Raw genomic sequence first — 120,003 nt, 5'->3', positions numbered from 1 at the left:
TAACATAAAATTACATATAATACAGAATGTAAAAATATTATTTATTTACAGATAAATAAAATAATGAAAGATATTGAAAAGAAAATGAATACAGAAGCCGTAAGTCATATATCAAAAATTGAAAAGCATTCAATGAGTAACTAAAAGTAGTCTTCAATGTATAGAAGCACTCAAAAAATTTGGTTTATTGACCCGTCTAAGCCATAATTAGATAGTTACTCTCTGGAAAATTCATATACGTTTTTTTATTGAATAATATTAGATTTGTTTTGACCTTTTATAAACGTTTATGTAATTGTACTATTTTGATAGGTATTTTAATAAGAAAAACTCTCACATTGAGTTTCATATAGTTCAGTTCAAATATTCCTAATCATAAATACCGATGACGACATTACTATTGAATACTCTTCAACACAATAAATCAATGAATTCTGTATCATGTTGGAACATATTTTTTTAATATTACTTACATTTTGCAACAATGCATTGAAAGTTATACATACGAATTAATCCGCTATAAAATTCCGATATCTTGATACGAATCTTCGTCTAATAACATCTTCATCATTGAATTCCCTTTTGATTCTACTAGATAAATATAAAAGATTTCTCCTTTATAAACCCCGGATATATAGAAATCTTCCGTACGAGGGTGTTCATCTTTTCATTGATTTTAATGTGACTGCCCGCAGCTACCCTACTCTGACGTCGGGCGATTTGTATTGCTAGCGCGCCCCCGTGCGCTATTACAAATTTGTAGGTTTTATGGGAATGTATCACGTTATTAAAAGCTCACACATGAAAGTAATCAGAACATGAATGCAATTTATTATATAAGTAATATAACTATCAGGATTTATATTACGTAATGTGAAATTGCATTTCATTAAGTGGAAATTATTCTCATTTATCACGACGATCGAGAGTAATGGTATGAATACTATGTATAAGATTGTAAATTTTTAATTTTGAATTAGGTATGCATGATTTTATTTGAAATTAACCGTATACATTCACTTTTCCTATTTTGACTTGTGTAATTTTACTTTACAATATATTCAACATTGATTTAATTAAACATTAGTATTCAAAAATTCTTCGTAGTTTGTTTCTGGTTTCAAATTCATTTTATTTATTTAACAAAGTTTTTTAATTGGCGTCAGATAGAGCATCAACATTACGTACATAAATATTTAAATTTGTACGCAATATTAAATAAATATGCCAATTAGAAGAAAATAAAGGAGTGTTAATATAATACCACATAACATAAAATATTTGATTTAAACCTATTATTATCCATATACACATTTTTATTTATATATAAACATACACAATTATATGTTTTTTCAATGCATTATTACAACTATATAATTAACTTATAACTTATATTTGTAGCCCACTAGAAAATGAATTATTCTGCAATATGTACTTAATGTTTTTTTAAATTATTAAATTTTATAAATTTTATATATTCATTGCTTGAATCCATATTTATTTTGATTTTTTTGTGAACATGGATCCAGCTGAGACTCTCAGGGTATTAAAGCCAGCTGAGACTCTCAGGGTATTAAAGCCATAAATTCATATTATATATATATATATATATATATATATATATATTTATGTATATATATATATGTATATATAAAGTACTCGAACAATGCAAAAAGCACGAATTATAACTTTTGTCTCGTGAAAAGTTTTCAATGGCATTCATATACATTATTAGTCTTGGAAAAATAAATGTTTGTTCAAAACTCCAGTTCTACGTAATTGTTTCAAACTTCAAGTTTCTACTCTTCGTGGACTATATCTATTACAAAATATAAAATAAAATAAATAATGTTTTATAAATAAACTATTATATTGAAACTTCCATCAGTTATCACAATAAGAGTCCTTTAACATCTAATTGAGGTGCGTCCGGAACCGTTTTCAAGAACTCAGGCACCTCACATGCATACGTATAACCTCGTTTCACATCCTTTGAATCAAATGCAACCAATCGAGTTTAGAGATTACGTCGGTGCAGTAGACATAGTCCTTTCTAATCTCATCTAAACTGGCGTACGGATTATTCACACCTATCAACACCACACCCAACTTGGTCTTAGGTTCGTAAATGATTCTGTAGTAAACTTTCGGAACGGGTAATCTAGGATTTGCGTATTGTCGAAATTCAGATAGATCTCTTTTTGCTCGCCTTTTCGTTTGGGAATGTCAAGATACCGTTTGTGCCCGTGTAGAGATCAACCTGAAAATATATTTTGTTACTTATTTTGGGAAACTGGATATTACAAATTCCTGGTTATTTTTAATTTAATGTTTAAGATCTTATATATTAAACTCAATTACAATATAATATATATATATATATATATATATATATATATATAAATATATATGTGTGTGTGTGTGTGAATTGTATAATTTTGTTACAACATATTATTTTGTGGTTATGCAGTTAATATTGCTCATTGATTATAGTTTCGATCAGCTAGACTTTTAGGGCGAGAATAAAAATAATTTGTGTTATTTATGAAATGCTTAGTTCTTAACATAAATCATATAAAAAGCTCGTGATACACCAAGATGCTACCGAACTCTGTTAAAATAGATCACTTTTCGCCAAATGACTAGATAAAATTATTGGCTTTATCAGGCCATTAAAAAATGATATATAGTTTAAAATATTGTTATTTAGATAAAATAAAACGGTGTTACAGATTGTCAGATAATTTTTGATATGTTTGAATGTTAATGTTATGATGTTTGAATGTTGATTTAATACTGATGTTACATAGATGAATGTTGAGATATTACAAGTTTTAATATTTTTATATTATTTTTCTGATTGATTGATTTTTGGGAGCAAGCAACTGCCTATTTAATTCATTATTTTATTATATATCGATCTGTGATTTAGTATTAAAGGCTCAAGTTTAAAAAAGCTGAATTTCTTAGAAAGTCCGATAAATGATAGGATAAGGGATCATTTTGAATTTCGGCATATTGTAATAAAAGGGATTAGGTTTTACTATTTCTATTATGTATGAACTTAATTATTTAATTTTATTAGACCATGGTTGAGTCTTGGGCGTAAACACTGGTTTACGTGTATTTTTTTTTAATATTGTCCTACCAAAGATAGCAGTTGAAACGTAATCAAACCTTAATATTTTAATTAATTATTAGTTCCATGAAATGATTTAAAAAGTATCAACGATATAAAGAGAACACCATTGTACAATTTTCAAGAATACTAAGTTGCATTGGGTTATCAGTTAGTATAAAAAAACTTATAAAAAATATACTACATGCAGCAAAGGCCGGAGAAGGCTACTTTTACTTGGATTCGTATTTTGGTTCTATATTTCCAAGTGTAAATGAATATCGCTATTGTTCGATATGAGGTTGACGGCGCTGCGTATGAGTCAGTTAAAAAATAAATACACGTGATATCTTACTATACCCTCCCTCCCCCACGTGATATTTCGTGATTTTTTGTCAAACCCCCCCCTCCCCCTAAAAACCTCACGTGATTAATGGACGCCCCCTGATTACAATGTATCTATATGTTTGCTATGATTAATAAAATAATCATAATAAAATAAAATTAGGCAGTACTTTAAATAACCAAGATTTAAAGTCTTTCATCTATTTAAGCAATTTATATTTTTTCCACAAAGAGAGAAAATGGGTGTACAAAAGCTAGAGAAACAGCCAGTATAATCTATTAATCGTGAATTAATTCTCACCTCGATTCCTCTGGCGCTCACAAAATTCCTCACCGAGGACTCGACGCGTTCCCAGTTGCCCCCGTTAAATGTCTGCCATTGGGGCGCAACGTTCAAGAAATAGAACGTTCCGCGCTGCTGCGAACCGTATATAAAATCCACCTTAGCGGCCAGGTGTCCACGGGCCATGAAGTAATCGTTCGTATCGTGCACTAGTTGATTTGCCAGTTTAGTTGAATTTAGAATTTTTGCGATCATTGACTTCTGAGACTTTCTCCTGAAACATGAGATTAGGTAAATGTTAAGTACTCGCTTTTCTTTGAATATATTGATTATTATTTTTCAAGTTCCAAATAGTTCTCCAGATTGGATATGACTACTTGATTTTTTGATAGATTAGAATTGATTAGATGATAAACATATTTTTCACAATGTTAGTTCGAGAGTACTTCATGTGAAGTGGATATGGGAAATCTTACATTTATAATGTTTTAACTGATAATGCATTCTTTATGCCCGAATGTGACTACTGCTGTTATAAAATGCTAGTACCATTGTCATGAAAATTTGCAATATATAAATTACTAAATGTTATATTATCTTTCTAAAGCAGAAGTTTGTTATCGCCAGGAAATTCCACTTTATTCACTAATTTTATGTTTTCTCGATGTTTCAAGTTATTCTGAATTGTTTGAACCAAGTTTCAAAAAAGTATGCATGCATGAATGATTTTTGAGTTGTGTTCGGTTGAACCGAAACGATTTATAAAATTATAAACCGTTAGAAAATCATCAGCTTGGTATCGTGCTGATAAGTTTTAAAGATCGGCCGGGCCGTTTTTTTCATAATTACAATAAATTAAATGAAACTTAGCATGCAGTAAGAAATCATGGTCTAACCAAACAACCTAAAAACTAGAGGCCTAAAAAAGTGGTTGAGATATCAAAAGTCATTAAAATGTATACTAATTACATTGTTTTCAGGGCATTCAACGTGTTTCTGCCCTATAATTGATATAATTACATATATTTAATTTAATTTATTTAATAAAGTTCAATTCATTATTATAATTGAACTAAGAGATTGAAAATGCCAAAGTGATTAATGCTTGTGTACTTAATAACTATCAATTATCATTTTTTGAAAGCAGTTGATAACTGAGAAAAAAACTCAAGAGTGTTAACTGAATAAGTACTTACTGGAAAGCGGCATTTATTGAAGTAGAATTACTAATTCCATCAGAATGTCTTATCTTAAGTAACTACTAGACTTTGTAATCCATTAAATTGATTACATTGTTTTTGGTAATTTACAAAATTAAGTGGATTACTCAATTAAATGTTTTTTTTTAATTCTATTCTATTCACGATTTTTTGGTAACAATACTCACTTATAAGCGTTATCAACCGAAAAATCATAGTGCTTTCCTTGAATAAAGTTTGGCCTAGGCACAGAATGCTGATATCCCGCATTGGCAGGTGTCATTTTATGATGACTATATAGAGTCTCTGCCATATCCCTGTCATGACATAGGTCGAACAATTTTAAAACTCTTCCGGACGATAATTGAAAGCCTATTTCATAGATTTCGGATCGGCTTTCTCTTCTACCGCATCTGCGACCCGTGGGTTTGGCTTCGTGATACGGGTTCGAAACACAACGGGCTGTGCTGATATTCGACTTGCCCCAAGGCAATTCGAAAGAGCTGCCCTGAAAATTTTAATTAATATACATTTATTAAAACTCCCTGGGTACGAAAAATGATAAAAGAAAGAATAAAGAAGGGCGAGTGGTGATGATTATTTGATTGAAATGTAGGGTAATGGAATTGAGCAAAAAATTTGGGAATATTTCCAAAGGAGATCTTTATGCAAATTATGACAAATTCCAAAAACATTAAATGTATTAATCATTGTGCAAGCTCATGATAACATAATTATTTTAACTAGCGTAAATGTTTTCTTAATCGCGTTTCTGCCAAATATTGATCTCATTTAAAAAATTAATAGTTCGTTAATAAGAAACGAAAGTCGGGAATCGCAGTGATTAGTGAATTAGGAATCGTACTGATTAGATTTCGAAACATATATTTCAAGAAAATTTAAAGTTGCTAAATGTCGTTTAAAAAAAATTAAATTCATTAATCATATTCGAAAATTTTTCCAACTTGATTTAAGGATTTCTGATTCTTTGAACACTTCAAAAAAATTATTATATTGTATGCGATTATACGGATGTATACAATTATCATGATTAATTTCGTAGGTTTTTTTATAAAATTCGATGTATATTAAATCTAATTACCTCAATACAAGTAGCCATCATAGTTTCAACATAGACGGCCCCAGTCAGCCACCAGAACCAAGGCATTTTTGAAGTGCTAAATTCACTTCCAGCGCATGCTAGCTCTACTTTTTGATTGTATTCCAGACGTAAAATGCCAGAGTCATCTTTAGGTTCTAAGAATTTGTTGGTCCCAGGGATAATGAACAAAGGTTGAGGGTCTCCTAGACCCCCGGTTATTGCAACTTCACATCCGGCTGAAGCTGGAAAAAAATTATAAAAAATCATGCATATGAAAATTTATCAATTGCCTAAGTAGCTCGTGTGCTGAAAACTTTGTAAAATATTTGCTATATATATATATATATATATATATATATATAGCTAAAATATTTATATATATATATATATATATATATATATATATTATTTAAGAGAAGTTAGTCATTTCACTTCATATAAAGCAAAAATATTTAATATATAAATTCAGCATAAATATTTACCTTTATCATCCGGCTCATAATTTATGGTTCTGGAAGATACACAATGCAGTGAAAATATTAACAAAATGAAATTCTTCAACATTGTTTATACAATGTCTATGCAAATAATAGACGTCTGCGAACTGATGTTGCTGTATCCTGCTCTCAAACAATGATTACCGCTATTTATACCCGGAATTTTCTATAAAAATATGTAGAAATTGTTATATATATACATGTATACATATATGTAAAATATATTATACACAAGTGTATGATAAGTACATTTTTAGTGATATGAATTGGTTGCTTTAACCAGGGCTTTATAGTACATATTTAGAAAATATACAAAAAATATACAAAATGTGAAAATATCGAATTAAATATAAATGAAAAACAGTTTTCTATATACAACTAAATAGTAAAAACTTAAATAATATTCGAAAGATCAAATTTGAAATTTCTTCAAGTAAGTTCTAATTTTTCTACACCATTGGACCAAATATTTTTCATTATTGAGTTCTTAAGCAATTTAGAAGGTATTCAAGATTAAACTAGATATTTTCAGCAACAACTATTAGAAAAAATAAAATTAACTACATAATCAATTAATTATTAGTAATGCAATTAATATATATACTGACAACGAAACTTACTATATATATTAGAGTAAATAAATTGTTATAGTTCTAAGTGGATCTCAAATATAAAAAAATATCTAAAAATATTTTTTTACATTATTTACTTGAATTATAAAATTGTCATTATGAAATTAATTTTGTTCATATTATATTTTATTTGCAAGTTTTACTCTTCAGTTTTACATTTATAATCGAACTATGTTTATAATTCTATAACCCTATTTATATATACCCACGTCACAAATAAGCAAATGGGAACAGATTTACGATTTTAATCCCATGATCATGAATTAATTGATGAAAATATTTGTGATAATTAATTTTATCCGATAAAAATTTTTTAATCAATTCATTTGCGTAAATGATATGAAATACTTTAGGATTAGAGGTATCGATGATTTGCAACAAAATTGATTAAGTGATCATGATCTTAATCACGTCGATAATATTATTTCTAAAACTTACAACTAAATTGTTATTTTCACAGATGCTTGATTAAATACACGATATATACTGATTGTATTTCTTATTTTAAAATAAATTTATACATGCTAATTGTTTATAATAGTATTTACAGTTCACTTTTCGGCGTTTAACATTACAATGGAATTTCTATAACTGTATTGTAAACTGGTTTCTTTTCGACGGATTCCTTATTTGAATGAACAGAGATTTTGTATATAAATATATACATATAGATGCCATATATACACCGTTATGATATTTGGTATATTTTAAACATTGCCTCAATTATTTATTAAAAGAATACAACATATTTCAGTGATAATAATTTTAAGTAGCCAAAATAGTGTACATATATAAAGCTATATAAATATATGAATATATATATATATATATATATATATATATATATATACGTCTTTCTGATAAAATTGTTTTAATAGAGAATGCATATTTTCGAAAAATAAGTCTAAACGGCAAATCCCTGAAGTATGTATGATTCTTCAAAAATTAAGAATGAAAATTGAAAGCTATAAAAATGAAAATATATTTTTTACTGAAGATGACGGTTTTTAAATATATATATATACATATACAACAGTATCAAATCAAACTGTGGCCATTATAAGATTCTTAACATTTATTGCGTTTGCGATAATACGAATGACTGATATTTATAATATTCAAATTGAGGGACATCATATTTCTTCCTTGGCATAAAGGGATGTATTTTAAAGCTTTTTATACGTACCTATATTTCTCATACATAACTTTATATACAGGATCTGATCAATAAATGGATAAGAATTTCCCGACGTACCTACAGCGACTTACAGCCCATGAATAATATATTATTAAAAATGTGTTTCCGTGCCCCCTGCACATAAATCAGGGAGATGCTGTAACTTATTTGTATACAAAGAGATTTAAATAAATACACATATCTTTATGTATTATATACACTGCGCGGTATGACTTTATTAACAATTTTGTTGGAGTATACACAGCTTACGTTATTCTTTCATATAGTGATAAAATATAATTTGGCATGTACTTGGCAAACTATGTTACAAAACTATACTCAATTAGTCTCAAGAATCTTAGAATTTATAATCTAAATGATAAATTTGACAAAATAATTATTTACAATTATACATAAATTTGACAAAATGCTGAATTCTGAATATGATGTTATATTTGTTTACCGAGTCTAAAAATCGGGCAGAACATCAATAAAAAACAAGCGTTTCTTTACAAATGTTTTCTAATACAATTCATCCGTCGTGGCTATAACTAGTATTCGCTAGTAAACTAAAATATGGAACAAAAAATGTATAAAATTTTAAGTAAAAAAGTAAAAGTACTTACGATTTGTTTATTCTGATATTAAAATCAATGAAAACAATAATCCATGATATAGGGATATGGTAATGCCTAATTACAGCATATATATATATATATATATATATATATATATACCATTCATCTATTTTAGCTATACATTTATATATTATATAATATTGCAGCTACTTTTTTAAATATTTTATTTACTGCGTTGTATGCATATATATTAAAATATATAAATGGGCAAATATATTAAATATGTACGAAAACGATATATGTATGGTATTATGTAATTTTGTCTTTTTTTCATAAAAATTAGCAGAAGCAATTACGCAAAGCAGAATTTAAACAGGAAACCTTGTGGCTGGTAATCCGAGGCCTTGCCTTAGTTATCATAAAATAGCCCTATGAATAATTTGATTTGTACAAGAAAATTATTAAGGCTCATTATGACTTATATATATATATATATATATATATATATATATATATATATATCATTAACTTATGTTTTAATAAAGATTAAACATAGTCGTTATTATTGGCAAAAGTGCAAATATTTGGTATTGACAAAGCTTTGGCTTTCTTTATAAATAGCATATTTTTAACAATCCAATATTTTTCAATATTATTATATTTTAATAACGATAGTACAAACTTTGTAAAAATATTATTTGTACCATGATAGTCCAGAAATACTGGGCACATCTTTTACCTATGGTTGTTTTATGCACTACGTGCTATTTGTTTAAGATCCATATTATATAATATTAAGCTGAATTTAAACAAAGCGTCATATCATTAAACTCAAAGCACAAGAAAGGCATCATGTTGATATTAAATTGTAATCAAAATCAAATGAAAAAGACAACAGTTCTTTTGTTTATATTCCGATCATTTTATAAAGGTGTCCTCAAAGGAATAAAAGTTACCCGTAAATCTGTCAAATCCTTTGCCTATCTTTCAAGCGTCCCCGACCGTTTGTTCGTCAAATAAACATCGTGTATATTCATGAGAGTAATATAAGCGCTCTCATTTTAATGAGCGATTTCTTTCGAGCGAAGCTCATTACCGATGAAGCCGAGACGTTCAGGACATCCTTCTTTTTAAAGGATACATGGTTCTCAAAAGGCAATTTGGATTAAACATACCAAAAATATATTAGCGATAGAATATATAGAATCTTCCACACCACATTTTCTCCTGATCAATATATCCCTTTCTCTATATTTTATATCTGGATTCATTGTATTTTAATTTACACTCAAATCATCTATATCATCACTATTAAAGAAATTCTAAATTATTTATTTCACATAGACAAAAAAGTTTTAAAACATTGTCATACTGAATATTATTATTTAAAAATTACCAGAATAAAACATCATTCAAAATAAATTCAAATATTTCTAAAGCATTATAAACATAAATTTACAATTATATTTAGTTATGATTAAAAGATTCAAATATAATAAATATGTTGTACTATTTGTACTAATACGGTATTAGTAATAGCTATGCATAAAATATTATTAAACTTATCATGTACATATTTTATTATTAAACTCATCATATAGAACCTATTATATACTTATATATTCTTGTTAAGTAGATTTGAACTTTGAGAATTTCTCAAGTATAAATCTTGGCGTCCAATAATGCTAAAGAAAACATCCCCTTTCCTCCAAAGCTCGGTCTGCAACTTGATGAGAGCTTTCTATAAAAGTTCTAATAACTCTCGCGAGAGAGATACATTTGCATATTCTTTTTAAAATGTTCGCCGTCTTTAATTAAAATCAAAGTAGATTTATTATATTGTTATTAATAATTTAACAAAGTGCTCGTGAGATGTTTGAATTTGTTTAAAACGAAGCTCATGTATTATTCTAGGCTCTGTGCAATATTAATTAGTCGTGGAGCAATTATGTTTTGAAAATTCTTTGTTGTTGTTTCTTAAAGCAATCTAAATGCCCTTGTTGAAATCTCATTACTATCGTTTACCGAGCAAGATAGACCACAATAATTTTAATAATTTTATTGTGCTTTAATAGGAATACTATCAATACAAAGTAAAGGACTTTAACGAATATTAATCAGGTAGAGTGGTAGACAAAGAGATCATATACTATGTCAAATTATTACTAATAAAATTGATTGTCCATTAATTAAATCACTTTAAGGATATCACATACAACGAGTTTTGAGTTTTATATCGTTTATAATGTATTTCAATTTTTAATGTATGAGGAAATTGCAAGTGTCGCGCACTTTCGCTGATTCTTACTGATGTATTCGTGTTGCCATTACCATAATGATACAATATTTTAGTCTGCCAGAAAAAGCACTTGTTTCTTTTTAAAAGGGGTTGAAAAATATTACTAGTATATATATATATATATATATATATATATATATATAAAGAATTATGTAAAAATTCTTGTGTTCAGATTTTTAAATAATTGTAACGTTCAACAATCTACAATGTTTTGCATTTTAAAATCTAAACTTGCAATCTATTTAGAGCGATTTGTTAACCCAATATTAGAGAATTTTAAAAATAGCTATATAAATTTATAATCTTCAAATTATAAATTATTGTTGTAAATTATTTGCAACTATGCAATCGTTCTTTGCGATATATTATATAAAGCATTATTTCAATAGTAGGTTTAATGTATTTATCACATTTTTTATTAAAATTATTTATTTCAAAAAATACTGTCGGTAAACTTACGATGTAAAACATTTATTTTATAATTATCAATTATATTTAACGCTATAATTATAAAGTTATATTAAATAGTCATGTATTTTCCAAAATAAACTACAAAACTATAAATCGTTAGACGTAGTCGATAAAGTATTACCTCAATAAATAGCCTTGAAAATTTAAAAGATTTGTAACAGTCTTTCTTTGAATATTATGATTACTTATCTCATGATAAAGAATATTAATTTCAATATTATCAATTTTATTCAAAAAGTATAATACAACATTGTAATAAACAATTAAGTTTTTCCTAATCTAACTACACTATATAAAGAATTATCTCGCCTGTTAAGTGAGCACCTTACATATTCAAGAAAATTCATATATCATGCCTCTATTTAAGTTTTTTGCGTATATATTACTAATGATTAACTAAGGATATGAAACATTAATTTTATAATTGTCAATTCTTCTAAATAAGACAACCTGATCACAATGCTGTATTAAACAATCATGTCTTTTCCCAAACTAACTGCAAAACTATACGATCGTTCTTCGCACTCTATAAAATATTACCTCAATAAGTGAGCACCTTAAAAATCTGAGGAATTACATAGATTTATAACGGTCTTCACAAATCCTTCGAGCGTGATGGGCTGCCTGGTTACTTATATTATCGTTTACTGTGATGGATTCTGAAACGAACACCGGGATATATTTCTATAGTCAGCTTATTGCCTGATGTGAAGGGAGGATTAAGGGTGGAATTCCAGCTCAATTTACTATCACATATAGGTTCCAGGTTGGAGGAAGTCACGTATGGCTATTATATTTACTTTATGGAATTTATATTGGTTTTTGATATTAACTTTTTTTGTACTGAGACCTATTATATTCGCATAAAATTTTAGGTATTTTCACATATTCCTCCAGTTTCAATTCTGATTATTAATTCAGTCTTTTGTCAATGTAAATTTGGTATCAACGGTTTTCAATAAAACTCAACTTTGTTGAATAAATTTTAAATTTGCTTTTGCAATTATAGAAAATCGGACCATTTAATTTATAAACCTATACAATTTTATATTAATTCATTCCTTTTCATCAATTGTAAGTCATATATATAACTATCTTAGATAAAACTCTTATTATTTAGAAGTTCGTTCTTCACATTCTGTTAATTCCAATAGCATTAACGTTTTATTTACTTTATTCATGTTGATATCGAGCAGATATTTTTATGCACTAGAGTAATATTTCGTCATTTTAAAAAATAGTGTTCATTATTATTATAAACTAAATGATTTCTGTTAATAAATTTAATGTTTCAACAATTGTTACGAGCCCATATTCATGTAACGGTTAATAACGCGGAATAGCCCAAACAAGTTTCCGGCTTTATTCTATCCTTGGCCAGCTTGATGTCAAGCTGTAGTGACTTCGGTTTCACTTGCAAATAAAGATAGCAATACATTTTCAAGTAAAGATAACCCTTACGGAGCATTGCTGCATTATAAAGAAACTCGAACTGCACTCTTACAGAAATTGTAATAATAAAATTTATCATACAGAGATGGGACAACTGTTCGGGTTGCCATCTACAAAATCTGACGTAGTTGTTAATTAAAAATAATTACGACAGCTTATAGAACCCGCTGATCGCTGTTCAAATAAAATAGAAACGGAAAAAGTAATATTTACATTTGATCAAGTATTATTTTAATGTTGAATTATTAATATAACAATATTTATACCGTGCGTTACCTTTATTGGAGAAGTGTGGCTATATAATCAAAAAGTACGGATTTAAAAATAAGTTAGGCATTCTAATATTGATTTGGGTCTGTTTCATTAATGTATTTATATCACCTTTTGGTATAAAATTGGTTGATTTGTCCTCCTTACAAAACGATGTTATAAATTTCTCTAACATGTTAAGTCTATGTCACGCTCCTTGCATCAAGATAACGTATTCATCGAAGTGCCCCCAGCCGCGATCACCTTGTGGGGGGCGCGAGATATATTCGCGATAAGGGAAACATGATTTATGTTCTCTCATTGACGTCGCCGTACAATCAAATCGGCGCCACCGCAGACCGCCTTCGCACTTCCTTTTCTCGACGATTTGCATCATCAATATCAGGCTACTCTCTAAAGCTCCGCGTTTTAAAGGGAACGTCTCTCTGCCGTTTTAGATTTACTTCACCGAAGTAATTTAGAAAAGTTTAACAATTGACAGACGTATTGTACATATTCACGTGCCGGTGTAATTTGTCTTAGGAAATACACCTCAAAATTTCTATTTTTTTCAGTTTTTCGCTCTTTAGTATTCTTGGGATATATATATATATATATATATATATATATTATAATATTTCAAAAACTATACTCATCTATTTAAAACTATATTAGTTTTTTTTATTATGACGTCATAAATAGTCACAAATACTATCAATATTACATCCGTCGCAAGAAATATTTGTTTGGTTTTAAAATAATGTTAATGTAATTTAATATATTTTAATAAATATAACAATTATCATATAAAATATGTAATGTTGTAATGGACTATATTCATTATTATTATACTATCATATTATATAGCTTATATTATTTAATCATTTAGACTTCTATTTAATTTTATACTACTTATTACATTTTATAAATTCTTATTTTCAGAAACTTGCTCTATGGAAATGGGTGATTGAGTTTTCATTGGATAGACAAGTAAATGGTTTTTTTATACTATGTATATATATATATATATATATATATATATATATATACTAGGGTGGTCCTTAAAATGGTCATTTTCAAATTTCCTTGCTCCCAAGGGCTCAAATGGTTCCAAATTGATAAAAAACGATTCTCTGAAAGTTTTAGCTCTTAATATTAACGTTTAGATAGAGCGCAATTCAATCAAGGTTTGTATGGAAAGAGCATGGAAAAAATTTTGAAAATTTAAAAAAAATGTTTTAGGTATAACTTAGCGACAAATGAAGGAGTTTTTTTCATTCATGTGTTCGCTAAATTACATCTAAAAAAACATTTTTAAAATTCTTGAAAATTTTTCCATGCTATTTCCATACAAAACTTTGATTGAATTGCGCTCTATCTAAACGTTAATATTAAGAGCTAAAACTTTCAGAGAATTGTTTTTTATCTATTTGGAACCATTTGAGCACCTGGGAGCAAGGAAATTCGAAAATGACCATTTTAAGGACCACCCTAATATATATATATATATATATATATATATATATATATAAATTAGATAACAACCCTGCATCAGGTTTGGTTCGGACAACCGGCAATACATTAAAAAATATGTAAAAATAGGCGAAAATAGTGGTAATGGACATAATAGACAACAAAGAGTAACGGAATCATTTATTTGTGGTGGGCTTTCTCACCATGGACCGACTTGCCTTTGGTTAATTTGGCTACAAATTAACATTTCAAGAATATGTCGGACAAAAAATCTAAAACTTCTATATTCATATATATATATATATATATATATATATATATATATATATATATATCTTACGTACAATTGCATTTGGTAAAATAATACAAATTTTGTTGCCCTAGTTTTTCGCCAACGATATAATGATTTCATTAAACCCAACTGGCTACCCATAACATCTACTTTTCTAAATAATTTATGGCTATACCGCTATTTATTTTCTATGTTTTCTCAAGGCATCGAATCGTAAATTGATTCCCCTCATACGCCGTGGAGGGACGTCTGAGTGGGGTCATTTGCCTAATCGTTCGTCCTTGGGTTAGGGATGAGGCCAATATTACGAAAACATCGAAGATATCAAAATTGATGTCGTTGGATGTATATCTGATAACTGTTATTCATTTGTAATATTCTAATAAATTGATTTTTATCGAGATACAGAATTGATTAATAAATGCAAGAAAAAGGGAAATTTGTTACCTAAATATAACATCTTAAATACAACATCTTTATATTAAATCCTGTGCAAAAACTTGTATAAATGTAAAATAATGTAATATATTGTGTTTTAAAGTGTATATAAACGTTCAGTGTTTCGCAGGCACTACTGATTACAGTTTACGTTCATACTTAAATAAATTACATTTTAGAGCCTGAAATGAATGAAATGTGTTAAACAAATTAATTTAATTTAATTCATTACAGATCATATAAGTATGTTTGATAAGCTTCATTTGACACAAACAGTTGAGCATTTTACCTAAATAACTGAATCTCCATATTTGTTCATCAATGCATAACGAAATGCTTCTTATAACTAATTATATTTAAAAATTGAGTAGGTAGAAAAATGCAAAATTACGATCTAAAAATAACAGATTTTAAGCTTTAATTAATATTACGAATGCCTGAATACAAATCCATGTGTGGATTTTATTCATGAATATAAATTTTATAATCGAAATTTAATTATCGTCGACGGTCATCTCTACTTACATTAGAAGTTTTGTTCGGACACTCTAGCGTTATGTGCTATGTGCTCGTTACACGTTGATGGATTATCGACACACACAAGCCTCGCAAAAACTTTCGCAGGTCCCAGGTTCGGCTCCTACGCGCGCACCCGTGAATTGCCCGCCCGTCTGGGTTATTTAAAGCCCGATCCGCGTACTCAGTAATTAGTTGTCGTGCGTTATGAAGGGATTTATATTTGCATCGTGTATCAAAGCAAATTTGAATTTCGATTCATAATACCGTGTGTAAATTATATTCAGCGACGCGTGCCAGTTTTATGCGTTTACAAAGGCTCGTTTCTGTATAGTATTCTATAGCATGGATTTTTGATGCTATTCATTGATTGATGTTTGTAAGTAATTTCATGTAGCGCAATGAGTTTATTTAATAATTCATATCTGTACTCAATAGTGTATCGCGATTCAAAAACGAGTTTACATAAAATTCTATGAGTTAATTTGAAAAGTTATTATGTACATTTGCAAATGTACAAATTTCAACTTACACGCTTTAAAATGTATTTCACAATTGTTTTCATACTTTACACAATATAATTTTTCATTAACGTAGTACAAGAATATTTATTTTCTCACCGCGGTTATATTTTTATTTGCTGCACAATCTAACTCATAATATTCTAGACTTGCTGTTTCTAAAGGGACGTATAAAAAAGTTGAGCAGAATTAATTTAAAATGGGAAAAAGTGAGCACAAAAAAGCTATTAAAATGTTCATTCATATTTGCTTTGAGAAATAGCAGAAATATGGTTTTAATTCACATTTATATCAACATTGCGAGATTGCAGATCAATGTTCTTTGAAATAAAAATGAGCTGTACGTGGTTAAACGACATGCATTGAGAGAGATCGAGAAATGTACTTGATTTTTTATTGGTTTTAAAATAATGTATATCTTTATGAATGTTGCTTATTTATCAGAGCTTTATGTTTTAACTGTTACTTTAAAGTTACATCAAAGTAAAATCCCGAACATAATTGTTTTTAATATAAAAAGTTTTAGCCATGTACATGAAGCATAATTGTTAATCTCTATAACTATAATAATCGGAGTTCTTGTTTGATATATATGTCCTTGTATGATCATGGATAAATTTAAAAAAGAAAACTATAACTCATTCTTGAAACAAATATAAACATGAATGTTATAAAAATGATATTGAAATTAGCACAACGAGGTAAACAACAAAATCTTGCGTTTTCAAAAATTAAAAAAATTATTTAAAACATTGCATTACCATTTTTTAATTAACCCAAATCAACCAAAGAAATCTTTCTTTATTTGCAAGTATAATTTATTCTTAAGACACTATATGTATCAGACGAAGTATCTGCGTCTTGGAAATTGCCTTACTATTCTGTATTACTTGTTTGGCTGAATTAGAGTCAACACCTTCTATGAGAGCGACTGTGTGGATTTGCGGGTTATGCGTTCACATTGAATTGATAAAGACGCCATCCACGGCATTAGTGCGGAATAATGTAATTCGCGTATACGGCAAATAGTGTTACCGCTACGTCGCAAAGTCCTCGTTAAGCTTCACCGGATTAGCGGCATTGGGAGTGACGAACGCAGACCTCGAGCAGGGCGACGCGTCGGGTCGCGGCGGGTCGCGTCGACGTCGTCCGGCCTGATGGGATGACCAGCTTTATACATTGTGATGCAACTAATAAAACTGAGAATTGTTTCAGTATAAAAGTTTCTGTCGGATTTTAATGACAAAGAATTATAAATCGTGAAATATTCTGGCTCTTGCAATTAGAATAAATATTTTGTGAAAGCCAAGTCGATAATATCAAACCAATTATCAGATAAGCAATTATCTTATTATATTCAGCAAAATTCCCAACTATCTCATCATTGTAATGATATCTTTTTTTACTATTTATCAAAAATTTGTTTTACTTGTACTATTTTCTTATTGTCCATATCTCGCCAATGTGAAGCTCTGGGTAATACTTTTTACCTCAAATGCATGGAAGCTATTCTATAAAAAAACTGTTAAACTGATATACTGATACTGATAAACCTAACGCCAAATTTGAGGCAATAGTATCGTTAAAAAATCTACACTAATTGTTTTTGAGATAATTGTGCTCTACCCTATATAAATTTTTTATTGAATATTCTTATTCCTCATGATTATAATAATTGTTTTATGATCTACATATACAACCAATAAAATAATACTAAAACAAAATATGTTCAATGTATATACTATTTTGTAAATAATTCTATTTCGGAAAACACGTTTTGTATTCCACTATGATCTGAATTATTTATTGCTATTGCTATTCAAAATCGTATGTTAAAAAATTCAATCGAAACTCGTTCAATAGAAATCCAATGCCATAAATAAAAATATAATGAATGATTTATAGATGTACATATATAATGGTATTAAAAATGCAATCGAGAACGCATTTTCAAGCAATTTTATGCCGCTTCGATATATCCCAGAAGCGATATAATTTTTGAGATATGACTTTGTGTGTTTTCTATCTCGTTGAACTGATTTTAGTACAAGCATAAAACGAACACATATGCAAAATATCCACGGGATATGCGATGTACCATATATACAAAATAAAATACAGGAAGAAGAACTATTTTGTTCAACTGCGCACGTGTGTGAATTAACATATCATGGAAAGAATTTGTTAATTTATATTTATCATCTTACTTTTGGCTTTTTTAATTAATTTTTCATTACAATTCTCAGTTACTTATAACATGATAGATTAATTCTTTTTATTTTATCATTCTTTTAATAAGTTCATGTCATTGACAAGTTCATGGCAAACAGATCCAATGTGTGATTCTTAATTTTGAAGGTATTTTACAGCATCATGGATAATTTTTCTGCCAATAGATAACAATTAATTTAACTTTGATCTAGCATTTTATCAGAAATATTTATCAGGAAAGTTGGAATAATTATTCATTTTATTCATCTCATGTAAAATTGATTTTATTTTACTTAATTAACATTTTCATTTTCTACTTTTTTATAGTTTACATTTTTGCTATGATAAAAATTTTATTTGGTCTATCTTACTCCACCTACATGTTAAATATTATAAAGGTTACTTAAAACATCTCTTGAATCTAAGTAACAAAACATCTTATAAAACAATTAAACGACGTACACCTAAAAATTATATTATATTCTCTTAATTTAAAGAATTTAAAAGTGATGCATCATCAATGTATCGCTTTATACATAATTAATTTTTCAATTTAGCATTTTACAAAATTTTAATGCAATTAAAGATAAACATTAATATTAAATTGTTTTCGTATATTATCAGCGTAATGAGAGTATAAACGCTCGTATTCTGTAAAGTTCAACCGTAAATATAAAGTTTGCAAATAGATTTAATTATACGATGATATATCTTTTATACAAAAACTTTTCTCTATTCTGCTCCCATTTGTCAGCTGAAAGAATTCTAATGTAATGCGATGGCAATAAAAATAAAACTGTGCGCTGAAAATAATTGCCAAAGAAAGATAACAACCGGCGTGAATAGAATGGCTCGACCATAATCGCAAATAAAAACTCACTTCTTCTATAATGTAAATATTTACACTGGCTTGGAAATCGAACGTTTTCTCTATAGATAAATAAACCTTGCGATTTGTGTAAATTGATAATTTGCTTTCGGTTCTTCGTCCTTTTCATTTTTCCACTGATGTGGCTTTGAGTAATATAGGTCGCGGGTATAATAAATATTTGTACGTTCGATGTAGACAAAGAGAAAATCGTTATTGGAAAATCGCTTCAACATGGTGATTTGAAATTATTTTCAATCGTCTTCTTTAATTTATATCTGATCTAAGATTTTTCTTTAATATATTATCGACCGTTAAGGATATTAGATATATTGATATGTATATTACGATACACGATTTTAAAGTTTCCGTAGGGTAAGTCATAGTAATCGCAAAAAAATGAAACTGAAATTTGTTGTATATCTACACGTTTCAAAGGTTTCTGAACATTTTGACATCCCTTCAAAATATAAATGTATGTGTGTGTTTTTGTGTGGTACGTATGTATTAATTCAAGTTTTTGGGGGCACAGGGTAAAAAGTGATAAAAATGGCAATTCACATTGCAAGAGAACGAAACGTCCAATTTGAATTATTCCAAAAACATATCACTTGTATTGAAGAGAGATTCAGTTAAAAAGAGTGCCATTTGGCAGTCATAAATGATCATTAGACGAGAATATTTAATGTTTACTTATATAATTTAAACAAATGTTCTTGGCATTTTTGACATTATGTATCAAACGACTTGAATGGGTCTCAAGATTTTCCAAAAAATTCAAACTTCTCAAAGATTTCAATATTTTTACAAAGGCTGATCTTTCTCAAAAAATTCAAAATTCTGTAAAAAAAGTTCAAGACATATTTACATTTCAAATTATACTGAATGAGGATAGTCGCTTGTAAAAGGTTAATAAAGTAGAATTAATTCTTAGAATTCTATTTACATTGATCTACATATTTTTATTATAAAATTCTTTGAAAAGGGACGTGAATATTTTTTATAATTATAATATTATCCATAGTAATAGGTAACTGTATTCCAGGATATTCAAAAAAAAATATTTTATATAGTCTTAATTTGGTATTTTGTGCAGTATAAGTTTAGCAAGAGTAAAACAAATTTTAAAATTGATTCGTGAAATCTACATTCAACTCGAAAATATTTCAAGAGTTCAAGTGAATAACTTGTTTTGCATTAAAGAACGCTCAACTATACTGATTTATATCTGATTTATCTAAGTAAGACATTGATCTTCTGAATAGTTTTGGATTGAATTCTATCTAAAAGGGCGCATTATCAATCGTTGTAAACATTTATATCCCATTCTTAGAGCTAAGGCTTATTCTCAAATACTTGAAGTGGCAGTATCTAGAAATACATAGACATCTTGGAAAATCCGGAGTTGTCTATAGATTTTCAGAGCTCAGATGACAAGATAACAAGGAACAGTGTACTTTATATAATACTTTTTAGTACAAGTAGAAAGGTTTTTTGTATGTTTGGATTTATTTTATTTTTTTGAGCTATTATAAATAATTCTTATTAAAATGATGGGAAATACTTTATTTAATATAGCAAACAAACTCATGTTTGTTTTCGATCAACATAATCGAATTACAATCCAAATTTTGTTTTTATATGGAAACCTCTAAGATAAAGTGTTAAAATATAAATAGATATAAAATTTGTAGAGTAGAAAATAAAAAAGTTAACTGATAGTACTAGAGGTAAAAGGAAAAGATTATGGAGGAGACACACCATGAGTTTGTCTTTGTTGATAGCATCAATAATAATTTTACTATTTTGATATATAAAGATTTGTTATATACCATAAAACAAAAATGATTCGTTGTCGTCTTGACGTGTTGATACGAAAAGATCCCATACTTCACTAATGTTTCCAGCATCCAGGTCCATTTTCCGGGAAATGGATACAGAAGATAGTGCGCTAAGGAAGCACTTTGATTGTTCTTCATTTTGAAGTTTCCCAACGGTGAAGTTAGTCGTTAGTTAGAAGTAGGATAATTAGTCTAGTGTTTCATCTGTGATAGTTGGGTAGACGACGATTCGAGCTAAATTAGAACAATTTGAAACGATTGCGTTCGTTCCGAAAGTGTATAAAGTACTTATCTCGCATTTAACTATCTATGTACTCATTAATCAATCGAACTCGTTACGAAAACTTTCGATCATGCGAACATTTCAACTGAAACTAAATTATATGTATTCATAAGAAGAATGGATGCAATCATTAGGTCAAATAAAATTTAATTTAAATATTTATCGTAAATCTGGAATTATATATTTCTCATATCATATATACAAGTAGCTTCATAAGTACATATTATTTTACATCATTTGTATAAATCATTCTTCAAAATGCCATTTCTCATATTTATTTTATGAGTCAACATATTCTAATTGAAATTGAGATGATCACAAAAATATAGATTGGTGATAAAATTATCAATTAAAAGATTTAAAAAATTATTGAAAGAAAAAGGACTATATGATAATCGAACAAATAATGACTAATTTATAGATATATTATCAAAATTCGATAAAAATTAATTTTTGCACATATTTATAGAAATATCATAAATAATTACTTTCAATTTGCATAATTTGAGTACTCAAATAGTTATTATCACTCGATAAGATTATGAAGAAAGAAATATATTAAATAAAAAAAGTATATTAAATATTTTTTGAGTATTGTCGAGAGTTATTGAAAAATTCATTTATATTTAAAAATATATGATAAATATATCCATAAAATTATTTATTTATTTATTTATTATTCGTATGTACTGCTATTTGTCGTTCTGCTATTGAAAACTGAAATCAACAAAAATTAACATTTATATAACATAACTTTTTTTTAATTATTTGTAAATATTAATTTTAGTTTTTATAATTCAGAAATGTTTGGGTCATATATCAAATATATCGGTTTTAATATATGAGAGTTTTAATAAATCTCTTCAAATTTTAATGTTTCATTCGTGCATAATCTTGAATATATTATTCAGTACAAATAGTGGTTAGACCAATGGGTTTCCATTCAGAATTTCCTTGCTCTCTCCCCGCTTCGGACTGCCTAATATCAAGCTATAGTGAACTTGAATATATAGATAGCGGTGTGTTTTCAAGAGAAAATAGAGAAAGTTTTCAAGAGACATCTTTCATAGAATGTCAAATAATAAATTCAACAAAAAGAGGTTTAACAACTGTTAGATTAGATAACCGTTGGGCCATCTAGGAAACCACGTCGTCAAACTGTCATCACAAAAACACATAGAAAAAGAAAATATTATTAGTAGCAGAATATTTTTTCTATCGCGGTGTAAGTTACTCAATATATGTTTTATTAAAAATTCTCGATCATCTTCTCGTCGTGTGTGTCGAGGGCGACCGCCCTTTCCCTGTTGTGTTTTATATGGCGCGATGAATACCTCGCAAGGCCATAAACGCGCGACAGGAAACGCTCTATTAGCCATTCGGGTATCGGATATCGTCGAAGGAGAGAACCCGCAAAAGATATCTTTTCGTCGACAGTAATATGCACAGGATAAATAAATTTTCTGCCAGATACCGCAGATCTAAAATAAACCGACCAAAATTCTATTCGCATTGCACAGGAAAAGTTTTATGTATGTACCGAGCGAGGATGCAGGCTTATATGCGGACTTATATGCCACACTTGTATATAATTATTACATTCTTATCGGATATCGTCCAATGTACGAGTTCCCTAAAGATAATAAATTCATTGACATTTATATGCATCGGATATAGAATAAGTCGTGGAAAATTGTATTCGTACAGCACAGAAGCAGGTCCATGCCTAATAATTTTGCAAATATTCTGATAGTTGATCCTAGGATCTATTTGCCTCATCTGATTTATTTAATTATATTTATTATCCTTTGTTAACGATTCAAACACTTAAATAGCAAGCGGTAAAGATATTTTTCATACCCTCGCACAACTTTTTTTAAATAATTTATGCCCCTTTACTTCGACTGCGTTGATTGTTTTTGTTAGTTGTTCATTATAAACTTCAGAATTTTTAACTCAATAGGATGATCAGAGTTCTAGATAAAATTAGTAAATTTCTTTGTAATCATCGTCAATTGGACGACCGGAGCATTTTTTATCTTCGAGTAAAAAATTACTAGAAGCAAGGCTTTAATTCGCTATAAACAGCTCATAACTCTGTGTGCTTAAGATGCCTTTTTACAAAAATAAAAGAGCAAAATATGACAAAAATTTTCGATTTGGTTTTCCAGCTTTCAATGAACGACAAACGCAAACTACGCAATCGATTAAAATGCTATGATTCGCTATTATTGATCAACAAAAGGATTTTACATATAGATTGTGTTAGCAATCCAAAAGATTTAGGTGCCAACTTAATAGATCAACTCTTAGGCTCTTTTCTGAAAAACAAATACATCAAATGTTATACGAGAAATAAAAAATAATGAAGGCGGATAAGTAGAAGGACTATGATCCCACTAGGATTAAAATTTCATTCACACTCAATTGCATTTTCAATTACTTTTTTATATCAGCCCAGAAAACCTGATAAACGATCAATTCACTGAATGAGTCATTGAGTTAGATATATCCACTTGAATTTATGCTATGATAAATTAGTAATCAATATTTAGTTTTGAATATCTGGACACACGTCGTAAATTTCTGCATGGCAATCAAACGTGTCATGTTTTGATGCGATATTCATCACGCAATGCACACGCACACACATATTATTTGATGCACATTGAATTATGACAACGACCAGAAATATCCCACACATACGTATCAATACACATATTATATATATATATATATATATATATATATATATATATATATATATATATATATTATGCCAGTATCCAATGATTTGATCGTTACGCCAATCAGTGAGCGAATTTATGCTTCCATCTCGCTGAACTGGACCGATTGATATCATTTCACTGACCATTAAGCAGTTACTTCATAAATAACTGATATTAATGCTTTTAAAATGCGAACTTCGTTAAACAATTTAATACTTGATCAAAAATAAATTTTGATTCATATACAAAGAGTCTAAAATTTGCCAACAGTTTTGCTTACATTTTCAGCTTTATTTAATATTTAGACATTGTTTTAATAAATGTACATAAAATGCAAATATTTATTAAAATATTTACGATTCACAATGAGAATCAAGTTATATTTAACTCAATTTTTGGAGCATATACTAATTAATTTGTATTCATTATGGATTGTATGAATTTATGAGTAATGAGAAATTGCTAACACAAATTTGATTCGTAACTAACATTAAAATATGTCTATTTTGATATTTATTATATTCATCTAATGAAGGTTAACATTTTTAGAAATTTTATTAAGTAAATTATCGGTATAAATTTAATTCCAACAAAATAATTAATTGTGTAAATTATTAATCGTCGTTAATTACCAGAAATTGTTATTTTTGGGTGAAGATTAAATAGATAAAAAAATATAACTTATATAAGTCAAGATACAAAAGAAAAATGGAAGAAAAATCTAATACAAGTAAAAAAGATATATATTTAGCTAGAAATCAAATGAGGTTTATCGATCACAATTTGTAGGTAACTACTATTTATTATTAATTGAATATTAATAACTGTTTATATTCAATCAAATAACAACAATCTTTATTTATGATAAAATAATTTTAATTACATAAAATTAGAACATAAAAATGATATTATAATTCTAAATATTTTCTATCTTTTATAGTTATTACCAGATTTATACAAAAATAAAGATTTATCAATCCTTTTCCAATACAAATTTCTTTGTAAGCAATATTTTCTCATCCGTATATAAATCTCTTCAAATGAAATTTTGCGTATACAATAACCATATCATGTATAAGAGACCCCGCGTTTGTACTTTCAATAGTAAACAGATGTCGAATCTCGTAAACATATTTTTTATACTTGAAATGCGAAGTTTACATCGAATTAGAGAAATAGCTGAGGAAATGGAGTATATAAAAATCATTTTCTAAAAATAACTAATGTTGGTAGTAAACAAATATTAATTTTCAAATATATTCAGAAAATTAGCTACCAATATGAAACAAGATTATGGTATGAACAATAAATATATCAATAGTTGTCACTCCAATGAGTGATTCACGAATACAGTTCAGGTGATTAAGAAGTCTTAAAGTTAAATTGCTTATATTGTTTTTGCAATCTTTTTCTTCAACCTTCTAGTAATGTGTCTGCAGAAGTTGAGCGACAGCAGCAACAAAGAGAAAATATTACTTCTTATTGTAACATCGTAAAGTTATAAATAATAATGATAAATGGTTGTCAGCCCAAAGGCAGGTTCATGGTGCGAAATCACCACATAATCGATGATTTCTATTATAAATAATTCTGTAGCACAAGATTTCCTCTCTGGTTTCTGCAGTAACTAGAGCGGTTTGTGATTAGGGTGGCAAGTTATGATTTTATCCTGCTGAACTTCATATTTTTCCTGTGCCACTCGGTCTATAATGCCAATATAACGTTCAATATTTTCGCCGCACGCATCACCATAACGCGGGGACAGAAGAAAAACATACATGATACGGCATTAAAAATAACACGTACAAAATACTCTTTTTATAATCCAGGGACCGCCGCATCAATGCCGCCTTTGAAGCCCGCGGTAAATTGATCCTGTACGATATGTTCGCGTCCCGCCCGACGTCCCTGTTTGTTACATGGAGATTCACGTGCGCGGAAGTTTTTGATCAGGGATACGGTATCTTTCATATTTAACTTAAGATTTTATTTGCAACTTTGAAAATGTTGGTTTACATTTCCTCTTGATTCACTTACCGTCTTATTACCAGGAGTTCAAAATTTTACTAGAAAAACTTAGGACAAATAAAGATTTTGTTTCAAGCTGGATAAGCTCTTCATAGAAACTGATTTTTATATTCTCGATTACATATCTCAAGGCAAGTTCACGCTTATTTTGTTAAAAATGGTACTCTAACTGTTAGAGTGTTATAATTTAAATCATATTCCAAATAATAGACACTGGAGTGTTGTAATTATGAGTAAAATTGCCGTAAAGTTGTACTGAACTCATCTTGACATTTGTGCTATCTGGAAATTACTTATTAGCCATTGACAGTGTTAAGAAATATGAACAAACGCTCTTACAAATATCATGTGCTTAGGTGCTTTGATAATGATATAACATTTTATAACTATGTTATTCGAAAATAGGCCAATAAGGCAATTGTTTTTATTACATATTCGGAAGTATTATTTTGAATACCTATGTAATTTTATTACATAATAATTTGAAACTATGCAAATTTACGCGTGACAAGCAGAAAATAGCTTGATAATGGCTCTAAGCCCCTTCACAAAATTTTGAATCGGTTAATTTCATTCTACTCATATGTCAGAGTATTAATAAATTTTTATTTATGTGAAATTAACCATCATTATTAAAAACTTTCCTAGTTGTAATAATTTTGGCAAAATAGCACGTTTAGTATGGATTTAACATATAGGAGTTGGTAAAAAATAATATTTTGTTAGTAAACTTGCTAGTTCAATTTTATTAGATATTTTTTTAGAAATTATTTATGTATGTTATCGCATATATTATTCACAAATATCAACAGCAACAAAGATTTTGTACATTACTCATGAAATTTACTCATATATTACTTATTGTGAATATATAGAGTTCCTATTTTATTTTTTTATATTATCCAGTCACTAATTACACTACTAAATAAGATTGACAAGCTTAACAAGAACAGAAATTGTATGTATTACGGTTGCTTATGAATTAATATAATACGAGTACACTTTGCTTTTTTTGGCTTTGCCTACTCGAGCTTTTAGTCTCCCTGCAACATTACTTTTATACAGTCATATTCTACTACATCAATTCATTCTTTTCTCAAATCTTTATCATTATTCTGATTATTTTCACGTGCATATTCGTTTTTACATTTCATAATTCTAATATATTTCCAAATTAACTACTTAATATTTTTCAAATTATTGCCGGGGATTCGAACTCGGGATTCGATTGAGAAAGATCTATCCCAATTTTTTTAAAAAGGTTTCTATATCCTGTGTAGCAAACGCAAAGTATTATGTTTTATATTACACTGCGATATCGTCCCTCGATATCGATCAAATATATATTTTAATAACACCCTACGCGTTTCGCGATAGCGTTTTTCGTCTGAGGAAAATAACATAGAAGCGTTTGCAAAAAAAAACTATGGCAGATTCACTCAACGGATCTCACCAACCGCAATAATAACAAAAAATGAAAACACTAACAGTTGGAAAACATATACGGGATATGGACATAGAATTATAGGAAAAAATCTGTGGAAAATTCAATGAAATCGAGCTGGATGATGGGCAAGTTGATAGATGTTAATAATAATTGACTCTTTAAATGGATTATGAAATAAACATTATATTCTTTTAATGAAATTGAACAAATTGTCAAATTTATAACAAACTATAAAATAAGCAAATTTTCAGTAGTGGAAGTTTTTCGATCTCGTGATCTCTAAAAGAAATGGTATTTAATAATTGTTTAAATTTTATTATATTTAGAGTATGGTATGCAGTTTCATTAGATTGGTTGGATTCTAAATATATATATATATATATATATATATATATATATATGTATGCATGTATCTAATGAATTCATTTACTTATTAATTTTTAATAAAATATAAAGAAAATGTTGACCTTAGAAGTTTTCCAGAATCTTGTCTCACTTAATAACCAATTTATTATTGTAACCAAAATAAATTATTTTTGAAATTTATTTAATATTTTGCATTGAGTTTTAAAAGTAGTAATTAAGAAGTAGATTGTACTGGCACTCATATGTTTAAATTTTATTTCCTAATATTTTTATAAAGTGTCAAAGATATTGAGCTAACTCTTGCATATTTAAATTCAAGTTATTAATCACTCAATTCAATTATTTGTTGAATTGAATTTGTATATAAATTATTTGAAATAACTAGTTTTTCGAATAACAATATATCACCGCACGTGGTTATTAAATATATAACTTAAATTAAAAAAATTATTACACATCACTATCATTGTTTAATTAATGATTTTATTTTATTTTATACACATTTTAGATATATTTCAACACGTATTTACCGTTCGCAACTGTAGTTATTTAGAATCAAAATAACATTAACCTAAATAAATGATTCATTCAAATGAAACTTGATATTCTACCACATGGTATTTGATAATTCAAAATACAAGGCATAGTAGTTGATTCATAGTTTATAAAATTTGAATTATAAATATAATGAATAATTTTATAATTTTGTATACAGACAATTTTAAAATAATAATTATAATTAAATAAATTAATATTTATATCATTATATTATATGTCATTTATTTAATTTGATTTAATATAAGGATATTCTAACTTATATGATTCAATAAATTAGAAAATTTATAAAATCTTCTAAATGCAATGAGTCTATCAAATTTGGTCATTATATCCGTATTTGAATATATTGAATCTTGTCATAAGTACACAAGAGAAAAACATAATGAGAAATTTAAATGAAAAGAAATACGATCGTAATCTCACAAGATATTTTATATACACAACCTCTCATATGACATAGATATTCTCTTATTCGTATTTCCCATGTCGATCGGCTGTCAAGTTATTGACATGAGAGAAATAAATTAGGGCGAATCGCTGAAAACATACAGAAGATGATTTCTCTCCGTGCTGGGAAACCAAATAAGGACGACAAGAATGACAATATGGCAAAATATACCCCGTTTTATGAGTTTCATATGGCAATATCTTGTCATTTGACGCAAATATTTAATTTCGTTGCGTTCCAGACGGAGTTCAAGCGTTTTTGTCGGCGGAGTTATGCCGGGTGACGGCCATACCAGAAAATATGTAATCAATCAAACTGCGCGCGTGTTATTGAACGATATAATTGAATTGGCAATGTTCGATCAGACCTAGGTGATAGTCGACGATTGTTGATAGATATTTCAAAATTTGCTAAAAGGTTATTTTTCAGAAACTAGACTATCTGAGACTAGAGTATAATTTTATCAAGCTCAAATTTAAGATCATATATACCTGTGTAATAAACCCATTTGCAAAATATGAGAAGGCTCATAGCATAAATGTTTTTTGCAATATTTTATGAAAGTATGAAAAATATATTTATGTATTATTTTTTATAAATTGAAATCAGTATGGTGATATTTGATATGTGGAATGCACATATACACCCTACATCTTTCACACTGGCCAATAAATTCTTTCTTTTGCTCTTTTTGTAGAAAAACAATATAACAATTTTGAGCTTTTTTGATGATGTAGATGATATGATCACCGGGAACTTGTCCAGAAAATTTTGGATATATATATATATATATATATATATATATATATTGATCTGAATATATAACGCATGAGAAATGAAATATTTTCAACATAAACATTCATAAAAACATAACTATTCAAAGTCATATTCATGCATATTCATGCAACTAAAAAATGGAGAAGATTTATATACGATTAAGATGCAAACGTATTTGTCTTTATTATTTAAAATTATTTACTAGATCAATAAATAAGTTTTTAGTTACAAAGTTACGCATCAAAAAATATCTTAAAGTTACTTAAAAAATAATTTTATCGAGCTTAATCTTAAAAAAAAGTAGCGTATTCATATGCTTATGTATAAGATTGTTTTTGTTTTATGTATTTTGCTGGATTATTTATGACTTCTAAAGTTAATTTTATGTTTGAATAGCAGCAATTTAACTGTAAATCCTTGATTATAAGTCATATAAAAATTAGCTATAAAGTTATATTACAAAACTTATCGTATAATCAATTTGAAAAAATATCAAAAACGAATATTAAAATTTAGAGCATCATATCATATTGAAATGTATTATGTATAAACAAGTACTGAAGCTTTAGATAGTTGAAAAGAATGCTTGATAGAACTCACTAATTATATGTCCATAAATTTGTCATTCTTATAAAAATTTGTTTCGGAGTATATTTGACGGATTATCAGATAGTAAAGTTAAAATAAATATATATCATCGTGTACTACATACTATACATATACTTTGTTAATATTATTAGTATATTATTTAACTTAGCTTTGTCGCTCCTCACAAAATCGAAGGCATTTGCATGCAACTTACAGTTTAAAAAAAAATAAAAAATTTCATAAGCTCAAACTTAAGGGAGCATATGATATATTAGAAACACTTTTTTTTCTTTCTGTAGTTCATAGAGCATTATATTTTATATCCTAACCGTTTTGTATTTGTCAAGTATTTAAAATAATGCTAAGTAGATGTTCAAAAGATCAAAAAATATTCTGGTCATGGAAGTATTATCATATATTATTATCAAATTTCTGAGATTTTCACCTCTTAACTTTGCATTATTATTTCATTAACAACTCTAAATTATATTCAAGGGGTCTCTTAATAAGCTCATTCTGGATCATCTCGCCAATTCGTTATTTACTTTATTACCTCGGTGCGCTTGCAATTAACATCTCGGCGATGAATGAGCAAACGAAACCTTCTCAGCCACGGGTAAAGTTACACAACGGCATTTTCGGGTCAAATATTAGATAATCTGATCTAAAATTTGATTTTTTTATTTATTTATTATTATGCAACATTCAAACTGAGTTGTTATGACTAAATAAATATGACAACAAATATATAACAACATGTAAATAATATTAATAACTAAAATACTCAAAATATAAAATATTCTAAAAATTAAAATTTCAAAGTAAACAACGAAAAATCTTAAATTGCAGCTATAGGTATAGTTTCGAGCAAATTTATTCGTGTTAGGCAAACTATATACGATATACTAAATAGTTTGTATCTTAAAAAATATATTTACAATAAGTCTTTTTTAGGATTTATTTGTTACTATTAGACTTCTAAATGAATTCAGTCTAGATTCATCAACAAGAAACAACATAGATTCTTCAATAACGAGACGTTTGAAACATTAAGCAAATTTATATTAAGGAATATGACATATTTTTAATATGTTTTGCATATATTAAATTTTCATATAAATTTATGTAATATATAATAGAACAAAGATAAATGTAAGTCAAATTCAAAAGTTTAAAAATAATCTATTTCGAGAAACGCCGATTTAAATTAATCATTAAGAAGTCAAAACTCTTTCTTGTATGTTTGCAAATTTAATTGTTTTGTACTTCTTATCTTATTTTTTAAATATTTTTACATTACACAATATTTTATATATCTTATTACGCCTATCTTCATCTTTGTATAATTTTTTCTATCAACATAATTCGTATTACAAATATATATACTTGTAAAAGTAGGAGCGAAACTGTAAGAGGACATACCAAGAAATTTTCATCGGACGTGTTAAAATCCAGAATCAGAAATAATGAAATTCGCAACTTCTTCTTAAGTTTCCAGTCGGCGGTCGCAATTATCTCGAATTGCGCGAAAACAATTTCAGAGAGAAAATTAGACGACTACGAAAGTCCTCCTTTGGTTGGGTAAAAGTACAGGAAAATGTAAAATATATATAGAAACCACCAAACAAATTGAACCACAATGAGAAAGTCCAAATTGATATTTATTCTATGGTTGTAATAAGCTGATTTTAAGCGGTTATGACATTTTTAGCTGTACCAAGGAACAATCTGTTTCAATGTTACATGTATAAAAAGTTTTAATATGAAAATATGAATATATTTTCAACTCATACGAAAATATTTTATTTAAATCCAGTGGATAACGTGCACATTTGGGAATGATGTATGTTTATTTAATTTCTAGCGTAGTTATTTTAAAATGAATTTTTAATTAAAGTATATATATATATATAAATATATATATATATATATATATATAGTGACAAAGGAATATATCAAAATACATAAAAAATAATAGAAGTTACCAGTGTCTTTAGATAAATATTATGATTCAATAAAAGTCGCAATAAGTAGCTATATTGCAAATACGAAAGAAAAATGAAATTACCTTATGGTATGATATCTTTTAGAAGTAACGAATGTGTTTTTTCTGTCTTCTAGGAATATTTAAAATCAGAAGGTTTTTATCTAATTGGGGTGTATCGTATCATTGCTCGCCATACATTCTTATTCATGACCAGATATAGATGTATCTAGGTCAGTTTGGGATAATCTTGTTTTGGAACCTTTGTTTAGTAATGATACTGTTTTTTACTGGCGCAACTCCAATTTCAATGTTATTTGTCAATATATGTTTTAAGTAATTAATAAACCAGTTTGTTTCAAGCAATAAGATTTAGCATCGAAAGTAACACTTTTCCCAAAATCACTTACCAAAGCATGGAAAAGCGATTGTGTTGCATACCATTATGCATATGGTATTTCTTGCTTGTTGCGGAACAACATTCTGCAATTACATTAATAACTTTGAAGATTCGCATTTAAGTTGCGTATGTGCATCACCTCGTTACGTATTAGAAGTAAGTTTACAAGAGCAGAGATCCGCATGCATATGTGATCTTACTTAAGACTTGGTTTCTTGCGCGCCTTACTTCGCCTTACCTGCGCGCTTAACATATTTAGGTAACTTTCATGAACTGATTCCAACGATTAAATGCGAGTTGGGGTGTATACAAAAGTTCTATGCGATCCAGGCGGTTTTCTAAAAGTTGCTCTCTATATCTATGTATATTTATAATATACATACTGATAAAATGCTACATTTGGAGTACAGCGCTGTATGCATCAGAAACATGGATTCCAACGAAGGCCATCAAAATCCACCAGGACAGATTCTATATGTAGTGCTAGAGAAGAATAGAGACGTTATAATGTTTTCAGTAAAATAAGAGAGCTAAAAGCTATTAAAGATACAATTTCGAAGAGAAAAGTAAGCCAGATCAGACTATTTCTGAATCAATTAGTAGCGTATGCTAAATATCTGGCGAACTTTTATACTTTATGAAAATACCCTTTGCGAATTTTGTAGTCATGAATCTTTTCTTTTTTTATTTTGATTCTAAATAGTAATTTCAATAAAAATTTACAAATGATCAAATATACATTTTTCGTTATATCTTCCCGCCTAGAAAATTATGTTGAAATTAATATGGATATGTTCTAACACTATATACTTCGACATTGTTACAATGCGATCTTCAATTTGGTACTATTATCATTTTTTTATTCTATATTATATATTTACAACTGCCTTTTTTATTGGACTCTCTAACTTGGAGCATTTAGCCACCTACTTTTTTTAATTCAACTTTTTACATATTTTTCTATGCTATTTTAAATTAACAATACAATTCAATTAATTTTCAACTCAACATTTCAAATTCGATAAAGTTATTTATCGTTATCATAATTTTACGAATTCTATCTTCTGAATCTATCTTGTTTTTTCTTCTACTAATACTGTTACGTCTTCTACTAATTCTGTCGAGATTTTTACTTGATACTGGGTTTTTTCCATATTTCTTCAATATTTACATATTGATGTATTAAATTACAATTATATTATCACAGACAAACTTGTTATTACATTTTTTTACAATGTGACAGGAATCGAAACAACGATCTTTGGCATGTGAGTCGGACATGCTACTGTATGAGCTATGTCCGCCATCCGCCACTACAACTGCCTTGAAATCATAAAACGTTTAGAAAATTTCATCATTTACAATTGTCTGTTGAACAAAAAACATTATATTAAAATAATGATATTTTGCAAACACGAAACTATGATTTATTGAATTCATTGGATTACTATGCTGGGTGATTCTGCATATTAGTTATGATAATTACTGAGTGATGTAATTGATATTGATTTAATATATAATTTAGCATTATCTAACACACATACACATATATGAACATATATGCATATATATACATATATATATATATATATATATATATATATATATACATTTCTGCTAATCGGATTGTTAGAATAATTTAAAATTCCAATGAGCTGCTTTCTTTCTTTACAATCTTGAAAAATAGGTCAACAAAAAATAAATTAATACATTCAATTCAAAATATTCCAGCTAGAACATTGTGAAACTAAATTAAAGAGTTATGCGTACTGATCTGAATTCCAAATCAACCATGATTCGATTGATCCTTGACAATGTGTTATTATTCAAAATAGCAAAACGTTACCGAACACAAACAATTTGATCATTCTACTTTCAGTTTTGAACCAAACTGACCTAAACTGGAACAAACAAATCGATACATTTCATAAACACAGAAATAACTTCGCTGACGGTTCGTTATTACCGGCACTGCAACGTTGTTCCGGCGAGACGTGATCGGGGGGCACACGTGGGTTCCGCCGAGTCCGGAGCCGGGAAAGGTGCTCACCGGAGGATACTAAAAATTCTTTATGCGAACGAAAATAAAGTAACTCGTCGGATGGCCTCCATATTTTCAGCTTACGTCAAATTACAGAGGACGCGCGATTCGACATCGCCTTCCTTACTTATTTGTATTTGGAACTTTTGGATTCACAAACTTTTGTGATTCTTATAAAATTCTTCTTGATAAAACTAATTATCATATATATAGTAAACATTTTCTGTACATGATATTTGAACCATTTAATGTCAATTTCGTAATCAGTTTCGATTTTAATAAGATATGAAAATGAATGCATTAAATATTATTTTAACTCATTAATTGAATTGAAAATAAACGGATCACTTCTAAGTGAGAGCAAGCTGGAATTCAAACAAAAATCATATCTAATGTTCCTATTCTGCCATGAAATAGACCAATGTTATGGCAAGGCTATGTTACGTTCCAGTTATCATACAAAATGACATAATATTCAATGCATTTATTTGAGGCATTAATGCCACTTACTTACCTATCACAATTAATTTTATTTCGGCAAAGATTCGAAGTATTCTAAATACATTGAAATTTGAAAATATGTTTTGTTTTGTTGTTTGAGTTGCTATCCAAATAGAGAAGGATCTAAGATTTATCCGTATGACGAGTATACTTGTCAGTACAAAAAACTTTGACACTTTTTCATGACGAAAATATTTGTCAAACACAGTTAACTGGTTGAGTTGGCAATTTAGTTCCGTTTTTAATAATAGTAATGTTCGCGCCAATCAAAGCATGCGGCTATATATGAACAAAAAAATCATCTATCAGAAAAATAATACAAATAAATAAATCAATGAGAACGTAATCAAAAACAGTATTAAAATTATTGTAAATACACTTATAACTTGTTGTTAATATAAAATAAATATATACAGTTATAATCAAAGTATTTACAATTGGTCCTTCATAAGGCAAGCAGTCATAACAACATCCTAAATTTTCAAATAATAAAGCTATCTTAAAGCTAATAAATTTGATGATATATTTATTTATAATTCTACGTTTAATTATAAATATATGAAACATATTTCGAAAGTGAGTGTAAATAATATTGTTAATAAAAAAAACTACAAACTACAGTTTGTAATAAATATTATAAACTGTATTCTTTAAGATAATTATACACTAATAAAAGGCTATTTGAAAAACATTCGAAAGAAGTGCAAATATTGCATTGATTGAATAGATTTTTACTGACTATGAGATAAACATTCTAAAGAAAAGATAGAAGATATAGATTCAAAATACAAAAAATATCAAGCTTTTGGAAACATTTTTATTTGTGATCATTTTTTATTAATTGATATTTATATAAATTTAATTTAATTTAATTAAACATTCAATTTAATATAACTTATAAATATAAATTTAACATTTTATTTTAGTTTCGAGTTTCTTGAATATAAATGAAAATATTTGAGCTGGTAGAATGAAAGATAAAATTTCGAAATAATGAAAAAAATAAAAATGTGTGTGTTTCTTTCAAATTGTGCATTTAAACATTTCAAATTCAATGTGCAAATTATTATAGAACGTCTGTAGATTATATTTCTAGCAGCTTGATTAATCAATTACTGTAAAGTAAATTCATTATTTTGTTTTATTTAAAAACGTTTTCATATAATATTCTTGTTGAGAACCTGTGATATAAGAGTTGCTTCGTCGCTAGCCAAACATCATGAGGTAGAAAGCTCTCCAGCGGTAGACTTGTTAATGCAGTTCATGCATGCCCGGAATCCCGTTCGCAAATATCGGTCCCGGACCCGCCGGAAACGACTTTGTGATCAAATATCTTTTCGTTTTGTATATTCACGTGCAATAATACGCGATGTTGGCGGTCTCTGGGACATGTGGCTTTTCTATATAATGTTGATCTTTTACTAGTCGATATAACAGAATGCTTTTATCGCTTGCTGTAACGTAATAAATAATGCACAGTATATTAATAAATACAATGACAAACTATAATCTTAAAAATTTTATTCAATTTAAATTTAAAAAATGTATCTTCAAATTTTAGTGCGATCAACATATTCAAATTCAAATCTAACTGTCATCAAACATCAATTTTTAAATCTCAATTTATATTGTTTCACATATATCGAAACATTTTTAAAACTGGCCTTAAGGCAAAGTGCTACTTACATTTCGTTATATTATTTAATATCATGAAAACGTTTAACAAATAAATAAATTTTATTTCAAACTTTAATTGAGAATTTATGGTCCTATATAGTTTTGATATCTATTATTAGCCTATTGACACATTCATTTGTCAATACTTTTGTCTTTCAAAGCATATCATTTTATTGACATATTTTCCTTTTTTTGATAATTGTACAAAAACTTTATAAAGCAGTTAAAAGAATTTTATCATTATGTTGCAGTGAAAAAGTAGTAAAAATAATATTTTCAATAATAATTTATTAACTCTTATTAATAATATAATCTACGATTTTTAATAGTTACAACCCAAAATAAATTTTTAGTAAAAATATTAAGATCTTTGTCAAATTCTGTTCTTTGCATAATTTCCATTGATCAATAAACTTTTGTATCATACATAAAAATTATTGTTAATTCCACTATTTAAATTAATAAATCTAATAAAAATGAAAAATTATAGTTTAACTTTTTAATAAATCGTTGATGCTCTTTTATAAAAGATAAAATTAGAAAAATTTTAGCATATCACAAAAAGCTTCATGTTGTTTTTACCAATATTTTTCATAGAAGTGCACGAGTGCTGCAGCAAAAACCGCTTCAAATTTATCCTTAAAAATAAATGTGCAGCATATTTAACAGGATGTAAGAATGTTCATTTCGCATATAAGATCGCACTTATATAAACACAACTTTATGCAAATGTCTACTTTAAGCAGAAGGAACGATGGAAGATGTTATAAATAAAATTTTCGCAACGTATGCTTAAGACGTGAAGATTGCATCTAAAAAATTATGAAATATTTTTGCTCTTCTAGTTTTTATCGAGTACAAACTTTGCAATAATATTCATTTATGAAAATATTGACCGATCATTTGCATGCTCAAATTCTCCAATTGAAATACTCGGTAAAATAAATCGGTAAGTTTATGCAACTTGCCTAAAGGCAATATGCCACATTTATTATTTGCTTCATATACTTCAGTCATTAGAATTTTTTTAAATTAAGAAAAATCTATTCGTAATTCAAATGTTGTATTATTAGAATAATTTTCAATATATATTTATGTTTATCTTTTATAAAGCAATTTCCTATTATGAGTCCCTTATATGATGGCCGATATGAAATATGCGGTATAATTTTTATGTATTTGCTGAGTTTGTATATTTCAAGGAAATCGCTTGTTTTATATTGCAATAAAAACAACACTAAAAACATCTCCTTTTTTAGATTTCCTTTCGCAGATTTCATCGGACATTATTCTAAATGATAATATCAGTGTATCAATGTCAGCAATAATTCAGAGTCTTATTATAGTAGGCGCCGCCGGCCGCACAGATATATTTGATCAGTGAAGATCAATGTGAATCAAAATAATTTTTGTAATAACTTTAAACAATATTCAATAATTTTCGAATTTGAAAATATTTATATAATATTCAAAAAAAATTTCTAGATTTTTGCTCTAGTTTTATTCCGGTTGACAAATAAATCTGTAATAGAAGGTATTTTTGTACTGAATATTTATATTTATTATGCTTTTAATACTAATATTTATAGCAATTTGTCTAATTAATACTAATACTAATATATACAATACATACATACTAATATATATAATAATAGTTAAAAATTATTATCACAATATTGTTTTATTAATTTCATGAATATCATCAACTTCCCAAAGAAAAAACTTGTTTTCGCATTAAAATCAAAATTGCTAATTATATGATTACTCGATGTTCAAACGTTATTCTGAATCTTTTAACACCAAATTTAGAAAAAGTAATACATGTACATGTATGTATGTATGTGTGTATGAGTATGTGAGCAATTTTTAAAAATGCCTGTACCAATATCATAAAGTATCATAAAAACCATTTCATAAAATAAAATACTTTTTGACAGTTTTAATAAAACTTTAGATAGTGATAGATTTCATTGTCTTTTACATTCATACGTAATGTATATTCTAAAATATTACAGGATTACGAAAAACACATATTTCAAAAAAAAATTCAAAATATTCCTTCGTTACTATTTTTAGAAATCCTAAATCTTAATTTCTATTGCATAAATCGATCATTAATACATATCTGAAAGTTTTAGCACTTGCTTAAGCCAAATGGCCACATCTACTTAGTTCCATCTAAAATATTACTGAGTAAATAATAAACAAAACTATATGTTTTGAACAGATAACTAATTTAGTGAAGGATTTGCTAATTACTTTGATGTGTAAAGTATCAAAATTCAATTTTACGTCAACAATAAAATAGTTTCGTCAAAACTATCTTTACATCTTTGGATCCTTAGCTCGAGTATGGCCTCCAGTGCCTCTCGGCAAGTAACAGGCCGCGTTATCTATGATATCACCCTTCCCTGTGTAAAGTCATCAGCATTGCCGGTCCAGGACACACCCCCGGTAGACACCATTAGAGTGATTCATTGTCCCGCGAAAACCATCCATCTCACTTTTTTCACCGGGCCCGAGAATTTCCACGCAAAACGAATAAATGCCTAAACATTTATATTGTCGTCAAGTACAGCAAGTCAGACGAAGCCTTGGGTAGAAAAAACTAAAACATACTTTTTTCAGCTTTCGTGAGTTTTGGTATTCGAACTTTGAGCTCTTCACATCCGTTTATTATAGCCCCAGACGAGCAATACTAGGAAGAGAAGTGAATTTTTGAATTTCTGAGATTAAGCAGATACATCAGTAGAGCGTGATCATTTACTTACTAACAAGAAGGTACAAAGGAAATACACACTATAGACTTGCACTAATCAAAAGTATTTGAAATTTTTTGTCAAAGTCATTTTTGTCAGTTTTACTAGATTATAACCCTTCTTTCACATTTTAAGGGTAGTCAAGTAATTTAATTCTATGATTGTAGCTTTGTTCCATTAGCATTGAAATCGCGCGGTCAGGGCAAATGTGATTCGCGGTTTGGTTTCAGGACGCAATTTGAGTTTTCCAACTGGATCGTAATTATTGCTTCAGCTCGTCACCAGATGGCATAATTGTTATTGTAAAGTTTTGACGACTTAAAGTGAATGTCATAAAATCCACTGCACATAAAATAGTTAGGATTCCTTTTAATTGCCAATATTAAATTTTAGTTTCAATACTTTTATTTTGATATTTTAGATGTGTGCTTATATACAATCGATGCAAGTTTATTTTCAATGATATCACTCATTTAAATTATTTTGTTAATAAATTTAGTTCAATGGATTTAGATTATTATAGTTATTTAATTATCTTTTTAAGTTGCGATTATTTTGATAGTTTGAAATTGTCCATTAATCACGTGAGGCTTAAAGGAGACAATATATATATATATATATATATATATATATATATGTTTATATATATATGTGTGTATATCATATATATGGAAGTGCTAAATATAATAATCTATCTAGTAACAATGTTGCTAATAGCACAATATATTGTTTATTTGAAGTATTTCTAATTCAATTTTATCTTTATTTAATGAAGTTTCTAATTAACTTTTTTTATCAATCATAAACTTACACGTTATGAATCAGCAACTTGTACTTCTTAATATGAGTATTTAATTAATTTATAAATTATATAATTATTTAGAAGTTTAGTGAAGTATATCATCAATGATTTTAAAAATAAAATTATTGCAAGGATTTTTTCCTGGTTTTGCAGTAATAATTGTCATGAATAAGACACACAACTTCATTACTTCATTTCAATGTGATGATAATGTTATTTACGTGTGTAATGAAATGAACAACTCGATCAAAAATTGTACATATTATTATTTACGTAAAGGATGTAAGGTACCTAAAATTGATGATACGAATTTTAGATAATCAGGGTTATATAAGAAAGTATGATACACACATATTAACAAACAGCATTATGTTTCTCTTGTGGAATATGAAATGTGCCCCATGCTGTTTTCAACATCTCCGCAGTCCTCCATAAAAGCGCAGAAGCCACTAACATATTTTCCGTCATAAATTTTCCTTTATGAATTTCAAAAGTCTGCCTTTTTTCTTCATATAAACTTGTGCGAACATTAAGTGCTATGATATGCAGACATGCTAACGCTCTGCCGTTTCTTATTACGAAGTCTTGTGATTGCTAAAGAAAAAGTTTGCAGAAGTGGCGGTGAAATCTATGTACCACAAACCCGTGACATCTTTTATACTCTTGAGATATTAATTGCCTTTCTATTATTTATTTCCTAGAGAGAATAAAACTTCTTCATCACTTTGTATTTTGCATTTCGCAAAGATTTTCTTAGTTTTTGCAATTACGCACTGCTTGAAAGCATTTTGCTTACGCAAAACAATTTGTGATGGAAAAATTATTCCTATATATATTTTTTCTCAAACTTTTATTTTGAATATATAGCAGCATTCTCTTTATTGCAAATGTGTTTAATTAAAGCACGTTTTTAATATATATTTTGAAAAACAAATTACTTATTATATTCGAATTCTCTAATCCTTGATTTCTAAATAATTAAAAAAATAAATGAAATTTATCGGAATCATTTATAAATTTTAACGCTTGAAAAATCGTTATTTAGTATGTTTTTATAATTGTCTTTAACCCAATCTTGTAATTTAAGCATGTTATTTCTGAAATGTCGTGAAATAACTCGATCAGAACACGTTCAAGATTTTATCTTTGTTTTTTCCTTTTATATTAAATTATTTTTTTAAGTGTGATTATATGCTGCTTATATCTACGAGAAATTTGGTAATGTATATTGTGTCAATAGTTTTATTGTCATCAATTTAGTTTGAGAAGTTTTGTGTACGCACACATAATAACAATAGTGATAAAAACTGAGAGGTTTCTTTAATACGGTTTCCTTTATTGTTATTATGTAACCTTCATTTATATAAACGAAACTTTTCAAGCGCGCGCAAAATTCAATTCACTTTCTCGCACTTTATAGTAGGTAGCTAAATTCTACACTTTCCAGATTAAGTTTAAAGTTATCATTACTCTTGTATATATATATATATATATATATATATATATAAATATATATATATACACATACCTATATATATATATATATATATATATATATATATATATATATTATATATATATATACATATTGAGCGTTTTCCACACTTTATTATCTGCTAATACTTATATTATTGTAAATATCAAAATTATTTATATATTAAGTATTTATAGGATATGGCAACCCACGAGCAGTCCTATGCTATTGACACATTTTGACTATGGTTAATAGTATTTTTTGGCTTACATTTTTGAAAGAGCAATGTTCCTAAAAAAACTGTTTTAAAGCGGTCAGAACCGTTTGTTCTTTGAACTGTGTGTGCTAACTGATATTTTTCAAATATTTTCTTCGATAAAGATATGATTGACACCTATAACCTCAAGTGAAACTTTGATATAAAACTGCTTGATATCGAGCTTGCACAAAGTTGTAATCAAACCCGATATATTGGTTATACCAAGGGTATATCTTGTTCATATATAAATTTTCACTTTATTTATTGATTTTTTTCGTCATCTTAAAAGATTGCCATTAAGCGCTTTTCCGACTGATTTTCCGCAGCCTCAAGCCTATTGCTTGTTCGCGTTTTGAGCAACGATGATGGATAAAACGTCCCGCGGCGAATTTCACAATTGAAGATCAACCCTGAACAAAACACCTGAACGAGGTGAAAGCAAAGCCTGTTAGGTACACGTTCGACGAACACTTACGGTAGGCCTACCGTCTAGCCTGCGGCGGCTGGAAGATACAGATATCTCTTTGTTGTCATAATTTCCGCATAAAAAGTTGCAATGAATAGGTTTGGACGGGTTTAGGAAATATTCTTGTTTCAGCACATTTTGTTTTTAACACTTTCTTTATTATATGAGTATCAACATATAATAGTACAGTTGATACAAACACCATTTCTTATTAATTTTTAAAATGAGTTATATTAAAAATAACTACATTAAAAAAATTCGAAAAAAATAAAAAATACCTTTTACTTGTTCAGAAAATGTTTCACAACCTACGTAGCGTACCAAGTTAAATAATTAACATGTAGCTATTAAATATTATGTTTGTGCTTATATTGAAACTATTTTTTTATACATTTATTTACAATCCACTTCAACTGTTGGTTTTAAGCATAAAATATAAATCAATATAAGTTAGTCACCTACAAATACGAAGTTATGTTTTAAAAGTGAATAAAAACAATTATAAATATATAGTAATCATATATATTAATTTTCCAAATTGAAGTTCATGTTTTTTCCAGAAAACCGGCGTAATTTATTTTTTATGATCTTGTAGTATTATAGCGGTTTTATTTTAAAATACTCAATAATCTTTAATTTAGAATAATGAGCCTTATTGATTGATTGTCGATCATTTACTTATATCCGTAATTTTTCATCTAAATGGTTTTTCAATAAAAATATTTTCAAAAAAAAAAATTTAATTAAATTTAATATTCCTTCTTGTTATATATTGATTGTAGTACAGACTTCTAATTTCCGTAGATACTATGCAAATATACCCTGAAACATGGATAATTCATTTAATTTTTTTTTGTAGTGAAATGGATCCGGTTTAATCAAAAATATTTCTTTTTATTATCTAATTTTCACTGATAAAAGAATGCATACAAAACCCAATTTTCTTTTCTGTAACGACCATCACATCTGATGCTCATCTTGTCCGAGCATCTTGTTTATAATGCATAATGGTAATCCGTCGTAAAAGCTCGACTTGGCCGGCTTGAGTCCTCTTCCCCAATAAAAAAAATCTATTAAATTTTACAACCGAATTTTTATCCGGAGTCGTAAAAAGAAGTAATGATATTTTCATTCTTACTGAAAACCATCCGGGATCATTTTTGCTTGTTGACGCGCGCGTCAAAGTTTCTTATCAGAACTCGAGTTTTGTAAGAGACAGTTCTTATCGCGGTTATAACAATGGGGTTTAGCAAAGCAAATGGGAATAGACGTCGATAAATCTGCTATTTTTGGATTATTACTAAACATTGATAATTTTTGTTAGAAGTATTTTTTGCACTACGATTGTTTAGAATATTAACCAATTTATTGCGTACATAAATTTAAATCATTGCCATGTTGAACCATTGAGCATTCCAAATATTTTTGCAGTAATATCCTGAGAGTTTATTTTTTTATATCATATTTGGAATCTAAAATCTCAAGTAAAAATCGAATAATACTGTTGCTTGATAACAAACTGCCTAATGTGTGTGTCAAGCCTGAAAGCAGTGGTTTTTAATCCTCTTTTCTACCAAATTTTTAGCCAGAAAATCAAACTTGTAAATTTTATGTTTTCTGAACGTTTCAAGTAATTCTGTATAGTTTGAAACCAAAATAGACGCCTTTTGCATACAGACTATGAGCACCTGTGGTGTGGTCCAACATATAAAAATTAATATACCACAATTGTATGATATGACAATGTTATCAGTATGCATGTTTCTGCAATCAGATATTCGTACTTGTTCAGCCTCGAAAGTGTTGGCTTCTTGACCTTTAGGTCAGAAAAGAGGTCGAGTAAAGTACTTGTGTCCCTTAATATACTTGGAGCCTGACCCCCTCCACATATTAGTGCCTCTAGTAGTGATATAGTACCTCTTGGCTATTATTTTGCAATAGTATAAGTGTTGGTGTCACTGAGATCCCTAATGATTAGTTTTCTGTGAAAATTAATGTTTAATAACTTATACAAATATAAATAACACATAATGAAAACTAGATGAAATATTTCTATTTCGTTGCTATAAATCCAACAATAACTGATCCATTAAAGGCTCTAATATCGGGCATGTAGTAAGAAATTGGGGACGAACACCATGTGCTATCAGCAAAAACTGACCTGATGATTTTCTACCCTGCATCTTCATATAACGTTGAACCAGATGTTATATGAAGTCAGTTTCTATACAAAAAGTGCGGTGTTAAATTATTGAATCGCACTTCTCTCAAAATCAATAAGCAGCAAATAAGACGTGCTCAAATGCTCATATTTGAGACAATGATGATAATAAGGAATGAAAATCGTGTTTACAAATAAATAAGTTTTTCAAATAGCGAATTAGGCTCGCCCGTAGGTAAGCGGTTAAGAGCGACGTGACTTGTTTCAGAGGTCCAGGGTTCGATACCCACTTCGAGCAGCCTGTTGTCAGGCAGCAGTGATAACGATTTTCACTTGGAAATATAGATAGTAATATGTTTCCAAGTGAAAATAGCCCTCACCCGGAATTGCTGCACCTATAAAAAATGTCAGCTCTATTAGATTAATTCTAATAAAAAAATCATCAAATGTGGATGGATTAACCATTGGGTTGCCATCTCAAAAAATGCGAAGTGAGGAGAAGTTTCAGCCCAACAGCTCATAGGACGTAAGGTTTTGATTGCTGTTCAAAAAATAAAAACAAAATAAAAAAAATAACGAGTTGCTACTGATTAATAACGAAAATATTTTTTATTGGCAAAAATAGCAAAAAAACATATTTCTACAATGTTAAATTATCTAGGAGTTTGATTTTTGTTTGTTTGATATGTGTTATAAGTTGTGATATAATTGCTCAAAGTCAAATTGGACTTTCAAATGATACACATATTTCATGGAGTAATTGCTAGAATTTTACTAGTGTGATATATATATAAGTATTTTTTATATGGATACGAAACGTATGGATCAGTATATTTGTAAATCATAAATTTTAGTTACTTCTACATGAGTGTGTAGGTACATTTTCATCAATATCTTGATATAAATAGATGAGTATATGTGAAAGTTATTCGCAAAATTTGTATATACCTATCTCATACTCTGCAGCAGCCCTCTTGCCGAATTTTGGCATTACGTCGTCTCGTTAAATGTAGCGAACTAAAACTAATATACCTATAAATTCGCGCACCCATTTGCAGTTTGGAGGTGCTACTTCGACATCAGTGTTAGTGAGTGCCACCTAACACCGTCCTATTTGTCGGCTCATTGTTGGCTGCGACGCTGTTAGAATTTCTAATTATCGCCCTTGTAAAGAAGCAGTCGCAGACGCGATTCTGGTAAAGCAATTAAATTGCATGTTGTGATATGCTCGTATTCCACGTCTTGTGAACTTTATGTTGAAATGGAATAATTGACATTGATATATAGTGTTGAGTAGATATTGCAATATAATTGTTTTCATTATCATTCCAGTTCAACACGGAATCGATTATTATTTGCGAAACACATTCTGTTCATATAGTACTATGTGTATATATTATAAATAAAAATGTTAAAATTATTTTATTAGTTATATTACGTTATTCAAATATAACTAGTTTAAAAATCCCAAATCCAACTTGTTTATTAAATTGCTTTTATTTAAATTGACCGATTTAATCAAATAATAATGATTTACTCAAACGATTTTTAAATTAAAATTAAATTTAATGATTTTATTTTTATTTATAAAAATTAAATTCAAATTTATTATTTTTGCGGCTGCAAAATAAGTTTTTCTGGACAAAGAAATATTGAAATATTGAAAACCTCAAATTATGTATAGAATTAATAAAATAAATACTCGCATTTTTAAGGTAATTCGTATTTTTTTATTATTTTTCAGATACCTTACCTTCAGATTGGATATTATGCGAATAAATGAAATGACATGAAGCGAACATAAAATGTGAGTAAATATTATGTAAGTAATATATTATTCTACTATATTAGTCTTCAATTAACATCAAGTTCAGGGACGTCTTGATGTAACATCATGCGTTTTAATAGTAATTTAATATATATTAATTAATTAATTTTTCTTTCATGGTTGTCAATAACTTTTCAAAAATATTGCCAAAAAAATGCCTACTGAAAGCCTTTCAGGACCAACAGAATACCACTACCAGATTGGAAAATATATGTGCATAAATGAAGTGAAGATAAAATGTGAAAAGACTTCAGTTATGCTGTCTTTTATTATTACATAGTTACTAAATTATTTTAATTTATTAATAATGTATTATGTTCTTTTTCAGTTAAGATCGAGTTTCAAAAGGTCTTCATGTGAATTTTCGATCATGCTTTTTTAAGGGTTGTTCAGGTTGTATTGGTTGGTGTTTTCACGTTAAAATCTTCGGTCGTACCTTTTTTGGGGTTGTTTTCGCGCATTTTTGTTTAGAGCTCAAAGGGCTGGCGTAGTTAAAAACTTTTCTTTTATTTTTCGTGCTTTTTTACAACTTTAACTAATAATTACAAATCGCAGAATGATTTCATAGACTGGGAACCTATCACCGTTTTCTTGTTAAGTTAAAATTTTCATATTAATCCTTTGTTTTCCATGAGAGGTTCCTTTCGTTTTAGAAATTGAGATTTTTGGGTACAATAAAAATCATCTCGCGGGTCGCATTACAGTCGGATCAGTTATGTGTAATTAGTTTATAAGTTAGTTTAGGTGGATTAGAGCGGGACAAATCGATACTTTGTAGTATTTACACGATTATCCATTTCCCTATGAAATGTTAGATACGTAGATATGAATAAAAGTACCTATTTCTGTGGCTATACCACATAAAAACGCGCCTAGCAACTTTACCCCTTGACCTTTTTCAGAAAAAAACAATAGTCGTTATCAAAAATTAATAATTTTGATTCGGGTGAAAATAAAATACTATAAATACTACTACTTGTTATTTATTAAACTATAAAACTTCTTGTTTTATGAAACATTGCAATTTACAGTGGCGCCATATATATTCTAACTTGATACCTATAAGAATCCGTGATACGAATCATCAAAAATTCCCATCAGATTCTGATCAGAATCAACGGGCATATACGAAGCATTTCAGAGGTCGAGGTTATTTTTTCTCATGTAACAATTACTACACAAACATTATGGACTTGACAACATTTAAATTCATTTGTTGCTATGAATGTATACATTATTTAAATATTTAAACCGAATAATTGCATTCAGGATGTAGTAGTAGAGAATCGCAATTTAAGAACTTTGTTTATACATTTTTTTATTTGGTCGCAGTCAGAAGTAAATAAATAGTTTAAATTACAAAACATGTGTTGGACTGAGTGTACGTTTTGTGGTGTTGGTCAGTGTTAAATATTTTTAGGTGTGATGCACAATGTGATCTGAAGAACATAAATGACAATAATAGTCCTTGCATCACAACGTTGAGTTATCCTTGTAATTGCAAGTGCATTTAAAAATATAATTTGTTTGGCATAGAATTTGTGAAAAAACAGGTATGTATTAACTAAATTATTAAATATATATATTATATATATATATATAATATATATATATATTGAGCTTATAATAGGTAGTCCCATAGATAAGATTGATCGATTGTTAGATTAGTACAATGTAATAATCGGCGTTGCTAATTGCATTCATATTCAAATATTATGTGTTAAAATTATTGTTTTAAATGAGTATATATTTTTTTTATTTTAGGAGCATAAATATGCTTTCAAACATTCGGATTCAATTAAAAATTGCCCGTGTACGAGAATTAAAAGATCTGCGTTATTTTTCTTCTTCTACAACAAATTTCGCTGAACACAAGTAAGCATGATATAATAATAACGAATAAATTATAGATATATATATATATATATATATTATATTTGAACAGATTAAATATAAATTTACTCATGTAACATTTTACCCATTATATTACTGGTAAATTACTTGGTGAAATATTATTACTAGTGGTAGAAGGTTAATATAATTGTGAAGCATCTGCAACAGGATTAATATCATTTATTTTAACCATTATATTTTTGCATAATATATAACGTATTTGGCATGTTATATTTTTACTTCTATATAGTCAGCCATGACATTTCATCAAGTTTTTGCTATTTATTATACTAATGAACATAATTATTTTAATTAGAATCTCAATTTATATGATATTACAAATGATTATATGATGGCCACTAAAACTTAATCCAATTTTGTTATTTATCAACAACGGTTTAATTCAATAACGTTGAATACAAAAGTTAAATATAATACGAAATTATACAATTAGAATTATTTCAAGTATTTATTGAAATAAATTACTGCAAACACGCCATGCCAAACTAACTATCTATTGGAACATTTTCATAAATATTTTTTATGTGATTTTTTTAAGAATTGCCAATTTTTCTATGATACATATAAATGTGCTGTTATAAAATATTTGATGTAAATGTATAATACCCAAGGGTGGATAACTTATGTACCAATTCACCTTTATTTAAGATACATTTTATATGACGTAATATATGATTTTTCATCTTAAACTTGAATAAATTAAGTATATATGATAATGAACAATTTGTAAACAAACTAATGATAATCTATCGCTATTCAAACATATGTATGACACAATTTCTGTTCATTTCTTTGAAATATTTCTCATAAATAGTTCTCAGAAAAGTATTAATTAAGGTAGTGCAATCTGAGAAATGTGATATAATCAATTTAATATATTAATTATAAATTTATTATAATATCAATTATATTTTTTTCTCAAAATATTAACTGACTTTCAGATGTCGGGTGTTGGTGGTCGGAGGCGGCTCTGGAGGATGCACCATGGCATCAAAACTTTGTTCGCATTTGCGACAAGATGATGTCATTGTATTAGAGCCTAGTGATGTATGTGATAATTTTCCACTTATATAGTTAATAGTTAATATAGTTTAATAGTTAAATGTTAAATAGTTAAAGACGCTTTTTTATTATTTTTTTTTCTTGGTACTATTATAAAATAATATAATCAAAATTATGCCTAAATTCAAGAACATGGCAATGCCATTTTTCCTTGTTTATAATATGTTAATTTTATTGTCTTATATTCCTTTTTTTTTATTAGTTTCAATATTAGAGATTTTTGTTTACTATAAGCAAAAGACTTCAAGGATTAATATTTTATAGATTTATTTTTATTTTATAATAATTTTGTTATATTATTGATATTTTTTATTTCCCTATGAATTACAATCATACAATATAACTTTATTATTTTTAAAATAAAATCTACATTCGAAGTTAGCAAAATGTTGCGCAATATGTGCATACCATACTTATTGGCAACATTTCATCTTCGTTTTGTGTAAATTATATATTATAATATATATATATATATTATATATATATATTTATATAAGTATATATGTATATGGAAAACTTCCTTAATATTTTGAGAATCCAATGTTAAAAATCATTATCATTAGTTTATGTATCTGATTTTTTTAGGTCCATTATTATCAGCCTATGTTCACAATGATTGGAGGTGGCATGAAAACTTTGGAACAATCTCGAAGGCCAATGTCTTCAGTTTTACCCAAGAAGGCTCGTTGGCTAAAAGATTCGGCGAAAATATTCAAACCGAACGAAAATTCAGTTTTAACATCATCTGGTGACAAGATAACATACGACTATCTCGTCGTTGCTGTTGGTTTGAAACTTGATTACGACAAGGTATAAATCTTCTCAATTTATCTTATTTTAAATTTAGTTTTATTTTAAATTGTTGTTATGCAATTTTTAATAATATTGTTTCAGATACCTGGTTTGTTAAAAGCTTTGTCTACACCAAATGGCAATGTATGCTCCAACTATTCTCCTATGTACGTTGAGCGTACTTACGAGGCTTTAAAAAGATTTCAAGAAGGCGTCGCCCTTTTTACTTTTCCGGAAAGCCCAATTAAATGTCCTGGAGCCCCACAAAAAATTCTGTACATTGCTGAACATTACTTACGAAAAGTAAATCACAGAAAAAAACGCGATTATATATTGATTATAGATAGACTTTTGATGTTTGTGATCTAATATTTTAGTCAGGTAAACGATCCAAGGCACAGTTAAAATATCATTCCACATTAGGCGTATTATTTGGCGTCAAACATTACGCTGATGCACTTTGGGAAGTCGTACGAAAACGCGGAATTGATGTCACGTTGCGATCAAATTTGGTTGAGGTCCGCCCTGAAAAAAATGAAGCCGTTTTTCGCAATCTAGATACTGGAGAAGAGACAATTGTTAAGGTTGTAATAAAAAATGTATTTTTACTAGCTATAGTGGCAATCTTTGAAGTTCGTATGTGAGGTTTTTACATAGATATCTCATTTTTAACATATATTACTAAGCATGCATAGCACATTTCTTAATACTAAATTAATTGTATTACACTTATATTTTGATTTTCAAAGCAAATTATCATTTAATTCGTAGTATTCTATGCTACATGCAACTCCACCAATGTCTCCACCAGAAGCCTTAAGTTCCTGTAAAGAATTAGTTAATTCTGCAGGATATTTAGATGTCGACAAAGATACTTTACGCCATACAAAATTTAATAATGTATTTGGTATTGGTGATTGTTTGAGCTCGCCAAATTCAAAAACAGCTGCATCAGTCGGTAAGAATGTATATTTTATATGCACTATTTGTTGAATATGTACAGTTGTTATCAATTATAAATTAATATCTATCGACTTCAAAATATCTATCTCATAACTTTTTATTTCACCAGCCGGTCAAAGCGGAATAGTCCACTCGAATCTGAAATTGGTTATGAATGGTAAAGACGAAAAATCTAGTATGAAAACCTACGACGGGTATGCATCTTGTCCATTGGTGACAGGTTACAATAAATGCATATTGGCAGAATTTGATTATACAATGCAACCTTTGGAAACTTTTCCATTTCCACAAAATAAAGAACGGAGATCAATGTTTCATATGAAACGAGATGTGATGCCGATGTTGTACTGGGAAGGTTCTTGCGCGGATACTGGAATGGACCAAAGGTGATGCGCAAGATGATGAGTTTGGTAAAGTTTAGCTAAGATGAAATTAGAATATCAAAAGTATTTATGCAAGTTATTTTCATATAAATTATCTCATTCTTATCATTTTCTCTCAGTATTAAATTATGAGCTTAGTAAATTTTAGCTAAGCATAAGACCAAGCTGAGTTCAACTAATTCCTATGTTTAGTCTATATTATTTACCTTATTGTAATAATTACAGGGTTTAGATGTACTAAAAATTAAATTGAGTACAGAAAATATATAACTATTATTTTCTGCTGAAATAGCTATTAAATATACAGATATTTTTCTTGCAATTGCTTTACTCGTCGCAACAATTCTATCTGGATTTAAAATTAAACGATTAAAAAAGAATAATTTTCTAAATTATTTTTTTTACTTTATTATAATAAAGTAATATTTATTTGAAGCTATATTTAGAATTATATTAAAAATAAGTACTGCACATCTTTATTGCAAAATGACAACGTGCAAAACAAAACTTCTACATTATGTTGTGATAAAATATATATATATCAACACTACATATATATATATATATATATATATATATATATATATATGTATATATATATATATATATAACCAATAAATCATGAATATCTTACATTTTATTGATGTCTTATAATCGGAATAAAATATTAATCATGTTAGCTCCCATTCTTACAATTGTTGAGTAAATCTGTTTAATTTAAATTAATTAAATTACTATTCTCAATGAATAATTAATATAGATAGATAAATTAGGAATTATGATTAATGAGGGAACTGATTAGTATTCTGGAAGAAAAATATGTGAAGTGATAATTTAATCTATATTCAGAAAATTTTATTAATTATTATAAAATATATCTATATGTGTGCAAATTTTCTGTTTTAATTGAAAATTGAACAGAATTTGAAAATATCTTACTACAATCAGAGTTTTTGAACAACTAAATTTTCCTGCATTTAATTTAACAGGTAATAATTTTCTTATAAATTATTACATCTAATCTTATACAAAATATTTACATTCCATATATCTCATAAAATATATTCATAATAAATATAAATTTATGTAATTAAGTATATTTATATACTATATAATTAATCTTGAATAATTAGAAACCGAAAGTGATTTTCTTGTCATTCTTTAAACAAATACAAATTAATCTGTTTATCTTAAAAGAATTTTCCGAGCCAATTAATTCTATTTTGAGAATCTGCACATACCTAGTTATAATACTTACTATTTGAACAATTCTTTTGTTTAGACAATTTGCGTCATGGTATTGTACATTTTGTGAGATATCTCAAAGATTAAACTATGACTTCCAGTAATTTAGCACGTTATAATATAAAGACCTGGATTCGCCTCAAATTTTGCTATTCGCAAAAAATCACGGGGACTAATTACTGACTTTATTATAATGTTTGTATACAAAGATTTGAATCACCCTTGCCATTCAAAAATGGTGAATATAGAAAAACATCAAGCTGTCTATAAGAAATCGAATAATATAAGTGAAAATAATAAGCCAATTTGTGTATTATCAAGTGACTATCAGCCTGAAGAACACAGAATTAGAAATTTGGAAGTTTATGAAGATGATATATGGATTGTGACGTATCCAAGAAGTGGTAAGTACAATATTATGAAATTAAATCAGTTCAATCAAAAGTTGAAGAAAACATGATTTGACAGAGCAATATCATAAAAAAAACATAATTCTTATATTATTAATAAATATTCATAAAATAATTAGTACCTAAATGAGCAAAGTTTAAATTTATTTTGATGTTTAAAGAGAGTCCTTTTAAAACATGTATGCAAGACATTTTTTGTGCAAAATTCGATAGAAAATAATCCTATTTTGTAATCAAGATAATGCTCTAAATATTAATAATGACATCAGTCGCGACAAAAATTATATGGATTTTTTTGTATTTCATTTAAATTGCTATTAAAAACTCATAATTTACTAAAATTATTTATCGGCACTAAGTTTAATTAGTAAATTAATTAAATACATAGCGTTTACATTTTAGTAAAAGAAAAATCGGCATTTTTCATGAGTAGAATGTTATTTATTGTTTTAATTCTTTCGTAAGCATTTGCTCTACAAGTTATTTATGAAATTGTCTAATTATGTTTTTATTTTAAATGTGAGGTACAACATGGACCCAAGAATTAGTATGGTTGATCAACAATAATTTGGATTATGAAACCGCTAAAAATAAAATTCTTAAAGAAAGATATTCATTCATGGAGTAAGTACCTATCCACTCAACAGTATAATCGAAGACTAGTTATACTTTTTATATTGCAAATAATGATATAATTAATAATTTTAGATATTCCACCCTTGGCAAAAAACAACAAGCCGTTAACACTGTAGATGTCACAATAAACTTGAAACGACCCAGGCATATTAAAACACATTTACCTGCAAAATTATTGCCAGATCAAATATGGGCAAAAAATCCAAAGGTTCGAGCAATTTTTTATAGTAATAAATTATATTAACGATATAGTATTATGAAAATTAAATTATTACTATTTATGGGAAATTTAGATAGTTTATGTAACTCGAGATACAAAATCCGTGGTCGTATCATATTATCATCATTGCAAAGTTTTTGCTGGATATCAAGGAACACTTGACGAATTTGTGGACTGTTTCTTAAAAGACGAAAGTAAGTTATATTATTATTTTATAACTAACAATGAAAAGCTTATGGAAATATGTAAAAATTATTTTTGAAAATACCATTTTTTATTTGTTACTTATTAGTACTTTGGTCGCCTTTCTGGGACCATACACTAGATTTTTGGAAACTGAAAGATAAACCTAATGTACTATTTTTGAGATATGAAGACATTAAATTGGTGAGTATGATATTAACATAAACATAAAACACAAGTATTCAATTACTCAGTATTTATAGGTTATGTGAACAATTCAATTTCAGGACATGTTAAATGTTTTGAAAAAAGTTTCTGAGTTTTTAAATAAAAGTTACAGCATTGAGCAATTGCGTGCTCTTGCTGATCATTTGGACTTCGACAATATGAAAAAAAATACATCCTGCAATAATGTAAGTACTTCATAAACTTCATAATAATTGATCAAGGATGTAACAGAAGATTGTAAGACAATCAAATCGAATTTAAATAAATTATAAATACCAAAATTAAATAAAAGTAATTTCAATGTATGGCTTAGATATGTAACCAATATATTCACTCATTAATTTTGTAGACATCATTTACTATTGAACGATTGAGTGAGAGAGGTGAAAAGCTTTCATCAAATACAGCATTCATCCGAAAAGGAAAAGTTGATGGATGGAAAGATGAATTAAATCAAACATTGGCAGATAAAATCGATGCTTGGTCAAGAGAAAAAATATCTGGAACAGGGTTCAACTTGTATGAAAACAAGAATTGACTAGGAGGGAAATAAAATTTTATATATTTTTATTTCACATTTAAATAGATCTACAGATATTTAGACGAATATTGAAATATTCAAATACTGAGATAATTTAAATTTACTCATTGTGTTACAGCATTCGAATGAAGAACAGAATCTTTAATTTTTAGATAGAGTATTTTTTTAATAAAATGGTGGATTGAATTATCATATACCTCATTAATTAGAAAATCATTTTTAACTTTAAATTTTTATTATTTGAAGAAATATATAAAATATAAAATAAAAAATAGTTTTATTTACAATCTAATAAGGTGTTCCTTGACCTGCAAATCCAGGAGGTCCGAAACCGGGCATATCTGGATTTGGCGGTCCAGTTGGAGGCAATCCTTGACCTAAATATGATAATGTGTATAACAACAAGTTTGACACCTTAATTTTATGCATCTTATCATAAATATAAGCAAATGTATTTGTTTTAATAAATTACTTAAATGAATTATCATTATCAATATCTCACTAACCAGCTCCTCCAAAACCAGGATCAAATTGCCCTCCTGGTTGTCCTAACTGACCTCCTGCTCCTCCAAAGCCTTGGTCTATTGGGCCATCTGTACTTCCAAATCCTGGGCCAAATTGACCACCAGCTCCTCCAAATCCTGGATCACTCGCCATCTGCGGAGATCCAAATCCTGGTCCCCCAAAGCTTGGAGGAGCACCACCGAATCCAGGATCGAATGAGCCGGGTGGGGGGCCAAAACCAGGAGCATCTCCTTGGTTATTGGGATTCCAAGCTGCACCATCCATCTTAGGACGATGGAACGGTTTATTATTATGAGAAATTTGTATACTTACGAGACATTATTTTAATATTCGATCATATGTATTAGTAAGTATTATCCGAAGAAGCATTTTAAATAAACGGAAAACAACACACAATTTATAAAATTAAATATTATATATATAACATATATATACATATATATATATATATATAATATATATATATATATATATAATATATATATATATATATATTATATATATATATATAATATATTGACCGTCTTACCTTGTGTATAGAAAAATACGTGTCACAGGTATTTCGTGAGTTTTAATAATCGCGACTGAGGCGTATATATATTTTAAGCATTTGATATGTTATTAGAGGCTAATCTTATCGTTATCGCAACAGGTTAAATTTGACAATCTCAATAATATACACATCACGTAATATTTTATTTAGAAAATCTTGTATGAATGTTAAATTTTCCGAAATTATTATGTCAGTCAGTTCTCACTAAAGTGGCATGATGTATTATCATATTTTTGGTTCATCAACTTGATAATAAATAATATGATATGATAACTATAGTATGATATATGATTGTGTGAAATTGAATTGCTTAAATAAATGTTGTGGGTACTGAAGTTACGTAATTAAACCTTAATATTTTCAATGCATTGTTCAAATACGCTTCGTTTTGTATTAAAAGCTTTGACCTTACAAGTACAAAGTTTTTTCCTCGGACTACCTGTTATCAAGCAATAGTTATATCTTTAATCTATAATTTTTAATCTGAGGTTATTAAAAGACATCTCGGCGATTGCCCATTATCTTCGTTATAAGATTATTAGTATATATATATTTCTAATTATATTAATATAATAGTTGAATATAGCCACCGGGATGTCTAACTAATCTTAGATTTTGAAGAAACACATCAAAACAGCTCATAGCTCATAAATCTCATATGAGCTCATAGCTCATAAAAATTCAATTAATCTTTTGATAATTGAAAAATAAATATTTCTTTGGAAAAATTATAAATTTATTTGTAACTTTAATCTGAGGTTATTAAAAGACATCTCGGCGATTGCCCATTATCTTCGTTATAAGATTATTAGTATATATATTTCTAATTATAATAATATAATAGTTGAATATAGCCACTGGGATGTCTAAATAATCTTAGATTTTAAAGAAACACATCAAAACAGCTCGTAGCTCATAAATCTCATATGAGCACATAGCTCATAAAAATTCAATTAATCTTTTGATAATTGAAAAATAAATATTTCTTTGGAAAAATTATAAATTTATTTGTAACTTATGCTGAAGCTTCACATTTGATAACAAATTAAACAGGTAAATCTCATCATAAATTATACGACGTTAAGAACTAATCCTTATATAAATATTTCATTAACTCCAAATTTGCAACTCATAGAAAATGGAATAAGAAATTCAGCAATTATCTTTATATTTTACATTCTGTATTTAATATTTATATGATACAATACTTAGTCTATTTTCTCAATAGTTTGCCATAAATCAAAATCTGTTCCTTCGGTATTTTTTCTGGTCCATTCATCGACTTTGGCAGCTACTTCGTCATTCATATCAGTCCGCCAATTACCAGTTTTTCCACTTCTGATAAAAGTTAGATCTTCTGGAAGTTTTGCTCCAGTTACCTTTTTTTGCTGTTTGACTATATTAGACTTTGGAAACATAATGACATATATCAATTAAAGATTTAACAAGTTATATACTTAATTGAATGAAATAGCTATATACATTGCATACGTACATAATTATGCTTAATCATTTATAACAGTGCGTTTTGCTATATTTGATCTTTTGGATTTTGAGACATTAGTATAATTAGATAATTTTATTCATTATTCAATTTGCCTATATGTATATTTTCAAGCATCATTGTATTTAATATCTATTGAATTTTATGGATGAATTATGTAATTGTATGTTATACGAGATATATACTTTATATTCTTGCGGATATATATTTACTGATGTCCATTTTTATTAGTAAATTCAATTTTTAAATACTTATACAAAACTTTTGAATGTTTATATTTAGGCATCAGCAGTTTATGGTCACTAGTGTTACGCTATTTCTATTTTAGTGATATTAAAATATGAATTTCAATAATAATAAACTATTTTTCTATAGCTTACATAGTTGCACGAATCATTCTTCTTCATATTATCAAACTTCAAATGTTCTACCAGTTCTCGCATTTGCGAATCTGTATATGTTTTATCAAGGAAGTTGCAGACTCTCTTTACAATACTAAACAGATCCTAAAGTATAAATTTAATGTAATATAATTTATTTATTTACTTCACCATATTTGTACAGGCTCTTTTTTACCTTCTTCATTTCTTCATACGTAATGAACAAAACATTTTCTGGTTTCTCAATTTCCAAAAGTCCAATAAGTGATTCCAATAAGGAGACCAATATACTATGAATTATTTGTTATAATTACAAAGTATTATCTGTATTGTTTATGTGTAGATATACATACGTTTGTCTTCCATTATTGTATCAGCAAATTCTTCAAAGGTTCCGTAATAACCTTCAAGCATTCTAAAGTGATGGTAGAAGGATACGATAACATCTTTTGGATTTCGAGCAACATATACAATCTTTCAATAGAAAAATGTATGTGATTATTTTTTGTAGAAGAAGTATTTTATATAATAGAGAATTTCAATACCTTCGGTTTCTTTTCCCAAATTTCATCAGGTAGCATAGAAGCTGGCAGATGAGTTTTAATATTTCTTGGTGATTTCATGTTATCAACGGGTGTAATGGTATCAGGAAAATGTTCACGAAATGCAGAAAATCTAAGTTACATGTTTGTTACAATCATTATATGTATGATGGTTGTTATGCTAATACCTACTCTATAAATTGGGATCTTTCTTCTAGGGATATTTCTCGAGCAGTTTTGAAGTCCAAATTGTTGGAAATCAACCAAAGCATTTCCTGACTCCATGTTGTTCCTTATTTAATGACACATAATTAATGCATTTTCAAGTATACAAATAAAAATTCGTAATTACCGCTTTTTGGATATGTTACGATCCATATATCATCACTTCTCACATTGAATGATTTAATTCTTTCCGCAATTTCTTTGTAGCGTTCTGTCACAACACATAAAAATTTTCCATCTACTTTGTTATGGACAGCCACATATTTTCCTTGTTCTGTTCGAACTTGATTTGCTATTTTAGAATTAATAGGCACAAAGTTAAATGACATATTGCTTCGCAGAAGTTATGATGGAAAAGCATATGAAGTGAAACAATACGAGATACTTCTCTGTTCCTGATAAACGTTTGAACATATATGTCAAGTGCAGATATGCAATATATACGATAAAATATCTTATGATATACTGATATTCTAGGCAAAATTGAAATTAAATCATTATTTTTATGTAAAATATTTATTGAAGTATAATTACTATAATTTTATAATACAATCAACTACTATTTTCATATATATCTTGCCATTTATCAAACTCAGTCCCTTTAATATTTTTCTTCATCCATTCATCTACTTTTAAGGCCAATTCCAAGCTCATTTCTTTTCTCCAGCTTCCAACTTGACCTTTTCTCATAAATTCTCTGTCAGTTGGTACATCAGGTCCAATTGCTTGTTTACGGGCTTCAAGAAGATTTTTCTGAATTTTCAAATATAAATTAAAACATTTATATTTTTTTGTTTAACTAAAAGATAAATATAATTAACTTCCTGAAGGAGATTTGCTAATTTTATATTTTCTTGATGTTTTAAGGGGTTCTTAATAATTTGATACCAGAATTTGAAAGACAACGTCAATTCTTTCAACAAAATTTTTCAACCGATTTATGAAAATTTATTCACATTACGAAAGACATTAGCTAGAAATCAACATGTCAATATGGTATACAATGTCCCTTTACGGCTGACAATTGTATATTCTCCAAATTTACTAAATGTCCTTAACTGGACAGTTGTAAATAAAAAAGATTTACACAAATTTTTGCATAGCTATATAATTCATGTTTTAACTAGCATCCTGCATATTATACGCCTTAGAATGAAGGTATAATTACAAAAGTTTTATAATATTATTTTCAAGATGAGAAAATTTATTTATGAAATTACTTTCAGATAAATGTGTTCAAAAAAACGTCCATGGTTTTAACTTGATATTATTTACAAATTGATTGAGTTAAAAAAAACAAAAAACAGTAATCCATGATTTTAACTTAATATTATTTTCAAATTGAGTAAAATGAGTTTAAAAGCCGTCTTAAATAAATAAGCTAGTATGAGGTTATCATTTAGATATTTACAAACTGCTATCTATTACTTGATAATACTCACATAATTACAAGCATCATTCTTCTTCATATTATCAAACTGCAAATGTTCAACTAATTTTTCCAGTTCGCTATCTGTATAAGATTTATTTAGAAATCTGCAACATTCTTTTACTATTTTCATCAAATCCTAGGCAAGAAAAAAATATCAGTAAAAATATCCATTATATTGCTATCTTTATTTGAACATTTGGAAACCTTTTTCATATCTTCATATGTGAGGAATAAAATATTTTCTTCGTTCCGCAATTTCCAAAAACCTAACACGTTATCCCAATACGGCGAGTAATATACTGCAAATAAATAAAATAAAACTATAAAAATCTAAACATTGATATGATTATGGATTTGAGTTTATAAATACATTTGTCTTCTATTATAGATTCAGCAAAGTCTTCAAATGTCCCTAAATATCCTTCTATGATTAAAAAGTGATTATAGAACGATACTATAACATCTTTTGGGTTTCTTGCAACATATATAATCTGAAAAATTAAACTTTATATATAATCTAGTAAAAAAATATTTACACTAATTTTTTTAACCTTAGGTTTCTTGGTCCATAATTGATCTGGTAGCATGCTGGCTGGTAAATGAGATTTTATATTTCGTGGTGGTTCCATGTTATTGACGCCATCTATGGTATCTGGAATTTCTTCGGCGATGGATTTGAATCTGAATGTAAAGGTTAGTCAATTATTCATTAATTTATCAATGATATTATTATTATTGCATTTTAAATAATATATATGTGTCTGTGTGTGTGTTTGTGTATGAGAAAGGAAGTAATTTTTAAATTAGATATAGACATTTAATCAATATTATTATTTTATATAGTGCTGATACTCATTTCCTAGTGATATCAACTTCATAATACATTTATATAATATCTCCTATAAAACAAACAACTCACTCAATAAATTGTGATCTTTCTGGAAGCGACACTTCTGCAGCTTTTTTGTAGTCAAGGTTGTGCGTGAGTAGCCAAACCATTTCTTGGGTCCAAGTAGTACCTACAGTAAAAAACTAATTAAATCTTCTAATTATGTAACTAAAAATTGAATTTCAAAATTTTTAAGTCAAATTCGATAAACTAAAACTCAATCAATCATTCTTAATCGAACATATATTAATCATTAAAACTTTATAATGATATCAATTTATTTAAAATGCGGAGCCATTTCATGTTTTCCATTTTGCAAAATCATTTATTATGTGTATTAATTAAATATATACGCATTTCTTAAATAGATTGTAAAGGAAACAGGGAAAGGATGTGCCAGTGGACAGCTAAAATACACTGATTTTGAGAGGGTCCAAGGGGGAATGGTAAAGTATGTTTGTTCGAACAAGTTTACATTATTGCATTGAGCCCTAGATTAGCATGGTATGTAGACCGCATTGCTTTTTTTAGATAACTTTCAATAATAACTGTGTTACTTTCATATATAATTGATAACTTTGTTAGTTATTGAGCTATAAGTTAGACATTAGTAGTTCATTACCAGCAATTAGTTTTGTTATATGTGACATGTTTATATTGTGACATGTATTTCTTTTCCTTTTCGGGTAAAATTCAAACAGATGATCAAAAATCGAATTTAACTAAGATAAAATAAGAAAGAGAAAGGTAAAGGAAAATACAATGAAGAAAAAACTTCATTATTATACTTTTTTAATTCAAAATTTGTTTTCCTATTCGTAATGTTTTAGTCATTATGAAAACTAAAAATGCAGATTAGTGATAAAATATTACAAAACATTAAAAATTACGATCGTTACATTTAAAATTTTGATTAACTCACCGCATTTTGGATACGTTACAATCCATATATCATCGTCTCTGACTTCAAATTTTTTTATCCTCTCCGCAATATTTTTATAATATTCCGGCATCACACATGACATTTTACTATCAACTTCACCGTTGTCAAATTTTTTGTGTATTGCGACATATTTTCTTTTTTTCGGCCTCACGTTGTCTGCTTTGGAGGATATTGGACGATATACAAACGACATATTTTGATACACAATATATTAACTTTTGTTTAAACTTTATTTTATGCGTTATATCTCTTTCAATAGTAATTGTGAACTGAGAAGTATTCTAATTTTAACCTTGCATCAGTTGATTGAAAACAACTAACACTACATGAACACGTGTAAATATTTTCAAACACACACGAAATACAATAGTAAGACCATGAACCGTCGGAATCATCGGAATGAAATATACTTGTAAAATTACATATTAGCAAATCAATTATATTGTTGAATAAATGATTATGATATGTCGTAATCCTTAAACGTCACCAATAATTTAAATTCATTTCTTTATTAATAAAACGGTATATAAAACTGAAATTTTGAGTTAACTCGTTTAACGAGTTGTAATACAAATAATAATACATTTTAATATTTATTTATTGAATCAAATTTATATTAATCCCAACAAGAATGTATATGTTTATAATTATATAATGAAAAGCGTTCATTAATTGTAGAAAGTCAAAAACGAAGCCCACTTTTGTTCCTAAGTTCGAAAGAAAGTTAGTAATTTTTGTTACTTTTATAAATTTAACATTTTCCATTTTTCAAAAACTGAATTTTAAATAAAATTCTGGTAGAATTTTTTAAATATTATTTTATTGTACATAAATAAGATAATGTAATAAAAAAGTCTCCCATTAATTGCAAGAAGTCAAAGAGAAGGACTATTTTTTTTTCAAGTCCCGCTAATCTTCATCTTATACTCACTTCTATTAATTTAATAATTTTTTGTTCTAAATTTTTGGTATTTTTTATAAACAAACAACTTATTTTGTTATATTTCTTTTTTAGACCCACTTCCAATTGTGCTATTTTTGAACATTTTGTCAATTCAAATTTACTATTTTTATAATTTTTTCTTAGTTATATTATTAAGTAAGACAATAGATAATAAATATAATTTAAATTTAATAATATATAATACATTTGTAAATTTGTTATACAATGCAAACATTATGAGATGCAAATTAAAGATTGTTAAAAGTATAATTCTAAAAATTGAAGATATTTTGAAAAATTATGAAAATGCGATAAAAAAAATTTAGGTATACATATATTTTTTCGTAAAAAAATACTTAAAATTATTTATGTAATTTTCTTAAAACTATATTAATTAGTTCTTTATTTACTGTGTATATGCTGGTCCTTCTTCATAATTTATACATCTTATTACATTTCTTTCGATTCCTAAATCTTCTTCTTAGCAATTTTAAGTCCATCCAGCTAATTATAAATGTTAAATCCATTTTTTACGTTTATTAAATTTCCCATAAATCAAAATCCGTTCCTGAAATGTGTTTTCTGGACCATTCATCAATTCTGCAAGACATATCTTTATCCAATTCATTTCGCCAAGAACCAGCTTTTCCACTTCTCATAAATTTTAAATCGCGGGGTGGCTCGAAACCTCTTATTTGTTTTACCATTTCCACAGCACTTTCCTATTAGAGTATATAAACAAGATTTATATCATTTTAAGCGGAAATTGGATATATATTATTTATCTTACAATGTTACAAGCTTCGTTGTTTTTCATGCTGTCAAATGACAAGTGTTCAGCGAGATCGGCTATTTGGTCGTCGGTGTAGGACTTTTGGAAAAACTCACACGTGGATCGGATTATTTTTGGTAAATCCTGAATCAATACAAATTTTGTAATATTTAGTGAAAACTTAATTTTAAAATTAGAATTATTTACCTTTTTCATATCTTCGTAAGTTAAAAATAAAACATTTTTTTCATTTCGGAGCTTCCAAAAATCTAGTATATGATCCCAATATGGTGACCATGGTACTGTATAAAAGTAATATAAATTTATCACAAGAGTTATTTTCGTCTTAAGTACTCAGTTCGAATTGAAAGAAATTTTCTACATCATGATAATAAATTTAAAATTTGAATTCAAATGAAATCGTTACCCAAATCATCAAGAAATGCTTGCACAAATACTTCCAAACTTCCCTTAAATCCGTCAAGCAATCTATGATGATGATAATACGAAACTACTACATCTTTTGGATTTCTGGCAACATATACAATCTAAAATATTTACAAAGTAATAATGCATAAAAAATTAAAAATGTAATACATGCAAAAATGACAAACCTTTGGTTTTTTCTCCCAAATTTGGTCAGGAAGCATTGATTTCGGTAAATGCGATTTTATATGCCTTGGTGATTGCATATCCTCTACTATTTTCAATGTGTCGTGAAAACCTTCTACCAAAGTACCAAATCTTGAATTGAAATTAATACAGGCTACATTTATTAAAATATAAATCATTTTATTCTACTTACTCGAAAAACACCGATCGATCGTACACTTTGACTTCTTTTGCCGTCTTGTAATCTAAATCATTGCAAATTAGCCAAACCATCTCTTGAGTCCATGTTGTACCTTGAAAAATTGTATGTTAGAAAACAAACAGTAATATATTTTATAATATAATAATTTTAATATTGATACTAACCGCATTTTGGATATGTGACAATCCACACATCATCTTCACGGACTTCAAAAATTTTAACTCTTTCTGCGTATTTGATATAAGGTTCATTCAACACACACAAAGTTTTTCCAAAATCAGATTCGTTTTGATAGTCACATTTTCTATGTACCGACACACATTTTGGAGGTTTGGGTTCAATGCAATTAGCAAAATTAGTAAAACTAGCGTGATTGATTTCTTGAAAATTAAAAGACATTGTTTTATCACAAATAATTTGTAATACAGAACTGACACATACGACGCACAATGAGCAGTCGTTTGATGCTCAATTTGGTATGTTACGTTTGAATTATCAAAATCAAAGATGCTCAAATATATTTTGACTATAAAACAGATTTTTTTGTAATTATGGAAATATAAAAAATCGTTTAGATAAATTTTATTATTAAATATTATTTTGTATTATTTAATTTATTTTTACCTAACTGATGCAAAACATAGCAAAGGCCTTTTACAAATTATGTTTTTATATAACATTTGTTTTGCAGCATTTTAAAAAATTGTAGCATATAAAAACTATATTTTTGATACGAAATTATTGTGTACATTTATATGTGTGTCTTCCAAACAAATTGCAAGTTTAATATGCAATTTTCAAACATAAGGTTAACACTTATTGTTTAGAGCCTTGACAAGAGCCTGAAATAATATCTATTATTATTGATTTACGGCTTGCTTATGAATAAATAAATAAATAAATAAATAAATAAATAATTTATGTTTATTTTTAATATTTATGTTTAATTTTAATATTTAATATATCATTTATTAAGACTAATTAAATTAAGTCTGATAAAGAAAATCATTTTATATAAACAAATTATTTGGTGAGCTGCGGTATTGAAATTGGGCATTTTAAAAAATGTGATATTAATACAAACATATGGGTTTGCCAATAGATTGAGTATAACTGATATAGAAATATAACATCATATTGAATATGGGTTCATATCACATTTGAAACATTTGATTGTGTTCGTACCTCTTAATATTAGGAGCAATTGATACCAATGACACTGCGTTAATTTAGACTGCAAAATTGTACTAAATTTTCAATTTCCGGCTAATTTTAAGCATAATTTATATATATATATATATATATATATATATGTGTGTGTGTATATATATTAAAAAAATTACTAACAATGAGTATCCCGAATCTATTATCCATTTTTGTCAAACATATTTGTTGCATATTCCACTCAATAATTTTTTAATTTAAAGCTAATTCAGAAAATAGTGCATACTATAATATTAAACTTTTTATAAAAAAATTACTAACTATAAATAAAAAACTAACATAATAATAATCCAATTAAAAATTTATTACAGATAATATTGATTTTTGTCTTTTTTATTACTTAACAGTTTAAATTGATTTAGAATTAATATTGATATTTTAGATTTATCTACTATTTTAGATAAAATACCTAGCATCAATTTTCATTGTAGATTGAATTTTATGCGATCTTCTATTTCTTTATTCTTCATATTAAATTTGAACATACTTTATTATTATTAGAAACAAATATTAGAATTGTAATTTTGCAGTTTATGTTGGTTTTTAATAAATATATAATATAGTGTTTAAAAATACAGATTTTTAAATGTGATTCAATAAATTTACTTACATATTTATGGAATATAATGATCATTGATCACATATATTTTAATCTAACACATAATTAAAATCTACATCATTTTAATTAACTTATTCTAATTGTTATTTATTCCATAAAAATTCAATTGTAACTTTGGTATATGTTAGTTTGTATTTTTTTTCAATTTATTCATATTATTTAAAATACTGCTAACCTGCATACTAAAATTAAACTAACTAAAATTAAAATATAAAACAGATATTTGATAAAACTACCTATATTTGTAATCGTTTTAATAAGTAAAAATTTATTTTATATTTAAATATAAATTTTATTAATTTTATTTATTTCAATCTTTTATATGATCATAATTGACTTTGTGATCGTAGTAGTATTTCTATTTATTTTTATTGTAATTTTTGTACATTCCACAAATTACAATCTGTGCCTTGGGTGTGTTTTCTTGACCATTCATCAATTTTAGCTGCCAATTCGTCGTTAATTTCCTTCTTCCAACCGGCGCTTTTTCCTTGTCTCATAAATTTCAAATCTTTTGGTGGTTCCACATTGAAAGCGGTTTTGCATACTTCCATTAAATGGGACTAAATAAGAAATAATCATATATATTACAATTATGTATGTATATAGTGCTTTAAACTTACATTGTTACAAGATGGATTATTTTTCATGCTGTCAAAATTCAGATGCTTAGCCAATTCTTGAACTTGTTCTTCTGTGAGACTTTTGCCGTAAAACTTTGACGTTTTTCTGATAACTTCTGGTAAATTCTATAACAAATTTGATATATAATATAATGAATGCAACTTTTATTTTTTTATATTATATTTTGCATACCGCTTTCATTTCCTCAAACGTTAAAAATAGAATATTGTCTTGTTCTTTTATTTGCCAAAATTCCAGGATGTGGTTCCAAAAGGGGGACCAAAAGTCTATGGTAAAAATTAGACCAAATTATAATATATAATTATATTTAATAGATGGCATTTAAATTAACAAACTACAAAAAACAATGACTGTTGAAGATCATAAGAACTATTCCATAAGAATAAGCTATTATATTGATATTAAATTAATACACAATTCTAATAATTCATAATATATTGAGAAATATGGCTTAATTAAAAATTTAAGTAATTTATTTGAAATTCTTACGTAAGTCTTCCAAAAATATTTCCGCAAATTTTTCAAAACTGCCCTTATATCCTTCTAGCAATTGGCTGTGATAGAAAAATGAGACTACAACATCTTTAGGCTCTCTGGCAACGTAGACTATCTACAAATTAAAAATTTAATATGCGATTTAATATTGTTCAACTACCTTTTAATGTAATGTATAATGTATTTAGCCCGAGCACTTGGTTCTAAAAATATTAAATTTCTTCAATGTGTTTATTTTCTATTGCACTTTAATAATAGTCTAAAATAATAAACTATAATAATTTAGACTAATTAATTTTTAAATCATCAACTAAAATACTTACCTTCGGTTTTTTTGTCTTTACTTGATCAGGCAACATACTGTAAGGTAAATGTGACTTTATATGCCTTGGGCGTTCCAATTTCTCAACTTGTTCGATGCTATCTGGAAGTGTTGTAGAAAACATTCCAAATCTAAAAATAGTATTAAAATTTATTCAAATCTGATTGAAGATCGATATTATTATGACTGTTTGTAAATAATAACTTCAACAAACATTGCGCAAAAGGCTTTTCTCTATAACTAATATATCAATTTCGTTTCCTGCGATATTGCACATTGATAAATACTATTGGATAGTATATATATATATATATATATATATATATGCGATTGCTAAATCTATTTCATTATCAAATTCAAATTTTATTTCTTACTCTATAAATTTCCATCTCTCGTCAATCACAGTTTTTTTGGCTGCTTCATAATCCAAATCATGATTGAGCAGCCAGATCATTTCTTGGGCCCATGTTGTTCCTAAATATAAATTTTATTAGTGTTAAATACTTGAATTTAAGTTCTACATTTCAAATATTATTTAACAACTTCGCGAGTTTGCAATTGTTGCACTCAAAAAATATAGTTTTTAATAAGTTATTGATATATTATTTTTTCTAAATAAACCTTGAAATATTTGGAATAACTTCAAATAAAATTATATAGTAAATTTGTTCACATAACATTTTTGTATCATTCTAAATAAATCATATTTATTATGACTAAATTAGTCTAATCAGAAACACTAAATATTAAACCAGCAACTTAACTCACCAGTACGTACCTACTGCAATTTTAGTAATATTTATTTGTTGCAAATATTATATATAACAAAATACTGCTAAATTTCTTCAATTATACATATTTTCATATAGTTATATGATAGAATATGATGAAGAAGCCAATACATAAGACTAATATATTGCTTCTTTCATCTCGACTCGTAGTTTATTTAAAATGTTATTAAAGGTTTACTTATGCCTGTTCCTTCTATACTTTTGACCCATTTTTAAAAAAATTAATAAATATAAACAAATTATCACTCAATATGTCGAAGTTGTTAAATAATGCAATATACAAACATCAGTAACATGCCAAAAGCTACTTCAAATGACTATGATTATTTCTAAAACTACAGTATATTTAAATTTACATTATTATTCTTGAATTTATATAATATGTAATAAATTTATTTGAAATGTTGCAAAAATCTGCACAATAACATAACTAAACTAACTAAATCATTCTCTTACCACATTTTGGATAAGTAACGACCCAAACATCATCCGGAAGAACATTAAAATTTTTCATTCTTTCGGCATATTTAGTTGCATATAATTTACTCACTACACATAATTGTTTATTGTCCGTTTTTCTATGGGCTGTTACACATTCTATGTTACCAAATTGGTAATTATCTCGAAATCCAACAAATTTTGGATTGACTATTTCTTTAAATACAACAGACATGTTAAGGCAGCTGCCGTCGTCACCAGAATCAAATGAGCAGTTGAAAATCGCATAATTGCGAACTCTGAGATAACTATTTTGTAGTGGGAGAGCTTGGTACATTAGACTAATTTAAAACACATTGTTGAAATCGTTTTCAAAAAATAAACTATATTTTATCTCCAAAATGTTCAAAAAAAAAACAAAAACAAAAGAAATTTGGCGTTGATAAACTTTCCATTTAAATAACCCAATGATTATTTTTAAAAAACACATAAACGAATGCGTTCACATTATTTTAATTTAATTCTTTATTATTTATTTTAGTGATATCATATAAATATTTTGTTACAATATTAGAACTTATTAGATTAGAAAATATAAAAGTGTATACTCAACACTTTTTTCTGGTTAATTTAACAAACTTAAAACTGCATAAAAAATTAGATGTTATGTGCTGTATATATGGCGTCTTGACTTGAAGAAAGTTGTAAAAACTTCTAAATATTTGTAAATAATCGATTTATCAATGAAAATTCAAATTTGGCAACTTGTCAAATTGTGAGAATAAAATTTTGAAATTTTAAAATTCGATGATTTTTTATAATTAAGGTGCCGCCTTAATATATTAGGATGTTTATTATCGTCAAAAAAAATTTCAACAAGTAATTACGAACTATTTTTCTCAAAATAGTAACATTATTGTTGAAATAATTATCACAGTGATGTTTGCTGAAACAATTAATATTTAATCTCAGATATTACATAGGTTGATAAGGAAGGTATCTCTCTGATTTAAAACTGTTTTAATTATAATTTAATGGGGACATTAAATTGATAAGAGTTACATTTACAAATTACAAATGTATGTCATATATGTTATATATGATAGGAGTTTGTTAAGAGTCCAATACAAATCTAATTAGTGCCCAATAGGAATCTAACCATTATCCTATAAGAATCTGATAATAAACTTGAAAGTTTTATATTTCTCATTTTAAATATATACTTAGATTGTATTTGTGCAATTAATTATTTTCATAAAGTATAACTAATTGTTCATGTAACTTGCCTCAAGGCAAAATACCACTCTTACAACTAGTTTCAATAAAAATTATTTTATTTTTATCGAATTAATAAATTTCTAAAATTAGTTTGGTTTATTAATAAAAAACGTACTGTTTTTTATATGTCGCTAATATATTGTAATTTTAACATATCATATATTAATCTCTTACATGTAATATGTAGTAAATATTTACTTTTGTTGGTTACACCAAAATGTGCTATATCATACTCGGTCTTTTGTAAATAATTTCAAATAATGTGATTTCATTTGTGCTCTTTTTTCTGTGGCAAGTATTTAAAAATGAAAATAAATTTTTGTTCCGACCATCTTTTCAATACTAATATTTTTATTAAAGAAAAATATGAAGTAAAAAATGGTCTTTCAAACCTTTTCAAAAATAAAATATTAAGTTTTTTTGTATTCTTTATGAACACTTTGATGCACTGACACTGTATTTTTTATTCATAAGATCCTTTAGAGCATAGGTTTCCAAACTTGTTTGTGCCGTGGACCCCTTGCAATGTTACTTGTTTTGTTATGGACCCCCTATATTAAAGTGACCTCACCTACCAGTTTCGCCGGAACACTCACGGATTTCCATCTGGTGATCCGGGTTTTTATAAAATCAATTTTCGGCCCGGATTGTGCCGCGTTCTCAAAAAAGTATAGGTTTAAATCGAATCTTCGCAATGCTCGATACTAAAATTACATCTACCCATCAAATATCTGGAAACGAAATATTTCACATCACTCAATAAATCTGTAGGATAACTAAAAAAAAACAATTTTTTGCCAAATTTCTTTTTGTTTTATTCAATATAGTTTCTTCGAAGACGATACAAAAATTATGGCGAACTTTAAACTTTTTGAAACCATTTTTTTAGTACGTTTTGTACTTTGCCACAAAATTCAGCTATCATCTCATTATCTGGTAAAAGTTTTTTCTCAGCAAGCAACCTTTTGAGATCTGAAATCGGTATACGGTTGCTGGAAAACAGATCTAGAGAATATGGTAAAAGGGGAAGCAATTTCGAGCCCAACTCATATTTTTCTTCTTTTTAATTTACGTGACCAAAATTTAAAGTTGGATCATTCAATAGTTTCTGAGATATGGGATGTTGATGGGTGGCTCGCTCCGCTCTCAATACTAGTATTGAAACAGAATGTACGTTTTCAAAAATGCGTAATTCGATTTTGATGAAACTTGATATACATTGTTACTATACTTTACTAAGATTGTGACCAAAATTTAAAGTTGGATCATTCAATAGTTTCTGAGAAATGGGATGTTGATGGGTGGCTCGTTCCGCTCTCAATACTAGTATTGAAACAGAATGAACGTTTTCAAAAATGCGTAATTCGATTTTGATGAAACTTGATATACATTGTTACTATACTTTACTAAGATTGTGACCAAAATTTAAAGTTGGATCATTCAATAGTTTCTGAGATATGGGATGTTGATGGGTGGCTCGCTCCGCTCTCAATACTAGTATTGAAACAGAATGTATGTTCTCAAAAATGCGTTTTTCGATTTTGATGAAACTTGAGATACATTGTTACTATACTTTACCATCATTGTGACCAAAATTTAAAGTTGTATCATTCAATAGTTTCTGAGATATGCGTGGTTGATAGGTGGCTGGCTCCGAGCTCAATACTAACATTCAAAGTTTAAATCATTTCTAAATATGCCGTGGACCACCATATTTATTTCGTGGACCCCCAAATTTTGTTTTTCCTGCCGTGGACCCCTTGAAAGTTGCCCTAGACCCCTGGGGGTCCATGTGAACCACTTTGGGAATCACTGCTTTAGAGCTTAGGGTAGATGGGTAGATCACTTATACTTGTTTATCTATGGGGTAGATTACCGTGTGCCGAAGCTCTAAGCATCCATTATACAAACCATAATACTCTTCTTTTATCTATCATACAAACCTTCTTTTATCTATAATGCAAACCTTCTTTTATCTATGATACAAACCTTCTTTTATCTATGACGCAAACATCAAACAGCCCAAAACGGCCGTTAAACGGTCCCACCCCTTGTGAGACACGTACAGCATATACTAGTCCGATCTACGTCTGTGTTTATTTGATATCTATGCTGTGTATGTCATTTTGACATGTAGTTTAAAAATTTGAGGTTTTGTTCAAGAATACAAACGTGAATTTGATATATAGATAAATGAAATAGTGAAGATGATTTAATTTCATATTTTTTTCATACTGCTACACATTTTCAGGACTCCATGCTTCACAATTATGAACAATAATGTCGATGATCTGACAATTACAACAGAAACTGGTCTGATATATGTCTGATGCATAATTTCAAGATTGGTGCATTAAGATATTTTTGATAGGAAGCAACACAGGATTGAAATAAAATATAAGATAATGGACTAATTAATTTTACTTCGTTTAATATTTTATATATCACATTTCAGGAACTGCAGAGGAAAATAAATTACATCGACACTGTATTTCAATTGACAAATTTATACATTGTTGCAGAAATAGGAGTATTTTAAAATTACAAAGTTTTTGGAATAATATTGATGTTGTGGAAGTGCTGGCCAAAATGATGCTCAAAATTCTCGGATATTATAACAGGTATACGTGTACACAAATTACTATCTTGTAATCCAAACTCATGTGGTTATATAAAAAAAAATTATAGTTACTGGAGTACGAGAGCATTCTTCAACATGTTTGCCTTTCATTGTGACACTGCTATCAACAAATATGCAATTATTTGACTTATATAGCTTTAATTTATAAATGAATTAGTTTTTTTACTTAGCGCTTCTGCCCGAATGAACATAACTTTTTAACATCAACACCGAACTCATATACTTCATGTGTATATATATATATATATATATATATATTGGATATTTAGATCACATGCATACTAATAGGAGGAGAATCGGTTAATGAAATATTTTAGAAATGTATTTATATTTTACAATTGCTCATAGTCTCCGAAGCATCCTTACGTATCAAATACATATTTTTCATTTTAAAACTATGTTCTATATGTATATAACGCTATCATGAAACTCATGAGTGTAAAAATTTTAAAAAGGATCGTGAAAGTGAAACGGACATGAAAAAATATGATCGGGATTTTTTGGACAGTTTTTAGCGAAAGTTATTGAGATTTATACAATAAGGAAATTGTTTTTGTATATTGTATATAGTATACTTTGTTCTTGATATTGGACTTTGATCTTGATGCTTAAATGAAAATGATTAAGGCATGACTAAGGTCTTCAGTCATTTTTTCAAGTTGTTTCTTATTAATTGAAATATTTCAAAAAAGTTAAGATAATTTTGGGATATTAATTGAATTTGAAATGCACAACTCACAAAAATGTGTTAAACAAAAAAAAGAGTTTTCTATTACTATGCTTAAATTTACAATTACAGTAATACAAATATTGAATATTTAATTAAATTAGGTTGTTGCTATGTGCAAAATTTTCAATAATATGTATCTATAGTAACTAAAGTCAATAAGGGTTATCTCTTTTCTTACAGAGTATAAAACAAAAAAATGCAACATTTATTTTCATAACTATAACATATTTGAGTAAAAATAGCCTTATTTTTGCAAATAAAGAGTGAAGTACAGTTCCTGTTGGGTGAGTAATAGTAAAAGCATAAAGAATTTGTACATTACTTGATAAATTATCTTTATCAATGTAAATTATATTTGTGAGTTAGTTTCCTTCTTGGAATCTAATACAGTATTAATATACACTTCAAAATCACACATTTTTTGTTTTTTTTATCATTTTTTTAGTTTAAATTTCAAGTTGAAAAGATTTTGTTTTCGAAAGTTGAATGAAACTAAAAATATAAATTTTGGATCTATAATAAAAAAATATGTTAATATACAATAGGCGTAATATGCAGCGGTGCATTTTATTAGATCACTATAACAGAGTTAAAGTAACGAAAAGCCTAAATATTTCTTTCTTGTGTGTAATGATTCAAAACATTATATACCTTTTTAATTCATTAGTATAACAAAAATTTTAATTATAAACTTATCGCATATAGATAGGACAACCAATTTGTTTACCATCTATGAAAATCCATGTTGTTTAAGAAATCAGCAAAACAGCTTATAGGACTCAATAAGTTCTGATTTCTATAAAAAATATAGTTGAAAAAAATTAAAATATGAACTTTTTTTTAAATACATAGATCTTCAAAGACTTTACGCCACCTATAAGATAATTGTTTAGATGATTATTTTTTCGTATGCATTGTAAACACAACTTTTTTATGTTTTGTAAATGTTATGATTTTTCACGTGGACTCATGTGAAAATTTACCTGTTCTGGAAATCTAAATTGATGCTAATGAGTTTGATATACAGTTAAGGGTTTCTTTTCTGGTTCGGATGTTGATGTATCAAATTTACACTTAGACCAATATTAAAATACTCTGTGTTGTTTGTTCTATTATTGTTAGCAGCCGTAAGTTACAGACATATCTCATTAAATAAAATTCATATGTGTTTCATGCACCTGATTTATTATTAAACTTAATAAACTTTCCGTCCACGTTTCCTCAAAAAGTGTTCGCCGACAGACAATTTAAGAATAATTTCATGAACCTCGATAACGACTTACTTTTATCAGTTTTGGGGCGACGATCAGCCGAGCTGTTTCTTTGCATTTAGCAGTTAGATAAAAATTTTCATCAACGTTTTTACTAAAAATCCCGAACGAATTTTGATAGTGTTTGATAGATACATTTATATAGAATAGTGCTGATTAGTATTCAGACTTTTTTTAGTAATGCTTTTCTATTTGTTACTTTGGGCTTGTATAAAAGCTCAATTATCCTATGACGTAAGCTTCTCGATATATCAAGTTGTATATCATATTTTTTGCCGCGACGATAATTTATCAAAATGACTTTCGTAATATCGAACTTTTTCAGCACTACCGATTTGTCAATAATAATCGCACATAACGCAATATATGTTACTCCTTATCATTTGACCTGTTAAACATGTGAATGCGGATTTGTGATTGGAATACAAATTTGTTAATCTGAGGTCACTAATTAGTTCGATCACCTGTGAAGATCAGTGTATTGAATTGCATCGAATTTTGCAATTCTATACGCTTGTGTGAACACAGATAAGGAAACATAATATTATGCTTAGTCTGAACTTTGATGAAATTAAATAAATAATATTCAATGGCATTTGGTAAGTCATTATAGGTCATACCATATAGGTGGAATTTCGAAGCAAATCTCTGCGGTATCCTGTTTCCAAAATTCATTGAAGAGTCGCTATGTAAAATTAAAATTTATAAAAAAAACTAAATTAATATATTAGAATATATTAAAAACGAAATCAAATCGTCAAACAGTTTCATCATAAAGGCCAAATTTTAAACTTAAACTTCTATATATTATAAAAAACAATATTTGAATAATGCATGTAAAAGTATGTTACAGCACAAGTCTAACATGGTGGGTATTATACATTGCATAATAAATTCAAATTCAAAATTTAATTAAACATTTAATTACTATCAACGAATGCTTTATTACTATATTTTATTCTCTTCCTTTCCATTCCTCAAAAAATATTAATCGTTTTTTTTATTTTAAACTTTCAAAGTCAATGGCAAATTCAAAAATGTAATGTCAGCAACGCGATAACGAAATGTATAATTTGCAACAATTTTGCAATTAATTTGTTGAAATTTATCAAATAAATATAAACATTTTGCGTAATTTTAATTATATTTTAAAATTTTATTTCTGCGAAATGTCCCACGTGTCATGTGGAGCATTATAATTAAAAGTACAATTTTAAGCATTCAAATTTGTGATATTAGTAATACAGTGAAAACAATACACAAGGTACCTGATGATAAATATCTAAATTAATTTCATTATAACATTAGGACTATTGGGGTTTTACTCTATTGAAACTTATGTACATTTAGTTTTGCATTTTAAGGCGCAATTTGCATTTTAACGCGCTATAAAAGCTTGTGTCTTTGCTAAAAGCGATGTTATCATCTTTTTTCGCGTGGCAATTTGTAGAAAACAGTTATAAGATTACATAGATTGTAAAATCAATAATTTTGAAAAGTGACGAGTATGAAGTATGAAAAATTTAATATTTTTCAATCAAATTTTGAAATAAGTTTTTACTTCGGTTTTTATTCTAAATTTAGGGGGCCTGAAAGCATTCATATACTGTAAGATTGAGATTTCGTGTCGTGGAGTAGTGGTAAAAAACGTGGGCTAGAAATTCTTAGTTCTGTTGGGTTCGATGCCGCCCTTGGTATTTCACTTGAAATAATAAATCTCAATTATGATCATAAGTGAAAATAGCCTTGCGGGGGTAATTCTGAAATAATTAAATTATATATATATATATATATATATATATATCAAAATCGCCACACATAACAATGATTGCTGGATTGCCTCTCATGTCATAGTAGTAAATTTTCAAACAAATGGCTTTTAGGACAAGTGGGTCTAAAAACGTTAAATTTAAAAAAAAAATTTTTTAAAAGAACATAAATTTTGAAATAACATGATTCTTTTTTATCTTCTATTCAAAAAAGATCATATTAGATCAATCGTTTCCTTATTGCTTTATATTGCGCAACCAAATAAGCCTTAGATGACTAAGTTTGTTAGTACACTACGCAATATTCCATTACGCATTTTATTGCAATACTTTGCATAGCCAAACAATTTAATAGATTTTGGTTTTACTTTGCCTGGTCAGTTAAACTACATTTCTTGACCGTGTTAGTTGCCATCGAGTTTAAAATTGTAAGGATGACACAGTCAAATAAAATATTAAGAAGCTAATATCTAAGGTATATTTTATTTTATGTAATTTTTAATAAATGTGTGTATTCTTTATACAACTTATTAAGTATCAAAGCGCTTGCAATTAATGCATAATTTGGTTATTAATACAAAATACATTTTTTGCTAGAATTAAATTAACTAAACCAAAAACCACACTCGTAATCATACGGAATCAATTTTTACCTCTTGTTAAAATATTTTGTTCAACATAATATTTTATATTTCCTATTGGATGTTTATAACTTTATCAATCCTGTTATATTTTTAACTTTATCAAAATTCAAGTGTTTTAAATTTTAGAAAATATTACATAAACTAGTCTATAGAAAAATTATGAACAATTTTTTTTATTAAAAAATTCATTAGTATTCGTTATATTTTGTTTTTAATCTCTTTGCAAATTTGCCGAATTTATTTACACTATTTATTTATTGAGTTTACAGATATTTCTCGATCGTTAATAAAGTTGACTTTTTGCTTAAAATACCAAGATGTAAAAAATTGTTTTCTATAAATAAACAAATGTAGTTCCGAATTATAACATTTGATTGTATATAGGCTGACTCAACTCAACCTTACTCAACCTTTGTTAGCCATACATTCATAAAATGCGCGTGTACACACGTCGTTCAAGAATTCTTCTACCGATTTAAAGGTTCACTCACATTCGTTTATCTCAAAATATTTGTTATAAAAATGATACTCGGAATTAATATTATAAATTTTCCATTTTCTGTTAAGATTATTCAATAAAAGATTAATTTTAGTTCGATGGTTAAATGCATACATGAATTACTTACATTAATTACTGTAGATAGATATTTTTATGTAAAATTTTACGTCTATTGTCGATTTTTTCTGCAGTGAAATTTTAGTTTTAATCTTTTTTTTATCTTATCTTCCTGGCGTATCATTTTACACTTAACTATAATTATTTATGCGATTAATTATGCTTTGATTTTGTATTATTAATATATTATTACATTTTTAAAATAAATAACAATTATGATTGCAATAATTCAATTATTAAAATTTTAAGTTAATATTATATCATTTTATCTGAATTTGATTTATATTCAGATTATTATTTTATCTGAATTATATTTTGAATTAATATACTATTTATATTGTTGGTAATACTTATTAGAAAAAATGGATAACTTTATTCATTTTTTTTATTTATTACGATTTATTATTATTATATTAATAATATATTATTAATTTTTTAGAATAAATAATAATTATTTATTGAAATTGAATTATTAACTTTTTAAATTAATGATATGTAATTTTATCGGAATTTCATTAATGAACGGTTTAAAATCAATTTATAAAGTAGGTAATATTTATTATACAAATATGATGTCTGACATTCGCAACTACAATACATCGAGAAAAAAGTTTTAATATATGACCATGTGTGTTACATCCGTTAAACGAAAAATAGCGTTTACCAGAAATTTTGGCAAAATTTTTTTTGATACATAAAGTTTTTTTTGATAAACTTTTGACTAACTTTTCTAATAAAGTTACAATGGCCTGTGTGAAGTTCTCAGATATTATCGTGGCAATTAACGTGTTAAAAAAGTCGCCATCCCCGATATATATATATCCTATAATAGAAATTCCCTAGTTTTCTTGAAATCTTTGACCTAGAGGAATTATTTTTGGAATAAGTCGGTCAAACATATTTTTAACGATTAAAAATTAAACTAAATTATAGATAAAAAAAAGTTAAAACGTCATACACCCTAAGTCTGTTTTTACACGGTAGATTGGTTCCACAAGAAGCCGTGTAAAAAAAGAAATTGATTTTATACAAAAATGGGTGATCTTAAATCGATCTTATACAAAAATGGTTCCTAATCTCTAAAACCTATTAAAATTAGTGAAAACAAGAATTTTTAAGAACAAGAATTCATGTTTATTTTATTAAATCAAATATATAATGCTTATTTTCACAAGCATAGTAATTAATGATAAAAAAGATATGCACTCTAATATTAAAAGTAATATAAATTAAATGTATGGCAAGTTCAGGAACTAGAAAACTATGTTGTGAACGAAAAGAATAGGTTATTCAATTTTTAAGGTAAAAAATAAAATAAAATAGAATAAGTGATGATCATAAATACAACAACATAGATTTAATTGCTGTCGTCATCAGTTATTCGCTGTATTTTTTGTGATATGAACATACTTCGCAAAAATTAAATTTGACAAAAAAAAATTTAAGTACATAAAATTTCATTTGATAAAATTAAATTTGACAAAAAAATTTAAGTACATAAAATTTCGAATCGTGCTAAATGGAATAAAATCGTGTAAAAAAATTAAAAATATTCAATTTTCAAACCGTGTTATATCAAAACCGTGTATAAACAGACTTAGGTGTAGTTAGTTACTAAGTAAATTTAAATTTATTCGGTGAAGCTTCTGTAAGTCTGGAATGTAAACGCAGCTTATCCTGCTCCGTGCCGGTCGCTTGTATGAGTTTCATGAGGCCATTCCATCGCTAACACATACAGAGTGCCGGTCGCACGTTTTCCTTCGCACTCGTGTCGGCTCCGATGCTCTGTCGCTGCTCCACGCCTACGTTCGTGTAATAGCGTAGCTCGCAGGTTGTGTGATAATGCTCTCCGGCTTTTACCGACAGTATCAAAATGGAGCTCGGCGAGCCAGTGTTGTGTGCGGAGTATCGTATGTAAATTTTGTTCTCGGGCGGTATCCGGCCCAAATAGGAAATTGTCCGTCTGCTTCGTTGAGCGATATTTTGTAAGGATACACACAGTGTGGAATATTTGTTACAGTGATTTGAATGAGTTTTGAAAATTAGTGATTTGAAGTGTTAATTGTGCCACCAATTGAGGAAGCCGGATTAGCTTAAATCGATGGCCAATAATTTTGGGTCGATTCCACCTTAGAACAAAATATTATTAAGGTAGCAATTCTTATTTTTAATATTTTTGAAAATATTAACCAATTATTTGTTATTCGCCATGTCAGTCACTGCGCCTGACAAAGTTTTACATGAGCCATAAATCTCACATACAAATTTTTTAAAAGGCCACGTTTTACACTAAAAAACAGTTTTAATATAGGGCCACATCAGTCATATATGTGTGAAATAAAAAATAGTTTTGTGGTATCATTGAGAACACCAGAAAATCAATGTTTTTCTTTCCCTCCCTTGTAGTTTTTCCTATTCCTAATTTGTTATCATTAATCACTTTTTTCATTTTTATGAGTGTTTTTTCCAAATTTGTGCTTTCATGCTTTTTGGTCCTGTGCTTCAGCTTTCAGTTTCCTGTATTTCTTTTTGAAAATATCAACTAATTATTTGTTATTCGCCATGGCAGTCACATGTGCCTGACACTAAAAAGTTTTACATGAGCCATAAATATCACATACAAATTTTTCAAAAGGCCACGTTTTACACTAAAAAACAGTTTTAATATAGGGCCACATCAGTCGTATATGTGTGACATAAAAAATAGTTTTGTGGTATCTATCATTTTGGGTCGATTCCATCTTGGAACAAAATATTATTAAGATAGCAATTTTTAGTTTTAATATTTTTGAAAATATCAACCAATTATTTGTTATTCGCCATGGCAGTCACATGTGCCTGACAAAGTTTTACATGAGCCATAAACCTGACATACAAATTTGTTAGAAGGCCACGTTTTACCCTAAAAAACCGTTTTAATATAGGGCCACATCAGTCATATATGTGTGACATAAAAAATAGTTTTGTGGTATCGATCATTTTGGGTCGATTCCACCTTAGAACAAAATATTATTAAGGTAGCAATTTTTAGTTTTAATATTTTTGAAAATATCAACTAATTATTTGCTATTCGCCATGGCAGTCACATGTGCCTGACATTAAAAAGTTTTACATGAGCCATAAATCTGACATACAAATTTGTTAGAAGGCCACGTTTTACACTAAAAAACAGTTTTAATATAGGGCCACATCAGTGTGACATAAAAAATAGTTTTGTGGTATCTATCATTTTGGGTCGATTTCACATTGGAACAAACTATTATTAATGTAGCAATTTTTATTTTAAATGTTATTGAAAATATCAACCAATTCTTTGTGCAACACATTAATTGTCTTGTCAGTCATATTTGTCTGACGCAAAGAAGTTCTACATAAGCCATGTCAGATATATATGTCTAACATACGGATTTAGTAAAAGGCCACGTTTCAAACTAAAAAAAAAATTTAATAATATTTGGCATACTTGTCAGAATCGGCCCATAAGTTTCCTTAATATATTTTTAACTAAATTATCTAATCTAATTTATCTAGTTACCATGGCTCATGTGATTTTTTTCTTTTATTATAGTGGCGGTTAACGTGCTAAATATAATTTTATATTCGATATTTTATTAAAATGAATATTAATTCTATTGTATAAATTCGAGTTTTGAAACTCGTCATTTAATTACCGGTACTATGTGGTCATTCAGTACCAGAGCAGTGCTGTATTGTAATATTTCTCAATAATTTCCTATGGCCTTGGCCGTGTATGTCGAAACTCCGCGAAGACCTTACGTCAGTCTTCTGACTTGTAAACTTGCCACCTTCTTGTTTCTTTTAAGATCTGCAATAAACGATATTTAGAATTACCGGTTCATGAATGGTTTACGCAATTTAAATGACCAGGCCTTTTTAATTGGAACTCCTTTTGGCATAAAATATTCTATAAACACGTTTTCATGAGCCTGGCATTGGCTGTGAAGGTTCGTTTGGCTGAAATTTTTATATTTAGGCAGATCGAATAACTTTGATCACAGTCGGTTTAGGTGTATTTGTTTTTTCTTCTGTATTGGTATATTTTTTTATCACTTGGCACTTACGTGTGGAATATGATTTTCATGGCCTCAGTAGCCAAACATAGTTATACTTGTTAAATACACATTCTTCATTATATGAACAGATTTTATACTGCTACGTTTTGTAAGAGTTTTACCGACTGACGTAGACCGGCTACGCCGTTACGCGCATATTTCCTTCTACGTCATTAATATATAATATAAGAATTTCATGTAGATTTTCGAGGGGTTTTGTGTAATGCTTTAATCTATCTTTAGACAGATTTCTGCTTAGTCAACTCGCTCGTTAAATAAGCATATTTCATTGTCATAAGATTCTAAAAATAGTACGCCTAAATTTAGTTAGGAAATATTTGTAAATTTTATACGGCGCGTTAAAATAGCATCCGCAAATCGCAATATACTTTATTAAAAATAATAAGGGGCTTAATCATATAAACATATTTTCAACCACATTGCGCCTCACATTTGTTCTCTAAATTTAGAAATAAGCTTCGAACAATTAAGTTATTCCTTGTGCAATATAAACTTACACATTACTTCAAAATGAGTGATTAGTAAAGACCAACCATTCTATTGCTTTGTTGTTGACGACGCAATACTTTTCTAAAGCTTGATTGCGTATATGTTCACATGACATTGAATATATTACCTGAATGCTTTTTGACGAGTTTTACAAACTAATTTATGATTTTATCATGTTAAATAATATCTTATAGGGCTCAGTAAGTATAGTTTCAAGCACATCTTCACTATTTGTTTTGTATTATAATTTTTACACAAAACTTTTGTGTTGAAATCTATATTTAAATAGCTGTTTTAAACAACTAGATTATTTGCAGAATCTGTTGATCTAAAATATTTTCAAAAAATTGCTTGAAATCCTTGAGGATTAATTTAATTACTTTTTCTAAAAATACTTGTCGAATGATCTTTTGTACTTGTGATGAGTGTTTGCGATGATAAATAAATACCATTCACTAGAAGCCAAATGTTTCAAAATTCTCCGCAATTAGTCAGTCTACAAAATGAATCATTTTGTAGAATGCATGAGATATTTTGTTGTATTTTTACGTAATTATTTATAGAACTATATATTGTGTACATATTTAAATTAGTTAGCACAGAGCCAATTGATCAGTACATTTAAAAGAGTCTTTGTGTTGAAATAGCTAAGCATTGGAATTGCATATACGTTCAAAGTTTTATGTACAAAATTATTTAATCTGCAAATTGTTAATTATTATCGTTCATTTAGTTCTTAAATATATATATATATATATATATATATATATATATATATATATATATATATAGTTATAATAAAATATCGATTTATGTCATGATATAGTGACCTGCAACATACTTTTGTCAAAACAAAGAGCTATAAAATTAATCGTGATTTCATGATAGCCTAATATTTACGAGACTTTTATTGAATGCTTTGCTTTATTGGAGGTTTGTTGATTATAGTTTAGCAGAAATATTTTTGTTAAAATACAATTTGCCTTACTTATAGGATATTGTTATATTTTTAGAGTCGCCAGACAATAATGCACTTTAGCTCATGCATATTGTTCTGTCTCGCAATGTACTTGCAAGCACTAAATAAAATACTATATCATCGTTTCTTATCAACGGGAACACATAGTACAATGCCCCCTTGCATCGACAACAAAGGTTCACTCTATAAATCTAGATCAAACTGTTAATTCAATTTATAACTAGTTTTCTTCTATATTTTCAGATACCAGAAGTTGAAGTACATGAACTCATCTTCATGGCACATATGTTCGAATTACGGACCAAATAGTTAAGAAAATTTCTGTGATATTTATAGTTATATCATTTAATCTCATCGCTGTAATTAGTTTTGTGGTGTGTGGTATACCGTAGCGAATGTGTAGTTCGTATTTAGTATCAACGGTGTTTTCCATAAATTGATGTTAAGGACAAAACGTTAAATCGGTGTTTAATTAATTAAATAGTGTAAAGACGCGTTTATTATAATGGAAGATTCGCCAGGCGTCGAACGTCAACCGCGCGTTATTCAAGTGACAACTAAACCAGACGCGCCTCGTGCTCAGTCGGTCCAGCCTGTAGCAGTTGTATCGCGGACGCCGCGACCAGATGCCTTGGGTGCAGGCGAAAGGTCGGCACCCGCGGTTCCTGTCGGTAGTCCAGGATCGCCGACCGACGACGCTCAGCCGAGCGTCTCGGCAACCGCGATTGTTAACCCTTGTTCATCGTCTTCGCCACTAATTCTTGCGGAAAGGTTCTTGGTTTTGGAAACTCTAGAAGGCAGTACACTTAGAAGGTGCATTAACCTGGACACGCAGCAAGAGATGGTCTGCAAGGTAAGCAATCAATTTTAGATTCATATATTTTATAATACCGATTAATAATTTTGAAACTTGCTCAAAATATATTATTATTAATAAGTCATTCAACTTTTGTCGTAACCTTTCTCAGGCACTTTTGGTTTTTGCTATTTCTTTGCGCGTTGAAAATTGTATATAATTGATATTCAAGTCCACTCAGCAATAAATTGATGTATTCATGATATCTATCTCACACTACATTACGAAATATGTACTCACTTTTAAATTCGAAGGGTTCACTGCCCCTAAGCACACAAGGATATTATGTCAATACAAAATATCCCTATGATATAAACCTGAATGTTCAGGAAACAAGTTAAGGAATTAAATGCGTTCGTAACAAATTGTGAAATAAATTAAAACACGGAAGAAAAATTTAACTTCGCAAGCGAACAACAAAATCACGAACGAACTTTGGAATTCTTTGATCAAGGTCGACCTTTGAATTAATTTTGCGTTTCAAGATACATATTATAAATTAGAAATGGAAATTTTTCTTACCATCTGTTAGTCCATATGGTAATTCACTCTTTGGTTCCCCGAAAGTAATAAGAGAGGTCTTATTAAACTTGCATTGAAAATATTCAATGTTACTGCGCCCAGCCCGCTTGACCGGTCTGGAAATTCTTTCTATCTCGTGGCTAAGATCGCGGCATCTTGAGATTCTCACGACGACGCCCTGGAATAAATTTTTCCTCTATGGTCTGCTACTGTGGGAAATGAATATAAAGCATTGTTAATTCTTCCTTCAAGGAGTAATCGACCTTTGATGAAATCATCTGCATAATCGAATCGTGTGACGAAAGTCACCTGATGTTTAAAGTCTTAAGGACATTGTTGTAAAACCGTAACCAATTTTTTTTATTTTACTGTAAATATTTTCGAAATTATTTTCACAGTCAGTTTTGTAATTTATTTTTTTAAAGAGTAATATATTAGAAATTTAAGATTAGAGAAAAAAACTTAAGCTATTATAAAAACTTGCAAAAACAAAGTTTTCAGTTTGTTTTCTGTGTATTTTGAACAACCAATGAACATAAAAACATGTTAAGTCATTTATTTTGAAAATAAACATATTATCAGGTGCATATGTGATACCAATATTTATATATATATATGGTCATCCCTGTGATCTTGGTTGTAACTTGATATTTCTTTGTCTCGCGCTGCCAGCTGACGCCGTAGATCTTTTTTTGCATTCTCTTATTTTTTTGCTTTATTCATGCGATGCGTCAGATATAAGTGACGTCAATACTTTGTTTTTGTGTGTTTTAAATTCATTTTGTATAATTTTATTTTTTTGGTCGCGTTTCCGCGTTTATAGGGACTGTGACAATATTTAATATAAATTATGATGAACAAGAAAAAAATACAAAACTGATCGATCTATAATAATGTTTTATTTCATAATATATGGCCACATAATTTATGAAATTTTGAATATTATTTATTTATTATATTGACGACAACTCATTAATTTATTTTTCCATTCTTAATACCAAATACGGATGTTATGTTAGTTTGCAATACCTTGTGCAATTCTAAATATAATTGTTATATTTATGACGCATAATCTGGTCTAATGTTTTGCAATTCGCAAATGTCTAATCTACATAGACGTGTGGCATTATGACTATTTGTTTCTATTTATTCGCACTTGTTTGGTCTTGGCGGCTTATGCTATTCGTTATACAAAACTGGGTCGTATAGTTTCTATTCGATAATATTACAAAATATTTAATGTACTTGTAACAATAAAATTTGTTGGCCGTAAAGTAAACCTAAAATGTTTAATTAATTGTACTTATAGGACATCTATATTATTCGGTTCTTGTTTTACAATAGTTTGAGTAATACCGTAATAAGGGTTGTTTAGGATAACCAAATTAAAAAATACCTAACATAAAGAACTCTATAAATTTTATAAGAAGTGTGAATTTGCATTGATATTAAAAGTAATCAAAAATTAATAAATTTTATTTTAATATTGTATTGGATATTTAAATATATTTTTTATTTGATTGTTAAAAAAATTGCACCTAACCAAAAATGTATTTATATTTTCATGTATCTCATAAAACGTTGGCAGAACACATGAGAACAAAAGCCATGAGGTATTCTCAAAATTGTTTAAATAATTCCTGAGAATCAATAAATGCATTTTATTCTAGTATTATATAAATATGTTTGTACCCCTTTCATACCCCTTTCGGCATGACATAAATATGAATGTTTTGAACTTCAAACCAGTTTTACCAAATTGACAAACTTTATCCAATAGATAACTAGGATATCTGAAACACTCGGCCAAAATACCTGAAATAATTTTATTATTATCAAGTTTAGAGTGTATAAAAAGAATGTGGCACTTATAAGATTCCTGTATTAAATGTTCGCGGAAACGAATGAGAACAAAAGCGCTTTAGAACAAGTTGAAAGTAGCTTCCATTCAGAATGGTCATCGGCCTGTTCATAATACATCAAAAGCATTTACGACAATACTCTTCATTTATGGGACTTGTATGTGCAATGAAGTTTACATAGGACAAAGAAAACAACAATAGAGAACAAGTTTTACCTTGACTATTATTATGATACACGAAACTGGTTTGTCTTCGTGCGGTGAACTAGGTGCGCAAAAGCTTCGCGGAAGAGAAAGAAGATTCCCCTGGCGTTGACGAGCACAATCGGCTTTTATTTTGAGCATTTAAATACAACGAATTACCAGTTCTTTTGTCGAATAAGTACTTTCTCCGTATTCTTGTTTTTTATCGTTTTATTTTACATTTAAAACTTATTGTATATGCGACTATAAAAATAAGTGAGAACTTTTCTTGCACTGGGGCTGCAACTTTTATCGTATTCTAGTAACAATCAAACTTGATCTAGTGTATTGTAAATATTTTATGTCTGCAATGCAGATGTTCACGCTTGTCATAAAACTTTACATAGTAATATTTATTTAACGATTTTACGTTCGATTTTATTTAATAACGTAGCCTGACATATATAAAATTATATTACGCTAAGGATTTTGTTTGCAAAATGAGCCGAAATATGCACAATTATTGCGCATAGTTGTAAACTTATTACAAGAGATTAGAGAATTTTGGTATGACCTTTGTAGGGAAAAGAATTTAAATGCACAATTTAAATAGTTAAAGTTCCACAGATAATCTATGTATACCATAAAAATAGGAGATTTAATAGCACAGGTATTCAATAATATTGGTTTTGAATGTATCAATATATATTTTGGGTATTACTACGGCAGGTAGTTTTCAATAAAATATGGAAAAGGTTTTCAAACATTTTAGTAAATTATAAAATCAATTATCAGATTCTTGTTTGTACTAAATAAAAAGCAAATGCGTTGGTAAAGTTAGAATAAATTATTTATACTCCGATGCTATATTAAAACACAACCAATGCAAATAGTAAATAAAAAAATATAGTTATTTTTTTTAAAACCGATAATTCCGCAAGCTTTTGTAAAATCTTGATGATAATTTTCTTGGTTATTTAAATGAAACCCTTTAAATTTTAAATTCCATGCTTTTTAACCAGGCATTTTCTAGTATTTAAAACTGCGCGTCTTAAAGGATTGTCAAAATACCTGAGATAAGATTTGTAGAAGATTAGTACCAGTGGTTTAACTTAACACGTTATAGAAACGCAAGGATTAGTATTGGGATAAAGTTAAATTTTCCAGTTATGTAAAAAGTATTCTGTCTAATTGTACACGTGTTGTAATATTGAAATCATTCTAAAAATAATTATAATTTAGATTCTTGTATTTATTTGCCTTTTGTGATGAGTATGCCAATTCTCATTACATATGAAATGTCGTAGCAGTTATTGCTTGTATGATTTATTAAGCTTAAACCTTGCGGATTGAACTTAAATTTATAGTGATTCATACGGAGTAAATTAATGTATATAAGACACTCGATCATTATCAAAGCCTTCATTTCAATAAGATTTTCATTTATTACATTATTTGACAAATTCTAGTTACTTTTTCATATCTTGGGGTCGTTTTATAATCAAATTAAAAACAATGGATATATATATATATATATATATATATATACAAGGTTGAAGTGTAAAGTATCTGGGTCAAAACATTTAGGTTGTATGGTAATATTCAATATACGATACTATCGCAGAAGGCTTCCTAATTGTCTAGTACACTAATCGCTGTATAGGTTAGATACAATGGATTAAGTAACATTACATCGACTCAATCAGAAAATGGTTTTCTCAAGATAAATATCAATTACATAATGTCCTTCATCAACGGGCAATACTTTGCAAATATTTCTGTTCATTTATAATCATGCTTCTTTAATCTTATTGCGAAATCAGTAGACTTGCCATTAGAAATCAATTAGATGTATGGAAAATACAAATATTATTCACTGTTTTGAGATGTATTTTTGCTTCTTAGGTGTAGCTTATTATTCTCATTTACTATAAACGTTCCTAGAATGAAATATTTACGAATTGCTAGATGTATATTTTTACAATATTGCTTCTTACAATATATAAGTTTACTTGAGTATCTTTTTTCAGCATTTTTCCCAATCTTTTTCTAGTATTGGTTATGTATATATATATATATATATATATATATATATATATATATATATACTTATTTTCTCATTTACTAGAAACGTTCCTAAATAAATATTTACGAATTGCTATATTGTACATTTTTACTATATTGCTTCTTACAATATATAAGTTTACTTGAGTATGTTTTTCCAGCATTTTTCCCAATCTTTTTCTAGTATCGGTTATGTAATATATGTATGTATGTATGTATGTATAATATAATAAATATTAGTCTGGCCGAAGGCAGGATCATGGTATGAGAACTCCAGAAAATCAATGTTTTCCTTTCCTTGTAGTTTTTCCTATTCCTAATTTGGTATCATTAATCACTTTTTTTCATTTTTATGATTGTTTTTTTTCCAAATTTGTGCTTTCATGCTTTTTGGTCCTGTGCTTTCAGTTTCCTGTATTTTCTCTTCTCGCGCAAGTCATCAAACATCTTCATTCTTCTTCGAATTTTTTTCAGTCCTTCTATTTTACCTTCGACGACGTCATGAAGGAGGCATTCTTTTTACAGAATGGATCCAATCCAGTTTACCTTCCTTTCAGAACCGTGCTCAGTAGAGTTCTTTCTTCGCCCACTCTTCTCAGGATTTCTACATTTGTTATCTTGTCCACTTTATTTTCTCCATTCGCCTCCAGCAAAAAACGTATAAAATAGATTGCAAATATCATTTTTGTACATATTAGTAGCCAAATTGTTAGGGCATGGATTTTCAAAATTTGAGTATTCCATTACCGATTGAATAAACTAAAGCGAATATTTTATGTTTCGTAATTTTTATCAAACTGCTATGTAATTAGTTCAATGAGTCTCCTATTCAGAATTCTCCTGTGTGCGTTTACACCTATGCGAAGGTGTATACACGTGTAAGTTGTATGCATAGCTGGCGTCTGGCGGTGCGACCACTGCCCTCGACACGATAACGCAATAAATATGACACACTGCCGCAATACTTATTACCTATACATAAAACAACATTGTAATAATGTGCGATATGGATCACAAGAGAACGCTTAACCAATATTACAGGTGCGGACGAAAGCGATCATGTTTGAACGAATATATTTTTCTAAAATTATTTGAATTTTTACTTCTTTATAATAAAAGCGTTCACGTTCGCGAACGTGTTAATGGACATTAAGGGGCTGATTCTGCCGTAAAATAGACCAATGTTATGGCAAGGCTATGTTACGTAGTAGTTTTCATATAAAGTGGTACTATAAACAATCAAAATCCTATGTGGTTGCTGTGCAGATTGCACAGTACTGCAGTCATTTGTTTTAGATAGAAAACCTAACCTAAAAACGCATGATCGTCAAAAATAACAATATCATAACTGGATCTTTGAGATTTGGTTTGATAACATATGAGTGAAGTTGTATTTTATGAATAAAACGCCTGATCGCGCAGTAAATACATGGCGTTTTTACAGTATTTAGTAGCACTTTGTATAAAATCTGGAACGTAACATTGTCTTGCCATAAATTGGTTTAAATTATTTTAATTTTCTTGGCTTTTAAAGTGTTACAATTTCTCTGAGAATAATATATTACTACTCACGCAATACAGCTTGATTTGGCATTAAGATTTGTTAAATCAGAATGTACATTACAAAACCATTCTATCATATAGGTTTCTAATTCTTTTGAAGTTAAGTTTAGTGTTACTTAACCAAACATTTATTACTCTGCACCTTTAACGCAGCAGATGCAGAGCGTGCACGCCCGTGTGCGCCTTGCGCTGACATATAACGACCCAAGATATATTTATTCATTCAAGTCATTTAATTTGCAATATGTATACCGGTGCTGCAAACGCTCTTGGGCTCTTAGGCCACGTCGTTGTCTGAACAACAATTGCTCTCGATCTGCGTGAGGCAACGCACCCGCACACGGCGAATGAATAAAGTGAATAAAAAATCGTACAAAAAAGTGCGACGTTTAAAGAGAACTACTGCGGGATCACTAATTACCTGCTTGCACCGGTTGGCGGATATCGAAGAATATAGAAATAATTTCAGGATTTTCAACAAGTTAACTAAAATTACTTTTCTAATAATTAAAGCTGATGTGTGTATGACAACTTGGTCCTACTGCCCAATCAACAAAGTTATAAATATATAGAGTATCCCAGAAGTCAACGTGATAGTATTGACCGTACAAGTAACATTAATGAAATAATTAATCATCTTGACCTAGATTAGATTTATTGGAATAAAATTCATGTAGGAAAATGAAGAGATCAACTGTCTAGAATTTGCCCAACCAATAAATACGTCTTCAGATATATTGGACTTGAATCACTAATGTTTGTGTATAATTGTTCTATCTATCTAATATTCTCTATTCTTTAACTCTTTACTTCTTTTTATTTCGAATATTTTCTCTACATTGTCTCCTTCATATATCTCTTGTCTGCTTAATCAAAGCAAGGTGCGAATCGTTCAAAAAGGTCACATGACGCTCGATTTGGTACGCGGACATGCCCCGAAGATTTGTTGCACCAGGGCGAGCTTTTCGAAACGTTTGTAATTTATTGCGCGCTAGAAGAATGTATTGCAAATAATATGTAACTCGATAGAAAACTGGATCACAATTTCCCAAAAGGTTATATGTCTATATCGCATGAATAATGTAGAATTGTGGAATCGATAGTTCAGTGATAAATTGCAGTACGAGTAAACTGTCTGTGAGTAAATGATGGAAGGAAGTAATATTGAAATCGTCGATGTCATATAAGAGTATGTAATTTTGCACAAAGTTTCAAGATACGCATTTCTACGTTTATGTTTCCAATTTGATAAAAATGATTGAGCAGTAGAGTAATGACTTATCAGCAATGCTAGCCATATATCAATGGCACAAATAAAGAAGAGAAACAAACAACGATTCGCAAATAGCGATCAACACTTCTAGTCGAGATATCGGCTGAGTTCTCCATGAATGGCGCGGAGTAGAATATAGAGACCCTGACATACTGAGCCGGTCGGTCTGGCCGCGAACGGGCCACGCGGTTTTGCGAAAAACGGGGACGGCGGGAGGGAACACCATGCATAACACAAATCTACCGGCAATTCCACTCGCAATTAAACCTGATCTCTCGAACGAGCTATTTCACCTCGCAACAGATAATAATGTTGTGTATTATGCATTTGCGAAACTTTGTCTTAATTGATCGCGAGCATTTATATGCATTCGGCGGAGCTGTTTGGACTCGAGCTGTCACGCACTGGATTAGATTGGTTCAATTCGCTCGCGAGATACGAACGATTGTAATATAATTATTTAGACATATGCATTATTTTGGAAATGAATAATACTATTTATTCGTCAATATTTTTCACATGTTTTAGATAATTTTCTGGACAACACTTATCACTTTAATTGACCCTTGGAATAAAGACATAAACTTATGAGTCTATTTGATAACTTAAATTTTAGTGACGAAATTTATTACAATCTGTTTAAATTTAACTTTAAATATATAACATTGTTTTTATGAATACATTTTATTATATTTATATCATAAATAAGAGTAGCGAGAAATCTGTGAAAATAACAACTTCTTAATACAATTTTGAGCATAATTCATTTATTCAAACTGCTGAAATAATCGTTAGCCGTTCATTCTAAATTTAGTAATAACAACATTGCAAATTCGCTCAACTCTATAATTGCTTAATCGACACAAAGCATCGGCCATCAATTTAGAGGCGGCCATGAATAAAACACTTTGATACATTTTTTTATACGAATTTTGATTCGGTCTTATTAAGCGTGTAAAGTAGTAATTGTTAGTTCTGTTCGATTGAAAGATTTATGTTGATACATGGACGAACACATCACTGTTTCATGTACCAATTACATTGCGAAATCAGTCCTTCATTGAGGCCAAACCGCTCGTTGATTATAAAGAGTGTAAAGGTTAAGTTTCGTCATATGCCATAATCAGTATACATATTTAGATCGAGAGTAAATAAGTATTAATAAAGAAATTATATTAATTTTGATAAAGTTCAATTAAGAATTGTTTTGCTATTGCTAATATGATATTATATTTGCCACGATAAATATTGCAAAAGTGATTTTGAAATTGCATAAGAAACGGTTCATTTTATTATAAATTTTCTTGTACTGAAAAACATAAAATTGAAAAATAATGTTGCAACCCATGTGTTTCTAGCATATTGTAGAATTAAATTACTAATTGATTTGGGATTTCAAAATTTTTACTAATTTCAATTTTACATAAATATTTAATTAAATGGTATTTTAAATTTTCAAGCAACACCGCAATCTCGACAAGCATGAATTGAATCAAAGAAGATCTACAGTACGTGTTTTTGCCTGTCATCTCGTTGTCAACAGAAGTTCAATGATAAATTAACTGAAAATCGTCCGTAGTTCCTGTCCTTTGTGTCTTAATGACAAATAGTGTTAATAAAACAGTTGCGACATCGTAATCACATTTATGTGAACTTACGTATAGCCATGAGAGGCAATGAATAGACCTTATGTCGTCATGGTAAAGATTTTTGAAATGATATCGTATCAATTGATGATAAGATATTATTATTAGACTTACGTATAAAGAAGATTTTTGTCAAAATTTGATGTTGTTTTTGCATCACAAATACAAAATTGCGCTCTAATTATGTATTTGTAGCTTTAAATGTGCCAATTCCATCTGAATATAAACAATTTCAGATTAGGTTGGCACTTGCAAAGACTATTAAGCAAAAAGGAGCATTTATATGTGGCGTGCTTTGCAGTGGGTGCACTATTCAAATACTTTATACTAGAAATATTTTTCATGGAAAAACAACGTTTGCCGGGTCAGCTAGTTTTGTATAAAACTGTTGAATGAATTAATTACCTACGTACGTGGTAATCATATGAATTTTATGAATGAGAACTCTATTAATGTTTCGTTTATAAAATGCCCATCGTTAACTATACTATAATCGCTTAATTCGTGTATTAAGAAATATATTAGTTAATTACCATTGTTCAAAGTATATTTATATAGGTAGTACATTTCGCGAATTGTGTGAACAATGTCACCGAGTTTTTTTTGTTCGTAATCGGGTATTACAGCGTTCAGATAATAGAGGTCGACCGTAATTGTCAAAATATATCGTCGTGGGTTGCCGTGACATGTATTTCTGAAGTTCACCTTGAATTGGAACCATGATGTAGAGTTTTTTTGTTTCAAGTGCTGACAGCCTCGTTCGGTACCCTCTTTGTCTTTTAAGCGTGACATAATGTAGTTTTTTTTAGAGGTGTGACAAAACTGTATTGGGATAGGTAGATAGAATCGGAAATTATTTGTATTAAAAGAATATTTTGCTGTTGAAGTTGAGAAAATTGTGCTTCATTTTGAGAAGCGCTGTACAAAGATTAGAAGGTTTCTTATCCTTCAAAGTTTATTAACTAATCCTAGAGCTGAATCGTATAAAATCAAGTTCCGGCGTAGTCGGCGCAATACTCACGTCATTGGCCAAACTTCCGTTCAGGTTTCCGAAAGGCTCATAATTGCATTGCGATATTCTATATGCAATAACACTTTGGAAATACTCAACAGTGGTTAACAAATCCACATATATTATGATATGCTTGCCTGTTTTTCTGGTAGTATTATGTTAATAGATAGATTTCTGTGACAGACAATAGACGTTTAGTAATACATTTTACGACGAGTATTACTGTCTAAAATGTCATTAGCCAATTGGCATTTAACAAAGTATATTTAAATTTTACTAACATGGGCTGAGCATTGAGTGATTTCATCAACAACCTACAATATTTCGAGTTTTGATCAATTGCGCACAGTATGTTTTTTGTTAATAAACGAGTTATGTGCTTTGATGATATCAATTTTTTAATTTGTGTCCGAATTCTCAAACGCATTCGATTTAGTTCGCTTTGCTTCAATGATATACTTCACTTCGGTATGTTTACGTTTGATATTTAATATAACATATTTTATTACATTTCCTTTGCTTTCGGCCCGAATAGATTTATCATGATATAGCAGGTGTAGCTTAAACTCAAACTTACTGTACCGAGTATGGAGATAATGTAACAATGCTCTTCCGTTTTGCTTACTGTTTGCACATTTTGTGTATAAATTTACATTGCATATTATGAAATAGCTGTAAATATCCATAAACATATAAACAAAATACTTTTGCATACGTGCGTTATTGTGTTATTTATTGTGACATTGTATGCTATCTAGTTTTACTGCATATTTATACATAGTCTGTAATAACTTTATTGTTGCACAAATGAGCAGATATAAATGATTGCAGTTTTGATGACGTACAAAATACTTTGAATTGTTCAATAATTCATTTGTTAGTTATTATTGGGCACGTGTATGGTGATTTGGTAATTTAGATATTACATAAATATACAAATATTTTTGTTCAAAAAATGCATTACATTGTAATTGTTATTTTGTTACTATTTTGTATACTATTTTGAGCTATATTTTGTAATCACTAATGCTTTATTTGATTATATTACGTTTTATTTTACGTTTATTTATCATAATACTGTGTAACTAATAGTATACATTTTTTTATATAAATTTTTCATAGAAAGCTTAGAGAGCTTTCGAAGCTTTCTTTTGCGTATCGGGCACGCGCCACACACGTGCGAATTGTTACCATGTGTTCTTATCAAAGCATGCAATATTCGTAAAAATAAAAGTTTTTTGTTTCTTTAAGCTTAAAATGTACCTAAAACTTATATGACAAGCAAATTATAGATCCATTTTCTTTTAATTTTCAATTACACAAAAATAATAACTGTAAGATGAAGGTGACTATTAGTCGTATTATATTTGTTCCGCTGCTTGATTGTTTCATTAATCAGCAATGAGCATGTTGATATGAAGAATGCCCCTGCAAAATATTCTCATTCATTTGCCATTTCCTTAATGTCCTTGTCCTCATTACCAGCAAAGAGTATTTTAATTTTTCACCAGAATCTATAATTAACTATCTAATACTAATTTATTTTAGCGCTTGTATTAATCAGTATCTAATTTACCTTCGTTTATATCATAGTATTGATATTTATTATTAAGCCATATACGCACTTCTAAAAGTTTTGTATTTAAAAAAATCGGGTGTGTATTCAGGCGTGGTTATCTTCATGTGATTACATTTGATATGGGAGTGGATAGAGCTATTATTAATTCATAATGAAAAAGGTTTGTCGCTTTATCACACCTAAATTTGAATCAGAATTGGAACAAGCATGCACGAGAGTATTGATTAAGATTCCAATGGTAACGAATATTTTAAGGGTATTATCGCGAAACTTATAATTAAAATCAGAATGGAAGCAAAAACTCTGTCTCTAATTTCTTAAAATGAATTTAAGTTTGTTATATAACATATGGCTTGCGAAAGATTACGACAGGAGGTTTGCGAGCGTTCTGCAGGAGGTATTTCGGAATGAAATACGAAATTACTGTGCGTTTAGCCATGTATCCGAAGGGTATTTGCAGAAAAGTGAATGTTTAGCTCTGTATAAAATAGAAGCACATACTATAGGATACGTAATATTTAAGGTTTTATTATATGTTTGTTTTTTATAGCCAATAGCTCTATTAGTAATAATCTTTTACACATCCCTTGCCATTAAAATTCCTTATATATATTTCAATTATTATTCTTTATCTATAACCTTCAAACTCCTCCTCTGATCTTTCACGAATCATTTATTTCAGTCAGTTATCCGATGTAATTAACATCGTATTAACTTCTAATTCCAGGTCGTTCCCAGGAGCTGCGGGTCAGCTCTTCTAGGAGTGCATTTCCTGCTGCAGGAATTGGAGCACGTTTCACATCCAAGAGAGGTGGTTTTAGGTCCAGGAAGGGCTTATCTATTGTTCGATAAAGCTCAAGGCGGTGATTTACATTCACACGTCCGAGCAAGGCGGAGATTGAGGGAACCCGAAGCTAGAAGGCTGTTTCGTCAAATGGCAACTGCGGTTAGGGATTGTCATAAACTAGGAGTTGTTTTGAGGGACCTTAAGTTGAGGAAATTTGTATTCGCGGACGAACAAAGGTGGGTTAACTTATTATTTTTGTATTTTTATTTCATTTCTCCCATATGGATCTTTTAACCATTTGCCCGGGTATAACGTGTGTGGCTCGTGATGATGTACAAGTGCCATCTCAGGCAATAACGAGCTACACACGTTAGCGATAGCAAGAATTTTGCTTGCGCTTGCAATTTAAATTCTTTTTCGGCACTGTCCAAGCTAGATCAATTTCCCGGTTAAGGGGTTAATGTTCTTTTCCTAATTTGTTTATCTCAGGGTCATCATCTAAATTTTTTAAATTTTTATTATATCAAAATCAAATCAAACTGTATGCTTTTTAAGCCAATAGATTATCGCTTTTGTCTTCGTAAATATGTTGCAGATATCTTTATACGTTGCTCGACGTGTTAAACACATTTATAAATGTGTAGGCAGCTAGCCGTCTCTTCATAATTTATTTAACACATTTTTATACACACGAAAATATATGAATAAACGATGTTTACTAAGATTTGCTTGTCATCGCATTATCATGTATCATATTTTTGGCAACAATGTTTCTGGGACTAGAAATGATAAAATCTCTTTATGTTATATTGGACTGCTTATTCACAATAGCTTTTCGCACATGTTGCAAAGAATCGCAATTTCGATTTTATATTTTTAATATTTTTGCATTTGAATGCTATTTGATCATATTGTTTTGGCTCGCGTCGAATGCTTTTACTCTATATTTTTTCGTTGTCTAGGCATTAAAACATTAGCCACATAGTAGTTGTTAAATCAATTCTTTTTACCATGGTCTTTTGCAATTCCATCGATCTAACTACGAAAACTATAGCGTGCAGCGCAAAATCTATATTTAACGTGAAATTGACTCTTCGTACATGTATGTTTAACATTTAGCGAGCATTTTATTTTAAGTCATTTGATGTTTTTAGGTGAGTAGAGTAGGTAACTTGGTATGTGATTATTTTCATTTGCAATTTGGCATTAAGTATAACTTTTCTATGTCGAGTGCCAAAAATGTTACTCATCCTGAAATCATTATCAATATAAATCTTTTTGGCATGAAATCTGGAGTTAGTTTTTTTCTTATACTTTTAAATTTAGAACAAAAATTTGTACGCTGAAACTTTCATTAATGAAGTATAAAAATAGCAAAGCTTGTTAATTGAATCCCGACTTTCGTTGGCTAGCAGTTGCCAATTTATATTCATAATATGCATATGATGATCAGCATAAATCCCGGAAGCTAAAACTATATATAATATATATATATATATATATATATATATATATATGCGTAATATCCGCTCTTACTAAAGTACCACAAAATAAAAACATTCAACGTCATCACAACAGCTGCTTCTGGTCCAAAAACGCTCAACAACCTTGTCTTAAAAGGGACGTTTTAAATCTAACTACAGTCTATATATAAAAAAACTTCAAAATTATATATATATGTATATAATATAGTTAAAGCGAACTGAATATTAAGTTATAATTAGTCTCAATTTTACTTTATAATAATAATATATTAATTTTTTCGAGCAATGCTTCAACTCTTGATACATTACAGTGTTGTTACATTTCTATTTCATGCACATATTCTTTGCGGGCATTTTTATCTCTACGATAGACTAATAATTTAGTATACTCACAATTTTACAATGACCATATATGTTTTATAAATATCCCTTATCAAACTTCTATTTATCAAAATTCTCTAAAAGATACATTGTAAGATGTGTTGGTGTGTGTGGTTGCGCAGCGGAGATCAACAGAACCATGTGGCCTGTCGGGTTTTACAGGTTTTAAAATTTAAATGCGATCCTTCGGTGTTTTTACGAGAAAAAGGTCCGACTGTGTAGTATACGAAAACAGCTGCTCTGTCGATCGGGGTTTTAAAAGACATGTGAATGATATCGATTTTCATTTTACATAATATGCACATGGCTTCTTATGAGAAGCATGTGGAAGTTCATAACGAATTTGTCATTTTGATTGTTGGAATTTAGGAATCGCGGATCAACATTATATTAATGGAGTATGACATGAAATTACTTGAGCTGCTCATTTTACAAACAATTGTTTCTTAATTAAACTTATTAGACAAATTAAAATTTGAAATATACAATTACTTTAAAATTTATATATTATATGCCGGGTATATAATTAAATTATTATACTTTATCTGCCAACTACTCTTATAAATAGATTGTTATTTTGTTATCGTAGATACTTATCAAATATTCTTTTAACAATGCATTGTAAAATTAATAATGCACCTTAAAATTATATACAGTCTACAATATAAATTGTTTTAAATTTAAAATCTATATTAATTTACGAGCTCGAAAGAAGTGCGCGTTATTCTTTCGAAATATTGCGCAATAAACATGTACTCGAAACCCATTAATGCGTTTATTACTCTACAATTGTTACAATAGTTACTTTGTTTGTTACTAGTTAGTTTAAATATAAATTTGTGAATAATAATGAAGTAAATAAGTGTTGGCTTTACGATAATTTTCATTAATAAATAGAAAAAGGATTAATGAATCAAATTTTACTAAAGTAACTAAATATTTTTCAAAAATATTTTTGGAAGTCATCATAGGAAAGCATAGCAATAAATAGTGAACTTCACGGCTTACTTATCGTTAGAGCTTTTAGCCCACCTACATTATTTCATTTCTATATTCTATACTATTTCCATATATATTCTATACAATCTTTATATATCTTGCATTCTTGCTTTTCTTATTACTTCTTTTTTTTCAAATTCTACTTAACAAATCTACAAAATATCTAAACAATAAAATTTTTAATTTAATATTGTTTTTAACGAATTATTTTTTGTTTGACTATAATATTTGAAACATATTTGCTTATGGAACATTTCTTCATTATGGATCACCGCTATATAATAAAAGCGCTAATTATTTGTTAAACATAATTAAAAATATTTTAAATAAACATTTTTAAAATTTTAAATTAAGTATTTATAAACATCTATGAAATATTGTGTAATATTTTATTTATTTCAAGTATTAAAACATTGAATAAAAATAAATAAAAAAAAAAAAGTATTAAAACATATGTATGTTTTTTTTTTCATACCTAAAACAATATCAGCACGTTTTTGTTTTGTCGTGTTCTAAACATTCATCGTAATTTATAAAAACTCGAATGACTTTATATATATATATATATATATATATATATATATATATATTTTATTAAATTTATATGTAGCAATCAGAACAAAGCAAGTAATTCTATGAGCTACAGTGAGAAGATAATCTAAACAAATCAATAATGTAAAGTAAAGGGAAAAAATAATAATAATAATAATAATAATGATAATAAATAACTAAAAATAAATAACTAACTATAATAATAATAACAAATAGATAGAAATAATAATCATAAAAATTATAAAAAAAAAAAAGAATAATAATAATAATAAATAAATAATAATAATAATAATAATAATAAATATAATAATAGAATAGAAAACTGTTCCATTGATCAGTTAACTAATTAGTTAATTAATATAAATTAATATAAATCATATGGAAATTTCCTCTTCAGTCTTCTAGAATTAGGGATCTCAAGTAGTGCTGAAACTATGTGGTTTGGGTGTGATTCCAGTTACTTTATATTAAAACAGCTTAATGAAATCAAATAAAACGTTTCCCCCGTGTTATAAAGGTGCTAAAAGTGCACGTTTGCATGTCTCATATATCTGCATTTGACACTCGGCCGCTCTGAGTTGTTTGCGTTGCATAATCCATATACCTAATATCCCCTCACATTTTTGCGTTCGCAATGACCTCTGCCGTCGCGCTTGCTCGTTGCGTCGCAAAATGTCAGATGATTTGCACCTTATATCTACCTCCTGTGCTCGAAGAAATAAAGGTTGAGCGTATTACCTTATCTGAGTATTACTTATTATGCATTTATTATTGCACAATAATACGACACAATCGGGGTACGACCAGGGCCGCAATAGAGGCAGTGGTTCGGTGATATGTAATTGGGGGAGGGGGTGGGTCCAATAGATACAAAAATAGACTAGGATGAAATTTTTATTTGTTTATCTGCTGTTAATTTGCATTAAAAATTCATACTTTTTGTTGAACTTTGTTGTTTTAGGGCCGTGCAGAATAACATTTAATAACAATTAGTATTTCTAAATTGTTTGTAAATTTTGCTAGATACTTATGGGATATTTGAAGTATAATGTTGCCTTTTATCTATAATATAACTATTTAGTTTAAAAATGTACAATTAAATTTATTTTATTATGATTTTGTTGCATTAATTTAATTAATTTTATTTTTTATATAACTGATAAATAAAAATTAATCATTGTTATTTTCAAAATAATCGTAATATGAGTTATTTATTTTTTGATTCAATATTTTTGCTAAATATTTTAAATGTATTAATCTATTTATAATGTTTTGATAAATTTATTATTTTTATTTTTATCTGCGTGTTGCGGACCTCTTTTCTATTTTCAACGATCTGTTAATTCTATTTATTAGCAATACTCACCGATATCCACGATACAAGGTGAATAGAAAGGAATTCGATTTTTCTTGCAATCAAGCATTTTTCAATGGTATTTCGTATATAATTTTTATAATTGTATTATCATGCTGTGAATTAATCGACGCAAATTATTAGTGCAATTTTATAGTGATCCGATTTCGAAATTTTAACTTAAAGATTTTACTTTATTACTAAAAAAATATAAGCATTTGATTTTATTTGTACTACAGAATACTACTGATTTGAGAACCTAGCATGTTGATTTGCGAAACAATTCATATATTACAACCGCTTAAAATCTTGTAAAACCACTTTTTGCCAACGGTTAAATATGTATTGACATGACAAATTATAAAATGAATTGCGTGAGAGTTTTGCATGTAAGAGACAATCAGAAGCTTATTTATTTATGTATTGTATGGGGAAATACTTTCATACAAAAACATGGGAAAAAAATGACATATTGCCAAAGATTATTATAAAAGGTCTTAAATTTAAATGTACAGCCTTCGAAATGGCACATTATTAAAATTAACATTTGATAAGTGGATTATTTTTTTTGTAATGAAATTGATATTAAAAGTTGAGCTCTAAGTGTTGCGTAGGAAATAAGTATTGATAAAATCTGTTTCATCTTCAGTGGTAAGTGGTAAGTGTTGTTTGCTTGAGCCATTCCGTCGAAAAATACTTCAAAAAGATTGTGTTGAAATAGTTTTTTTTTTTGCTTTGAATGACCTTTGGACATTCAGAGTTCATTTTATTTGTTCAATGCCTATATATATAAATTTTATAGATGAATATGTCCAAGAGTCAATACTTATCCAAGTTAATACTTATTCAGTTATGTAGCGCTTGATTTAGAATTTCATTTCGTAGTAGCCGTTGTAAAATAAATTACTAATTTTATTCGAATTAACAGATAATAAAAGTAAATGATTTTTCTGACTCCGTTTCATTTCGAGGTCTGCGTGAACAACTGATTATGTATGTCACGCATGAGACGGTGTGTTGCAACAAGTACCGTACTTTAACTTGAACTTCCGGACTTGGGAATGAGATTCCGTATATTTTCATTGCGAAGAACACCGGTAAATTATGACCGAGTTTTATAATACACTTAAAATTTATCAGTGACATAAATAGCTTCAACTTTAGACGCATTAAGTTAATAAGTAACACATGGGACAGAATCATTGTGCAATGGATGCACACGAAGCTTAATGCTCTTAGTCATTTTTATGTATCTTTGTTTGTTATTCTTGTATGGTTTATCTGTAACTTAAATTTTGATTTTTGATAATATATATTTATATTTATATTGGGTACGTACATCTATACAAACTTTGTTCATTATGATCTTTTATAATACGACTTTTTATTATTATAAGTAACCTTATACGTATTTCAAACAGATAGGCAGTGTTCGCTCATAAATCTTATTCACTTTAATCAGCAATGATTTATCAATAGTTTTGCGGATTCTATCGGACACCGTTCTAAATCATAATCAACACGCAATATACAAAAGCAATTAACTCTTCAAGGAAAGATGGGTGTAATTTAATCAAATGTTATCATTGAAAAAATATCCTTGATTGTATTATTTTATTTGATTGTACAGAATCATAAGACTTGTAAGATCAATAAAAGATAAATTATGTTTTATATCAACAGTTACACAACTATTTAGTGCAAGGTGTTGCAACGATCGCAAATTAAATTTATGATATTAATTTCTCAAAAGTGATTGGAAAATGTTATATGTAGAACACATGAGAATAAGTCAGTGATTATTGTAAATAGCATAAATCAGACAAAATTAACGGTTTGCAGAACTTTGCTTAATTTATGATACCGTGGTATTGTATTCCTAATCAATTTCGACTTTTCTTCTTGCATATGTTAACGGTTCTTGACACTCGACTATGGAGAATAGAACCAGAGGTCACCAGGTAGACGATCGTTCACGTTTTGTTTTATTTAACAAAAAATGAATAGCATTTTTATTCACCGTTATAAAGATCGTGGGTATATTGTTGTGTAGAGGTCTTGATAAGACCTTCTATTTCTGCACTTGTTCTTTTGTGGGTCAGACGTGCCGTTTGAAACGATTTCAGGTTTTCATAATCGTGACAGGAAGTCGGGGACCTAATTGTTATAGCCAATTTTCTTTTTTATCAAAGTTTTATTGTTGTAAATTTTTGACTGACTTTGATATGATTTTATAAAAGAATATATATTATGCGTTGCCAACAATCGTGATGGTAAATGGTATAATAAAATTTATCAAGAAACAACATAGTTTCATTTAAGCATTTTTTATACAGTTATATAGGATTGGATTTTATACAGTTATATAGGATTGTCTTTTAAAAAACTACGTTGTTAAAAAATATCATTAAACCGCTCATAGGACTTTTAATTTCTGATTGCTGTTCGGACATAAGAAGAAACCTTTGACTTTGAATCATATTTATTGTGAAACAATAGTGACACAAAATTAGATGGACTGAATGTACTCCAGGTTTCCTAGGAAAAAAATAGAGACAAATGCATTTTGCGCAATAATCCTGATTCAATGATATAAGCGGTAATCTTTGCTACGTATCTTAGGCTATTGTTTACTAATTATTTAATGCTCCAAGTAAATCATACATGAATTCAAACGGCGTAGTCGATGGTCAAAGTCTCAAAATAACCGGCTATCATGTAATATAAACATATTTATTTACACATTGGCGATTGTAATCAAGGCTAAATAATAAGTACTATGCCCAGCGCAATCTTAAATATATGTTCCATACGAAGATGAATAACGTAAACATATTTCATCAATAACGGAAATGATACATACATGTTAATAAATGACATCATACAGTTTCCGGCCTCACCGTGTTATGGTGTGTGATCAATTCCATTCATTTCAGGCACATGGATTCTAAAGTATTTTAAGAATTGTATGCACGTCATGGCAATGTTTAAGAATAGCTCAGATTTACGAACACAACGGATTTTTTAAGATATGTCCAAATTACATTCAAAGACTTTGGTTGGATTTTAGTTTACTCATTTCCTGTTTTGACACAGACCATGGAAATGATAAAATTATAATTAACATTTACTATAATATTCATAGGATTTTCAACCAATTACGTATCAGGTCTTGAAATATAATCGCAGTATCTCCCATGTCTGTAATAGTCTAAATCATGATCTTACAATATTCATCTTACCTTATCGTGAGTATTAAAGTTGTGAATAATTACAATCCACAGCTTTTACTAACGGAGTGTACCATTAAGGTACATACAATTTATTCAATCTCCGCTTATTGAATGGATTTTGTGCTAAATTGTAAATAATGGTCACGTACATTGACTACAATTAAGTGATAGTCTGCGTTTTAGTGTCATAGTCGGGGTCGAACATTTTGATGATCGTGCAAGCTCAACATAGTTTCCTGCCATTGTCCTTCTGACTCTGTGGAATATTGCATTTACATATACGACTGTGGTCAGTACGAATTCAAATGTATTGATTGGTCATTAAAATTGATTTTATTTAAATTGTACCTTCAGAATGTAAATCATACTTCTAGTTTTATTGAGTTTTATATGCTGCCAATTTTAATATACCATTTATTCTCTACATCCTATCAATAGTTTATATTTTCTAAACCAATTAGATTTGTAAAACATTTCACAAACAGTTAATTTACCATCAGATGATCAAATTTTGGTTGCCTTGTCCTTACAAAGCCAAATGAATAATCGATCTAGATATCAGATACTAATTAGTTATCAGCTGGATTCACTTGTTTTTTTTCCTACAAAGAAAAGCTCACAGAGTGTAAGTATTTTTACGATTTGCTTAAAATAAACTTCTGTTTACCACGCACGTACAATACAATACGCAAATCCGCACAAACTTTTTTTTTCATTTTTCTTTAAAATATTTTATTTCTTTTTTTATTAGTCACATATTTTGGTTTATGTTTTGTGTCTATTTCAAGTATGCGGTCATGGAATTTTTATAAAGTGTGTTTCAAAACATTCATGCTTTTATTATACATTCATAAATGTTTTAATAATGTTTTGCCTTTGTTATATTTAAACTGAAAATAATTAGCAGTCTTCTTTCTTTACTTTACACGTTAAGCATAACATTCTTTTATATCTCGCATAATATTAACGTTTATTAAAATACGATAATGATTATGTGCTATATGAGTACTATCAATGCATTAATTATTGTAGATAACGAACGCCAATCCAACTATAATAAACAAGAACTAGTTTGTGCTAGCTTCCATTGTTATAGTGTATAACATTAATTGCCTTGCTAACTAATAGGGTAGAACATCATTAACTCCAAGCAATCGTCACTGATAGAATAAATATAATATAAAACTCTGGTGGGAGAGAATGAGCGATCATATTTTGCCATCTTACGCAACTTGTCTGAAGGATATTTTTAGGAGACGCCTATTATTATGCGCCAAATTTTTATTATCTCTTGTATTTAGAATGACATTGCTCACGGTCACAAAATTTCAGAGTTTTTGTTTTTTTACTATTTAAAAAACAGAGTAATTGTAAAATCAAGTAATTATAATCATTGTATGTAGAATTGAATTTGCTCCAATATGTGAAAACAAACCAACAATATTTAAATATACTGTGACGCTCTATTTGCTCACATCTCATGTAGCAAATATTGATAGATTTGATGAGTGTTCACGTCTGAGGTATTAAGCTCATAATATTTTTTGCAATTTTTGATAAATACTTTTATGACTTAATTTTATTTCGTTTTTTTTCTCCTAAATCTGCAATCAGAAATAGCAGTTGTAATAAGTGATACTAAACCGTGTGTCTTCTGTAAAAAGCAGCACAACGGTTGAGTTCGATCTCTGATATCATTTAATTGTTAGAATTTCTCTGAACTGATATTTTTTTAATTTAGTGCTACTGCTTGATATCAGAATGTCGAGACGGATATCAAGCCTAAAACCATCGGCTGCAAGACCAAAGTTCTGGGTAGATGATTACAGTTATTTATTCATTATTATCATTCTAATTGGTACAAGAGTTACAAAATTTATTTACTTTGGGGATATATCTCTAAAATGGTTTTAGGCACTTCTTGAAATTATTCTCATAGTGTGCTTAATTTTCTTAACTTTACGAATGTTACAATATTAATTAACGCATAAGGGAATAGCACAAATCGTGTAATAATTAATTAGTAGTATGTAAACATCGCTTTAAAGTTACGATTTATCCAAGGTTGGGCGATTAGCAAACCACGAACGGAGCGTTTAACATTGCGTATCGGCCTGAGAGCAAATCTCGAGTCGTTTATTGCACAACTTAGCACCTTACTGCTCTAGAATCAGAAATAAAGGCTTCAAAAAATGAAGTAAAATTTTGAGGAAATGTGGTAATTGAATGTAGAGCAGTTCAAAGATAAATGGTACTTTAATATTTGCAACATAAAGCAATGTTAGTTTATGCAAATTGAATTTATTTGCATTTGTCAGTCCAATAATAGCTCTGCTTTAATTTTACTAGCTAATCGATGCGTGAGCAAATCATTAGCGCCGATGGAAGTCCTATCTGAAACGCACAAAGAACGATTTGTACGAGCCGATTTGAACAAACTGACAAGGACAAATAACCTGTCATCATGATAAGGTTGTGATACTCCTACCGCATAAAACACAAAAAGCAATAACGACCGGATGTATGCTAACCTTTAGCTTGATTAGTCGGTTAGTTTCAATGTGAACGATGCATAAATAACATCGAGAATCACGTGGAATTTACATATTAGAACGTGTATATTGTACGATATAATATAAATTATTTAAGTTTTTTGTAATAGTTGTTTAGCGACATTTCTTATGCTTATTATTTATAAATTCACCGCATTTTTTATAATCGCCACTGGTACTAGATACATGTAATTACAACGCATTCATTTTATTACATTTTTTTAAAAACTCTGCTTGATCTGAAGGTACAACATCGACTAATAATCATCAAAATTTAAAAAATAACCCCAATTCACTCGTTGCCTCGCTGCTCCATACACCAGAATCGAAAGACTGAACAAATTATGTCAAATTAACTTGTTCCAGTAAAATTGCATCTAATGATAAATAAATGACTTCAATCTGAAATAACATTTTCATACATAGAATTGCGAACATTATAGGGCGCTGTTACTTTAAAGTCACATAATTTATATAATACAATGAAATTGTATTGTAATATTTTTTACTATATTTTTTATATATAGGCTTATTTCGTAATTTTTAAATGTAAAACAAAAATTCAGCCCATAAGGGGTTATCTTGAGCATACTTCCTAATAAAGAGCTCATGTATTAAGGGATTATTTTGTAATCTATTTTTTAAAACTAGAAAAATTAGTTTCAAGTCATCGATGTGTAGAATAGAGATAATAAATGTACACCTACGAAGCTTTTCGTACACAATTGAACACAATTTTCTTCCAAAACAATTATCTATATCCATTGCATGAGTAGACTTGATACAAAATTGATCGCGAGTTTAATATATTATTTACATATGATTGTTACAATAAATAATATATGCTTGAAGCTTTATGAAATATCTCATACCCGGCACGTCTACTCTTCCCGCCCGATTCCGACATTTAGACTTGCTAAATGTGCTGCAATACATTTTGTAACTAAATATATTTGGATTGCATTTGCGACGTGTACACAGAGACACACACATCGATCGAAATAAACGTAACCAGGATTGCTTCTGAATGTTTTTTACGAATAATTACATCAGATCATGTCAATTTATTTAAAAAGGCGGTAATAATTACCAGTAGCTGATAGCGCTAAATAAATTAGTAATTAAATATTTGTCAAGGCACAATATATATAGAAATGTTCCTGTAATTTAAAATTTTAACTGGGTTTGTAATTGATATTCCTATTTGTTACTTAATCATAGATTTTGGTTATCTTTGAAGATTTATGTGTGGCATTTAGACCAAGTTGGATATGGAATAATCATCAATAATGATTCTTATTGTTAGTGGGAGCAGTTTTATTGGAGAGTATTTTATTCTACCATTTAAATATATAATCGTTTGTGCAACATTCAGCAATTGTAAATTATTACGTTACTTCCAGATATCGCTAGGTAATTAATCAATCCATCTTATTCAAAAGCCTATTCGAGTTTATTTCCGAAGGTCCCACATTTGTCATTTGCTCACTTCCTCGTGCTAATACATTTTGCATTGCCATCTTCTTTATAATATTTTTTCACAAAGCAAATGTTTGTTTACAGTGTCTCATTTGTTGCAATCCTTTGTAGTCCGTTAACAAAAGTACAGGGATATATTTCCGCTTTCCCCAACCTTTTTGCATTGCTGGATTAATCACCGTCACTACTTCCATAATTGCCTTGGCGGTAATCTTCATTCTTAGGTCGTCAGGTATATCTGTAAGGTACATTTCCGGTCGGAAATGCAGTTTCTATGTGTTAAATTCATAAGTTTGAACTGACTTTGTTATGAATCTTTAATGTGCCTTATTTTCACATTTCTATATTGTATTTACAATTGATTTCCGGGTTTTGCTTTTATGCGGCGCATGTGATGTTGAATAAAATATGTATTGCACAAGCGCACTAGTTTACCAAATTATTTCGATTTCAAGATCGAAGTGTTTGATTTTTATTATATTAACTAAATTTTGCTTAATTATTGGTACTAGGTAAATATTATTAACATTTAGTTAAAAGATATGTCCCATTTCTGCCACATTTATCATTTGCATACCCATCAATTTTTTGTGCTTTTGGCACTCTGGGGGCTTGACTAAAATCCCAAATAACATTTGATCTCTTCGATATGATGTGATGTGCGTTTGATCTATGGTTTTTGCTGATAAAATTTTTCGTTTTTCAAATCAGTCAAATCGCACAGGATGTATCATGTTTGTTTACACTGTCTGCTGGGTGTAAAAGCCACTTTGAAAAATAGTTCTGAATATTCGATTTGTTTTTGTATTCAGTTCATAAATGTGTCGAAATATGTCTGAGTAAATATGAAACAAGTGGAACTGCATTTATAGAACTTGCTTTTAGCTAGTTTTTGTATAATAATACATTGAAAGTAATTGTTAGTAGTTTAATAAATCAGTTTCTTCATTAAATGACAAAAATGATTTTCCAAATAATGTAATATCTGCTTAGGCATGATACATTCATATTCAAATCAAGTTAGTGGAAATATTCATGATTCATTCGCATTCGTCATAGGATGTACTATTAGGAAAGACATTGTTTGAAGATTTACTCAATGTGGGACAAGTAGATCAATAAATTAAATAAAATATAATTTTATTGAAAATGTACAATATGTATGTTTTAGGTAATTATCTAAATCTGAAAACTATTATGACGAGCAAATAAACCATCTTCTCTGTACTATCTGCAATGTCTCTCAATTGTAGCACAATCACAAACTCTCTATAACTTATTTTTTAGAGTTGTGCCATTACACAGATATACCCATATAACTTTAGCATTTCAAATTTATTTCAAAGTGTTTCATCCACAGCAATGTGTACAGTTTATCATCGATAACAATGTCAAACATCATTTCAAATTCTTTTGGCGAGAGAGTTCTAAATCTTTTACCACAGTCAATAGATTATTCTACAGAGTTTGTTTTAAATTTGAAATCCAAAGTTTGCCAGAAATATTGCATATTATGGTGTAAGACATTCAGTCAATCTTCTCGAAATAGAAGCGCCCGACGCTAGCGAAGCTTGCCTATGACGTTGACCCTATGCAATGGCATTTCTGGGCGCAGTTACAAGGCGTGAGCAGGGGTCAATAACTAGAACTTGTGTGCATGTATACAGTCATTATATTATTATTGACTCACGATTGCTCAGCTATATAGCAGTCGGTTTAATTCATTCGATCGACAATAATAAGTATTATAAGCTACATTGCAATATGAAATAATAAGACTCTGACACTTATGGTGAAGCACAATCCCAGACAAGTAGAATCGGTCCAGTTTTCTTGACGACGGGTGTCATATATATATATATATATATATATATATATATATATATATATATATATATATATATATAGATGATCTTGATTTTCTATAAGTATTTTGCATAGCACAACTGGCATTACTACTTTATTTCTCACTTAAAACATTATCTGTTTTGATGGTTCTACATTTTATTTGGAAAATAACAAAATTTCTTATGAATTCGCCTTATTTTTCTATATATATGGAAGATATCTGTGTAAATTATTGGATACTACAACAGTACAATGAGTAATCTTAAAATTGTAGGAGATCTAGTAGATATATATTATTGATAAATAATGATTTATATTTATTAATTTTAGATCTAGTAGATATATATTATTGATGAATAATTATTTATATTTATCAATAACATATATCTACTAGATCTCCTACTATTTTAAATTGTTGAACGTGACATATTTGATGTTCAATGAACGAATTCCTTGTAGCTTCCAGTATGGTGATGCCACACCTATTTGTGTATCATTTATGTACATATGGTACTTGCATTGCACCTGTTTAGATACTATGTTCAAATTTTCGTTTTAGTAGATTATTTATCATAAAAAATAAGACATACCAGAAGTATAATTAAAGAATGAACTGTTTTGTGAAATGATTGAGCTGATGCGTACATACTTGATTAAATATAATTTTTTAATTGAACCTGCAGCATATCGAAGTGTAATAGAGTTTATATATATATATATATATATATATATATATATTAATATATATATATATATATATATATATATTAATATATATATATATTATATATATATATATATATATATATATTAATATATATATATATATATATCTTGATAGTTTTTCGACGTTGAAACATATTTCAAAGTAACTAGCAGCCCATTCGTCGAAATAAAAAAGGTTTTTTATTTCGACGAATGGGCTGCTAGTTACTTTGAAATATATATATATATATATATATATATATATATATATATATATATATATTAAATTCAGCCTTGTTAGCAATACTTGTTTCTAATTATAAATTGGCAATGTGGCAATACTTGTTCATAATTATAAATGCAAAAAATAAAATAATTATAAAATATCACTTCTCAAAATTGGATTTGGTAATCATATTTTTTTCCTTTTCAGGTGAGTGTTAGCTGATAAAAGGATATAAGGAGAATGACCGCTAATAATTTGTCCTTATATCGGTGAGTGCAAACAAATTGGTTTTCATTAATGTTATAAATGGTCTGATTTATATACAAGTATAAATTATAATCTATAAATCGATCTAGTTGAGATTTATCGGCGCTGCATGATTTCGTTTTGCAATTTGTTATTGACCTCCTTTACACTGAATGGGAGAGAGTAGGCTTATTTCATGGTAATCTATCGGTATGCAATTCAATGCTAATCAAAATATTATCGAATCAAAACATATATTGGGTGTAGAATTATATATTTCATTATCATATTTTTTGCGGCATCCGCTCGATCTAGGTGATCTTGTATTTATATAAAATTAATAGAAAAAATTAATTAATATTAGTCATATGTGATTTGAATGTATTACAACAAGGTTTATTTTAATCGTTATTCTGCACATATAATTATAAACAAAATTTTTTATATATACATCAAATTATGCTAAATTAACAAAATAATAATGAGTATTTCCGATTATCTATATATTACACATAAATCAGTGCTCGTATCACAGGTCCAATTTACTGCATCTTATTTGAAGACTTAATGTTGTGCAATTTTATATTTTGCCAAGTTTATAGTAAACAATTTCAACATCGTTGGGCATCCATATGCTATTTAAAGTCTATAAACATTTCCATCATCTATTTCATAAATTCGAGATATTATATTTAAGAAACTTTGCTATAGATTATTTGGTATATGTGTATATGCGATTATATGTAAGTAGACTGTATTGGTTTGCGATTACCACCGATATTGCATTGCGAATCCGGCGTGCAACGATTTTTGCAAATATTGCAAAACTTCATTACTCCAGTTACATATGCAAGCTCGTATGCAGATTTATATATTGATTATATATTTATATAATCATGCGATGAATTATTAACGTTGTGCCCAATTGTGAATGTTTTGTGTAAATGATGTTCTTTTCTGAAAATCATGGAAAAATGAAAACTTAGTCTATACAGTTTCTTTGTTTACATTATTTTTCATTTAATTTAAGCAGACGTAATTGCCTCTTTTTACTTATATGCAATATAAATTTATAAATTCACACATATATATTTATTACCTTATACGAATTCACTTACTTCCTTATACTTACCTCATGTAACCACTTGCCTGTCACACATATATATATATATATATATATATATATATATATATATTCACTTAAATATGGTCAAAAATTAACTAATTAATTAATATTCAGTGATTTTTATTTTTATCCCATATGTAAAATTTCTATAAATTAAATTAATTTTTAGCGATATTTCGTAATGTTCAATTCAATTCAATCTGTTCATTTTTCACAAAAATCTATAGGTAAGATGTTTCCAAAGCAGTAATCTAAAGTTTTAACATTTTTAAGACATTTTAATCTATAGACTGTATGTTTTAGAAATGTTTTTTAATGTAAAATTTGCCTTTTAACGTGTATTTCTCCCGTATCTCAAAAGCATTTAATCTGATAAACTGTAACTGCGTAGTTACGTTGCGTCATGTTATATTCTGTGTATATATAACATCATTGCGTCGCAGTTATCCAATATTATGAAAATTATTAAAACACCCAATAATTTATCATTTTAAATTTGAAAATTATCATCACTTTTTTTTCAAATCTCGAAATAACTGGATAAACAACTACGGGAAATTGATGTAATACTAAGAAAATTATTAGAACAATAAAGGCATGTGTGATCTCATATTTGCGAAAAGTTATCAACATTAATTAAAGAATTATCAACACTATATTTTCATATCTCTTCGATGTGTTATTAAAATTGTGTTTATATTTGCTACAGGAAAATGATGTAATTTTTAAATATTTGTTAATATCAGCTGCTTGGGATATCTAAAATGCAAAATAATTTATATTCTGCTAAGAATTTTAAAATACTCTGCAGATAAATGTAGACATGACGTGATATCCAATATGATGTCATTTTTATATGAAGTTCTGAAAAAGTTTTGTAGCTTATTCTCGATGATTGGACTTTTATATTTTGACTTAGGCCTACGCATGTTGGACCACTATTTTTAATGGCAAATCATTAAATAGAAATTTTCTGCTTGATTCGTGACAGGTTGTTCTTTTCTTGACACATAAGAACTGCTTTTCGATCTGCTCGCTTCGCCGATTATATTCTGCAGGAAAGTAGTTCTATCGTTGCAGAATTCAAAACAATCAATAGATATACTACATTCTCGCCATGCACTTTGTGTATATTTATGTAACATCCCGGTGTTGAAAATCTTTGATAATAAAACTTCTGATAAGTCGTAGAAAATTCACTTTATGCAATTGTTACATACGTTTCCTTATTCCGGATTTTCACTTCATCATTAGTAATAATTTCACACATCGGCTGAAGTCGTTATACATATCGATTGTTACAACCATTCATCCGTCAATTTAGATTCTTTTGTAATTTGTTCACATGCTAGTAAGAGTCCAATAAATTATAACAATAATTAGTTAAATAACACATGGAGTTCCTGGTTGAAGCAATCATCGAGATTTCCTGTGCTTTGTTGTTTGTTTATTTTAATCAAACTGATTATCAAGTATTTACTTTGTTAGAAACGAAACTTTTTCGTTTAAGCAAATAAGCTATAAGTGGTCGATGTACCTAAACTTGTATTTAGTTAATTTAATTCAAGATAAAATCATTCGTTTAAATTCAAATGTGAATAATCTTGATGAATTTCATACAATAATATTTTATTAAATTATTACATTTGAATATTTTGAAAATTCTCAATATACCTTGGTATCGTATCGTCCCAAAAAAGTCTGTTGCGTTGGTGAAAGACGGAACGAAGAATTCGTTCGTGTAAAAAAATATCCAAAGAGTATTTTCTACTATTTTTCTACGAACATCTGTCCTTTTGTATAATGCGCCTCACAACATTTGTGTGTACTCAGAAATTTAAGGTATACATTATATTCAATCGGGCATATTCTAACGTGCAGCACCTTTTTCTTTCGATTTAGCAGTGATCAACAAATTGTACATTCTTATATCTTACATACTCGGTTTCTGATTGATAGTTTCCCAATCATCAGATACTTCAAGTTATATTATTAGTTTATTCTTTAAATACTTCTTACTTCAAATATTTTTAAGTGTTTAAAGATTGAGCATACATCTTTCGGTGTAATTTTATACCAATACTTTATAACGTTCCTTTTAAAAGATAAGAAATAGTTGCATGAAAAATAAATAAACTACTTCATCTTACTACATTATCAAGTTCATAATTAGTTGTAATATTACACCGTTCTTTAACCAAGTCCTTTTAAAGATAAGTTCTGTTTATTCATGCTATCGAATTTGATAGAATTCTACGAATAAAGACGTGGATGCTCTGAAGATTCATTTGAACTTTATGCATACATGTTGACACTAGTTTATTAGACTATAAACTTTCAAACGATTTAATTACAAATTTCTTCAATGAATATATATATATATATATATATATATATATGTATATATGTATAATTATCAACATCAAAATGTTACTTAAACTTAATATCTTAATTTCAAATATTTGCTTTTTGAATGAGAAATTTCTTTGACCACCATTGCATGTTATAAAAGCGCATAGAACGTATGTGCACCACAATGCCGCGAGGAAAACAAGAAGTTTCTTTACTTTTTAAAGACGAAAGCTCAGCAAGATGAAACGACCAAGTTTTATAATAAGAATTGCAGACGTTATAATATTAGATCTGGTGTCCGCTTTGCTGAATCATTTTAATAATATGTGTCGCACATCAATATCAATTTCAGTCTCAATAAGTTGAAAGTGGCAAAAGATTTTTGTTTGCAAATATAAACTAATACAACTGATTTTATGTGGAATTTTTCGATCAATATTGATAATTAAAGATATTGGTTACTTAATAAATCTAGAAGTCAGAAATTATCTAATTACTTAGTTGAACATATATATTATCTCATATTTTCAGTGTGTTTTGCATTGGTTTATTGCGCTTTGAAGATATATTCTTAAATAATAAAATAATAGCAACTCGATTTGTTTGTAATATTTCAGATGCATTATTATTTGTACTCAGGTGCATTATTATTCGTAATATGGTATTTTATGCAAATCTTTTTTATGTGCTGTACTGAAATTCAAATCACTTACACTACTAGAGTTAAAACTCAATTATATTCCCTTTTAATTTAAAATTGGTGTGTAAATTTAAAATTATTATAAACATTTTTATAGTGTAATTGATTTTGATTTAACGCAAACGAATTCCTAGCGTTTTCTCAAGTTTTTTTCAATTTTTTTCTTATTAATATATGTTTATTCTTCCATTATTTTTCTTTTTCATAAATTCATTTTTTGTTATCTTTGCGCCCGCATCATTAGATTCGTGTAACGCAACGATTCGGTCTTCATCCCCATCCCTTACGCTTTGCAATCAACCCTCGCATACGCCAGGTCTTTTATCCCAGGTAGTAGGTAGCAAGCCAGGTGTGTGGGAGTTTTGTACCTGAAACCCTCGGGATTTCGGAGATGCATAGACAAACTTTGTTGTAGTGCAACGATTGTGCATCTACACCGTGCGATATATAGAATAAACGTATTATATATCGCATTTCTAGATCGAAACAGAATTAACTTTCAGACGTGCCTACTTGTTTTGATATATATATATATATATATATATATATATATATATATTAGGGTGGTTCTTAAAATGGACATTTTCGAATTACCTTGCTCCCAGGGGCTCAAATGGTTCCAAATTGATAAAAAACAATTCTCTGAAAGTTTTAGCTCTTAATATTAACATTTAGATAGAGCGCAATTCAATCGAACTTCGTATGGAAAGAGCATGGAAAAAATTTTGAAAATTAAAAAAAAATGTTTTAGGTATAACTTAGCGACAAATAAATGAGTTTTATTAATTCATTTGTTCGCTAAATTACATCTAAAAAACATGTTTAAAATTTTTGAAAATTTTTCCATGCTATTTCCATACAAAACTTTGATTGAATTGCGCTCTATCTAAACGTTAATATTAAGAGCTAAAACTTTCAGAGAATAGTTATTTATCTATTTGGGACCATTTAAGCCTCTGGGAGCAAGGTAATTCGAAAATGACCATTTTAAGGACCACCCTAATATATATATATATATATATATATATATCTTATATATAAAATTCTTCTGTAACAATGTAAGTTTCATATTTCCTCCTAAACTATAATTCGGATTTTCATGAATCTTCCTGAAGTTTGTTCGGGAAATTTTTTAGAATGTTTTGATTCATAGAAATATAGTTAAATTGTAGAAATAAATAGAAAAAATTACAAAAAACCCGCTTATCATTGTTTGCCCTTGAAAATATTTGAAGCTTAGTTTGACATTAAAAACAATTGAGGACTGTCATTTGCCAACATTCTATTCACTTATAGGCTAAGGCAATATTAGAATATAATAAATTCATAATTATGAATAAGGAAAATGTAATGTCCACATTATTAATGCCGAAAAGCAGCTGAGATGTGCCAAAATTAAATTAATATAAGATGCAAATAATATAACATGCATTTGACAAGTGATGCAGTCTGCGCATGCGTCTGACGTGCGCGTGGTTTGCTTTTGCTTGCAATAATTTTGTTTGCGCACTTTGCGAACAGATTCGCCGTACGAATTCGCGCAAAGAAGCGAGCCATAAGTGATTGCGCTCAAACATATTCAATTTGCAGTCGTTTTGCCTTACTATACTAAGTCACAATACAAAAAAAATTATTTAGAAGTTTCATTGTGTCAAAAATTCATATGTTTGTCATTGGGTACGGAATATTTACTCAATGGAGCGTTTTGGGTCTGAAATTTTTACTATTTTCCAATTCGTTTGGAATTTTGGAACTAGGTTCATCTTACTCTTCAGAAGTGAAAACAATTTAGACTCCTTTACCACTTCTCGGGTGGATGACATTTCTTTTCAGTGGTGTAATTTCACTTTTTTCAAAATAACGTTGGGTATCGATAAAAGAACTAATTATACGAGAAAAATATTTAATAATGTTTTTCAAAAAAGGAAATACTTTTCAAGTTACTGACTACTGAATATTTGTTTCTTTTGCGTTTTCATCATTTGTTGCTAACACCTTCAAAAATATACATTTTAACGAAAATTATGTAATGAACAGAATTATATCAATTAAAATCCTAATAAATCGTTATTTTATAGTGTTTTAGAAACATTATTAGGCTAGATATGAAAATGGGTTTTTATAGTGCTCAAAATAAGCTTAAAATGAGTACTTCTGCGTGTGTGTAAAATGAGTGAGCTATCATGCAGATAAAGGACGCATGCAATGTTTTTTTTTTCATTTAAATCAAATACTTTGAGTGCCATATCCACCAAAATTAAAAATAGTCATATTCAATCTAGAATTAACTTGGTTTAAGAGATCTTGATGGATTCTAGAAAATACCACAACTTTAGTACAAATGATTTTAAAAAAATCATGATTTCATGAAAAAAAAAACATTTTAAAAAAAAACAACCAATTTCTCATCATAATACCTCTGAAAGAATACGTATAAAAGTATATATATAAGAAAATTCGAGGTATTTTTCTGACTAATTATTATTGTTTATTATTTTTCGTTACACAAATATTGATAGATGTATGATTAATTAAGGAGCTGTCCAACCAGAGGTCTTTCGAGCCCTTTAACCCTTCGCCGTTTTACAATAAGAGAAGTTACGGTAAAATTAATGATAGAGAAAGTTGTAGCTCATTAAATCACCTTTAAAATAGTGTATTACAAGTTCTGATAAAATCAGAATTAAAAGAGTAATAATCCAATTAATGCTGGGGATGGTGACGGAGTGCAAATTGTAAAAACATTGAAATTAAGATAAAGATTAGCCTATTTCCAAAATATCAAGTAAATTGGAGCACAGTAAAAAAATTTACAGAGCAATAATTTTGTTGATCGTAAGTTGAATTGAGCACATGTGGAACAGGATTTGACGAATTAATTCACTTCAAATATAAACTTAAGCAATAAGTATATTGATTTATTAGAGAAAAAAATGCAATTTAGATATTAAAATTACTTAAAGCCAGTTAAAATTGGTACAAAATTGGTACAAATTATAAAAATTATAGGCAACATTATTGAAGCAATTATTTGGGTAGAAAAATATAAAAGGTGATATTGCACCTTGCCGCGAATGCTATATATTAATTCTTTCTGAATTTGTTGTACTTTTTAAAAGATTTCAATTTGTCAACATG

The 120,003-nt window shown here is 28.3% G+C and overlaps 8 protein-coding genes across 8 annotated transcripts; 3 read left to right on the top strand and 5 right to left on the bottom strand.

The window, feature by feature from the left end:
- Positions 1-1,983: 1,983 nt before the first annotated feature.
- Positions 1,984-6,611, bottom strand: LOC113373613. Its single transcript, XM_026613900.1, has 6 exons — positions 6,530-6,611; positions 6,048-6,289; positions 5,134-5,453; positions 3,765-4,020; positions 2,210-2,260; positions 1,984-2,166 (listed from the first exon to the last, which is right to left on the bottom strand). The coding sequence occupies exons 1-6, from the start codon at positions 6,609-6,611 to the stop codon at positions 1,984-1,986; spliced, it is 1,134 nt and encodes a 377-aa protein (XP_026469685.1).
- A 41,799-nt stretch (positions 6,612-48,410) lies between these two features.
- On the top strand, positions 48,411-52,476 carry LOC113372657 (sulfide:quinone oxidoreductase, mitochondrial). Its single transcript, XM_026613012.1, is given in 9 exon segments — positions 48,411-48,691; positions 48,903-49,013; positions 49,994-50,099; positions 50,700-50,924; positions 51,009-51,209; positions 51,284-51,493; positions 51,678-51,864; positions 51,979-52,221; positions 52,224-52,476. Coding segments are annotated over 8 exon segments (1,344 nt in total). The 5' UTR covers positions 48,411-48,691; positions 48,903-48,912; the 3' UTR covers positions 52,295-52,476.
- A 1,134-nt stretch (positions 52,477-53,610) lies between these two features.
- Positions 53,611-55,889, top strand: LOC113373054 (estrogen sulfotransferase-like). The gene is made up of 7 exons (XM_026613389.1): positions 53,611-53,901; positions 54,432-54,531; positions 54,616-54,751; positions 54,837-54,957; positions 55,056-55,150; positions 55,234-55,359; positions 55,524-55,889. Exons 1-7 carry the CDS (start codon positions 53,691-53,693, stop codon positions 55,710-55,712), a joined length of 978 nt encoding a protein of 325 aa, XP_026469174.1. The 5' UTR covers positions 53,611-53,690; the 3' UTR covers positions 55,713-55,889.
- A 114-nt stretch (positions 55,890-56,003) lies between these two features.
- Positions 56,004-56,893, bottom strand: LOC113373612 (metacaspase-1-like). Its single transcript, XM_026613899.1, has 3 exons — positions 56,770-56,893; positions 56,222-56,504; positions 56,004-56,092 (listed from the first exon to the last, which is right to left on the bottom strand). Exons 2-3 carry the CDS (start codon positions 56,502-56,504, stop codon positions 56,004-56,006), a joined length of 372 nt encoding a protein of 123 aa, XP_026469684.1. The 5' UTR covers positions 56,770-56,893.
- A 1,084-nt stretch (positions 56,894-57,977) lies between these two features.
- On the bottom strand, positions 57,978-59,773 carry LOC113372438 (sulfotransferase 1 family member D1-like). Its single transcript, XM_026612770.1, has 7 exons — positions 59,572-59,773; positions 59,412-59,511; positions 59,223-59,352; positions 59,031-59,151; positions 58,874-58,967; positions 58,678-58,803; positions 57,978-58,199 (listed from the first exon to the last, which is right to left on the bottom strand). The coding sequence occupies exons 1-5, from the start codon at positions 59,771-59,773 to the stop codon at positions 58,879-58,881; spliced, it is 642 nt and encodes a 213-aa protein (XP_026468555.1). The 3' UTR covers positions 57,978-58,199; positions 58,678-58,803; positions 58,874-58,878.
- A 177-nt stretch (positions 59,774-59,950) lies between these two features.
- LOC113372436 (estrogen sulfotransferase-like) lies at positions 59,951-62,959 on the bottom strand. Its single transcript, XM_026612768.1, has 7 exons — positions 62,688-62,959; positions 61,796-61,895; positions 61,428-61,557; positions 61,247-61,367; positions 61,081-61,175; positions 60,887-61,012; positions 59,951-60,197 (listed from the first exon to the last, which is right to left on the bottom strand). Exons 1-7 carry the CDS (start codon positions 62,899-62,901, stop codon positions 59,997-59,999), a joined length of 987 nt encoding a protein of 328 aa, XP_026468553.1. The 5' UTR covers positions 62,902-62,959; the 3' UTR covers positions 59,951-59,996.
- A 1,121-nt stretch (positions 62,960-64,080) lies between these two features.
- On the bottom strand, positions 64,081-70,024 carry LOC113373611. The gene is made up of 15 exons (XM_026613898.1): positions 69,790-70,024; positions 68,917-69,016; positions 68,544-68,673; positions 68,215-68,335; positions 67,897-67,991; positions 67,704-67,829; positions 67,467-67,643; positions 67,256-67,262; positions 65,402-65,617; positions 65,229-65,328; positions 65,038-65,167; positions 64,851-64,971; positions 64,631-64,725; positions 64,442-64,567; positions 64,081-64,373 (listed from the first exon to the last, which is right to left on the bottom strand). Exons 1-15 carry the CDS (start codon positions 70,004-70,006, stop codon positions 64,191-64,193), a joined length of 1,944 nt encoding a protein of 647 aa, XP_026469683.1. The 5' UTR covers positions 70,007-70,024; the 3' UTR covers positions 64,081-64,190.
- Positions 70,025-80,707: 10,683 nt separating this feature from the next.
- Positions 80,708-112,713, top strand: LOC113372437 (tribbles homolog 3-like). Its single transcript, XM_026612769.1, has 4 exons — positions 80,708-80,871; positions 84,526-85,135; positions 97,569-97,864; positions 112,649-112,713. Exons 2-4 carry the CDS (start codon positions 84,788-84,790, stop codon positions 112,650-112,652), a joined length of 648 nt encoding a protein of 215 aa, XP_026468554.1. The 5' UTR covers positions 80,708-80,871; positions 84,526-84,787; the 3' UTR covers positions 112,653-112,713.
- Positions 112,714-120,003: the final 7,290 nt, after the last annotated feature.

This window comes from Ctenocephalides felis, unplaced genomic scaffold (genome assembly GCF_003426905.1).
Source record: "Ctenocephalides felis isolate EL2017-DRISC unplaced genomic scaffold, ASM342690v1 CF-g0.4_SCAFFOLD_01604, whole genome shotgun sequence".
Taxonomy (NCBI): Eukaryota; Metazoa; Arthropoda; class Insecta; order Siphonaptera; family Pulicidae; genus Ctenocephalides; species Ctenocephalides felis.
The sequence above is the reverse complement of the archived record's forward strand: the minus strand, read 5'-3'. Positions and strand labels throughout refer to the sequence as shown.

Coding starts and splice junctions, on each gene's coding strand:
- LOC113372438 (XM_026612770.1), bottom strand. CDS start 59,773: ATGTCATTTAACTTTGTGCCTATTAATTCTAAAATAGCAAATCAAGTT. Junction 59,353..59,411: donor GAAAGATCCCAATTTATAGA/GTAGGTATTAGC, acceptor CATGTAACTTAG/ATTTTCTGCATTTCGTGAAC. Junction 59,152..59,222: donor TTTGGGAAAAGAAACCGAAG/GTATTGAAATTC, acceptor TTCTATTGAAAG/ATTGTATATGTTGCTCGAAA.
- LOC113373054 (XM_026613389.1), top strand. CDS start 53,691: ATGTTTGTATACAAAGATTTGAATCACCCTTGCCATTCAAAAATGGTG. Junction 54,958..55,055: donor CTGTTTCTTAAAAGACGAAA/GTAAGTTATATT, acceptor GTTACTTATTAG/TACTTTGGTCGCCTTTCTGG. Junction 55,360..55,523: donor AAAATACATCCTGCAATAAT/GTAAGTACTTCA, acceptor TTAATTTTGTAG/ACATCATTTACTATTGAACG.
- LOC113373611 (XM_026613898.1), bottom strand. CDS start 70,006: ATGTCTGTTGTATTTAAAGAAATAGTCAATCCAAAATTTGTTGGATTT. Junction 68,674..68,916: donor GAGAGATGGAAATTTATAGA/GTAAGAAATAAA, acceptor TACTATTTTTAG/ATTTGGAATGTTTTCTACAA. Junction 64,374..64,441: donor ACAACGAAGCTTGTAACATT/GTAAGATAAATA, acceptor ATACTCTAATAG/GAAAGTGCTGTGGAAATGGT.
- LOC113372437 (XM_026612769.1), top strand. CDS start 84,788: ATGGAAGATTCGCCAGGCGTCGAACGTCAACCGCGCGTTATTCAAGTG. Junction 85,136..97,568: donor AGCAAGAGATGGTCTGCAAG/GTAAGCAATCAA, acceptor TTCTAATTCCAG/GTCGTTCCCAGGAGCTGCGG.
- LOC113373612 (XM_026613899.1), bottom strand. CDS start 56,504: ATGGATGGTGCAGCTTGGAATCCCAATAACCAAGGAGATGCTCCTGGT. Junction 56,093..56,221: donor TCCTGGTTTTGGAGGAGCTG/GTTAGTGAGATA, acceptor TATCATATTTAG/GTCAAGGATTGCCTCCAACT.
- LOC113372436 (XM_026612768.1), bottom strand. CDS start 62,901: ATGTCGTTTGTATATCGTCCAATATCCTCCAAAGCAGACAACGTGAGG. Junction 61,896..62,687: donor TGTAACGTATCCAAAATGCG/GTGAGTTAATCA, acceptor TTTTTACTGTAG/GTACTACTTGGACCCAAGAA. Junction 60,198..60,886: donor AGAATGATGCTTGTAATTAT/GTGAGTATTATC, acceptor TTGAAAATTCAG/AAAAATCTTCTTGAAGCCCG.
- LOC113373613 (XM_026613900.1), bottom strand. CDS start 6,611: ATGTTGAAGAATTTCATTTTGTTAATATTTTCACTGCATTGTGTATCT. Junction 5,454..6,047: donor TGATGGCTACTTGTATTGAG/GTAATTAGATTT, acceptor TAAAATTTTCAG/GGCAGCTCTTTCGAATTGCC. Junction 4,021..5,133: donor TCGGTTGATAACGCTTATAA/GTGAGTATTGTT, acceptor CTCATGTTTCAG/GAGAAAGTCTCAGAAGTCAA.